General features: G+C 44.2%; 2 protein-coding genes across 9 annotated transcripts; one reads left to right on the top strand and one right to left on the bottom strand.

Annotated features, from left to right (window-relative positions):
- The first annotated feature begins 18,802 nt into the window (after nucleotides 1–18,802).
- Nucleotides 18,803–39,246, top strand: LOC146358345 (5-hydroxytryptamine receptor 5A-like). Its single transcript, XM_084808320.1, has 3 exons — nucleotides 18,803–19,339; nucleotides 19,918–21,077; nucleotides 37,773–39,246. Exons 1-3 carry the CDS (start codon nucleotides 19,288–19,290, stop codon nucleotides 38,100–38,102), a joined length of 1,542 nt encoding a protein of 513 aa, XP_084664446.1. The 5' UTR covers nucleotides 18,803–19,287; the 3' UTR covers nucleotides 38,103–39,246.
- Nucleotides 39,247–40,684: 1,438 nt separating this feature from the next.
- On the bottom strand, nucleotides 40,685–103,889 carry CCDC93 (CCC complex scaffolding subunit CCDC93). Of its 8 annotated transcripts, none has more exons than XM_084808309.1 (25): nucleotides 103,714–103,889; nucleotides 103,161–103,205; nucleotides 99,000–99,113; nucleotides 96,698–96,749; nucleotides 95,875–95,969; nucleotides 94,762–94,873; nucleotides 91,699–91,797; nucleotides 90,540–90,596; nucleotides 87,062–87,162; nucleotides 83,548–83,584; nucleotides 82,651–82,743; nucleotides 80,088–80,138; nucleotides 77,865–77,951; nucleotides 71,063–71,179; nucleotides 69,177–69,239; nucleotides 66,583–66,656; nucleotides 64,686–64,767; nucleotides 62,321–62,392; nucleotides 59,716–59,787; nucleotides 59,314–59,422; nucleotides 52,545–52,627; nucleotides 47,907–47,944; nucleotides 44,789–44,873; nucleotides 43,332–43,445; nucleotides 40,685–42,684 (listed from the first exon to the last, which is right to left on the bottom strand). In XM_084808309.1, the coding sequence occupies exons 4-25, from the start codon at nucleotides 96,743–96,745 to the stop codon at nucleotides 42,631–42,633; spliced, it is 1,743 nt and encodes a 580-aa protein (XP_084664435.1). In that variant the 5' UTR covers nucleotides 96,746–96,749; nucleotides 99,000–99,113; nucleotides 103,161–103,205; nucleotides 103,714–103,889; the 3' UTR covers nucleotides 40,685–42,630. The 8 variants fall into 8 exon arrangements, with proteins under 8 accessions (XP_084664435.1, XP_084664384.1, XP_084664412.1 ...); XM_084808258.1 differs by lacking the exon at nucleotides 96,698–96,749 and adding an exon at nucleotides 86,169–86,186; XM_084808286.1 differs by lacking the exon at nucleotides 103,161–103,205 and adding an exon at nucleotides 86,169–86,186.
- Between the last annotated feature and the right edge of the window lie 17,059 nt (nucleotides 103,890–120,948).

Here is a 120,948-nt window from a genome sequence, read left to right as displayed (position 1 = left end):
AACTTCCAGCTCCCACAACTAGAGCCTCAGTTTTGAAGGCTGCAGCTCTTCCTGTAAGGACTGGCAAGAAGGAAGATACATTACCATATTTGTGCACCCAGTACCATTATGAAGAGATTAATAATTCTTGCAACTTAAATATTTCACAAATATCCAGGCTTCCAAAAGGTAACATATGAACCTTTGAATTACTCATATTTTTGCTGTCTAATTGGTCAAGACAGGAGAGCCAGTGTGGTGTAGTGGCTAGAGTGATGGACTGGGAGATCCAGGTTCTAGTCCCCACTCGGCCATGGAAGCTCACTGGGTGACTTTGGGCCAGTCACAAACTCTCAGCTCAACCTACCTCACAGGGTGGTGGTTGTGAGGCTAAAATGGAGGAGGAGGAGGATTATGTACGCTGCCTTGGGTTCCTTGGAGGAAAAAGGCGGGATATAAATGTAATAAATAAAATAAATAAACATAGATTCTTAACGTTCCCATTTCGGAAGGCTGAAGAAACCACCAGAGACCCAGTTACCTTCAACTTGATTCTGGCCTTTGCAGAACAACTAGCAGACAATGTGGAGATAGTAGGAAGGAAGTTAAAATAATAAGAGACACTCAGAAAATGGAAAGAGCAATTAAACATACAAGCCAAGAGTCAAAGAGCTGCTTAAACCTTTACAAGGGACTTGTTAAGACATTTTTCTTTGAACTGACCCTAACTATGATATCAAAAACAGCTTTGAAACTCTTCTGTTTCAAGTACAGTCATACAATAAAGCCTGATAGATAAAAATAGTAGTTCAAGCAGGGTGCCCAGCTGTTAAAGAATTCTACTGCAAACACAACTTAAAAGACATTCCTGTGGGGAGAAACAGAACAGCAAGAGAGCTTGTATGGCTGCACAGGGAGCTTGCTACAGCTATGAACTGAAAGGTACTAACTGAACATGCCTGAATAAAAAGATATACCTTAACACGGTCCCCCAAAGATTATAAATTATGTGCCAGGCATACTTCTTAGGGAAAGCATTCCAAAGCTGAGGTGCCACCACAAAGAAAGCACTGGAATAGAACCTCAGTGACAAACCTTAAAACGGGCAGGATGGTTTGGTTTGGTTTGGTTTAAAGTATGTGTCCTAAGCCGCTTAGAGCTTATGCAGGATTTGAGATGTTAAAGTTGTATCCAAGCACCTGCTGCTATTCGCACTACTGCGCTAGGGCTTCTCTGCTTCAATGCTGGTGGGCTTTTCATGTACACAGAATGCACTGTGCACAGTCTACACTGCAGGAAGATGTGGATCTAGTAACGACACATTCCCTTTCTGGTGTGAAGAGGTGTCAGAATGACTTATGCCACACCCACACTGTCCAGGACGGCAGAGGCCTTGTGACCAAGATCTTAGCCTTGATCTCATGTATGGCTTTTCCTATCTAGTTAAATCTCTGCCTTCCCCCAGGACAGAGCTTACACAAACGTCCACTGAAGCAGTTCAGAGCATTTCTGCGTTCTCTGGAAATGCCACCCATGCTTACCAGCAAGCCCAGTACGACTGGGCAAAGCTACCATCTGTATTCTGTGCCTGACATGACAAGAGTTAACCACCCTTGTGATCCTTTGGAAAACAATACATTTTTAGAGTTGGAGCCCATGGACCGCTGCACTAACTCTGAGGAGTAGGACCACAGCAGCATTTTTCATGGGTCATGTGAGGATCCCCAGGGAGTCCTACTCAACTAAACTTGGGATTTTGAGAAAAGCCCTGGATGTAAGTTCCCACCCAAACCAGCCTTATCAATGTGATGCTTCTGCTTTACAGATCACTCACAGATCACCCTCACCCCTGCCTCCTACCCAGCCTTCTGCTTTGGTTGTGGGAACCTTAATTCCACCGTCAGCTGCAGTAGACTCAGGGTTACTTGGCTCAGTTCAGCCAAGCATCAGGCAAAAGCTCAATCAGTGTCCAAGACGGGCAAGCCATGACAACGCTCAAAAAGCACAATGAGGTGGGGGTACTTCAGACTCCTCGCCACCACTTGGTACACAGGGAAGTGGTGTCTCTTCTATGCTGGGCTGTGAACAATAGTGCAGCGTATCCAGGTTGATTAACACAGCTGCCAACTTCCTGAGTCAAGTTGCTGTTACTTGGATCCAAACGAAGAGTCTGGATCTAGCAATCTTCAAGGCCCTACCCCACCAGTTCAGGCTCGTGGAAGTAGACCTATTTGGATCACCACAGAAGAAGCACAAACTTGTTCAGTTCTTCACCTGGTACTTCACTCCAGCAACAAAAGTCTTAAGATGCCTTCCATGCTCCATGGCCAAAAAGCTGGCTGTGTGCCTTCCTGCCCATCCCTGTCCTAAAGAAGGTAAGAGCAGAGTGGGCATCAGAAGTATTGGTGGCACCATTCTGGCCCCTGATTTTCTGAAGTACATCAGAAAACAGAGACCCATGGTTCCTTCCACAAATGCCCTACTTACTAACCCAGGGACCAGTGTGGCACCCAGGCCCTGACTGGTTGTGCCTGGCCACTTAAAGGCACACCCTCCTTGAGGTAAGTTATGCCGAGAAAGTAACTAATACCATCTTCTAGGTGTTTGACCAATTGCATAAATGCATCCACCTGGAAGCCCTTCCTCTGCTGGTGTCTGCAAGTCTCAAGAACACAGACAAGCAGGATTAAAAGAGCTGCTATTCCTTCCATCTGGTTTGGAGATGGGACTCAGAGCAAACACCCCATGCAGAGGGCCCTACACCTCGCCACAGGTTTTATCCAAACCTGACCATAGGGCCTTAGGTGGCCATCCACAGCTTATCGGCCCACCAGTAGTGCATTGCTTCCCTTCCTGGAAGACGCATGTGGTCTTAACATAGTCACTCTTTGAACCTCCCTGTAACTCCTGTTGCTAAAGGTGTTGTTCTATGTCTATGAGAGACCACCTATGCATTTTCATCAGAGACTCCATTATCTTCAGACCAGATCTTTTTTTCTACCAAAAATACTCTTACACAAAATCCAAGATTTATCCTTCCCTTCCTTTGTGCCAAGCCCTCCCTCTCCTCTGACAGGATATGGCTTACACTAAATGTCCACAGGGTCATTCAAATCTACCTGAAGTGGACACGGGAACGTCGTTACTCTAATTCCCTATTTGTTTCATTTCACTTCATGGCACTAAGGAAGAAAGTTACAGGCAGTACCCTTGCCAGGTGGCTCAAGGCCTGAATTTACACTGCTTAAGAGCTTCAGAAGTTCCCCAAACCAACACACATAACTGCTCACTCCACGAGGGCTTCTGCGCTAACACTCCACTGAACCAAATCTGTAAGGCAGCTACCTGGTCTCATAATACACTTGTAAAACATTGTAAGCTGGATCAACATGTCTTGCAGAGGCTGCCTTTGGACAGAGGGTGTTGCTGCAGATAGTCCTTGCTTGCCAAGACTCAGCCCTGAGATTCTTCCCACCCTATTTAGGGTTTGGGCTTGTGGACATCCCATTCTGATGACTCCTCGCACCAGGCAGTGAATGGAAAGTTGTGACTTACCGTGAAGTTTCATTGTGGTCAGGGGTGAAGGAGGCATCAGGACTACACCCTAAAATAGGCTGAGTCAGCTGAAATTTGAACGGTCATATACACCCAGTTTTAGTCAAGCAAGTGTTAGTTCCCCTAGGAATTGCTGTGTCTTCTCAGAGGGGACTACCCTATCTTAACACCTTGATTTACTTTACTTACTCCTCTATCGCTAATCTGCCTTAATTTGGGCTAGGATGAACTGGATGGAAGGAACCACACACACAGGCCAAGACAAAACTCTTGGTCACATGATCCATGCCTTCCTGGGTGGTGGGGGCCCGTGCAGATGGCTCCTTCACACTAGGCTGAAATAAAACTTCATGGTAAGTCCCAACTTTCCATTTCATGCTATGGAGCCATAAATGATCAGCTGTTCAAACAAAGCATCCTAGGTGGTAAAAGTCTTCTGTTGTAAATTCACACAGAAGCCTTTTCTGGATTTCTTGTGAGTCATGTTCTCCAACTTGCCGGAAGATAGGTATTAGAAATATTTTGTAATCCTAGATATGCTGTGCAACTAATGTAGGCTTGTACCAAGCAACGATCTCCAGGTGAACAAGCAAGGAAACTTCCCCAAAAGTTATGCTTGGTTGGTCAGTCGGTCTCTGACTGTCTCTGTCACACACACACACACACACACACACACCCTCTTTCATTGCCATAAATGACTAACATAGGCACATGTAGACAGGAGCCTTAGGGTGCAATCCTATGCAGGTAGGCGACTGCCTATCCTATGCAGGGCAGGAGAAGCATGGAGGGGATCATTCCCTCTGCGCTTCTCCTGCCCTGCATTTTCAGCTAGACACCTGATTTCGGCTGTCTAGCCGTGGGAGGGCGAAGTGGGGGAGGAGGCTGCCAGACGACACATAGGATGTGTCGTACCGGCATTTCCACTCACCCCAGAATGCCCCCCAGAACGCCCCGTTTTGGCCACTTCACGCTCCTTTGAGCACATTGTACAGGGCTGTTCCACGCGGCCTGCGAGGCAGCGTGGAAGGGGGGGGGGGAGGTCGGTTCCCAGAAAACCAGATATCCTATGGCCATCTAGCCACTAACTAGCGACCTTAGGATTGCTCCCTCCATTATTGTTTTTAAGTGGGCTAGTTAACTGTTGTGGGCTTACTATGCAAGGCTGAACCTAGTGTAAAAAACGTCCTTCTGTGTTCTTCCGTATTTAGAAAACTGACTTCAGAGATACAGTGATCCACAGACTGCTTCTCATTTGATTGTGCAGATGCTCTTGACTTGACCACTGTTCTTATTTATAGGAGGATATGAACTGTGAAATTAGTTCTATGAGGCCAAGGAGAACTTTACACTTGTGTTTCTTGAACAGCACCACTTCCCATTCTGCAGGACAAACTGTTTTTTAAATGCAGATTTTGAAAAAGTTTCTGCTATGGTATTTGAGAGTTGGGGGAGGTTCAGCTGCTCAAAGAAAACAAAAAAGATCCACTGGGTTAGTGTGAGCCGGAGCAGATCTCTGGATCCTATTTAATGTATGCAGTAGGCTTACAAATAGGATAACAGCTTAGTGTCTATTGAGCATCAGCTCTCATACTAGTAGCATAACAGGAAGCTGTAAAAGACTATAAAAATGAATTGAAAATAAAAGGTTTCCTGTGCACTTTTCCTGTTATCAATCTTACAGGTATTTAATAGACCTCAGCCATCACACACTCAAGGCTTGTCTCATAAAGATGACTGATGGTTTGGGTACTAATACTGAATTTCTTGAGGAATTGCCTCCCACTCAGAGAACCTTGACGAGGAAATTGGACTTTGTAAACCAGTTAAAGAGAAGTGATCAAAATGATCAGATGGGGAGATTTTAAAAACAATCCTGCTATAGACCCATAAAAGAAAACATAGTTGCCTTCCTGCAGCTCCTAATAATAATGATGAATAAGCTAGGTGTGGTGCAGGCACATCTCCTAGGAATGTTACAGTGCTCTGCTGTTCTGAGCAGACATAAAATACCAATTACTATCACAATCATTCAAGATAAAGTGGTATAGATGGAAGATTTACTGACCACACAACCAAAGTTTCATAAACTGGATACTATAGGCCTCTTATCTGCATTTTCACAATAGTAACTGGGGAGAAAACATTGACCTACTAGAATTATGAGATATGGATTGATGGCTCATTTTTCCAAATGGGAGAAGTTGGCACATCAGAAGATTTGATTATGAAGGTCGCTTGCAACCTCTGAACCTTTAAAAAAATATTTACGTGTAAACTGTACCCAAACCTCACTTGTTCGATCTATTACCAATTATTAGGGGTTGTGCAATTTTCACTCTGTTCTGCAAAATGACACTTGTTCATACCTCATACTCCACTTAGCTTTGTTTTACATGTACCTTGTAAAAGGGATACAATCCTTTATGACTAATTTGGCTTTGAAATCTCACGCTGTCCTTCTTTCTAACTATTGTCCTGCCCTGCTTCATTATTGAAGCCCTTCTCCCCTCCTCCCCACTGGTGATTCACAGTCACATAGATCTAGTAGAATCTCAGTTTCATCCCAGAAGTCAGCTGCTTCATGATCCATTCTCAAAGTTTCCTCAGTCTCAGTCCTCACCCCACCCCTGTCCTCATTCTACGTGGAAAAAAATTGCAACTGGCTATTGTTCAGTAGTGCTCAACTGTGTCCCAGTGCTAATGATTTTGTGCTAGCGTAAATGAACGCTTGTGCAACGTAACTAGTGTTTGCTAGGACAATGGGGGGAAAGTGGCTGTCCTGTTTCAACACTGGCAAGGGCCTTGGGCAAGGCGCAGACAGTCCCAGCAATAGCAGCAAGAGAGCAACCAGTTCTGTCCAGGGCCATGCACAGGAATTCCAATGAGGTTTTGCAGGCACAGGCAGAGGTGAGGTCAAAGCAGTCCGAAGGTCAGTTCACAAGCATCAGTTTCATCAAGTGTCAAGGCTGTCCGAAAGCGTTGTGCAGGTGGGTAGTTGAGGGTTTAGGTGCCTGTCAGCTCTGATGTCGTGAAATACAATGCTGAGGTTAAGGCACTGTTGTTCACAGCAGAGAGCTGCTGTCAGCTGGGCTGATTTATAGGTGACTGTTAATCAGCACAGCTGACCAATTAGGTCACTGTGTTGCTTTTAAGGGAGGCCCCACGCTGTGACTTCCTTTTGTTCTTTTGCTGCTTGCATCCGATTCCATGCTGTTCAGAAGGATGGATTATCTCAGGGTCTGCTTCCAGCTTTGGGGGCTATTCAGGAACTGTTTGAGGGGCCAGGTTGCTCCTGTAACGCTTCTAAGGGAGGACTGTCAGCCAATGCCTCCTGTTCCTTTCTTAGCTCTGGCTGGGGCCTGTTGTGCTGACTCACCCCCTCTTCTGCATAGAATCATAGAACAGTAGGGTTGGAAGGGGCCCAGAAGGCCATCGAGTCCAACCCCCTGCTCAGTGCAGGAATCCAAGTCAGAGCATCCCTGACGGGTGGCTGTCCAGCCTCATCTTGAATGCCTCCAGTGTGGGAGAGCCCACCACCTCCCTGGGTAATTGGTTCCATTGTCGTATTGCTCCACAGTCAGGCAGTTTTTCCAGATGTTCAGCCGGAATCCATCTTCCTGTAACTTGAGCCCGTTATTCCGTGTCCTGCACTCCAGGATGATCGAGAAGAGATCCTGGCCTTCCTCTCTGTGACAACCTTTCAAGTACTTGAAGAGCGCTCTCATATCTCCCCTCAGTCTTCCGCAGTTGAATCCTCCTCCAGGTAGGGCCTGACAGTGGCAATCTGTTGCTGAACTCCAGTCACAACTCATCCTAGCAAGCACTACCTATGCTGCACAAGCATTGGTTTATGCCAGCACAACATCATTAGCGCTAGTGCCTGGGCACAGTTGAATACTGCCCATAGAAGGAGATAACACTCTCAGAGAAATACCTTACTCTGATATTACATGTGTGAGTGAACCAGCCAAACAAATAGTAATTTAAGAGGGAGCTGGCTCAAAGTTTTTAGAGTGGGGCATAACATAAGATGGCACAATATCTGAGCAGAAGCAGGCATTTTCAGCAGGGCATTCATCATGCAGGATAGGTGATGACTGAGGCACAGAAGCACAAGACAGATTACATTTGTTGCTGCTATTGCAGCCTGGGCTTTTGTTTTTTAAGAATCAGTGAGGGGGCTTTAGTCCAAGTTGGAATACAACCATCACTTACCATCCCCTCCATGTTTTGTCCACTTGGCTCTTCTTAGCCACACTGGCAAAGGAGCAAGAGACAGCGCTATTCTGTATAATGGCTTGCATGCCTTTAGCTAGACATTCTGTATGTAATGTGTTTCAATAGCAGAACATATATTTTTATATCTCTGGGGTCAGTTATTACTTAGAATATACCCACAATAAGGGCTGCATTTACTCTGTGGCAGTTAAAGTTCTGCCCCAAGAAAAACTGGATTATGTGACCAGCATACATTATGCAAATTTGCATACTTACTTTGCATAATGTATTATGGCTTTGCTAATATTTGGAGGGGTGAAGTCTCTGAAGCCCCTTCGTCAACCACCGAAAACCTCATTGAGTCACCGTTCTGAGATTTCAGCAGCTATTACTTTCAAGCACATCTACATAGCTATAAGAGCCAGAGACTTGTTTTGGTTTTTAAAAGAAAGCTGAGATTGCCAGGAACCCAAATTCTGTGCTCACTACCACAGTAGGCAATCCTGGAAGTACAATTCCCCTTATTTTGGTGGGCAAGAAGTTCTCCTGACCTCAGCCTGATGCACCAATTGCATATTGAGGCACTCTGGAAAACTGTCTTTAAAACTAGCGCAGCCTGCCCAGACCCCTTTAACTAGGAACTCTCTTATGTGGCGAGGTGGTTGGTACACTATTCAGGCCTTGAATGCAAGGGTGCACATTCCATATTGGACACAATAGGAGTACCTCCTATTGGCTAAGCATTCTTTGTAGATCACTTTACCATTCCTTGATTATTAACTCTGCAGAGCACCAAGCAGGACCCAAGTTAGGCCTACATTTAAACTGTAAGGTCCTTGTGGCAGGCACCTTTATGTATGTTACTGTAAAGCACTGTATTAATGGTTCTGTATTAAAAAAAATAATCTTAATAATCCATCTAAGCAGTCCATCTGGCCAAGATGCATCTCTAGCCATGCCTTTGTAATACATATAAAGTGGATAGCTTCATATCACATATGGTGTGAATTTCCTTATCCCTTCCTTGCTCAGCGTGGTGCCCTCCAGATGTTTGGGGCTGCAACTCCTATGCTGAGCCAGCATGCCCAATGGTCAGGGATTATGGGAGTTGTAGTCTAAAACATCTGGAGGGCACTAAGTTTGGCAAGGCTGCCTCCCCCCAATTTTAAATTAACATCATATTCCTTTGCTCTCAACCCTGAGACGGGACAATGAGACAGGCAGGTGCTCTCCTGCCCATATATCCCCACCGAGTTTTCTTGTTCCTGGCTGGCATGAGATCAATTGGCTTCCTAGAGCCTCGCTCCTCTGAGGCTTGTTAACAATTGAGGGCTGGATCTCTGTAAAGTTCTGAATATGCTGAGAGAGATGGATAACTAAGGGGGAAAAAACACTGGGGAATTCTGGGAGTGGTAGGACTTTTTCCTATCTAAACATGCATAGGATTATGCCCTAAAAGTGCAGTCCTTGACTTGGTTTCAAGGGAGAGTCCACCCATTGCCTAACATTTCTGTCCCGACCCAATCTTTCATCTGGTGGATTCATCTCTACCCCAACTGGTTAATCTTTTGTGACCTGGGTGATGTGGCTACCACAAAGCTCCCATCCCAGCCAACTTTCACCAGAGGTCGCCATCTCTCCCAAGTTCAAAACCTTCTCTCTAATGGAAACCATCTTTTAACTCCCCTCACATCTGTCATTTCTATGCTGAATATCTTCCTGCTGGCTGGGGGTGATGGAAACTGTAGTCCAACACATCTGGAAGACACCAGGCGGGGGAAGTTGCTCTAATGAATCAAATTACTGCTGGCCTCTTCCATTCTGTACTACGCAACATAATTAGGTTTAATTTCTTACCTTTCCTGGGGAACTTTTCTTCCTGGCCAGATGCTGGGCCTCTCATGCTCATAAGCAGAGGGCAAACCCTTGTGCTCCTTAGGATAATGGCTGCAGTAAAAGTGCCTGTTTCCATAACAACATACATCCTACGCAGTGCAATAACCCTGGTTAGTGTGGGTGCAGAAAGTACCATATAGGAAGTGAGTGGAGCTATAAAGATTATGGAGAAGCAAGAGCTAAAAGGAGCAAGTTCAGTGTTCTGAGAATAAATTCAAAACAACATAATTTTCTCCAAGCTTTTCCCCACTTCCTTTGTAGTAGAAGGATCAGTCATGAAATTCCTTTTCTGGTCAATGTATGTGCTTAGAAGTCTGGAGTACTTTAAGTTCTGGATCAATTACTAAAGTTATGTTATCTCAAAACTTGTAATAACAAGCACAAGTGACACGGGATCTCTTTTTATGAGACAAAGACGGTCTTTGTCTCATGCTCTCTCCCCAACCCACCCTTCAGTTGCTTTTTCCTAGATCAGCCTTCCCCAACCTGGTGTTTTGGACTTCACCTTCCTCCAGGTGTTTTGGACTTCACCTCCCATCAGCCCCAGAAAGCATGGTTGTTGATTAGCAATGTTGGGAGTTGTAGTCCAAAGCATTTGGAGAGCACCAGGTTGGGGAAGGCTGTCCTAGATATAAATTTTAAAATGTAAAAGCTCTTGAAGAAGAAAAGTTTTTACACACATTATGGGTTGGATCCAGAGGTACCCATTTGTGCACAGAAGACATGTTCTCCAGGCAGAAGGGTTTTTTTCTTTTCTTTTTTTCTTCTGACTCAGCACAAAATCCTTGAGGGGAAAAAGAACTGAAATCCAAAGGTGTGTTTCAAGAATTGTATGCACAAGAGTTGTATGCACTCTTGCACAAGCTCATGCACAACGTCTCAGTTCTGTGCTAGCCCAAGGCATTGCATAATGCATTCCACTAATTCTTGCACAATATTTCACAGATCAGGGGCACTACATACTACAACCTGGGATTGTCCAATGAAAGTGAATAGTGGGAAGCTCAGGACAGACAGAAGGAAGTAGTTTTGAAAAAGAGCCATCTAAAAAGGACTCTTCTTAGGTTCTTATTAGAGTTTTGTCCACTCGTGCATCTCTGGATCTAACCCAATGCATTCAACTGGTTCAAAATTAACCTATATTAGCTTTATATTGCCTAACGCTCTTTTCACCTGGACAAGAGGACCTTTCATGTGCATATCCGGACTTTCCAACCACAGCTGCTTCCCCATCACCCAGGAAGTTATCACCAGACTCAATAACTACTGACTTACTAACTGCATTCATATATTGCAACTTCTGATGCAGCTCAAGGAACTGTGGGTGGGAAAGGAAATCAGGGTCCAACTCAAGGACATGTCTAGAGCCCTGCTGGATCAAAGCACCAGTTAGTCCAGCATTCTGTTTCCAAGAGTAGTCAGAGAGATGCTTCTTGAAAGCTCAGAAGTACGGCATGAAGGCAATCTGCTGCCCGTGTCATTTGTCCCCTCTAAGTACAATGGCTCTGTACATAAAGTCTCCATTTAGCTATCATAGCTAATAGCATTGGCAGACTTATCCTCCACGAATAGTCTACTATCTTTAAAAAGTAAGCCACTGTCCATCGCCACAACTTGTAACATTAACTGTGCAATCCTATACATCTCTACTCAGAAGTAAGTCCAGTTGAATTTAACGGGACTTACTCCCAGGTAAGTGGATATAGGATTGTAGCCATGTGCTACAACATTATTTAGATGATACAAATGGGTATGAATAAAACAGAATAGCATAAATAGCATTAATAACCAGTTGCAAATAGTATGTAAAATCGCATTAAGATGTTGTTACATAAATTACATAGCACATAAATAGAGTAAGGGCGCAATCCTATGGGGATAGGCGGCCGCCTCCGAACTTGGAGATGGCCGCCTATCCAACGCAGGGCAGGAGAAGCATGGAGGGGATCATTCCCTCTGGGCTTCTCCTGCCCTGCATTTGCAGCTAGACAGCCAATTTCGGCTGTGTAGCCGTGGGAAGGCGGAGCGGGGGAGGAGGCTGCTGGACGACACATAGGATGTGTCATACCAGCATTTCCGCCTTCCCCACCCCAGAACACCCCGTTTTGGCTGCTCCACGCTCCTCTTCTGAGGGCGGAGTGCTGGGCCGTTCTGTGCTGCCTGAGAACAAGGCAGCGCGGAAGGGAGAGAAGGTCAGTTCTCCAGGAAGTGACCTCAGAGCACGGGCTCTGAGGTTGGTTCCCAGAAACCCACATATCCTATGGCTGTCTAGCCACTGGCTAGCAGCCGTAGGATTGCTCCCTAAATAACTTAAATGAGATGGTGTCCATGTATATATGAGTAGCATAAATTGTTTGTACATAAATAACTACCTACATACCATTAAAAATATCTAACATTTAAATCACAAGTAATCATCACAAAATACATGAATATCATAATTATCACAGAAAACAGCAGAGCTCTTATTTTGTTAAATACCGTAATATTATCCCCACAGGTTCTCTTCTTTTTCAAATGTTCTCTGGCAACCATAAATAGCATGTACAGCCCAATCCTAGCCAGGTTTAATCAGAAGTAACTTCAGTAGGACTTACTCCCAAGAGTAAGGAGTGTGTATAAAATTGCACTGAGGTCCATCCTCACATGCTCCCCTCCTCCACTGCCCCTATTGGACTAAATCTGGATTCATCCCTGTATGTTGGTTGTATCTGTATTTTATCTTAAATTAGACTAATATTGGATATAACCCCTAGACTTTATGTGCAGAGGGGCTGCTAAGGGTCAGTTACGAAGATGTTTCCGTATTTACCCAAGCCCAACACATTTCAGGCATCATAAAATGTGCTCAGAGCAATTTCACTTTCCTAAATTAGACGTATCTAGCACTTGTAGACTTTGACATACCTAAGAACAACCAAAGGTTAGGGTTACAGTTATGTACATCCCTACAGGTCCATGCAGGTTACACTAAGTCAGCATTGTGCATTGATTAGTATTTTTACAACGGACCAACAAAGTAGGGAACCTACAAAATACAACTCCCTGGGAGTAAGTTCCATTGAAGTCACTGCAAATGAACTATTTAGGCATCTTTGGCATTTCCCTGCTCTTCTGTAGGTTGCTGTCCTTAGCTAACCAGTACATGAGCAAGTAACAAGGAGCAAATTCATGTAGAAGTGCTGTGAATCTTCTACACGCATCTCTAACTGTGTTACAGGCGTCAGACTAACAGACTTCATAGTATTGAAGACAGGGATTATGTAAGCAGAGGTGAAATGTCAGTGGAGAACACAAGGTTTGAGATACTGGTTGTGACAATTTACATAATTTTATCATTGAGTGATTTGAAGTATATTTCCAAAAGCTTCAGCTTCTATGTGGGATTATGAACTTTCCTACAAAAGGGAAAGTGGTGGATCTGGATTATGACAGTGAGGAAAGAAAGAGAAATAATCACATTTGCAAATTAGATGGGAAATAAAACCATAATAAAAATTTTCAGCAATAACATGCCTTTTAACTACACTTCTTAGAATCTCAATAGCTCGTGATTTTGGACTCAACCTTCCCAATACAGCAGATGTATGTATGTATTTCTAATTTCTATTACCTACCTTGCCCTAAGCTTCCCCCATATTCACATTTTCAGTGAAAAACTGACAAGAGTTTTGCAAGGAGATTCTCATTTTTCATGTGCCTTGACGCTATCTCTTTCACCGTTTCCCCCCCTTTATCTTGGGAAACATGGGTTCCGTAGAAGGCATGCTCATGTTATTTTACATTTGCTGGTCATACCTACCCTTCCTGCCTTGCAACAAAAGAAATTATAAAAGGTAATGGAAAAATTGATCGTATCAGCTGCCATGGCACCAGTCTTCTTGGGACAGACAGGAAATTGAAGTGAGACCATTCCACAGATTATGACTGCAGCCATCATGGAGAAAAAACGAATTCAGACTGTAATTCCACAGTGCCTAATAAAAGCAGCATTTTGCATAACAGTATTTGAAAATGTAGTGAGAACTGCTACCCCCTCCCTTCTTTTACTTAACAATTGCTTTGTGGAAGAAGTAAAGCCCTCCCCCTGATATTTTCCCTTCATTTCCGTGGATCAATTGCTTTTCCATTACTTCATAAAAATCTGGTCACTTTCACCTTTATCTAATTTTGTCTTCCTTTTTCTCAAAATTACAGCCTTGTTCTTGAGGTGCTGTAATGGGTTACCATAGTAACATGCAACATGATGCTCTGTGATGATAAAGGCAACTTTCTCAAAAACATTGATATTGTTTTTGAGAAGAAAATAGTAGCAACATAATATAAGGTGAGGTGCCTCTCAAACTGAAAACTAGCTGAGGGAGGAGATTCCCCCACATATACAATTACTTTGTGCCACTCATGAATACCCATTAAATCCAACTGTGCCAATATTCTCCACCTTCCAGTAATGCCATGTCTTGCCCTTTATCTACTTCCTTGTTGCTATTTTCTCAAGCAGTACTGCTGTTGCACCTATCTTATAAGCCAGCCCCATTAAAACTGATTTTGTTGTTTCTTTCCTCTATTAGCAGACTCACTAGCTGAGTGCTGAAAGTCACTTTCAGGGAGTGAAAACAGGGCCACTGAAAAACAACAGAGAGACATCTGGCATACTCAGGTAAATCCTGAGATATGCCAAAGTACAAAACATGAGAAAGAATGGACAGTCCAATAAGGCTGAATATGCTTGGTGGTCTCCAGGAGCCATGAAATGTTGAGTGTCTGGTGGAAAACAGAAGGGAGAGTGAATTGGCCTTCTTGAGCCCCTTAAAGCATATACTTTGTATCCTTGAGAAGGCATGGCTGGCTCTGACTGGGAACTTGAACCTGGAGCACAAAATTGAGAGTGATGATATACTGCAACATTTTGTTGCAGGTCCCACTTGTTGCTTTTGTTGTTGTTTCCAATGTTAAAAATTTAATAAACATTAATCTTTAATGTAAGTATATAACTTATGGGAAAACTGTAAATATAAATGTAATCTCCTCCAAATAACCCCAAACAAACCCATTTCCATTCCACCCTAACACTTGACATACTGAATTTTCCAAACAATATTGTACTGCTGGGAAATATTCTATGACAGCATCTCACTTCAGATTCTAATGACAGAATAGAAGGCACAGGATGCTATTTCATAAGCCTCTGTCAAAATAAGCCAGAAAAGAAAAGAAGATCAGAGAAAATTGGGGGCTTCCATTCTTTCTGTCTTTTAAATGGATACACATGGGGAATTCCTATCTCAGCTTGATCACTCTCTGAAGATTTTGCAAGATGCCTTAGCTGTGTCAAATGAAACCCACCTGTACAATATGGGTAGGAAATGAAAAGGCTTTGTTTAAAACACCAAGGGCTACATCCAACATTACGCAAATGGACCTTTTGTTCATGCAATGGACTTCCCCTTGCTCCCCACCCCCACCTACAATCTGCTGTAGAGGGTCACCTGATTCTCCGGAGCAGATTTGGGGGTGTAGGCATACTTGGGGTAGGGGGTGGGGAGGAAAACTTGTTCCATTTGTGACTTCGGTTTCACTGGCAGATGGCCAGCACTGGATACAAGCCTGTGTTTGTGAAATCAGGGAGCTGCTGTTGCATAAAGGAATGGATCCAGGTTTATTCATAGTTAGAATAGACCCACTGAAATAAATGGAACGTAACTTAGTCATGACTAACTTAAGGCACATTGATTTAATGGGTCTACTCTGAGTCTACTCTGAGTAAATATGGATCCAACCCATAGACTAGGACAGTCTTCCTCAACCTGGTGCCCTCCTGATTTTTTGGACATCAGCTCCTGCCATTCCCAGCCAGTATGACAATGGCCATGCATCTTGGGAGTTGTAGTCCAAAACATCTGGAGGGTACTACGTTTGGAAAAGCTGAATTAGGGCCTGGTACTCACTAACAGCAAGTGAGGTGGCAAACCTGTGTCTAGACTGTACAACTTTAACTGCAGGTGTGGGTTCAAATGACAGAATAAACGAGCTCACTAGGTGGCTTTAGGCAAGATATTCTCTCTCAGACTCTGGCTACCTCCAACCCCTTTTTGGCATAATGATTAGAGCTGTGTACAAATGGCCTCTCAAAATTCTCCACCCTATTTGTGGGCAGAGAAATTGCAGGGACAATTTCTCTAAATGTCTCCAGGGGGAGGAAAAATTTTCCAACAGTTTCTCATAGCTGGGCTTCCCATTGGGAAGGCTTGTAGCACAGCTTCTTTCTTCCCTAAGGAGGAAAAAAAGCTTGGGGGGAGGGGTTGCCACTGTAAGTGGTAACAGCAGCAACTGTGTGGGCAGACCCCATTTTACATCCTCCACAATGTCCTATACCTGGTGTCATTCCAGAGCACTGTGGGGGAAAAGAGGGAAGGTGGCCACATAAAATTAATTGAAGTGCAGGAAGCTGAGGAGGCTAATGAAAGACACACACATTCCTTGTCCACCTCATAAGTAAGGTCAGCACAGGAACCCCAAATCCAGCCATCAAGAATTTCTCCAAAATTTTATTCTTTTGAATGTCTATTCAAAAGCAATTTATTTCCAAATGGAATGAGAATGGTTGAAAAAAATGTGGGACAAATTTTCAGCACAGCACTAATAATGATACTTACCTTATTGTAAGGATTGCTGAGCTAATGCATGTGAAATGTTTCCAATACACGTAAGTGCAACATGCATGCTAAGTATTGTTATAATACATCTTTAATAAGTAACGGGATAAATACAACGGGATAAATAATTAAGAAATATCTCTCCCTGAAAGAGCCAGCTTGCAAACTGAAGTCTAGTCAGCATGCCTTACTATCTGTGTCATCTTTACCACAAATTTGAAAAGCAACAGAACTGTGGAACATTCTTTCTGAAGAATTACATTGGCCAATTAAATACATTCCTTGTGTAGCTTAATTAGGTTGGTGACTAGATAATCAGAGAAGCATTTGCATGTTCAGGACTCCCCGTACTTTTGCATACCAGCGAGGGCCACTCTTAGTAACTTCATTAGGGGGGAACTTCACGACAACAAAATGAGAAGCGCATTGGAGTGTTATCTGGATTCTCATGGAACTGGTTTTGGTCTGTCAGGGACACATGAAGCAAGAAAAGCTGAGTGTACTGTACTTTAGAAATCAGTTTTTCACTCATCATACAGCGTTTGAAAGGAACATACTTCCGGGTTGGGTGGGGAGAGTAGAGATGAACATCATCAACCCAACAGAGGCTGTTCAACCAATGAGAGATGCTTGTTTCCCACCCCTGTCCAGGCTCCCCCTTGCTACAACATTATTATGAATGGAGAGTAACTAATTCACAATTCTAAAGGCTAGAAACAGTGCTAAAAAGGCAGGCTAGATAGTCGCTCCTCACGAGGGTCCCCCACCAACGCAAATAAGACCTCCAGCAAACAGTCAGGGAGTTCTCATTCTAACCCCCCTTTCTCTGGCCACTTCTCCCTGCTTCTCTGGCCACTTCTCCCTGCTCGCAGTGACAGGCTTCTCTGCTCCCATGGATCCTGAAACCACGATAGATCGCTACTGTGATAAAGCCCTTATGTTTATGCCCTTAACCCCTTACTGCAAGCATCACAGAGAAGCAAAGTTATGAGTCATCAGAGAAGTGACTTCACACAACATCAGAGAAGTGACTTCACACAACATCACAGAAGCTAAGAATGCAAACATCAGAGAAGTGCATAATCATGGAGGCTAGTGATTATTTCACCCACTGGTGAAAAGGAAATGTAGTGCAATTCTGAAGGTTCAAAAGAGTGCTCTATCACTTTGATGTGTTGGAAAGGCAGGCTAGTTATTCTAGTTACATAGGTTACCGAGGACATGGCCAGGTGAAAGACACACCCTAGGATCACCCTGATCATACCGAATTTAAAGCGGAGGGATGGGCACACAGCAGCTGAACTGCAAGGGAGCTGAATTAAAGAAAAACAACAGTAAAAGTACTCTGCAAAAATGTGGCTCCCCCACAGGTAAACTCCAGGGTGGCTGCAGAGTGGCCACAATATCATGTGTCCCTAATGACTTTAAGCCACAGCAGTATTGGAGAAAACTTCCCATGTAGATGGGCCCTAAGTTAGAGAGGTTAGCAAGAACTAACTGGAACGTCTTCATCCTCACTGATCCTAAGCTCTTGCTTGGTCAGCTTTCCTGGATAGCATGATTTTAGAGACAACAGGTCAGATTCAAGGGCTTTCTTCACATGGAGCTTTTATCCTGTGGTTGAGATTGGTTCTTCACGGAAGTTTGCAGGCTCTTTACATGATGCCATTACCCTGCTGCACTAAATGCCCTTGTTCCATTTTTAAATAGATCGCAGATAATGAGCTATCAAATTACCCCGTTGTGTTCTGCTTCAGTTTCCTCCATGAAAAGAGGAAAAGCTGCAAGAAGAGGAGTGAGATCAGTGAAAGATAATGGAAGACTCATACAGGGAAAGGGGAGGGGGGAAAGGCAGGTGAAATGGGGAGTTGTTGTGATCCTGCATTTAAAACGGACGCAGACAGCCCCATTTTAAATGCAGGATTTTAGGCTGGTGTAGAGATGCCCAGCATCTGCTTTCCATGGATGGAAGGGCTCCACTCAGGGAAAGTACCTCTGCATGATTTGGGGGGATCCTCAGCCCCCCTGCACCGTCCACAACCCACTCCATTCATCAGAGTCCACCCCAGATGGGGCAGGGAAGTCTGCTTCTATCATCCCAGTTGCGTGTGCCTATTTATCCAACCTACTCTGTGTAAAGCATACCCTAATATGGCGAAGTTGTCTTTTTTTAGAGGGGATTCAAGGCATCTCTCTTCCACCATGGATTTGGTTGAGGATACGGTTTCCTATAGCTGTGTATATGATGTTAGGGGCCTAATTATTATCGTTTGTAAAACTGTATTCCTCTTGTGATGTAAACTTCAAGCTTCTTCCAAAAGTGGTACATAGATATTTAAATAAAGATGAAAATTCTGTGAATTATGTTTTACTAAAAATCAGTCAAATTTGTGGAAGTGGCTTAAAGACTCTGCATGGTCTTCCCACCATAACATCTAAAAATAAAAATAAAAATGTATTTCCCCATCTATTCAAAAAATTCTCATCAGCCCATAAAGTGAGTAATGCAGGGCACCAATGTTTATTTTGTTGCATGCTGCTCTAGGTACAATTGTAGAAGAGTGGGATATAAGCAAACAAATAATAATCCATATATTACTGAAGAAAGAATTAGGGATTTTTATTTTGGAATCCAATGATCAGGCAAGATGAACAGGATGTGAGTGAATGTAGACCAGAGAAGAACACCATGGGATTTTTATTTTTCAGGTTGGTATTATCTAAGTGGGTATTATGCCCCAGCCCACAATGGTGAAGGATGTGGTGGTAACATAAAAGTGGGTGTCACTGAAGATGAAATGTACTGGCAGTCATAGGGATATCATAAAACTTGTTCTGGGCTAATGGTGAAAACTAGAACAAGGGTCCCAGTTTGCTACATATAACTGTCACATGGGGGAAGCTCACTTGGGTGAATAGAGAATCTGCCCCCTCACCACCACAAGCGCATCATCTTCTTTCCATTTATTTGCAATGAACTATGCCAAAAATGATGGCAGTGCAGTACCCATTTTTGTATGAACTTGGGCACGCTCCGGGAGAGAGCGCAGGACAGGAAGGCCTGGCGTGCTATGGCCCATGAACGACTGAGCAACAACAACAACCCATTTTGCATCATATGCAGTAGCTTACATCCACACACAGCCCAACCCCATAAACGATTACTTCAGTCATGCTAGTTTCAACCTGCAGGTGTTCACGCTTCAGTAAAGAGTGAAAAGATTGACTGGACCTGGACCGCGAATTGTTCCCACTTGTGTAAGCGGCATAAGGCACTGATTTGAGAGGATGCGTGCGATGTTGCCATTGTGCAAATGAAACTGGGTCAGGGTGTACCTGGGAGAGAATTCATTAGATGGAATCGAGGAGAGTTGAGGGGAGCGTGATCTTTGTAGGCAGCGGTTCGGAATTCCTTGTTTGGCCCACAAAACGTCCCCGATTCAGTCCCCTGGCCACCTCTCCAGGTCTGTTGTCGTTCAGTCGTGTCCGGCTCTTCGTGACCCCCTGGACCATCGCACGCCAGGCCTTCCTGTCCTGCGCTCTCTCCCGGAGCGTGCTCAAGTTCCCATTCATTGCATCGGTGAGGCTATCTAGCCATCTCGTCCTCTGCCGTCCCCTTCTCCTGTTGCCTTCAGGACCGGGCGGGGGAGAGAGGGGGTTTCTTCGCCACCCGCCGCCCGGCTAGCCAAGGCCCTCTTCGGCCACCGACACGCCGCCCGCCCGGCGCGCAGCAGCGGCACGTGGCAACGGCGGGAGCGGCCCCTTCGAGGGGAGGCGCCAGCCGCCCGCTGCGGGCACCGCGCTTTGCCGCGCGAGGCTCTCCGCAAGCTGCCCGCAGGCTGGGCGCTCGAACGCAGCGCCTCCGAAGGGGCGGCGGCCAGCGGCTGGCTCCGAGCCGCCCGACGGAGGGAGCTGGAGGGCGCCGCCCGCCGCCCGCCTCTCCCGCCGCAGGTCCTCGGCCGCGCTCGAGCCTCGCAGCTGCATGCGCGCAGCGGTGCGCGGGAGCGCGTCTTCCGCCCGCTGGCCATGGCGCTGAACGGCTCCGCGGCCGCGGCCGGGGGCAACCGCTCCGCGCCGTCCGCGGCGCCGGCGGGCGCTTCCGGAGGGGGCGGCGGCGGCGGCGAGCCTCTCGCCCTCTTCGGCCTGCTGGTGCTGAGCCTCCTGGCGCTGCTGACGGTGGCCACGTTCGTGTGGAACCTGCTGGTGCTGCTCACCATCCTGCGCGTGAAGGCGTTCCACCGGGTGCCCCACAACCTGGTGGCCTCCGCGGCCGCGGCCGACCTGCTCGTGGCGGCGCTGGTCATGCCGCTCAGCCTGGTGAGGGAGCTGTCGGCCGGGCGGCGCTGGCGGCTGGGCCGCGAGCTGTGCCACGCGTGGGTCTCCGGCGACGTGCTCTGCTGCACGGCCAGCATCTGGAGCGTCACCGCCATCGCCCTGGACCGCTACTGGTCCATCACGCGGCACCTGGAGTACACGCTGCGCGCCCGCCGCCGCGCCTCCAACGTCATGATCGGCCTGGCCTGGGCGCTGTCGGCGCTCATCGCGCTGGCGCCGCTCCTGGGCTGGGGCGGGAGCGCGTACAGCGCCGAGCAGCAGCGCTGCCAGGTCAGCCAGGAGCCCTCGTACACCGTCTTCTCCACCTGCGGCGCCTTCTACCTGCCCCTCTGCGTGGTGCTCTTCGTCTACTGGAAGATCTACAAGGCGGCCAAGTTTCGCATCGGGGGGCGTGGCAGGAGGAGTGCCGTCGTACCCCTCCCAGGAGCTGGCCAGGTACACGGGCATACGCGGGTGGGACAGGGGTTCATTGGCATCAGAGCCCTCCTTAGCCCGCAGCACCGGAATCACGCACACGCAGAAGCAGTGTCGCAGAGCATGTGCAGAAGGCGCCAGAGGGCAGCTCCTTATTCCCAGGAGTAATTCCCAAGCAAAAGGGCAAGCAGAGCGCCCCGTTTGAGAAGTTTAACAAAGCTTAGGGTTGTATCCAACGTCAGTGCTACTTAACATGCTCAAGGACATGAATGGGACAGACGTTAGACTAGCATTGGATACACCTCTTCATTTTAGTCAGTACTTTACCCCAAAATGTAGGCTCAGTCACAGGACCTATAGTCTAGCATTCTCTCAAGGGACTCTCAATGAAGGCTGTTCATTCAGGGCTTAATTTGAACCAGGGCAGACTTGTTTTCAGTATCAAGTCATAGCCCCAGAACTTAAGACCTTATCAGAAACAGTACAATGCATGGAGAAAGCAGGTAACCACAACCATCCCCCACAAATCGTGGGCTGAGGGTGGGGTGATGGGTTTCAAGGAGCAGAGCCTGACACTTCCATGGAAGTTAGAATGAGGACATATCTCCTGTTCTGGGGCGGTGGGGGTGAGGTTGGAATGAGACCTTGACATCTGTGAATGGGAAGATGCAAAACATCTGGAATTAAGACAGAGGCGTGGAAAAGTGGAAAGATGCTTTAATGCAGAGCCATTGCTTAATTTATCAAGCTTGCTTGGAAGTTGCACCTTCTGCCTTAGGACCCCCTTTTATCCCAGATGTGTGGAGGCTGGGTGAGGTTATTCAGTGATGTACTATGATGTTCCAGGACTGACTCTTAACCTTAAGAGTTCTTAGGAAAGGTGTAATGGGCTCTGACTGTTATTAGAAGCTGCAGGAGTGTTGTCATGACCATCAGAACTCTATATAAGAATAGAAAGGTCTGGACATATATAGCTGGGATTCTGTAGGGTGGTTGGATCATTGCATGATGAGGATGGGATGGCAAGGGCCGGGCTTGCACACCTGGGAAGGAAGATGGACAAATCAGACATTAGGAGGCTGGTGTGATAGGGCAGAAATATGTACAGCTGAACTGGATATGATATCATATGTCTTTATCTAACGGTGCATGTTCATACATTATAGACATACACACTGGAAAGCCAGTGTGGTGTAGTAGCTAGAGTGTTGGACTGGGAGTCGGAAGATCCGGGTTCTAGTCCTCACAGCCATGGAAGCTCACTGGGTGACTTTGGGCCAGTCACAGACTCTCAGCCCAACCTACCTCACAGGGTTGTTGTGAGGCTAAAATGGAGAGGAGGAGGATTATGTACGCCGCCTTGGGTTCCTTCTGGAGGAGAAAAGGCAGGCTATAAATGTAATAAATACATAATACATATTGTTTTTTTCTGTGGTTTACCATCAAAAGCCACTTTAACTGACACTCGTTATATAAAGAAAGAAACCGTCATAAATATGAAGCTTTTATGAATACTTACAAATAGTTTAAGATGAGGCCAAAAAATAAGTTTTGGCGCATTTTTGTCCTGCGGCACAACCAAGTTTTAAAAGAGTGAATATTTATTTTATTTTATACTCATACAGTGTATAAAACATCCTGTGCATGTTTACTCAGAAGTAAGTCCCACCATGGGACTTCAGTAAATGGGAAGATGGCGTCTAGTCCATTTCTGAGCTCAGTTCAAAGTGTTGGTGTTGACTTTAAGCCCTAAACAGCTTGGGACCAGAGTATCTAAAGGCATGTCTCCTCCCACATGTACCTGCTCGGACACTTAGGTCATCTTTGCAAAGCCTCCTCCAGATGCTCCCCCCACAAAGGAAGCTGGACAGGTGGCTATAAGAGAGAGAGCTTCGTCAGTGGCGGCACCTAACGTATGGAATAAGCTCCCCAAGGAGGTTTGCCTGGTGCCTATGTTGTTATCTTTTCGGCACTATGCAAAGACCTTTCTTTTCTCCCAGGCATTTTAGAGACCTAGTTCTAGATTTGTATGGGTGTTTTATCGATTCCTGTACTGTTTGTTGTTTGTCTCCTGCACTGTTTTTGTGGCATATTAACTATCCTTTAACCATGGGTTAAAGAGAGCGCAGGACAGGAAGGCCTGGCGTGCTATGTTCCATGGGGTCACAAAGAGTCGGACACGACTGAACGACTGAACAACAACAACAAATGATTCTGTCACATTGCATTCAACTGATGAGTGAGGGTTTGGAAATGCTAACCCCCTGCTTCAGAGCAAGGACTTCACTCAGATTCAACAACTGTTTACCCATCTATGCTTCATCACCTTCATAACTGGAGCTGGTACACCTGCCTGTGTGCATATGGCTCTCATAGTAAGGACTAATGGGAAAAGGTTGCAGGAATGAACTCTGCATAAAAGTTACCTAAAGGAGAGGAGGGCTCCTGAAGGAGATAAAAAGAGCCCTGCTGGATCAGACGGGTGGTGGGGATTTATTTAGTACAGCCTTCCCGGACCTGGTGTCCTCCAGTTGTGTTGGACTGCAACTCCCATCAGCCCCAGCCAGTCCAACCCATCTGGAGAGCACCAGGTTGAGGAAAGCTTATTTAGGGCACAATCCTATTTGTGTTTGGACAGAAAAATATCCTACAGTTCTCAGGAGTTGTATGGAAGTTGGGAGTTGTAGGACTTTTTTCTGTCCTATATGAATAGGATTGCACCTTTAGTAATGAAATTCTAGTCCAGCATCCTATTTCCAACCATTGCCAGCCAGATATTTTTGAGCAGAGTATGAAGGCAGCAGCCCTCTGTTGCTGTATTCTCCCAGCATCTGGCATTCAAAGGCACACTGCCTCTCAATACAGAGGTCCTATTTAGCTGTCCTAAGTCATTGCTGTTAAGATATCTATCCTCCATTAATTTGTGCCAAGCCTTTCTCATACTGAACACAAAGCCAATGCTTCTGAAATCAGTGATGGCGTTCTCATTTACTTGAACTGATCTGCATTGCTTGCTGTATCAGTTCATACATGATCTCAATTGCTTTCAGTGCAGCTTCTTGGGATTAGCGTGCTATTAATGACTGTGATGGATTCCAGTTTGAAATTATTCACACAGTGTTTGTGTCTCCTCTTCCTTGTGTCTCAAATCCATTTGTTTCCTTACACATCAGCACACAGCCTCCTCTGTTTCCTGCTTGTGGGCTTAAATTCTCCAGAATTTATTTCTCAAGTGTCCTCTCACCACTTAATTGGCTAGGCTGCTGTATCCAAGCTCAGACTTCCTGTATTACACAGAGAAGAATATGGGGACACTCCCTGCTCTGCTGGACAACTGATTTATGCGAGCAAAACTGCCTCATGCTGGGGTCCTGGGAAGAATCTGGTCCACTGTCACTGGTGGAACTTGCACAGATAGTCTGAAGAAAGTACTTTCCATTTTTGCAGGAATGGGTCATTGTGTTTTGGAATAACAGACACTTATGACCTAAACTGTTTTGCAGAGGTGGAGTACGCTGCTTCAGAATGATCTTCTGTATGCAGAATATAACAATAATCCTCAAAGAGATTACATTTTAAAGTCTTTAGGAGTGTGTATTACCTCTGTTCTGGTTTGGCATCTGACAGCTTGCTGACAATTACCTCTCTAGTCATAAATATATGACAAATGCCTTGCTGAGGATTTATCCATTTAGCCAGGGTAATTACTAAGGCTGCAATCCTATATTTATTGCTCTTGCAGTAAACTGCCTTGAACACGGTGGGATTTACTTCTGAGTAGACGTGTATAGGATTGCACTGTCACTGGATATTCATGTTTGATCTTTTTAGAACAGTGGAAATGAAAGTTCCGTAAGAATGCATCTGGAAATCAGATACAGACATGCTTGTGAACACACAGAAGGTAGAGGTCTGAATTACTTGATGTCTCACTTATAGGCAATAGCATAACGCGCAGTAGGAAAATCCCCATATTTCTTACAGCAAATTTCCCTGTGATTTCAGAGGTTGTATTCATACTTTTTAAAAACCTGTGATCACATTAAGTTTACAGGAGTGTGGTCACTGTTGCCTGTGGAAACAGGATCAAGACTGAGAATATCTGAAAATATGGCAGGTGTTTTAGACAGCTGATAGTGGGGAAAATTTACTTTGCATGAGCATAACTACTATTCACATTGAAAGTAAAAAAATTAAATTGCAAAGAATATCCTTATAAGTGTTTTGCTAAGGAGAACACACACTTTAATGGGGATGGGAAAATCCCAGGCACTCTGTTGCCCAGCAAATTTATATTTGCCTAGCAATCTGAAATATTGATTCAGCTCTGTGCAGGCTGAATATGCTGTGCAGCCTGAGTAGTAGTAGTAATAATGATATTATTAATTATTATTATTTTGCATGCAAAAATGGAGGCTAGTAAAAACACTGCTATATAGGCAACACTAATATAGTTTCCTTATATTGAATGATCTTAAACTATGTCATTTTCAGAGCTCTGATTATAATGGTTTTGCTAGCTCCGTTTCTCTCCTTTAAGGTGCTTTGTGTGTGTCTCATGTCTCATTTCTCCCCTTTCTATTTCAAACTTAATTTGGTTTTGACTTTTAGCAGAGATTTCCCCAAGCAGGGCTGGATTAAAGAATTTATAGGCCCTAGGCACTCTCATAATCATAGGCCCCCAGGATAGATCTATAGATAAATATTTACATTGTATAGATCCTATAATCATAGATCTATACAGAGTGCTAGGGTGTGTGCTACTTTGGGCAAGTGGGACACAAGGAAGATGGTAGCCTCCAAAATACCCACAGGGACCCCCAAAATAATAGTCCAAGTCCCCAGATACTTCCCCACATTCATATTTTTTCATTTAAACATATCGGGACTTTTATGTCCTTCTCCTGACCTACGCTGTTGCCACCTATTACTCTTACTTGCATAGCAGAGCTAATCAGAAACGTTGCTATGGTAGCCCAGAGAGGTCCTATCCCTGTTTCCAGAAGGGGGAAAATTGCCAGGGAGTTTTCCTTTTCTTCCCATCAAAAGGTTTGGAGCGCTGACCAATTAGGACATTTGGCTACACCTACCCTTAACCAAATTTGGCAGTACTAAGCTCTGAAAGCCTTGCCTAGCCATTAGCCAATGAGAATGCTGCTGCAAAAGAACTCACACCATCCAACCGCAAGGAACCTACACAGCGGAAATGACTGAGAACCTGTTTTTTTTTAAATGAAGTTGGCATAGATAATAAAATGGTTTGAATACCATTGACAAATTCTGCACACAGCCCTTCTATCTTAAAATGGATAAAGCCACCAATTTGGAAGGCTTTAAATGGGTTTGGACAAATGCCTGTAGGAAAAGGCTATCAGTGGCTACTAGTCTTGATGGCTATGTGCTACCTCCAGTACCAGAGGCAGTGAGCCTATGTACACCAGTTGCTGGGGAACATGGGCAGGAGGGTGCTGTTGCACTCGTGTCCTGCTTGTGAGTTCCTGGTCAACAGCTGGTTGGCCACTGGGAACAGAATACTGGACTAGATGGGCCCTTGGTCTGATCCAGCAGGGCTCTGCTTATGTTCACTTATCACTTGAGATGGGCAGACAGCAAGCAGCACTCAGTGAAAGGTTTAGTTTTCTTGTGATAGGTCTATGTCCAGTGATGAAGCTGCCTCTAGAGCAAGGGCAGTTTTGCAAATATATTTATTTGAATACTTTATTCTGATCATGTGTTTTTGTTTAAAATTGTCATGAAATACAACCCTCCCACCAAAACAAGACACATGAAACATTTGAGCCAATATATTCTTGGCAGAAGGCAAAGGAGTTATACAAGGTTAATAAGACCTATCATTTGAACACAGTGGGTTGGATCCACTTAGTCATACTTGGAGTAGCCCTATTGAAATCAATCATTACTAGCCCACATCCCATTGATTTCAATGGGTGCACCCTAAGCCTGGATCCAACCCCCAAAACCTCATTTAGATTTATTTTTGGTTTCTAAGGTTATAGAATGCACACTTGCATGAGAGTAAGGCCCATTTAACTCACTGTGACTTACTTTTGAGTAGACATGCCTAGGATTGCACTGCAAGTCATTTCGCATGTGTACACGAGTATGTATGTGTACACATACATTTTGCATATGTTCCTTTAAGAAAATGAATTTTGATATTCTTGAGATTTTGAAGTGTCTGATTATACATGTCAGAAAATAAGATTCTATTGCTTGTATCTCAGCCATGAAGTTATCAAGATCCTACAACTATAATTCTTCTTAAAATATCCAGTGGTACAGATAACTTATGTTAAGGAGTATGGTTCGTCTGGTAATTAATATAACTATTAATCTGTTGTTTTGAGGATTACTAGTCTCTAATTGCATTAGTTGTTGTTGTTCAGTCATTAAGTCGTGTCCGACTCTTCGTGACCCCATGGACCACAGCACGCCAGGCCTTCCTGTCCTCCGCTCTCTCCCGGAGTGTGCTCAAGTTCATATTCATTGCATCGGTGATGCTATCTAGCCATCTCATCCTCTGCCGTCCCCTTCTCCTTTTGCCTTCAATCTTTCCCAGCATCAGGGTCTTTTCCAGTTAGTTTTCTCTTTGCATTAGGTGGCCAAAATATTTGAGATTCAGCTTCAGTATCTGTCCTTCCAAAGAGCACTCAGGGTTGATTTCCTTTAGGATTGACTGATTTGACCTCCTTGCAGTCCAGGGGACTCGTAAGAGTCTTCTCCAGCACCACAGTTCGAAAGCATCAATTCTTCAGCGCTCAGCCTTCCTTATAGTCCAGCTCTCACAGCCATATGTTACTACTGGGAAAACCATAGCTTTGATTAGACGGACCTTTGTCGGCAAGGTGATGTCTCTGCTTCTTACTATGCTGTCTAGGTTTGCCATAGCTTTTCTCCCAAGGAGCAAGTGTCTTTTAATTTCATGGCTGCAGTCACCGTCTGCGGTGATCTTGGAGCCCAAGAAAATAAAATCTGTCACTGCTTCCATTTCTTCCCCTTCTATATGCCAGGAAGTGATGGGGTCAGATGCCATGATCTTCGTTTTTTTAATGTTGAGTTTCAAACCAGCTTTTGCACTCTCTCTCCGCTTTCACCCTCAACAACAGGCTCTTTGGATCCTCTTCGCTTTCTGCCATTAGGGTGGTACCGTCTGCGTATCTGAGGTTGTTGATAATTCTCCCGGCAATCTTAATTCCGACCTGTGAGTCATCCAACCTGGCGTTTCTCATGATGTACTCTGCATATAAGTTAAATAAGCAGGGTGACAATATGCAGCCTTGTTGTACTCCTTTCCCAATTTTGAACCAATCGGTTGTTCCGGTTCTTACTGTTGCTTCTTGGCCCTCATACAGGTTTCTCAGGAGACATGTAAGGTGGTCTGGTACTCCCATCGCTTTAAGAATTTGCCACAGTTTGTTGTGATCCACACAATCAAAGGCTTTAGCGTAGTCAATGAAGCAGAAATAGACTTTTTCTAGAATTCTCTTGCTTTCTCCATGATCCAGTGAATGTTGGCGATTTGATCTCTAGTTCCTCTGCCTCTTCGAAAACCAGCTTGTACTTCCAGTAGTTCTCAGTTCACATACTGCTGAAGCCTAGCTTGTAGGATTTTGAGCATCACCTTGCTGGCATGTGGAATGAGCACAATTGTATGGTAGTTTGAACACTCTTTGGCGTTGCCCTTCTTTGGAATTGTAATGTAAACTGACCTTTTCCAGTCTTGTGGCCACTGTTGAGTGTTCCAGATTTGTTGGCCTATTGAATGCAGCACTTTAACAGCATCATCTTTTAGGATTTTAAATAGCTCAGCTGGAATACTGTCATCTCCACTAGCTTTGTTGTTAGTAATGCTTCCTAAGGCCCACTTGACTTTGCTGTCTAGGATGTCCGGCTCAAGTTCAGTGACTGCACTATCATGGCTATCAGGGACATTCAGATCTTTCCTGTATAGTTCTTCTCTGTATTCTTTCCACCTCTTCTTAATCTCCTCTGCTTCTGTTAGGTCCCTGCCTTCTTTGTCCTTTATCATGCCGGCCTTTGCACAAAACGTTCCCTTGAGATCTCCAATTTTCTTGAAGAGATCTCTAGTCTTTCCCATTCTATTGTTTTCCTCGATTTCTTTGCATTGTTCATTTAAGAAGGCCTTCTTATCTCTCCTTGCTATTCTCTGGAACTCTGCATTCAGTTGGACATATCTTCCCCTTTCTCCCTTGCTTTTCACTTCCCTTCTTTCCTCAGCTACTTGTAAAGCCTCATCAGACAGCCACTTTGCTTTCTTGCATTTCTTTTTCTTTGCGATGGATTGAGTTGCTGCCTCCTGAACATTGTTACAGACCTCCGTCCATAGTTCCTCAGGCACTCTGTCTATCAGGTCTAATCCCTGAAATCTATTCCTCACCTCCACTGTATATTCATAAGGGATATGATTTAGGTCATACCTGAATGGTTTAGTGGTTTTCCCTACGTTCTTCAATTTAAGCTGAAATTTTGCAATAAGAAGCTCATGATCTGAGCCACAGTCAGCTCCAGGTCTTGTTTTTACTGACTGTATAGAGCTTCTCCATCTTTGACTGCAAAGTACATAATCAATCTGATTTCAATATTGACCATCTGGTGATGTCCATGTGTAGAGTCGCCTCTTGTGCTCTTGGAAAAGAGTGTTTGCTATGATCAGCGTGTTCTCTTGGCAAAACTCTGTTAGTCTTTGTCCTGCTTCATATTGTACACCAAGGCCATGCCTGCCTGTTATCCCGGTTATTTCTTGACTTATTACTTTAGCATTCCAATCGCCTATGATGAAGAGGACATCTTTTTTTGGTGTTAGTTCTAGAAGGTGTTGTAGGTCTTCATAGAACCGATCAACCTCAGCTTTTTCAGCCTCAGTGGTTGGGGCATAGACTTGAATTACTGTGATGTTGAATGGTCTGCCTTGGATTCGTACTGAGATCATTCTATCGTTTTTGAGATTGTACCCAGTACTGCTTTTCCCAGCCTTTTGTTGACTATGAGTGCTACTCCATTTCTTCTGAGGGATTCTTGCCCACAGTAGTAGATATAATGGTCACCTGAATTAAGTTCGCCCATGCCTGTCCATTTTAGTTTGCTGATTCCCAAGATGTTGATGTTCAATCTTGCCATCTCATGTTTGACCACTTCCAGCTTACCTTGATTCATTGATCTTACATTCCTGGTTCCTAAACAATATTATTCTTTACAGCATCGGATTTTCTTTTCACCACCAGACACATCCACAGCTGAGTGTCCTTTCGGCTTTGGCCCAGCTGCTTCACTCTTTCTGGTGCTACTTGGAAATATCCTCTGCTCTTCCCCAGTAGTATATTGGACACCTTCCAACCTGAGGGGCTCCTCTTCCGGCATCATATCTTTTAGCCTTGTGATACGTTCCATGGTGTTTTCTTGGCAAGAATCCTGGAGTGAGTTGCCATTTCCTTCTCCAGTGGACCACATTTTGTCAGAACTCTCCGCCATGACCTGTCCGTCTTGGGTGGCCCTGCACGGCATAGCTTATGGCTTCACTGAGTTGTGCAAGCCCCTTCGCCACAACAAGGCAGTGATCCATGAAGGGGAATTGCATTAGTACAAAGTGTTAATGTGTTAAAAAAAGATTGTTGCTAACACGAGTAAGGTTTGCACCATTTGTTTGCACCCCACTAGTTGAAATTATAGAAATAGCTAGGGATTAACCTGTTCAATATTTTTCCAATATCTTCTGCATAGCGAGCATTGCACAGCATTGAAAGTCCCATTACTTCAAGAGAGAAATGATTTTATTATGCACAATGAGAGTCTTGGTCAGGTGATAATGTTTTTATAGCTAGATGTGTATTCAGTGGAACAGTCTCATTTGTGCATTCTTACCTTCAAGATTTGATTGATTGATTGATTGATTGACTGATTGAATTTCTTAATCACCCATCTGGCCGGTCATCCAGCCACTCTGGGTGATGTACAGCAATACAAACAGTAAAATTCTACTTTAAAACGTTATATTTCTAAAAAATACTCTAACCCACCCCAAATGCCTGCCTGAACAACCACGTTTTTAATGCACGGCGGAAGCCCATTAAAGAGGGAGCATGGTGGAGTTCCCTAGGAAGGGAGTTCCACAGAGTGGGGGCCACCACAGAAAAGGCCCTCTCCCTTGTCCTCACCAGCCTAGCTGTCCTGGCTGATGGGACAGAGAGGAGGCCATCCAAGGCTGCTCTTGTTAAGTGGCCTGTCTGGTGTTGCTGGAGGAGCTCCTTAAGATAGGCTGGGCCGGAACTATATAGAGATTTAAAGGTCAAAACCAACACCTTGAATTTGGCCCGGAAAACAACTGGTAACCAGTGCAACTCCTTCAGCACTGGAGTGATGTGATCATGCCAGCAGCTGCCTTTAATCAGGCAAATTGCCGCGTTCTGTACCACCGAACCGTCTTCAAGGGTAACCCCAAATAGAGCGCATTACAGTAGTCTAGATGCGAGGAGACCAGGGCATGTACTACTGATGGTAGCAGATGTTCGGGAAGGTAGGGGCACAGCCTCCATATCAGATGGAGTTGGTACAGCTCACAGCTGACACCTGAGCCTCCATTGACAGCTGGGAGTCTAAAATGACCCGCAGGCTGCGGACCTGGTCTTTCAAGGGTAGCCGTACCCCATTGAACACCAGGTCAACATCCCCCAGCCTCCTCTTGTCTCCCACCAAAAGTACCTCGGTTTTGTCAGGGTTCAGCTTTAGCTTATTCCTGCCCATCCAGCGACTCACCATCTCCAGACATTTGGACAGGGATTCTATGGCCAACCTTGGTGAAGATTTAAATGAGAGGTAGAGCTGCGTGTCATATGCATATTGATGACACCGCACCCCAAACTTCCTGATGATAGCCCCCGGTGGCTTCACATAGATGTTAAAATAGCATCGGGAAGAGGATGGAACCCTGTGGCACCCTACAAGTGAGCAGCCACGAGTCTGAAACCTCCTCTCCTAGAGCTACCCTCTGGTACCTGTTGGAGAGGAAGGACCAGAACCACCGTAATACGGTGTCTCCAGTGCCCAACCCCTCCAAGCGGTCCAGGAGGATACCATGGTCAATGGTATCAAAAGCTGCTGAGAGGTCGAGGAGAACAAGGAAGGAGCATTCGCCCCTATCCAGAGTCCTCATATCATCCAGCAAGGCGACCAAGGCCATTTCTGTCCCATACCCAGGCCTGAAGCCTGATTGAAATGGATCTAGATAATCGGCTTCTTCCAAGTCTACCTTCAACTGCATCGCCACCCTGCTCAATCACCTTGATCAAAAATGCTAGATTCGAGACTGGGCGAAAGTTGTTCAAAACTTGGGGATCCAAGGAGGGCTTCTTTAAGAGCGGTCTTATCACTGCCTCCTTGAGGGCTGATGGCATCACTCCCTCCTCAAGGGAGGCATTCGCCACCACCCTGATCCCCTCACCCAATCTCTCTCTGCAGCTCATAATGAGCCAAGATGGGCAAGGATCAAGTAAGTAGGTGGTTGGTCTTACAGATGAAAGCACCTTGTCCACTTCGTCAGAAGGAAGAAGCTGGAACCGATCCCACAAAACCGGTTTGCCACAGCACAGACCACCTCTCGCTCGCTGTGTCGACGGCACACGTAATAACACTCCTGATCTGATCAATTTTATCCGCAAAGTGCCTTGCCAAGGCCTCACAGGAGGTCTTAGAATGCTCCAGCGGTTCTGGAGCAACTGGACAGATCAGGCTCCGGACCACTTGGAACAGCCTCCTGGGACAGCACTCTGTGGACGCAATAGAGGCAGCATAGTATTCCTTTTATGCTGCCTTCATCACCACATGATAGGCTGAAGATACAGCTCTAGTCCATGTCTGATCGTCTTCCGAGCGAGACTTCCGCCACCGGCGCTCTAGCCGTCTCACCTCCTGTTTCAGAGCTTGTAACTGCGGATTGAACCATGGTGCAGTCTGAGTCTTGTTCAGGGGGAGAGGGCATTTCGGAGCCACCCAATCTAATGCCGCATTCCAGCCACCCACCAGGGTCTCGACTGAGTGGCCATTTGCGTGTTCCAGAGAATCCCCAAGCGCATTCAAGAATCAATTTGGATCCATAAGATGCCTGTAGCAGACCATTTTAATGGGTCCTCCACCCCTGCAGAGGGGTTGTGGTACCAAGAGTCCAGTGTCACCTGATAGTGATCTGACCATGACAAAGGAGTGGTGGATATACGCCTGACTTCCAGATCACTCCCTGCTTCTCCAGAAACAAACACAAGGTCTAGCGCATAACCAGCTACATGGGTGGGCCCAGTTGGAATAGGGTGCAGCTCCCAGGAAGCCATGGTCTCTATGAAGTCCCGAGGTGCCCCCGTGAGGATGGCCTCCATTGAAGTCCCCCAACACCAATAAGTTAGGGGACTGTACACACACATCGGAGACTCCCTCAAGCACCTCAGCCAGGGAGTCAGTGGTGCAGTGGGCTGGCCTGCCCCTAGCACTCCACCGGCGCCTGCCGCCCAGCCTCTGTATAGTCATCTGCTTTCAGATGCAGTGGGAAATTAAAAATGAGCTGATAAGGAAGAAGAAATATTGTACCGTTGGTACAAAGTGTTGGAAAAACTAATATAACATGTCTGGGGGTTTTAATATTTTAAAAAAACTATTGTTTATATCTTTGGTTTGATTCAAACCCCCAGATCCTCTGTAATTTGCTATCAGTTTCAGTGTTTCCTGATTGGTTTGGAAAAGTTTGAAGCAGGATTGATACGTCACTTTGATCCTTTGACACAGCGTATCTCATCTTCATTCAAATTCATTTTGGAACTAAAGGAATCTATATGCTTCTGTTAGGTTGGCAGAGATAAGCTATAGCTGTGGGCTTTGCCAATGTGAAACATGACTGCGGAAACAGTTCCAAGAGGCCGCTGTCAAGGCAAGAGCCTGATTAAACCAAACACATAAGATAACTCCTGTGCTGTGGGAAATATAAATGTTCAGGATATTAGAGATGTATTTTTTTATTTATTTTTGAAATTCATTTGAAGTACTTTTATGACACTCCTCAGCCAAAAAGACTCCCAGAGGGGCTTACATATAATCAATTAAAAAAGACAGTCCCTGCCCCCAGGCTTGCAATCTAAAAAGACACGACACACAAGGAAAAAGGAATGGGGAGGGAAGAGTGGGAAAATAATTATTGTAGCAGGGTTGGTGGAATGGTCCTGCTCTCCCTCTCATCTCTGCCTGTGCATCCTGGAATGGTTGGTGGTGGTGACAGTTGAGAGAGGAGGAGCCTTCATGAGGGAGGTCTTTGGCAGGACTCGTGCAGTGGCCCCGCTCTCCCTCTCATCTGCCTCAGCATAGCCTGCTGGAATGGCTTTTGTTGTGGGTCACTACATACACAGGTGGAAATGGGCAGATGCAATGGGGGAGGGGTAGAAACAGAAAGAGCCCGAGTGACAGGAGATGCTGCAATAGGAGGAAGCAGGAGAGCAATATCTGGATCAAACTGTTACTGATTTCCATGACTGTGGAGTCGTCTTTCTTTATACACGTCAGCATTCACTCAGTCTAGTACAGATTAGGGGGAGAGATCTGCAGTCATTGATTGGAAGCACCACACCAGTGACCATTATGCATCCTTAACTGGAGAGCAATCCTAGACAGAGCCTGGGGGGGCCATAGGATACTTCAGATTCCTGGATCCGAGGTTGGAGATAGCGCTCTGACTTTGGACCCAGGAGTCAGCGCTCCCCTCCCATTCGCAGCTGGCATGGAGAGAACTGCGCCAGCTGCCTCTCTGAGGTAGCAAAGGCAACCTCGGAGGGGAAGGAAAGGGGGCGTGTCAGTGGTCGGGGAGGGGACTGGGGAGGCCAGCTTATACTGAGTCCAGAGACCTTCCCAGCCTCCTTCCCTCCCCAATGCCTCCGCTAGATGGGAAAAATGCTGTCTAGCTAAAATGTCTAGCTAGTGGAAGCAAAGATTGCCTCTGTGCTCCTCCCGCTCTGCATAGGATCCCTGCCAGCCTCTAAGTCTGGAGGCTGACAGGAATCCCGATAGGATTGTGCCCTTGAACACTTATTTGAGAACGATGAAATGTCTTCAAGAGTATCCATGCAGAGTGGGGGACAGGGGATGGGGACAAATGTCATCCTATAACGTAGGAAGGAGGCTTGCAGCGTTACGAGATGCCTCTGCACATTCACTCCTTCATTCTTACGTTCTAGAGTCGTGTCTCCCTTCTTTAGGGATAGACAGCATTATCCATCCTGATGACTGATAGTTGCCTTTTGCTGAAACCTAGCCTCTCTGGGGCTGGTACCTTCTTATCATACTAAAGAGGTTCATTAGCCATTATGAAGCTTGCACAAAGGTTGCATACAGATACAGCTAGTCCCGTACAATTGCACCCTTGAGAGAAGCAGAGCAATGTTAAATGCCTATTAAATTCTCACTTCAATGGAAGTGTGAACAGTTCTGTTTGTTTTGTTACTTCACAGTTTATTTACTGAACAAAGTTGAGGATGGACAGCTGATATTATTCAGACCAGAACAATCCCATATAAGGGTACTTTATACAGGAGTACTATTGGGTCTCTGCTCTTTATTTATTGATTTGATTTGTAACCCACCTTTCTACCAAGAAAAATGGCACTCAAGGTGGCTTACAATCACAAACAAAACTTGATTAAAACAGTAATAAAAACACATGCATTAAAACACAAAAACAAACCAACAGCAGAATAAAAACTGCATCCATCCCATCAGACCCACTTACATGCCAAAGGCCTGCTTGAATAAAAAGGTCTTTGCTTGCTGGTGGAAAGACAGCAGAGAGGGAGTGTTTACTGTTCATCAGTAAAGTTTCATATACAGAAGCTGGGATCGGCGCAGGGGTTGTTCTCAATACTATTTGCTAGTAGGGACGTCGGAGAAATCGGCAATGGATTCAAATGAGTTTGGATTTCTATGAATCTGACCTGTGGATTCTGTAGCTGACTGACTTTTTCCAGGTCACACATACTCCTCAGACTAGTTTTACACTTTTGGAGGGTATTTGCATGAATGCACACTTGTGTAAATGCATTAATCTGCATTAGTTATTTCATATTTGTGCTAATTTGCATTAACTAATGCAGACTAACGTAATTGCACAAATGCACACCAGTGCTAATGCGAATTAACATAAGTGGAATGAAATTCTGGTAAAAAAAAAATCTGATTCCGTTAATGAATGGATGAGAGAACGAAAGATGCCTGACAATCCGTGAAACACAGACAGAATGGATTTAACAAAATCCATACATCCCTATTTGCTAGCAACCACAATCCTGTATTGAAGCAAGTCCCCTAATGCCATTTCTTTTTTCACACACCACCAATAATGATACCACATTGAGTATATAATTCATTTTTACTTTCATCAGAGTTGGTACCACATAGGGAAGCAAGATGCAAAAGAAAAGAAAAGAAGGATTTAGTCTCACAGGAGATTGTTTTTATTCCTGCAGAACTTCGCAAACAGCTGCCCTGGAACTAAAAAAAAACAACTAAGGAGGATGGGTGGATAGGTAGATGGTACAGTGGCAACAAGACCATACATCAGGGATTGGGACAAAGAAATGCTTGACTCCTCAACTGTAGAATGGGAGCGTAGAGTAAGGTAGGGTGTAATTAGCTTAGCACTCTCTTCTTTCTTGGAGCCAACTTCTTTCTATACCCACTTGAGAGCCAGTATGGTGTTGTGGTGAGAATGTTGGACTGGGAGCTGGGAGATCTGGGTTCTAGTCCCCACTCGGCCATGGAAGCTCACTGGGTGACTTTGGGCCAGTCATAGACTCAGCCCAACCTACCACACAGGGTTGTTGTGAGGATAAAATGGAGAGGAGGAGGATTATGTAAGCCGCCTTGGGTTCCTTGCAAGAGGAAAAAAGGCAGGAGATAAATGCAAGAAATAAATAATAAATAAACTTTGAAATCCATAATAATAGGTCATTTTGAGAGTGTGATAAATATTGCCACTCGTGGGTGACTAGTTTTTTTAAAAACAAAAATGTTTACAGAACATACATAGCACGTTGCTCATTGTAATATTAATATTCAGTAGTTGTGGGTGCTGCTGTGCATGGAGTATCCTGTTTGTGGGATATAGCTTTGGCCAAGGGATGAATTCTCCTGGATTAGGAGAAAGAGCCAGCTTCCCATCTCCCCAGTGTTTAGCCAAATATTGAATCTTAACAAAGCCAAAACAATATGGTTGGGATCTTAAGAGTCCTGGGCTTATAGATGGATGTACGCATGGGGGCAATGCCAGTTTTCTCTTCTGGTATTAGCCCCTAATGCTGCTCCAGATAGTTTCCCAATGGTCAGGAGCAGAGGAACAGAGGAAGCTTGAAAAGCTGCAGTGCATGATCAAGAGGAATTTGGCTCTTTGGCTTCCAGCCTACATGAAAAGGTAGTGGATGAGTAGCATGGGACATCCTGGATGTTTCTGGCTTACAAAATTCAGCATAGAAGTTCACCTACTCCTTATTTATATAACTTCCTCTCCCTCATCAGAGATCTAGTACATTTATAGCGTTCAAGGTCTAGAGTTTGGGTTTATGTACAAATGTTCCGTTGCCATTTTAATCAAAGGATTATTTTTTCTTCCAAACCAAAACGGTCTTGATAAAAATTCCTGTTTGCTTTTATGTCAAGGTGAAAGAAGCTTCTCAGCCCCAGATGGTGTTTACAGCTCGTCATGCGACTGTCACTTTTCAGACAGATGGAGAAACATGGAGGGAACAGAAAGAAAAGAAAGCAGCTCTGATGGTTGGCATTTTAATTGGTGTGTTTGTACTTTGTTGGATTCCTTTCTTTGTCACGGAACTAATCAGCCCTCTCTGTTCCTGCACCATTGCATCTATCTGGAAAAGTATCTTCCTCTGGCTTGGCTACTCTAATTCTTTCTTCAATCCTCTTATTTATACAGCATTTAACAAAAATTACAACAATGCATTCAAGAACCTTTTTGTGAAACAGAGATAAAAGGCTGCCAGAAAAGACGACAGCTATGTTTATTTTGCTGTGCTGGCCTAACATACGCAAAATTTCTCTGCTATGTAAAATGTACAACAGAGCATTAAGTACCCATGGAAATTAAGCAATAATGAAGAAGTGCTGAGGTATCAAAGCCTGAAAAGTAACACAGCCTGTTATGATCTTCCAGTGCAATGCAGAAATGGAAGTCTAGACCATTGTAGGGGGCAGAGGGAATCTAATAATTGTAAAGGTCGTCCCACTGCATTAGATGCAATGCTGTTATGTAAAGTTTATGTAAACCTCAAATTCAAGAATTTCCATTAAATCCGTGTTCAGCTAAACGTACCGCGTTGCTTGCCAGGTGAACAGTCACGAGTTCACATTTTAGCCTCATTTTTGTAAAACCTCAAAACTTCCACTGAGTCATATAAAATACCTGGTTGGGTCCCAATATTATGCAGATGGCTGCTGCCTATAATGAGTTTCTGGGTAAAGATTAAGTAAAGAAAGGCTGAATCACAGAATCATTGTAATTATGTAGCAGAATGTTTATACGTTTATAGTCACAACAAAACCAAGCAAATATCTGTGATGCAAAATGACCCAAGGAAGCTGAGTTGGATGCATTTTCTTTAGACTGCAGCAGAAGAGGATTTGGACAAAACTCCTAGTTAGCGTAAAAGGCCAGAGCCTTCCACTGAAATCTAGATTGTTTCAGGCTTACATAGATATAATGGGCAAGATGTCCTTTAGTAGCTAGGAGGGATCCTATTAACTGCATTTGCATACATATTGTCCGTGTGTGTTTATATCTCTGTCCAGTTAATAATAGTTGTAAACATATTCTTATACAGGAGGTCTCACTACTCTGAACATTTCATGTTGCCAGGGAGAACCATCACCTCTCCCTTAACTGATTATTTTACTTTTATTTAATTCTACGTATTCAAGGATAGGAAAGCATACTGCATTAAACCTGCAGTAACCTTGGCACTGTCAATTAGAGGTTACCATCATATTCCAGCAAACTTGTGCTCCTTTCCTCTTCCAGAAGAATGCTATTGCACATTTAGCCGCTATCTGGCCATAGAAAGTAAATGCAATCTTTTCTTGGAACACACAAGTTTTTTTTTATTAAACTGGCATAAGTGAGTTCTAAGTTAAGGATAAGTGAGTGAATAAGTGCTTTGTTCTGCAGAGCAAATGGTAGGTTCAAGTTCCCCAAGGATTTGCTGTGCAACATTTTTTCAAAAGTTAAGATGGTTACTGAAGGGCTACTGAACCAGGCAACGTCTAAATAGAATATTACGCATCTCCAACACCACAAGACCTAAGAATACAAAGGAAGCATATGAAATACAAAGGAAAGTGGGAGGTTTATGTTTTGGAGTGCTAACCTCAGAAGCTAATGAGATTTGGAAAAGGTCTCCATCCTGACCACTCAAAAAGCTAATAAGCTCTCTGTGCTGAAATAGTTTCAGAAGATTGCAGAGAGAGAGAGCGCGATATAGACCAGAGGTGCAAAACCTCAAGCCCAGGAGCCAAATCCAGCCCTCCTGCAGTCTGTCTGATCCTATGGCATTCCCTAGATGGTCATGCCCCCTTTCCCCCAACCACCAATCGTTCGGTGGTTTTCTGGCTTTTGTGCAGTTTTCCCCTCATTGTAAAAGGTTGAAATGCCTCTCCCAAGAGTTGGTTACTGGCAGGAAGAACTTCAAGCTACAATATGCTGGCGTTTTGCCACCCCCCCTTGCCTTCAGCCCCACTGCTGGAATATACCCGCAAAAGCTTTTCCAAAATGAAAGTTCACCCTTGGGCTGAAAGAGGTTCTGCACTCCTGATATAAACAGACACACACAGAGAAACGTAGAAAGTGCTGGTATTGCACTGACCCCAATATAGGCAACTGCCTTATACTGAGTTAGACCACAGGAAGTATCCAGTGCAACACGAGTGCTAATGAAATTGTGTTGCACTAGTATCTGGGACCTCAAGCACCATGCCAATGACATTAGCTGGCGCAATGGAATTCCCCAGGAAACCTGTTGTGCCCGCTAATGCTATTGGCGTTGCGCTAGAGGACCTGTACGCTAGTGCAACACAGATGGTTAGCCTTCGTGTCATTTTGGATACTGCTCCGTGGGTCCATCTAGCCGAGCAACTGGCCATTGAGTTTTTCCCTGTCCTATACCATAGATACCAGAGCCTGAACCTGGGACTTCCTGCATGCAAAGCAAGTGCTCTTGAGATGTGTGCATATCCCCTCAGCTGAACAGCAAAGGAAGGTGACATTGAAGACCCTCTCTTTCGTACACACTGTTCTCCACTGCTCTTCACCAGCTCCAGTTATTTGAGGGTGAGGTAGAATATCTAAATAGCAGCTGTGGGAAATGACGTGGAAAACAGACTTACTAGCATGTTATTGTGGGTGGAAGAGTCTTAATAACCATCACATGGAAACCTAAAGAACCAAGAAGGCATAAGCACTTTTTATTGGGGGCGGGTGGGAGGGAGGAAGAAATATAATAATGATTATTATTACTACACGAGAGCCCTTTTTGAGTGTTCAAAGCACTTAACGTTATCTCATGAATCATAGCAGGCTTGGACTTGGCATCAGTATCACTATTTATCCCCGTATTTCAGACAGAGTGTTAAGTCTAGCCTAAAACAACTTTACGTGGCTAAGGTGACATTTGGATCACAGGCTTTCCAGCTCTCGCACACTTAGCCACTACAATAAATCAGCTTTCATACAGTTGAGACCTTAAGTGATTTTAAAATCAGTGCACAACTCCGACTGAAATGAGCAGCTTCTCATTACAGTGTAAAGAAAGTTTACTCAACCAGATGCCCTCCAAATGTGTTGGACTTCCAACTCTCGTCATCCCCAGCAAGCATGGCCAATGGCATTTGTGTGGCATTCTAAATGCAGATGGAACTCTCAAGCCTTAAACTGTTGGTATTTTGTGTAGATATTTCAGGATACTTCGCAGTCCCCTATGATCAGAGAAGGACAGTTAAAAAAACCCCTGATCTATCTCTACAGGAAAAAAAAACCCAAACTCCGTGGCGTTGTATTAAAAAAAAATCATGTCTGCACCAGGACTTTTCCATCACTCTCATTGCACAGATCCTTATGACACCTGCAGCCCCAGATGTATACCGTGTCCGTGCATGGTATACAGTGTATGGGGTGCACACAGATGTGTCAGTGTGAGGAAAACTGTAGGACAGGGGATACAGAAACCTCTTTCAGCCAAAGGGCGAAATTCCATTGGGGGAAGCTTCTGCGGGTGGCATTCCAGCGGCAGGCAGGGTCAAAAAACCAAAAAGATCAGCATATTGTAGTTTAAAGCTTTCACTGCTAGTAACTAAGTGTTAACACTAACTAAGTGTTAGGCATTTCAACTTTATAGAATGGGGAAAAACTGCACAAAAGCCAGGAAACCACCAAATGATTGGTAGTTAGGGGGAAAGGGCTTCTTGGGACCTCCAGCAGGCCAGATTTGGCCCCTGGCCCAAGGTTCTGCATCCCCGCTGGAGGATATCCCTTTCCCCTGGTGAATAACTGGAAGTGTCTTCTGTTTTTTTCACAGAGCATTTTGGATCTCAGTCTGTATCATTTGGTCATGAAGCAAACATATTATAAACATTTGTTTTATGTAACAAAATAGTGGAGACCAAGCCGGATACTACCATTTGTGCTCAATAGAGTTCTTATTGCACAAGACCCCCAGATTCAAAAGGGAGCCTAACTGCCAACTTCTGAAACAATAGCATTTGGATATGGCATAGGTATTTCCACTTGTTAAATCCATTAACTGTGGCTGCCCAGAGGGGCTAACCTTCAAATTCCCTTCAGTTTTCAGTTAAAACTCACATTACTTCCAAAGTGAATTTGGAGAGGATTTAGATCCTGAAGGAGCCATCTAATTCTGCAGCGTGTGTGTGTGTAAGTTTCTATGCAGAGGTCTGGAAGCCCCAAGTTGTAGCTTGTCAGAGAAGTTGGCAAAACTCAATTTCTGCACTCATCGCTTTTAGACAAGCGGTTCAGATTTTTATTGTCTGAAATGTTTCTGTAATGAATAGCGTGTGTGTGTGTGTGTGTGTGTGTGTGTATAAACAAAGTGATCTAAAATGTCTTGTTTCTTATGAACTGGGGAGGGGGAAGGGTTTAAAAAGCATTCTTCGTTATGTTAAGTAACCCAAACAAGTCCAGGGCTTTTGTTCAATGCATCTTGATTTATTCATTTATTTTTGTTAAAAACTTGATACATGTGTTCCAAAGCATGTGTATTTTTACTGAAATATTAACTAATGCACAGGTAAATCAAAGTAAGAAAGAATTCCATTCTTTAGTGTCTTTAATATATATACACACAAGAAATCAAATAAGGTAATACCCAGCTGATACTATACTGCGTTATATTTTTATAATTAATAAATCCTAGTCACTGGATGGATCAAAATGAAAAAAGTGTGTAGAAAATGATGAACTCAATCATAAAAAAGAACCACTGTCTGAATTTCTTCAAGAACACCTGGCTTTTAACTTGGAGAGAAGCATTTCATTTTTGCGGCATTCCTGTTGATACAAAAAAACAAATGGAAGCTTTAAACATTAAAAAAGAAGACATCTAGCTAAATGATACTAATAATGCAATCCTATACATAGCTACTCAGAAATAAGCACCAGCTACCTGTTTTCAACACTTTCCATAGATACCGGGATATGTAAGGTAGGTGGAATCTATTAATGGTTCAAAGGGGGAAGTTTTGTAAAGGGGTTGTGATTGGCCACATGAATCATGTTGGAAAGCAACAGGGTATCTGAAAAGTGATGCAATCTCTCTGATTGCTTTTAGCTTTCAGCTACCAACAATTCTGTTCTGTTCATTTCCATCATCCCTGCAAACTTACAGTGCTAGAACATGAGAAAAAACACACAGTGAAACATCACAAAACCCTGCCCATAATCACCCCTATCTAGGAATGTGTTCTCAAGCCACCATTATCATGCACAGCAGGGGTGGGCAGAAGGTAGATCCCCAGATGTTTTGGACTTTAATTCCCAGAAGCCCCTGTCAGTATGGCCAATGGTAAGGAATGCTGGGAGCTGAAGTCCAAAACATCTGGAGAGCAGCTACCTTCTGCCTACCCAATGTACAGGATAATATTTGAGACAGATTCTCTCTGCATATAAACTGTCTACCACCACCTCTCCCCTTTTACCTCTTTAAATTCTTTGACTGTTTTGAAGTAAAGCCTCTGTTTCTCTAGTAGCTCCAGGTATTCATCATTTAACTGGTCCCTTCTCATTTTGTTTTCTTGCTTTTTCTTCTCCATCTGTTGATAATTACAAGGGGCAAAAGAGTTAAGATGCCATGTAGTGCAGAGCAACTGCATCTAAACAACTAATGAGCAAACACAAACTAAATCCAGTGGGTTTTCCCTTAAAAAAAGTCTTGCAGCACCCTGCATGCATACTTCTTCAGATAGGGAAAGCATATTTGGAGTATACCCTAGTGAAAAGTTCAGTCATCAAAAGATTAAAAAGTGATGCTGCCTGAAGTCAAGTCATCCCTGTAGTAATTTTACTTGAAGCTCTTGCCTAAAATCCAGAAAGTCAAAAGAATTGTGAGATTTGCCCTCTCCTTAGAGTCTCTGGCAAAGGGAGAAGTCATCCCTCCTACCCAAAATTTATTACCTAAAAATAAGTAAAGAACACTAAAAAGGTAAAGGTGTCCCCAACCAGTCATGTCCGACTCTAGGGTGTGGTGCTCATCTCCATTTCTAACCCGAAGAGCCAGCGCTGTCTGAAGACGCTTCCGTGGTCATGTGGCTGGCATGACTGAACACCAAGGTGCATGGAATGCTGTTATAAAGAACACTACAGTACATCTAAAAGTGTTTGCTCTCCATCACTGAAATTTCATTGAAGGATTTCTTTGAAGAAAGAAAATGGACTGGTTTGCACAACTGAACAGCCCACCGTGGGTTGTTTAAGCCATGGTGGGCTGCGGTTTGTGCTGGGTGGGATTTGCATATTCAATGCCCAGCCGTGGCTCGTCATGTCATGCAACAACCTTTGCATAACCCACAGTCCCCAGGGTTGCACAACATGACAAGCCGTGGCTGGGCAATGAATACGCAAATCCCACCTGGCACACGCCACAGCCCACTGTGGCTTAAACAACCCACTGTGGGCTGTTTTGATCATGCAAACCAGGTCTCTGGTTCTCTGTGAATAAAGTTGTGAAGACCAGGTAAAAGAAGAGGTTTGAAGGAATACTGGAAGGAATTTCTGGCAGAGAAAAATAGCTAAATCTTGCTTAATTCCTGTCCCTGCCAGAATTATGCATGTGTTTTAACAAATGAAGGATGTGTTGTGAAAGAATATGCATTTGCTGCATTCCAAGGTACTGATATCCAGGGGAGACAATGTGCAAGCAAACCACTCGCACCACGCCTGGCATGCAGGTGCGTCTTCACCCTAATAATCTGGTTCTATTTGAAATGTTGCAATGTTACGGTATGTTCATATTTAGAGGAGAAAGAGGACAGTGTAGCAGCAAGGAATGAAAGCATCTACCAGATGTTCAGTCATTTGCACCTTATCGCACAGATTTTAAAAATTCTACTGAAGTCTCAGAAAACACCAAATGTCTGTGAAAAGGAAATGTTCTGACCTTCATTCGATTCTGTTTGATTCCTTCTACGATCTGCTCCATCTGTCGCAGAAACTGGTCTCGAGTACTAGAAGATGTCATGGCTCTGAAAGGAGAATGGGTACCAATGGCGAGAGAGTGTTAAAAGAAGTAATGACTTCCTTTACGGATGACTTTCAAGATATGCCTTGGAAGTCAAACTTTGCTTGCAGATGACGGATAGAAAAATAGAAACCAGAATGCAGTTGGCTGAGATTAGAGCCTGGAAAAAATGTTATATTCACAGATCCTTTTCCTATTGTAATGTACAGTTAAAATCAAGGCCGGGCAGACTTTAAGCTTACGGGATATAGTCAGGGCCAGAAATATTGGAACAAGGATAACTGTTTTGGCAGTTGGCCTCTGTACACCACCACATTGAAGTTGAAAGGAAACACACCCAGATGGGAGCGAAGTCAGGAGTTTCAGCTGTAATTCAAGGGGTTTGACAAAAGTGGGGCACTAACCATTCAGGAAGGACAGGCAGTGGCATACACATAAGTAATGGAACAAACCATAAGTAATGGAACAAACCAACATCCTTTCAAACTTAAGAATCACCTTTAATACCTGGATGAAAATCCTTCGCAGTCAATGACTGCCTGAAGTCTGGAACCCATGGACATGACCCAATGCTGAGTTTCCTCCCTCGAGATGCTTTGCCAGGCCTTTACTGCAGCTGCCTTCAGCTGCTGCTTGTTTGTGGGTCTTTCTGCCTTCAGTCTTGTCTTCAGTAAGTGAAAAGCACGCTCTATTGGGTTGCGATCAGGTGACTGACCTGGCAACTGAAGAACATCCCACTTCTTTGCCTTGAGAAACTCTTGGGTAGCTTCTGCTGTATGTTTGGGGTCATTATCCATCTGCAATATGAAGCGGCGTCCGATCAGTTTGGCAGCATTCGGCTGAATCTGAGCAGAAAGTATACACAAAGTATAGCCCTATATACTTCAGAATTCGTCCTGCTGCTTTTATCAGCAGTCAAGTCATCAATAAACACCAGTGATCCGGTTCCACTGGCAGCCATACATGCCCATGCCATAACACTGCCTCCACCATGTTTGATAGATGATGTGGTATGCTCTGGATCATGAGCTATTCCTTTCCTTCTCCATACTTTTCTCATAATTCTGGTACAAGTTCATCTTGGTTTCATCAGTCCAAAGAATCTTATTCCAGAACTGGGCAGGCTTTTTTAGGTGTTTGCTGGCAAAGGCTCATCTAGCCTTTCGGTTCTTGAGCGTCACCAGTGGTTTGCACCTTGTTGTGAAGCCTCTGTATTTACATTCATAAAGCCGTCTCTTGACTGTAGATATTGACAATGACATGCCTACCTCCTCAAGAGCGTTCTTGACCTGGCTAGATGTTGCGCGAGGGTTCCTCTTCACCATCAGCAGAATTCTGCGGTCATCCACTTTAGTTGTCTTCCGTGGTCTGCCAGGCCTTTTGCTGTTGCTGAGCTTGCCAGTTAATTCCTTCTTTTTCAGGATGTTCCAAAATTGTATTGGCCACTCCCACTGTTTTTGCTATCTCTCTGATGGGTTTATGTTGTTTCCTCAGCCTAATGGTGGCCTCCTTCACTCGCATGGACACCTCTTTGGACCTCATGTTGGGAGTTCCAGTGAACAGCTACCAAATGCAAATGTAACACTCAGAACCACCTCCAGGCCTTTTATCTGCTTGATTGGTCATGGGGTGCCCAGGATACAGGCCACACCTGGCCATGCAGCTGCTTGTCAGCCATTTGTTCCATTACTTATGAGCCACCAACGATGGGTGTGTGTGCATGCCACTGGCTGTACTTCCTGAATGGTTAGTGTCCCACTTTTGTCAAACCCCTGGAATTACAGCCGAAAGTCCTGACTTCGCTCCCATCTGGGTGTGTTTCCTTTCAACTTCAATGTGGTGGTGTACGGAGGCCAACTGCCAAAACAGTTATCCTTGTTCCAATATTTCTGGCTCTGACTGTACTTTATGTTTCACTACATCTCCAAGGTCACCAACCAGAGCCAGATACAAAATAGTGGCTTAGCAAGCCGAGGCATGGAATTGTAAAACAATATGCCTGATCACATGCTCAGCCCAGGAATTTCTTTTTGGTTCTAAACCTGAGCTCACACAAAAATCCTGTCACACACAAATCTTCTCCCATTTCCCTGCCCCCTTCCCCCCAAAAAGCTGTCTTGATTTCCGCAGCCTAAGTAAGGAAGGGAAAAAAGACTTTTCTGTGGTTGCAATGGTTACACCATTGGGACCATTGGTTACACCAGGAACCCTTGCTGACCTGCCGCAAATTACTCAAAGATCTACCAGTAGATTTGGATTTAGCCTGCCCCTGGTTGAAATGAGAACAGTAAGAAAAACTACCATCTATTGTTATATGCAATAATCAGTCCATATGTTACTCAAGGAGTCAATCCATTAGGCTTAGGAATTCATGGCTAATAATAAGCAAACTCTTCAGAATGCATGATAGGATGTAGGCTTCACTCCCTAAAATATGGTCTTCGGAAAAAAAAGAAGTTAATTACACATCTTACACTTCCAACTGTCTTCAATGGGGCTTAATCCCAGGTAAGTGTATTGTGCATAGGGGCAGCCTTCTGTGCCCTCTGAAAAGCTGCTCCAAAGGTGAGAAAACCCTCTGGAGCAGGTCTCCATGAGGCATAAAGAGCTGTTCCTAGAAAAAGACAAATAAGCATGTATACACTGACCTCTCTGGATCTCAGTGAAATACTACTGATTTCCCCTGAGGTATATGAATGCTACTTAGATTTAAGACCAGAACATTAAAATGTGCCTGTGTATGGCAAAAACATATGTTTCCCCTTGAAAACAGCAAGCAACATGATATCATAAAGCTCCTGAGAAAAGGAACTGAAACAAATATTACAGAGCAAAACAGTGGTATGAGATAACCTGGTTATAAATAAATAAAATTAAAGCCATTCTACACAGTATCCATGGCCTCTAATTACATGTTTTAAAGGCATGCAACTATTTCTTAAATCAAGGCTGGTCATCATAAGGAGCTGAAATGGCCAAACTTTGCCAGTAAGGGTTATTCTTACGAGCCCACTGGAGAGAACGGAGGACTACTTACTGCTGGAAATTGTCATGAATTGAATTAAGCAAGTTAACCTGGAAAAGACAAAAAGGGTGATTTTTTATGCCAAGTTTCCTTGGTAAAAAGTTAAGTGTAAAGTCAGTCAAGCAATATGATTGGTTCATGAAATTGGTTTATTCATAACTATGCTGATTTTGCAGCACTAGATTACTCTTCATTAGACTCTTTACTTTAGACTAGACTGGCAGTTGAGTGTGTAAACCTTCAAAAGCATTGGGTTTGAGGACATCACAGGTTATGTGAAAGGCTTTTTTGGTGGTTGTGATAGCTTTTTCACACATGCTTGAAATCATCAAGTGGTGGACAAGGACGTGTGAACCACCACTGTGCTGCCCTAAGTTAAGACTAATGCATGAAAAGCAACAACAGTAGTGCATTCAGAGTGCTACACACACAAGGTGTATTGGTAAGGAATTTATATTGCTGAAAATAAAAAAAAGGACAGACATTTATTGTATCAGTTGTATGAGGACTTTCAAAATACTCGTCAGCACTATTTGTGAAGCATTAGCTATGTTTATAAAGTGTACAACATACACACCGTAAGTAACTATGTACCTACTAAATTCTCCTCTTTCAGGAGAGTATATTCTAAGTCTTTGTTGTCTTAGTCAGCATATACGTCTAGATAAATATAATTATTGAACACTGAGTGCAGTTCTCTTTCATTGACCCAAACAGCTTGGAAACAATCCAGAAAACAGGCTTAAAAAGTTCAAAGAAATGGAAATATTACTTACATAGGGCTATCCATCCACCCACCCACCCAGCCACCACAGGGTTACAAGACAAACATACATACAGTAAATTCAGACACCAAGGGCATTAAACTCCTGACAGGTTCGTGGAACATAGGCGGAAGAAAAATAGGATGTTAAAGGAGCTTTGTTCGTTTTAAAAAAAAAAAAAGGCAAAGGTGTCCCCAGCCAGTCGTGTCCGACTCTAGGGGGTGGTGCTCATCTCCATTTCTAAGCCGAAGAGCCAGCGCTGTCCGAAGCCGCTTCCGTGGTCATGTGGCCGGCACGACTCAACACCGAGGTGCACGGAACGCTGCTACCTTTCCCGCTGAAGTGGTACCTATTTATCTACTTGCAATTTCTTGCTTTCGAACTGCTAGGTTGGCAGGAGCTGGGACTGAAGACGGGAGCTCACTCCGTCACGCAGCACTTGGGTCTCGAACTGCTGTCCTGCCAACCTTCCTGTCTGCAGTTCAGCGTCTTAACCACTAAGCCACCGCGGCCCCCTTTTGTTTTACTAAGAAATTACTCAAGGGAGTCTGCCACAGCAGGCTCAGTTGAGTGATTTCTTAGTAAAACAAATTGACATCCATAACATTTTCTTTTCTTCCAAGGCTGAGATCAGACAGCAGTAGTGAAATGCCTCTCCTGACGAAAAACACTTAGGAAGAGGTGCCAAGTAGCACCAGAATTTAATGTTGCCATCACAGTTGTGCCACCCACCCTGACCCTCAAAGTCCTCCCAGTATCTGCCTGTGGATGCCACACCAATTCAGAATGCCCAGTACAAGAAAGAACTTCCATCTTGAAGCTGTTAAATCTTTCACGGAATAATTAATCTTGTTACACCAAGATAAGGTGCACCCACGCCGCAGTTATAATTTCTCTCATTAATCCTTATATAACGAGCATAATGCTGAGTACATTTAAGAACTAGAACATTTTCACGGATCTATCCTGCTTCTGTGCCAAAGAACCACTTGGCTGTTTTAAATATCAATACAAGTTTAGATCATTATCCTGTGCCCTGCTGTGCAGAGCATAAGATTAGGTGAGGCCTCTTCTTGTGCTACAACAGCTGCTGGAAACGATTGCGGTTATCTGTTCGCCCAGCACAACAATTCAAGCCATGGCAAGTCTCAATGATCACTGGTTGAAAAAAGAACCAAAACCCCTCCACTGACATGGAGAAACACACTGCCAAATTCAACAGGGCCATCACATCCTTAAATAGGGATGGGTAAACAAAGCAGTTTTTGTGATGGCCGTGATTCTCTGAAGCTTTGCTAGCCTCATTTCCTGTGTTTGTGCTCTTTTTTTTGCTTTGCTCGAATGGGAAAATTGCGCATTTCAAATGGGGAAAATGCACATTTCTAAAAAGAGCGCACTCAAATGCACACTTTTCCCTACAGAGTGAAGCATGAAAATGAGCATTTTTGCAAAAATACGAGCGTGAACACAAGCTTGGGAATTCTAAAACGTTTTCGGAGAACATGCGCTCCTGCTCATGTCTGAAGTTGCGAACGGGACAGGTTCACATGACTTGCGAGCTTAAATGAAATTCTCGCACATCCCTATCCTTAACTCTACCCAAGGCATGGCCTTGGAGAACTGCTGCCTCAAAACTGGGAGAGATGGACCAACTGAGTCGGTGTAAAGGCAGATTCATATCTGCACTGTTTTAGCAAAAGCCTTGAAGCATGAGGAGGCCCACATTAGAATTTACTGTCCGATTTGACCTATGCACTCCAAACTAGCCACCTAATTGCCTTGTGATGCCCCCCTCCCGCCCACTGCCACAACTGGGGTCAAGGGCACTTGCACATGTGCAAGGGGGAGGCACCATTTCTTCCAAGCCCCTGCCTGGTATCTCAGCAGCTCTCTGCACCACATCCCACACCGTTCCATACGATACCCTGACTCTCAAAGGACTGCAGAAGGAAGTTAAAGGTGCAAAGTCCTTAAAGGTGCACAGCTCAGGATCCAACCTGCTGCGTCTCCCTTGCTCCACTTGGTCACACAAGACACGTTCTTCCAGCTGACTTGCTTTTCTCCCGGAATTTGCAATTAACTGATGAAGCCGGTTCAGGAGGTACCGAAATCACGGAGCACCATGAGTTCATCAGGTGTCAGGACAAAGGTGTACAAGAGGCATGCGAAGCAACAGGAAGTTTGGCTGGTTCTCTCGCTAGGCCAGGGGGTAGGCGGTGTGGTGCCCATGGCCAGACACCTTCTCTGATGCCCACTGAGACACCCTATGCCCAATGTTTATTTAAAAACATTTGTATATTTTCTTACTGGCAGCTGAGATTGCTTCAAAATGAAGTGGGAGCCTCTAGCTGCTGCTGTCTTAATTTCCTATGAACGCCTCTGGGCAGGTTACTTGTCCTTGTGAATAGCCATGCCCACCCAGAGTACCCATTTTGTGGTTGTGCCCAGGACAGTTTCTCAAATTTCCAGACGTACCCTCGGCCCCAAAAGGTTGCCTGCCCCTGCATTAGGCCAAAATAAAGGACTTAAGGAGTATCACCCATCCCTACCACCCCATGCTTCTTTCAGACTTCTAGTCTCACTTCAAGGCTGGACACATTTGACAAATCTGCATGAGGGTTGGATTTTTAAAGAAAGTAAAAGAGGACTTTGGGCTAGTTGTTGAAATTCAAAGGCTACTGAACCTTTGGCGATCTATTCCTATGTGTTCATCCAAAGCACCAAAGCAGAGCACTAAAACAAACAAACAAAAATAGAACATGCTAATGCAGCAATATACTGCTCTTGGATCCAGAGATCCTACATCTGCTCTTGGAGGGGGATTTGCCAATTTCCTCCCTATCTGCATTCGTCCTCCAAAATTGGCTCAACAGTGTAGGGAAGGGATCTTCCACAGTGGCCTTTATGTTGAAATAAATACATTTTGGGGGTGGGGAACAGTGCAGATCCGCTCACTGGAAGAGTATGCCGAGCAGGATCTCTGGATCCATTCCACTTTAAATAGGCCAAAGCTCTCTTTTTATGAGAAGAGTATCTGGCTTATATATATTTTAAAAACGCAGTCAAGGTACCTACAGATGGAGGGCTCCTAGCACTAATAATCAAGAGGCACTATTGAACTATTCCCTCTTTCTCCTTAATAGATTTTTCTTTCGAATAAGAACAAAAGATGAAAGAGGTGGTGGTAAAGCATGGGAGGGCTACAAACTGAAGATGACGATGTCTGGATCCCCCTATACAATTTTGTAAACAAGGCAGTGTGATAGCACAATAACCTCATCTGGAAACACCCCTAATTTCTAGCATGAAATTGGAATGCATAATTCTCCATACGGAAGCAGACATCAGAGCAGTTTTTCTACAATTTTCCACTGAATTCTCCAAAGATTATTTTCAAATAGCTGCATTATCAGTGCTGCCATATCTTCTCAAGGAAAATAACAGGTAATGAATATTTTAACTATACTGCAATTACAGAAATAATGGCTCTCTCTCACTAAGGAGCATCCCCTTAGTGTGTGCGTCTGGCTTTGCTCTCATCTGTCTCTTTTTTGCAGCAAAATAATATTTAGTTTTTGCAAAAACTCACGGGTAAAATGAGCAAGAGAAGACATCCTACCTATGCTAAGCTATTCTATAAACACACTCAAGCACTGTGTGGTCTTTAACAAAAAAAAATCAACCTTAAGAAAAATGTCAAAATATATAAAACACAGAAGGAAAGATCAACCCAAATATATCCTCCAGAGTTCCATTAATACAAAAAAACCCCTCATATGAATGTTACATTTAGCACAATATTTATCTTTACCACTGCTTTGCATTTAGCACCAAATAAACATATTACAGTAAAATACTGTAAATAAATACAACACCAGCAGCTTACCTCTTTTTCCAAATACACCTTCTTATCATCCAGGGTGTTATAGAGGGTAAAGAACTGCTTGGTTTCTTTGTGAGTTGCTGATACTGCAAACAATTAAAAGATTTTGGCCAAGCAAAACACAAACAAAAATACAGCAGTACACAGTGGGTCTAAAACCCTTCGCCCCAAACCTATATGATACTTAGCTTGTACAACATTAAGATGAACAGCCCTTTCTGGACATAAGTAGAGCGCAACCATGTGTATGTTTACTGATTTCAGTGGGACTTGCTCCCTGAAACTTGTGTTCAGGACTGCAGCCTCAGAACTTTTCCTTATGTATGTTGTTGCTCCTACACCAGTTTCATTAATGGCCCTCTTAGTGTTCCCCTTGGCTTCTGCAATGTCCAAATCTAATCTCTCTCACAAGAGTTTTTTATTGTTGTCTTTTTAATGTTTATGTTTAAATCCTACCTATTCCGCAGACTCTCAAACAGCCTTCCCCAACCCAGTACCCTCCAGACATTTTGGACTTCAACTCCCATCATCCCCAGTCAGCATGGCCAAAGGTCAGGGATGATGGGACTTGCCACTTAAAACATCTGGAGGGCACTGGGTTGGGGAAGGCTGCTCTACACAATTTTCAAACCTTCATAAAAACATTATTAAAGAAATCCAATATTAAAGTCACAAGTAGTCCACTGACTGAAATATTAGAAGCACCCACTCTAACACCTACTACAGCTTGAGGCCATCTAAGGGTCAGACTATATGGGAATCACAATGGAAATTCCCGATATCTATCTATCTATCTGTCTGTCTGTCTGTCTTTCTCTCTCTCTCTCTCTCTCTCTCTCTCTTTCTCTTCCTTTCTCTCTCTCTCTCATTTAAAATTATTTTTAGCCCACCTTTAAGGGTACAACCCTCTCGAGGCAGTGTACAGGATTAAAAAAAAATACAAAAGTAACAAATAAATATACAATAAAATACTATAAAACACTATAAAAACAGATTACCCCAATAAAACCGGAAGACCAGAGATTATGTGGTCAACAAAAACAGGAAGGGCCACAGAGCTTTCCTGAAGACTTGTGATGAAGGGGTCCTGATGGAAGATGATTCCAGAGGTGCGGGGCCACCACTGAAAAGACTCTCTCCTTAGTACCCTTGGTGGCAGGCAAAAGCAGTCATGGGGGTGATGGGATTTGGATATGAAGGGGAAAACTTACAGGCTTAACTTAATAGAAAAGTACAAAGCCTTACATATTCACCTCTCCCCCTATATTCCCCCTCCCCCCAGCTCCTCTTGTAAAATCACTCCCAACACTTGGGGGATCCTCTGAGCTGGCATTCCACAGAAAAGGTAAAACTGACAAAATATCCTCCAACTCTGGGGAAGCACTGTGAGAGCACGCACAAGCATCTTTAGATCCCAGCCAAATGGTTTTGCCAAGGTTCTTTTAAGTTTTCAACACGTTATAAAAACACAGGGATGGAAAGAACACACTCCCAGGTACTCAGCCAGCCTAGAAAAGCCAGGCAATATATCTTAACATAAAACCAACATTCTGTGAATTGTAGCTCACATAAATTTATTGAAGTGACAGGATTTCAGCTTGTAAAGCAAAAAGGGTTATTCTAAATGATTTGCAATGCTCGTTTAGCATACATCAGGCAGGCAAAAGGTAGAATTCTCCTAAACCATCAATTCACTACATTAAGCATGGCTGGGGCAGTGATACAACAATGGTTCCAGTCTAAAGAGAGGTAATGCACTTTCTGACACAGAACACTCTTTATAGCTATTAATGGTACTGAACAGAGGTAAAGCCCATCTATTATTTTGCTTTAGCTACTGATAAAGCATCAGCATGGATACACACACATACACCAAGTAGACTTTTGGGAGAAAAACAACGAAATGACAAATTACTATTGTATACTAGCAACAATTCAGGCTGGGGGTGTAGCAGCAGTGATGGAAACACTTTGTTCAATACAGAGGAACACATTGCTAATTTTTTGCCAGCACAAATGCACACACTAACTATAAGGACTAGACATTTGTTTTTTTAAAAACAAAGCAAAAACAAGAGCCAATAGTCCACGAAACCCTAAATTTTCCAGTGAGTATCTGGGGGTCATATAACAATTGCAACATGCCGATTCCTCGGCGTACAAAACACAACTTCTATAAGAATAATGGACATAGACAAATTCCAGGTCTGACTACCCAAGCGGCAGCAGCCACTTCTGCCGCCGCTTGCATGGGTAATCTTAGTTAAATGTCTAACTCAAAGGCAGTTCCTAGTCCTCATGACTGCATGACAAAATCCTGTAACTGTATAAATTTCTGGAGATGGTTAAGAAAGGTTTGGGTCTGGCCAGTGTTTTGAGGGCAGACTACTTGGGTACCACTTATAGCCACCTTGAGTTCCATGGTGGAAGAAAGGTGGGATATAAATGTAATAAAATAAATAAAGGGATCGAGCCTTTCCTCCCTTCCATACTTAATAATACTTCAGCCTTACTTGAAGCAAAGAGATTAATTGCACTATTTGTTAAAAATACTTATCTCTGCACAGAAATACAAGAGGATGAGCTTGGTAGCCCCATCGAGAGCATCTGGGTTAAAATAAATGCAGCAAAGAATAAAAGGAACATGGTGGTCGGAGTCTACTTCCGGCCACCCAATCAAGGAGAAGACGAGGATGAAACTTTTGAAAAGCAAATAGCCAAGGTTTCAAGGAAACATGATGTAGTAGTAATGGGGGACTTCAATTTCCCTGATATTTGTTGGGAGACAAATTCTGCAAAACATGGCCCTTCCAGGAAATTCCTGACTTGTGTGGCGCATAACTTCTTCCTACAGAAACTAGAGGTAGGAACTAGAGAATCGGCTATCCTTGACTTGATCCTAACCAAAAGAGATGACTTAATGGGCAAAGTAGCAGTTACAGGAACTCTGGGGGAAAGCGGCCAGGTTATACTTGAGTTCTTGGTGCTAAAGGAAGCAAAAGCCAAGTGTAGCCAAACCTGTACCCTGGATTTTAAAAAAGCTGATTTTAATAAACTCAGAACAATGATCGGTAAGGTCCCATGGCAAGCGACTTTAACGAGAAAAGGAGTCCAAGATGGGTGAGAGTTTTTTAAAAACGAAATTCTCAAGGCACAATTACAAACAATTCCAACAAGAAAAAATGGTGGAAGACAACAGAAGAAGCCAATGTGGCTTCACAAAAAGCTTAGAGATGAGCTGAAAACAAAAAAGGACACATATAGGAAGTGGAAAGAAGGCCAAGCAACAAAGGAAGAGTACAGGCAGGTAGCACAGAATTGCAGGGATGGCGTCAGGAAGGCTAAAGCTGAGAACGAGCTGAGGTTAGCGAGGGATGCTAAAAACAACAAAAAGGCTTTCTTCAGCTATGTGCATAGTAAAAGACAGAGGAAAGAAATGGTGGTTCAACTATTAAATAAGGATGGCAGAATTATAACAGTTGACAAGGAAAAGGCAGAAGTGCTCAATTCCTACTTTGGCTCAGTCTTCTCTCAAAAGAGGGTCTATGATCCCCCTGGCAAAGGCGAAGTACAGGCTGAAGGGGCAGGATTGCAGCTTGAGATCGATGGGCATATGGTCAAGGAACACCTAATTACTTTGAATGAGTTCAAATCTCCTGGGCCAGATGAACTGCACCCTAGAGTAATAAAGGAACTGACAGAAGAACTCTCAGAGCCACTGGCTATTATCTTTGAGCAATCATGGAGGATGGGTGAAGTGCCAGATGACTGGAGGAGGGCTAATGTTGTCCCTTCAAAAAGGGTAAAAAGGAGGAACCTGGGAACTACAGACCAGTCAGTCTGACATCAATCCCTAGGAAAATTCTGGAGCAGATGATAAAGCAATCCATCTGTAAGCACCTTGAAAACAATGCAGTGTTTACTCGAAGCCAACATGGACTTGTCAAGAACAAATCCTGCCAGACAGATCTGATCTCATTTTTTGATCAGGTATCCTCCCTTGTGGATTGTGGGAATGCTGTGGACATAATATACCTTGACTTCAGCAAAGCTTTCAAGTGCCCTATGATATCCTGATCAGCAAACTAGCTCAAAGTGGGCTAGATGAAACAACGATCCGGTGGATCCACAGTTGGCTACAGAATCGGACTCAAAGAGTGCTTCTCAATGGGATCTTCTCAAACTGCGGAGAGGTAACAAGCGGGGTAGCACAGGGCTCAGTCCTGGGCCCAGTGCTCTTCAACATTTTTATTAATGACTTGGAGGAGGAGGTGCAGCGAATGCTGATCAAATTTGCAGATGACACAAAATTGGGCGGGATAGCTAATACCCTGGAAGACAGAAACAAAATTCAAAGTGATCTTGATAGACTGGAGCGCTGGGCAGAAAACAACGGAATGACATTTAATAGGGATAAATGCCAAGTTCTGCACCTAGGAAAAAGAAACCAAATGCACAGTTACAAGATGGGGGATACGTGGCTCAACAACACTACAAGCGAGAAGGATCTTGGAATTGTTGTTGATCACAAGCTGAATATGAGCCAACAATGTGATGTGGCTACAAAAAAAAAAAAAATACTATTTTGGGCTGCATTAATAGAAGCATAGCTTCCAACTCCTGGGAAGTACTAGTCCCCCTCTACTCAGCACTGGTTAGGCCTCATCTGGAGTACTGTGTCCAGTTCTGGGCACCGCACTTTTAAGAAGGATGCAGACAAGATGGAGAGGGTTCAGAGGAGGGCAACAAAGATGATCAGGGGACTGCAAACAAAGCCCTATGAAGAGAGACTGAGAGAACTGGGCATGTTTAGCCTTGAGAAGAGAAGACTGAGGGGAGATATGATAGCGCTCTTCAACTACTTGAAAGGTTGTCACAGAGAGGAAAGCCAGGATCTCTTCTTGACTGTCTTCTTTGTTCATTGAATGTAAGCCGCTCCAGGAGCCTTTTTTGGCTGAGGAGTGGGATAAAAATACAATCAATCAATCAATCATCCCAGAGTGCAGGACATGGAATAATGGGCTCAAGTTACAAGAAGCCAGATTCCGGCTGAACATCAGGAAAAACTTCCTGACTGTTAGAGCAATATGACAATGGAACCAATGACCTAGGGAGGTGGTGGGCTCTCCCACACTGGAGGCATTCAAGACGAGGCTGGACAGCCATCTGTCAGGGATGCTCTGACTTGGATTCCTGCATTGAGCAGGGGGTTGGACTCGATGGTCTTGTAGGCTCCTTCCAACCCTACTATTCTATGAATTGCAAGAAATAATTCATCCAAGGCAAGCAGCTGCTAAACACCCTATAACTCAACTGTATAGGCAGCGAACCTCCTAAATTTTGTTGTGTGCTACTAAAATTCTGAACGTGTCTACTGGACTTTACAAACGCACACAAACAACAGAGAACTTTAGTACCCTGGATGAGCTCTTAGCTCCTCTTCTTTCCACTCCTCACATCTAGTAGTGCCACTGGAGGGCAACTGGGAGAAACTCAGCCAACAAAAGGAACATGAAGGAAGGAAACAAGGTGAACGAATGGACCAAACTGCTGCAGGCAGAAGATGGAGGACAAGAACAAAGGGTTCTTTGTTCTTGTCACACCCATGTTGGGGTGGTTTTTCATCTGGGTACCTGAGCCAAGAAGAACCTTGCTGAAAGCAGTTTCTCTTTTGATTTCTTCTATGCAAGCGACCTGTGTCTGCTCCACTTTTTTGTTTGGACATCATGTCTCATGAGGAGGTCCTCCAGGAACAAAGAGCTTCACCACCTGAGTAGTCAGCATTTGGGGAACAGCTACGAAGGGGGCCCTTGTCATCTTACACACCAGTCGTCACTGAATACTGAACAGAAGAGCCTCTCCAAAGATCCTGATGTCGCTGCTCAAGGGGGTTCCCAGCCACTTAGTAGGTGAGTGTGGGCTAGTCCACAGCCCTCAGAGTATACTGGGCCAGTGGGGCTTGCAAGGCTCTCCCACCTTGCTTCCCATTGCAGATACGTACAGAGGTATATGCATGCATACATGTGTTTGCGTGCACCTATGTGGGCAGCTCCAAAGCTGCCACTGTGCCTCTCCTGTATGTGTTGCACCAGTGAGACCCACTGCCAGAGCAATGGGAAGCCGGCACTTCCCACAGCAATCCTGGAAACGAGCTGGCACGCTCGTTTCCAGAGCGGGACAGGTCAGCACAGCTCCCTTCTGCTAGCTTCGCTGACCTGTTCCGTTCTGGAAATGAGCATTTTGGTTCGTTTCTGAGTGCTTTAGGAAGCACTAGCTTCCCACTGGCCCAGTGACGTGTCCCGCTGGCACAAAGGTAGCACTGGATACTGCCCGGTATTCCCTCCTTTTACTGAAGGGGAAGAGTAGCAGGGACTGGATGCACATATGAATGCTCCACATTACATTACCTGATCAGCGGTGGGGCCAGTCCTGATATTCCACTGCAGCTATGGGGAATTTTACCTAGCGGCAGTATAAACAGGCTTGCTTTAAGAAGAGCAATCTGTATTTATTTTCTTAAATGCAGACTGTTTATCTAAGCAGCTTAGCAGACTGCACACATATTAGAAATCATTCCAAATGGTCACAAGCATCAGATCTCCAGCCTCAAGGGAATTTTTATAGGTGCTTTGTAAAACCTTGCAAGTAGATGGCGGAGGATGCAAATGTTAAAGAGCCGTCAATGCAACAGCATTAGCGAGGTGCAGTCATCATGCTCCATAGGTTTAACGCACTTGGCTGTGAGGAATACACCTCCACTTGATATACATACCCTGGCCGTAAAGTTCAATAAATCTCTTCTGGTACTGTGTTAACTCAGCTCTGCTGGGCACCTCATCAATCTTGCGTTGTAAAATGGCGATTTCTCTATTTCGTCGAGCCTGGGGAGCAGGGCAAGGGAGTTAAAACAAAACACAAGAACTGATTAGGTTTTTAAAAATAAGTCTGATGTTCAAAAACAACCCGATAATGGAACCAATTGCTACAATGCAGCCACTTCTCCCTGTCAGCTCTCTGTTGCAAAAGGTACTATTTTCATATAATTACTTGGAAACACCATTTACACTTTCAAACATTCATTGCAAAAGTAGTTTGACATCTGCACATTAACCAGAAAGTATACTGTACGAGATAGAAATGCATTTCACAAGTACATCTCCCAAGACCAACTCACCAGAAGCAGTCTGATCTTTTGCAATTTCTCTCTCTCAGATTTGTACTGTTGGTCTATAATTTTAGCAGGTTCCTAAGATTTGAGACATTATTAAAAAAACACACACACATTTCTGATCCATATATACTGACCAAAAAAATTCAATCAAAATCAAGTATTACAATGAAGTCAGTTGTTTCAGTTATGCACAAACAGTACAGAAGATACCAACATTTTAACTTTTTGAATATTTTCTGTTTTCTACTTAGTGCTTTGCCTTGGTAACTCCTGTTCTACATTTCTTTTCAAAACAGTTGTTACACTCCGAGACCAATAGGAAGCCAATGTATTACAATTCTGGCAGGATGAGTTTAAGGCAGGGGTACAGAACTTCTTTCTGCCAGAGGGCCGAATTCCCTTTTGGAGAAGTTCTTGTGGGGTACTTTCCAGTGCTGGGTGAGACCAAAGGCAAAAAGGGGCCCAAAAGCCCAGCCTATTGCAGCTTACAGCCCTTGCTCCCAGTAACAAGCCTCAGAAGGGGCATTTCAACCTTTTAGAATGGTGGGGGGGACTGCACAAAAGCCAAGAAATCACCAAGTATTGGTGGTCAGGGAAAAGGGTGCGGTATCAGGGGAAGGGGAGTGGTCTTCTGGGGACCCCCTGGTGGACCAGATTTGGCCCCTAGGCCTAAGGTTCTGTATCCCTGGTTTAAGGCCTGCTTCTTTTTGTTTATATAAGCCAGGAAAGAGACTACCCAAATACTTCCAGGATACCCTGAAAAATGATAACATCTGCTTGCTGTGGAGCTGCTACAAGTCACTGAGAGGGAAAACCCTACCAGAAGTGTATTGCTGCAGTTTTCCTTGTGGGGAATAAACTCCTGTTGACGTATTTTTGGAGTTCTGCTTTGCTCTACTTTCTGGACAGGAAATACCCTTTTGCCCATGGTCTGGATCATCAGAAACGAGCTGCAGGCTTGCGCCCTCCCTCTCACATGCGGCTTCTTTTGCAGTTTCCTGCTTAGTGCTAACTACAGCTTGCTGTGGCATCCTAATTGGCAAACTGTGGTTAGCGCTTGCCCTCCAAACTAGAATCAGAAACCAGAGTTTGAAGGGGGTTTCTCTGACCATGAACCAGGGTTTGCACTAAACAAGAAAGCAAAAGACAAGCTGTGCGCAGGAGGAAGTACAGGGTCTGGAGCATCGTCTGAGCAGAGCAACCTTCTTAAGGAAGAGTCCAGACTCATGCCTACTTCTGTAGTTTAACTCATGAGGGTAGTTTCTCATTAAACAATTTAGATGTCCTAGCCCAGCATGTGTGCCACGTCAACTGTGAAATATGCACTGTGTGTTTTTATGGAAACCAGAAAAAGATGTGCCTCTGTGATCTACAGAGCAATCCTATGGGGAGGGAGAGGGAGTACCAAAGGCAGAAAAAACGTATTTCCCTATGCCCTGCCAAGCTTGCACTTGCAGAAGGTGGTGGAGCAGCATTGCTCCCCTCACTTTCTTTTGTTGCAGAATTTGCTTTTCTTGAACAGTTTCCTTCCCATTGATTCCAATGGAAAGGAAATAAAACTATGCCAGTTTTATTAACTGGTCAACCTAGTCTCTCCCTCATTTGTAGGCATGCTATAAAAAATGCAGGGGAGGGGGTCAGATTTTGTGGACACACAGCCTCCTCAGCTTGCCCTCTTTTTGCCCTCTTCAACATTAGAGCTCTGACATCAGGGGAGCGCCGGCTACGGACCTCTCTGTAGGCTTATAAGGTCGGATCTCCCTCTCCTGTCTCCTATGTGTGCCCCCGCTTCCGAAATGCCCTTCCAGGAAGCACAGGATTGCAGCCTCAGTGTACTTTAAAAGGGACACACTGTCCAAAAAAACTAAAAAAAAATACATGCACCCTAGTAACTAACATAGCATGTAAGTAGCCTGCATCCACTAAGAACTAATTCTTGTCTAAGAAACTGCCCTCAGTAAGAACAGGACAGGAATTAATACATACAGCTTTGTTAAAATAAAGTGCTCATTTGAAAATGGCTTGAGACAGACTTGCATCATCTCTCTCTCTCTCTCTCTCTCTCTCTCTCTCTCATGCCTACCACCAGACAGGCTGCTTAACAAGATCAGCCTCGGATGGCCTTCTCTCTGTCCCATCAGCCAGGACAGCTAGACTGGTGGGGATGAGGGAGAGGGCCTTTTCTGTGGTGGCCCCCACTCTGTGGAACTCCCTCCCTAGGGAACTCCACCATGCCCCCTCTTTAATGAGCTTCCGCTGTGCATTAAAAACGTGGTTGTTCAGGCAGGCATTTGGGGTGGGTTAGGGTATTTCAGAAAACGTTTTTATTGTAGAATTTTATTGTTTTAAACTGTTTTATTATACGCTGTACATTGCCCAGAGTGGCTGGGTGACCAGCCAGATGAGTGATTAATAAATTTAATAATAAATAAATAAATAAAAATCTAGCCGGCTAGCAAGAGAAAAATGCTGTCAGCATTCTAAGTGAAGATGATACCTCACTGGAGCAAGGAGGCAGTGAGCATTTTACAATTCTAACAAATTAGAATTAGAGGAAGACGATTTCACAGTACTGCTTAATAAGAATGCCCAAGTATTTGCCATTTACCTTTTCCTCACCATTTTCGGCTGCTTCTGCTTTCAAACTTTCAATGTTTTGCTGGAGGCGTACCATCTCTTCCTTGAAGAGTGAGAAAATAATAATAATTGTATATTTTCATTAGAAAGCACGCTGCTCTTTTATGGAAACAGAAGCCAGAGAGGTGTTTCTTTCATAAATTATGCATTCGAAAAAGCCCGAGACATACATGCATTGGCAACAAAATAAATTGTGGTGTTCTGTGCTGGGGGCACTAGAGGCAAAGGTTCTTCATTATGTAAAATAGCTTGCTGAATTGTCAGTGGTTTCACACTGGGATGGTGGGAGGGGGGAGAATAAGCACAGTCTGTTTCTCATGCAAATGAAGCTGGAAAGAAAGGGAAGGAAAGGGTGTAAGCTTTCACATGCTATCATACCTTCACTGATTAGAAAACACAACCAACACCATTTCATTTTTCATTTCATTTATTACAGTTCTATACCGCCCAATAGCTGAAGCTCTATGGGCGGTTTACAAAGATTAAAAACTATTAAAAACATATTATACATAGTATAAAACCCCATTTACCTACAAACATATAAAAAGACAGAGTGTGTGTGCATGTGCACCCCCCCCAAATAATTTTTATACAGTAAGAAAAATCCAAGACATGATTAAACCTCATCATATGCTGCAAAAAGTCTGAGAGAAGGCCTTAACCCGACGGTGAAAAGATAACAATGTTGGCGCCAGGTGGCCCTTGTCAGGGAGATCATTCCACAATTGTGGGGCCACTACTGAGAAGGCCCACTCTGTTGTTGCAACCTCCTGAGCCTCCCTTGGAAGAGGTACCTGGAGGACCTGAGAGGATGAATGTAGTGTACCATGACTACAGCGTACAAAAAAGGATCCAAAGATACTCTTACACACACATGCACATGCACACACACACACCAATAAGTTTGATGGACCTTCTGAAAAAGCAACATTCAGTTTGTTGCACCCCAAGAGTGAAAACTGCTTTGCAACAATATACAATTAGCTACCCCCAAAATATTAATCTACAACAGCTGAAAATTCAACTTGCATTTTTGCCCCATTTAATAGGACAGCATTTCAATTCTTTCCTCCTTCCTCTTACATTTAAACTAATGCCCTTTCTGAACACCATGACTTTTCAACATGCTTTTTGCACAGCAGAGACAATCTCTGTCTGACAACATTGTGCTTGGTGCTCCACACTACAGTGGTAACATGCAAATGTCCATCACTGTGTGGTTAGTGGGTTCCCACTCCACAGTTCCACCTGGCACCACTGGTATGGGAACAGAGGAATCTGCCTTAGACTGTGTCAGAATGTTGGTCCACCTAGCTCAGTACTGTCCACACTGACTGGCAGCAGCTTTCCAGGGTTTCAGGCAGGATTCTTTCCTAGCCCTCCCTGGAGATGTTCCAACCCTACTATTCTATGATTCTATGTAGTCCATGTAACTTATGCAACTAAATTTTTAAAAATGTATTATCAGGGTGGGCAAGTTTGGGAGCTCCAGGAGTCGCTTTCAACACCACACACACACACACACACACACACACACTGCACTCATTTCCATGCTACTGAACTTGGTGGTGGCAGCAAAAAAATTACCTGTTTACCACCAAATTTTGGCAGCAAACTGCTACAGAGGGGTAAAACGTACAAATTTAGCTTGTCTTCAAGCTGAATGTGTCAATTTTAGCCTTCCGTAGCAATTTGTTGCTGAAATTCAGCGGGAAACTGCTTTTTTTTTTGCCACCACAAATTTCAGCAGGGGGCCCGCATTAGGGAGGCTTGCAGCCCACATGTTGCCCACCCCTGATGTGCATCCTGCTTTATAGCTACAAGGTCCCCAGAGTGCATTCCATATGCCAGGGGTTTAGACTTCAGGCTTGTCTGCTCTACTTTGTTTTTTTTACTAGAACACCAAGATCTACCAATCAGAGTCAAGTGGAAAAGACTTAGAAATAAAGAATGGAGTATTTTAAGTGATTTAAGTACCAGAGCTGATCTCACAGTCCTTTCACCCAGATGTCCACTCCTGTTTACCCCAAGCTTTCTTTCTGCCTAATTTAGGTGGAAACATTATTTTTTTGTTAACAACTGGGAGTCAGAAACCACTACTAATCTACCTTCTGCCCAATGCTGGCATAGGTTACTTTTGTAACATGAAGCCTGACCATGTAGGAAGTGTTTTTCCCCCCCAGTTACTATGTTGCAAACCCCGCATACACAATAGGTCTTAGGAACAACTGTTCATACAGTGTTCAACTATGTTTAGAGACAAGCACAGGAACACATCTGGAACCTTGAAGGAAGTCCTGTGCAGTCACAGCTGGGAATCACTTTCTAAAACTTACCCTACAATGTGCTCTAAATTCTTGCTCTTGGCTTTTGAGGTTCTCATTCATTGCCACCAGTGCTCGCAGCTTCTGCAATACACTAAATAAAGGTATTATTTATTCTTGGGAATTTAGAAAACATATTCTAAGAAAACTGAGGTGTCTGAGAAAAAAAACCACACCTTTCCAAATATTGTTAACAAGCAACCTAGATTTTGCTACAAAATGTAAGGTAACAATTGCGCTGAATAAAATACAAACCTAAAACTTCGTGAACAAAAACGATACTCTCCAATGGAACGATTCACATGTCTCCATCATATCATTCAATATAGTGTAGCTTTTCAGATGATAATTTTTTAAACAATGGAGACAGGCAAAATATGGATCATCCACTTTGAATATGCACAGTTTGAACAAAAGGATACAGTGGGCATGATTCACCTGAACTTAGAAGTACTGAAATCTCACTGATTTCAAAGGAAGAAATGTAAATACTTGCTTAATCTTCCTATTCAAAGTTTTGTTAGATCATGCCCACTGTATTTTTTTAAGGTATACAGATAGTACAAATTGGGGTGAAAATTTTCAAAGGAAAGGTGTGTGGAGCATTTTTTATTTTGGGAAACTCCTGGTTCAATCAGGTATGCCTTCAGCAAAAACTTGGGCTGCTATCTTACACAGATTTACCTGGTTTATTTACCATTGAATCCAACGGGGCTTATTTCTGAATAGACACACATAGGATTTCACTCAGGCAGATGAATCCTATGCGAGAGGAAGAAACTAAGTTGGAGGAACAGCCTTTTTCTAAGGCTGGGTGTGGGGATTTTTTCCTCTTTCATTTGGCCTTTTATGGCTGCTTTTTAGAAAGCTCTTCCTTCCCAAGGCTCTCAATGGGAGGGATATAAATTATGCCAGTTCCAGGTCTGGCCTAGTTTCTCCCCTTCCTCATTCAGGTTTGCCTCAAGGAACAGGAGGGCAGCCTTTTCCGGCACACCCCCAACATGCCTCCTTTTTGTCCTCTCCAATGTTAGGGAGGTAAGAAGCATGTGAGGTCAGATCTCTCTCTCTCTCTCTCTCTCTCTCTCTCTCTCTCTGAGACACTGAAATCCAAAAAAATCCTATGGCCCCTGAGACATCCTCCCAAGGACCACAGGATTATGCCCCAAGTCTCCCATCTGTAATATGAACATCACATAAGCAATCATATAAGGATTACTGAGCTAATATAAAAAGTGTTCGAGCACTCAAAAAATGGCAAGTACTATTCCCAACTCTTACTCTGTGAAAATCTAAACAAGCATTTGGAAGTGGGGGAATCACTACTGTGCTGTGACTGCACCATGTCAAAAATGAACGTAGGAATCTAGCCCAACGGGGTGCTTCCAGACAAAGAGCTCCTAGCACTAACACTCAAAAGGCCCTGCACAGCTATGCCTTCTTTTCTTCCTTAAGAGTTTTTTAATCTGGTAAGAGAAAAGATGGAAGAAGCAGGGGGAGAACATGGATGGGGAAGAGAACGTCACTAGGACCCCTCCCCCCCACCCACTTAAATTCCATGAATGAAGCAATGTGGTTGATTGCACAATAAAAGCCTCATCTGGAAGCACCCTTAGGACACAAACTTCTCTGGAGCCAGGTCTACCTATGTCAGTAGGCCTGGTGCCCAAGTCACTGCTCAGTCACCAGATTTCATCTGGATGCACATCCCCCCCCCCCCTGCCTTCTCCTCTTTTCTCCAATGGTTGAAGTTTCCTGTGGTTTCTTATTGCGTCACCACATGAGGATACTATGAAAAGAAACAATTGGAATAAAGCGCGTGCACGTACACGCACACACAAGACTAAAGGGTTAACACAATTTATACAAAAGCAAGCTGGTAATCCAGAGAGGAGAGGAACTGAGTACATACTTTGAATCTGCTTGGGATTCCACTATTTCTAAGGCTGCCAGCTCCTTGTCCAGTTTTTCACTATGGTTCTTAACCTAAAAATTGGAATCAATAACAGAAGATGTAAACAACACCGACTAGGTTAAAAGATGGTATCTACTTAACCTGAAAGCTAAATCCTCTAAGGGTTATCAGGATCTCTTAAAAAATCTTGGCAAGATCCACCAGCCTTTTCATCTGTAACCAGCTTGGCCCATAAAAGCGTGGACAGCTTTTGCTAAAAGAGGTATTAGTCGTGCTTCACAGGACCTCGTGCAAGGCCTCAACACTGGCACAAGTGGATTTAGGGACACAGGAAGCTGCTGTGTACTGAGCCAGACCCTTGGTCCACCTAGCCCAGTATTGTTGACACTGACTGGCAGTGGCTCTCCAGGATAGGTAGGAATTCTTCCAGCCGGAGGTTGAACCAGGGACCTTCGGCATGCAAAAGAGATGCTCCACCGCTGAGCCATGCCCCCTCCCTTAATCCTTGGCACTGGAGGGTCAAGTCCTAGCCCCAGCTTGGTCCACCGCTCTCTCCTCCAGCCCTTCTCAGGCCCAGGTGCCTACAGGATCACAAGGATGGTGCACAGTCCTCTCTCCTACCCCTTTAGCACAGCATTCCTACCACTGTTGTACAGGACTCAGTGTCCACACCATTACTGCTCTCTCGCTCTGCCTGTCTGCTTTCCCTCAAGGACAAGAATGACAAAAGGGGAACTGACCAATGCTCTGGCTCCATGCAGGCAAAGAAATAAGTGGGGGAGGGGACTCAGACAGGGACTGGCTGTGGGTGTCTTCACGGGCACCCACTTCACATGCTAAGTGCTAGGTCTTGACTGGTTCAGGCAAACTGGATCAGGACCAGTGTGCGTGTGTGCGCGCACACACACACACAGAACTCTGACATGAGCTGTGAGAGTACAGCCAGTAATACCGAGCACATGAGATTCAGGAAGCAGCCACTCCAGCCATTCAAAACAACGAGGACCCTCACAGAGGGACTGAAGAGGGCAGCCAAAGGCAGCACATAACTTCAAGTAAGTACTGGGGGCGGGGGAGTCTATCCCTCTGTCTCTCTCTGTCTCTGTCTCTCTCTCTCTCTCACACACACACACACACACACACACCATGGATGGGGCCTGACAGGCAGGGGGTGCTGCCACACCCACACAAATACACAGACCACCCCTGATTACAAAAGAAAAGTCTATCTACCATTACATTTGTTTGGTACTGTGAAGTCTAGAAAGCATGAAATGTGAACATGACACGGATTTCTGCAGGACACATTCTACAGTTAAGTGATGCAGCGTATGCTCAAATCAACTAGTCCATTAAAAATCTCCAATAGTGGTTGAATGCTAATTCTTTCAGATACAATTTCTTCCAGCAGCTTAGATATAGAACTGATTGGAAGCACCAACTCATCCCATGCCAAACACAACAGAGCGTGAATTAAAAGAAGAGGGATTTTCAATTACCATTGAGGCTAACAGGCTATGTTTAGCCTGCAGTTCAAAACATAATTACTTCAAAGTAAATCCAAGCTAAGTGCTTCAACACAGCTTGGACTGAGCTCTCTGTCACAGTTAATGGAGAGGTAGAAGAAAAAATATCTATGAACTGCAGCAATTCATACATCAAGATTGTGAAATCAATTCTTTTTTTATTTAAAATGAAAGTTGAGTAATAGTATTCTGCATCAGACGTATTGGACATGCCAGTTAGTTGCAGGCCACACACAAAACTGTCCTTATTAACAGGACAACTTATTTAATCAGACAACATGGTAGGCTCAGACTGCAATAGGACAACACTGTAGGCTATGACTGCAATCCTATACACGTTTAACTGAGAGTAAGACCCAGCTTACCTTTGAGTAGCCATGTATAGGATTGCACTGTAAAAGAGGCATTATGAAAAGCTGCTCCTGTTGAATTTCCCCCTCCCTTCACGGAGCTGCATGGGCAGGGAAATTTGTACCTGTAACAGGGATTTCTACCTAGTCAAAGCTTGAGTGCCTCTGTCAAAAACAAACAAACAAAAGTACTGGCAACCATAATACCAAGGAAATTCTCGTAGTATTAAGAGAGACAGAACACTACCATAAAATGTTATGGGAGAGATGCAGTGGATCTGGATAACTGGCATAAGGCAGCAGATAGTAAAGTATTTTTATATTGTATTATAATATATTATAATTATAATATTATAATTATTTTAATTATAACGTTATAACATTATAACATTATAATTATATATTGTATTTTTAACTTTTGTATATTTCTATTTATATGTTTTAACTACAAGCTTTTAATGTTGTAAAGCTGCCTTGAGTCCCAGTATTGGGGAAAAGGCTGGATATAAATAAATATAATAATAACCACCACCACCACAACAACAAAAATCGTCTTTGACATGCAACAACGAAAACTGTAGTGCTACAAGAGTGCTTACTCCTTTTATTCGCATGTGTGAAGGCACTGATTTTTCATTTTCTTGTTCATTTTTTCTAGCTCACTCAGGCTGGTCTAAGTAAAAGGAAGTGGGGTGGGGGAGAAAAAATACTTTACCTCATTTAGTGTTTTCTTGGCCTCACTACATCCTGCTTGCAGGTCGGCACATTTAGCCTGCAACTGTTTTCAAAAAGAGAGACAGAAAGAACGCCAAATTAAGTGATAACAAATTTGTTAAGTCAGGTTTTTTAGTCGAGCACAGAAAAAGTTCATGGTAATGGGGTTTGTATGCATAAGAACCATGCTGGAATTATTCTTACCTACTGGTTCCTCTTATAATTAGCATTCAAATAGAATTATTCAGTCAGAAAACTTGCATCAAAACATTTAAACATTTATCAAACATAGTCTACATAAAATGTAAATATAAAACAAGTAGCCATGTTGGCCCATTGTAACAAAGCTCTCAGTAGCATATAACCTTTATCAAGGCCAATAGAAGCTTTCAAGATACCCAGAACTATTGCTCCAGCTGGATGGTCAAGAAAATGTGTTTAAAAAGTAGAAAGAACCTCAGAAACAATTATTTCCTCCTCTTATTTCTTGAACATCCAGTTTCCGAGGAAAAGGTCGGTATAAAACATGCATACCGTACAGCAAACATTGGGTGACCATAATAAAAAAGATAGTATTTTATTACTTCTTTAGACACAGATGCTTCTCAAATTCATGTTTTACATCCGGAGGCAGTCTTCCCTAAAGTGGTGCCTCCAGAAGTGTTAGACTACAACTCGCATCAGCCTCAGCCAGCATGGCCAATTGTCCAGGATGATGGGAGTTGTCCAAACATCTGGAGGGCACCATGTTCAAGAAGGCTACAATAGTGGTTTTGAACTAGCAGAAAGGGACCTAACTTCCACTGATCTCCTTTACCCACTGCATCCCTCTGTGCTATTCCGTACCGTTCCAAAGGATTTCCCCAACCCTCAGGAGCTGCTATTCAGGGGTCATGGGAGAGGAGGATCTGCAGCAGGTGTGTGTGTGTGTGTGAGAGAGAGAGGGGGGGGGGGAGAGGTGAAAATTGGTTGCTCTGCCTTCCATAAGCAGAAGTGCTTTCCACTAGTGCAATGCCCCCATTGCATACAATCCAATGTCTGTTTACCGGCCCCTACCCACACCCTATGCACTCCAATAAAAAAAATGCTAGCATAAATAAACAAATACTAAAGAAGCACAGGGAAATACCATACATAGAAAACTCATATTGGAAAATCAGGGTGATTCTAGTAAATCATATTCCATTGTGCTTCGTGGAAGTGTTAGTAAGAAAAAAAGGCAGATGGAACAGAAGCAATAAAACAGCATCGATTGTGACAGTCACAACAACCAGTTTAGCAGTGGTCTAGTGAAGCCCAATATAATATTTTACGGGAATGGGTACTGAGCGTCACAGGTAGTTCTCCTAGCATTTGAACAAAGAAGACAATCGTTTTGAACGAATTTGTATAAACTAGACCAGCTTTCCCCAACCTGGTGCCCTCTAGATGTTTTGGACTTCAACTCCCATCAGCCCTTGCTAGCCTGGCCAATGCTCAGGAATGTCGGGAGTTGTAGTCAAAAACATCTGGCAGACAGCAGGTTGGGGAAGGCTGAACTAGACAATTCTGTGCAACTTTTAAGTACCAACTATATTTGATATTCAGACTATGCGAATTAAAATATTGCCATTGTTTCTGCTTAAACACAGTTGACCGCTTTAATTCTTAGTTTTTGGCAGCCAGTAAACAGCATCAGTTATTTCTGTAGAGGTCATTAAGGAGGATATGCCCAACTCTCTACTTACACATAGGAGTACAAAATCCTTTTAACCAATGCTTATTAGGACACCGATTTCTCAACTCTTGATTCTTGGACCGTGTTTGAAGCTATAAGCGAAGCTTCCCCATCAGCTCAGAGTGGTTTATAAATAATTTAAAGATCTTTATAAAAAGAAAAAAGCATACTTCATCCAGCTGTTTAGTTTTCTGTAAGATCTGCTTGTTTAGAGATGCCACCTTCCTTCGGTGCTGCTGGGCCGCTCCGAGTCTTTCTGGACGCTCTTCTGCAGAAAGTCCTGATTGCTTGGGGGTGGGGGAGGGAGATGAAGGAAGAGAAAGAGCACCCAAACAGATTACCGCTCAACACTTTGTCAGACTTCCAGGGACAGTGGCTGGTCTAATCTTTGCACAGGACTGCCCAATAAACCACCAGACAGCCTCATACAAGAACGCAGAGGTCAGGAGGCTGTGTGCCTTTGTGTTACGGAGAGCAAGCAAGGGCTACAGTTGGCACAGCTCATGTTTTGCAGCAGCGCTGAGACCCTTAAAGGGTGTTTACCCTGCAGATAAGTTATTTTGGAGATGCTGCCTTTCCACTAGGTCTCTGAATAAGCCACTTGTAATCAATGCTATCAGGGGAGGAAATATTTTGATAATTCCCTTTAGACAATTTTTGTGTATCTGGCTGCTCATTTTGATTACTGTGAAGATTGTTCTGCAGAACTTCTATCTAAAACAGGCAGAAATGAGGAAGCCTTTCAAGCTTGTTTTGTTGTGATGAAGATTAGCATTTCTCCAACAAGCCAGCATTCCACAATTTATTTTTCTTTGGCACAGATAAAAAAAATGGACTGTTGAGGGATGGCTACAGCATCTGACCTGTTAAAACAAGTCTTTGAACAGTATTATATATTTGTGCTACTAATAAACTGAAACATGAGGTGTAGCAAGTAGAGGTACGGAAGACATATAGTATGATATAAATGAGGTTTCTTGGCTGTTTGAAATTGAAGTAAAAAAGGTTTCTACTACGTAATTTATTTTCAAAATCATGCCAGATTGATAGCTGTTTCAAACAGGAGCTAATGCTTTGCAATCTTTTTAGATCACAACCATTTAGCAAAGACTAAGAACTCTGTGATCTCTTGCACACATCCTTCCATGGAAGATAGGGCTATCAATGGCTATATGCTTCCTCCAGTATCAGAGGCAATATGCCTGTGTATGTACAGCAGTGACTGGGGAGCATGGGTGGGAGGGTGCCGCCCGTTGCACTCATGTCCTGCTTGTGGCTTTCCCATGCACTGACAGATGACAAAACTCAGGAATGGATATTCAATTTAGCATCCCTTTTATTTATTTAGGAATGATTTTTTTTTAAATTACCAATGACCTGACAATAATTGAACAATCCATTTTTGGCATTTAGCATCCCTTTTAACGTTGCACTTGTGTTTTTTAGTAATGAAGACATGCAGCAGTCTCTACAAATGCCCTCTTGGCAAGTTGTTTTGAACTTGCCATTGATTTGCCAAGTGAGATGTTGCCTCTACCTCAGAAAAACAAAACAGCACAGACTGAATAATCTGAGTCAGAATTCCTCGAATATCAAGTCCTTCCTCCTGTTGCGCCCTGTCCTTCCCCCAACAGCCAATGTCCTCATTTTGAGAAAATAGGTTCAAGATGAGTGCATTAAAATCGGCTAGGAAGCAGAGAACTTGGAATGGCGCCATTCAACCAGAACAGGAGGGCTGAGCTCACTTTCTGAGTGGCAGCTGTACTGTTATTGCCCACAAGACTTCCAGCCAGATAGGAGGGTGCCAACTCTGTGAAAAAGGCCAGCATGCTTGGACTCCAAACTAAAGAGAAAACAACAACACACTGGCAGTTGCTTATTAGCAGGGCATCTAGTCAGTATCTAGAGCTGGAGCTAAACCACAAGTAGGTAACCTGGTGCCCTCCATATGTTTTGGACTACAACTCCCATTAGCCCCACTCAGCATGGCCAATGGTCAAGGTTTATGGAGTTGTAGGTCAAAACATCTGGACAGCACCAGATTGCCTATACCTGAGCTAAACTATGGGAGGTGGGTTAGCTGGAAACTAAGTTTTCTGAGGGCATCTTGCTGCAGGGTCTTGAACTAGAAAGATGTTGAGGAGGATTTATTATTTTTTAAAGAAAGTGGGGGGGGGGGAAGGATTTTTAGCCTTATAATTCTATGAAGCATAAGAAGTCCAAGTTTAAGACCAAAGAGTGGATGTGAGCATCTAATGTGAGCATCAGACCACAAATCATTATTCACTAAAGCTGAATAGTGTATCTGCCAAACAACGTGTCTTGTTAACCATCATCCTATGAACAGACTGCTTTTTGCTCTAGGGGCAGCAGTACTAAAATCTGAGAGCACAATAAATTCCTGACCATTTCTGCGCTCTGCTTGCAGCATGAAGGAATTCCCTTCTACTCATTTTTAGAAGTTGCCTTGAGGGCCCTCGCCGGCTTAAAGGCAGGGCAAAAATGATTAAAAACCACTTATGTAAAGCTTTTTTTCTTGGCAGCTTTGCTGGACTACTTCTACAGGCTAACTGATGTAGAATAATCTGCAGTTAGCAAATGTACTGAGTGACACATCGTAGGTCACTGTGGTTGATCCAATAAACTGCAGCTCCCTTCCTCTCCTCAGGCTACTAAGACGTTTCTGTCCTACGTGAACACAGAGATTCTTTGATTTTTGCAGGAGCTAGATGACTTTGCAACTAGTACGGTGCTTTTAAACATGCAAAGCACTTAATCATTCCCTTGTTTGCCCCAAAAGATTCCCTTGTTCAAGAATGGCCCCACTCATGGAGCCCTTTCGGTTCCATAACATTGACAGTACATAACTATCTGATCAAAGAGAGCTGTAACAGTCCCAAAGTAGCTGATGTCCTTAGATGCCATCCTCAGGCAGAATTTTCATGCCCAGGGCTGCAAATCTCTTTCAGGATCCCTAAGGGACAACAGGGACAAGAGGCCTCCCACCAGGAGGAAAATGGCCACAATTAGAATGTTAAAGCACTTGGTTCACTCTAAAGTGCTTTAGAAATTAAACACGACGTACTTTTTTCTTTTCATGAGGCTTCCTATTCAGGTCCAGATTCCAAACTGTCTGCATAACTACTGCATTACACAATTCTGGGCTAAATCCAATGTCACGGGAGTGGACTTCCACTCGCGCAGTGGGACTTCAACTTGCTTTCCTCCCTCCCGCACCACCGTGCATGTTCCCTCCACATCCAGGAGGTCTCCATAACCTCAACATAACTGCTATATTACATCATTCTAGGCTACATCCACCACACAAGTAGGCTTCCTCTTGCTCTCCTTCCTCCTGCACCCCACCACCAAACCCCCAGAGCAGACACAGGGGACTACAAGGAGTGGGAAAGGGGAGGGACGTATTCCTCCAACAATGTCCATTCTACTGGTGGACAAACACCACTGGACACAATCTGTCTTCACAGTGGCAACCCAGAGATTTCCCAAAAGCAAGTCCAACCTTTTCCCTGTTCCCTCTGGTCAGAGACGCAGGGCCTGGATGGCTTCATTTGTCCCTCGCCGTTCAAGCATGAGTAAATTTATCCCTATGCTTTCTTTCCCGAATGTAGCTTCCACTTCTTTAGATTCAACAATAGCCACAAAAGATGGACTTCCTTGCATTTAAGGTGTAATGTAGTGACAGCTCTATGCTAACCAATGTGCTCAAAGACTCGAAGAACAAAAAAAACAAAAATCCCATTGTTTCAAGCCATCTTCATTACACGCTGACAGGAAATCCATTTTATCAGCCTAAAAGCCAAAAACAGCAGAGCCAGGTTCCTAAAATCTATAACTACAGAAAGATGGGAGGAATGGGCTGGGGAAAGAGATACAGAGGAGGAAATAAGGATGGAATGATCTGTAAACGCAGTATGGCTTCAAGCGCTATATATTACTGCTATAAAAAACTTTTGCAGGTAAAAACAACAGAACTGCTTTATCGACCAATCGCATAAAGCCTCTTCCAAATGTGAAGCTCCACTGGCTACTCTTCTGCCCAACTCCATAATTAGCATCAGCAGCCGACATCTACTTTTGACAGCTCCTGTGTACACTTAATATGCCCCATTGGGTACAAACTATCTCTCTATATATTTGAAAACTCACAAATACAGACATTTAGAGCAGGCAGAGTTGTATCCTCAGAAGCCATTCTCCATTCCTGGCAGTGTTCTAAGGCAGCCTTTCCCAACCTGGCGTCCTCCCAAAGTTTTGGACTTCAACACCCATCAGCCCCACCAAGCATGGCCAATGGTCAGGAGTGCTGGGACTTATAGTCCAAAACATTTGGACGGCACCAGGTCGGGGAAGGCTGGACTAGGGGCTGGAAATAAATGTATTTTGCCCCAGGAATTGACTTCCTTGCAAATGGTCCAGCACCACAGTTCAAAGGTTGGCAATATATTTTTAATATATAAATATGAAACAACAACAATGCTGACACCATTTCATAGTAAGGGCTTGACCATTTTGGAGCATGTGTGTTTAGGTGCAGTGGGAGCATGACATACACAACTCAATACAGAGATGAAATACTTAAGGATGGAATACCCCTGGGTAGGGATGTCGGAAAAATCTGCGACAGAACAGAACCAGATGAGGTCGGGGTTTTGAATCTGACCTGTGGATTCCGCAGCGGACTAGTTTTCCCCATGCCCAGTGGAGTCCATGGACTTGCAGACTGTTTCTCTAACCTTCGGGAATTTTGCGCAAATTTCATCGTAGAAAAACACGCAAAAATAAAAAGTGCCCAAACACCCCCTTAGGCTAAAGCGTAAAAATGCACACTTTGTGAGACAATTTGTGCATTTCTGCACAAGGGAATTTGCACAAGTTCACATTTGTGCAAAGCAAATTTGAAAGTGGAAAAAATCCAATTCCTTTGACGGGTGGATGACGGAATGAAAGGCGCCTGACAACCTGCAGAACAGAGGTGGAACAGATTTTACACAATCCATACATCCCTGCCCCCGCGTCTTACACCTTGATTTCCCACGGGCAAACATGGGATGCCCATTTGGAGAGTGGAGAAGAGACCACATGGGCCTGCATTAAATGAAGTCAGAGCACTGATTCACCCACTCCTATACCATTTATTCCGAAGGCAACAGCTCTTCAAAGGCTCAGGCAGAGATCTTTCCCAGGGTCTTTTTAACTGGAGATGCCAGACATTGACCTGGTTCTCATGATCAAGGAAGGAAAATAAGGCATCTTAGCTTATTTTCCTGCCCCGCACATGCTGGTTGCCCACCCCATCATTACTATAATTACCTCGCTGGGCACGGTTTGTCGTGTCTTCCAAACCCAGCAAGAGTGCACGGCGGGTGGGTATACAGAACACCACAGAATCCATGGATTGTTCTAGGGTTGTGGGATGTTTGCGACCCACCCCCATCGCACACCACTTGCCGAGTTCAAACGACATGACAAAGTGTGCTTGGCAAGGACAATTACGGTAACAACTGGGGATGTGACCAGCAGGCACAGGGTGAGGAAAATAAGCTATGATGGCTTATTTTCCTTCCCTGATCATGAGAACCCAGCCATTGTGACAGAAATAATTGGCATGCAAAACCCTTGCACTGAACCATGCCCCCTTTCCTAAGTGCCTCTTGTCAAAGGCTGGTATAGAGGAAGAGAATTTTGCTCTCAGTTCTAGTTAACAACAACAACAACACCCCAAACACAGCTCATCCATTTCCAGCAGCATCAAAAATGGGGAAAACAAACAATAAGCAACACACAAACCAAACAAACCCACAGGTCTCCCCTCTTTTTGCAGCTCCTTGGCGGAGCAGTTACTGCATTTCCGGGAGGAGGGGGAGCCAATTTGGACTTGCTGGGGACTCGGGGAAGCACTGAATGGGAAGAGGACACTGACAAGCATCAGTTCAACACTTAATAGAAAGAAGATTTCAGTGGCAAGTAAGAGATATTGTCTCCCACCCCCTTTTGGTGCATCTACTACTCTCGCATTTATTTCCTTTTTCGGTACTTCTCAGTTGCACAAATAGATTCCTCTTCTCCCTTAGTATTATTTTCCCTCCGGTCCTTGGCAAGGGTTCGTAAATTAGCCTATCTGCAGTCTGCCTTGTCAATTTCCTTGTATGTTACCTACTCCACTAGCATTCCCTTTGACAGCTGTATCATACAAGGAAATTGACAAGGCAAGGCTACACATAACAGACAGGCAAACGTGCACTCTTGCGGACTCGCGAAAGAATGGGAAAATAATAATTAAACAAAAACCAAAAAATGACTCCATTTGTGTGCTCCTGAAGCACTGGGGGAAAAAAGCCAGGGAACGAAAAGGGGTAGCACTCAGAGCAGAAGGGGGGCTGGGACAAAGAGACAAGATGGTTCTGCTGCAAAGTTGCCTGGGATACATGCCAGGGCTGGCTGGAGGACTGAGGGGGAAGGACAGGAAGCACAAGCCACAGAAAGCCTGATTGTCATTTGGCATACCATGGGTTGTTCGCGGAACAACCAACCCACTGTGACCCATTCTCAGGGTGGCTTAGTGAGATGTATATTGGATCCAGATTGTGCTTCTGCTGGTGGGGGGAGGGGTAGGCCCTCCAGAACAGTGTGCGAGTTGGTGCTGGGAGAGTGGTGAAATCAGCAAGTCACCCTTCCTCCTCTCCTCTGCAGTTATCAAAACTTTTCTATAGATGGAAGGAGATTCTTTTTGTCCATGGAAGGTGAAGTCTTGATCCAACCCAGTGTCAAGAGCACATACCTAATGAAGAGCCTTTGGTAAACTGGGATCACACTAAGTAGCACCAGTATTTCAGAAAGCATGTCTTTTTAAAAAGACAACCAAGAAAACTGAAGCCCAGACAGCTGAAGCCTTTAACAAGCAGTTTTTCAAGTATGATTTGCTAAATACAAAAGGCATAAATCACCTACCTTTTCAGCATACTCAGACACAATCTGCTTGATCTCGTCGGACTGAAGTCCAACTATCTGACCTACGGTGCTTGCAGTCAGTCTGCCCTGCAAGTACAACACAAGTCTTACTATGGCATGCAAACGGGCCTCTTGTTGGAAATCAGTGCCGTTTGACATACGACGCAATCCCTGTTTCCAGGGTGATTATGATTAACTGCATCACCTGGCGTCCTTGAAAGCATCATGGTTGGATGGGGGGGAGGGCGGATGTAAGGATAAAGGTGGCTAGGAGAGTAGCCAACAACTACCAAGCTTTCTTTGATGCTAGGAATCTGTTCACAACAAGGGTAGGTAACTGCAGAAGCTCTGGGGGCCATTTTCAGCCCACCCAAAACTTCCTGTGAGCTGCTCCTCCCTGCAGGCACTGAAAAATAAAATAGCTTAAACAATTCAAAATGGAGTCTGCTGTGGCTATGGAACACCAAAAGTGTTAAAATTATCTAGTTTACAAGTGATTTTTACCCTTTGGGTGCTCTGTAGCCACTATGGATAACATTCTTTTTTTCTTTTCTTTTAAAAATATTTTTCCTGAATTTGAGGAGCAGTTGGGGCTGTAGCAGAGGGTGGCGTGGGCCGCATGTTGCCCACCCCTGGTCTGCAAGAATGGGATGTGACAACATTTACTATGTAAAAGTTGTCAAACCTCTTTTAACCAAGAGCCAAATTCAATGTTGGGGAAGCAATCCAGGACCAGGTTTTAGTGGTGGGCGGGGGCCAAAATACCACAAACACAAGTCTATTTTAGCTTGAAGGTTTTCCTGCCAATAACTCAGCCTTAGGAGAAGCATATCAACCTTTCAGAATGGGGAAAAAAATGTGCAAAAGCTGGGATAACACCAAATGATTGGTGGTTGGGGGAAAGGGGGTGTGGCTGCCTGGGGAACCCCATAGGCCTGATGTTTGACAGCCTTGATGAAAAACCTTGGCAAAGCTTCCATGTCAGTGGCTCAGTTACATACAGTCAGAGGAAAAGAGCTGCTGCCGATTCACTGCAAGGGCCTCTTGCTTAAAATATATGCAGAAGGGACATTGCGGGCCTTGCACCCCAGGAATGCAGATAGTGCAGATAATGACCAGTGGGAGGAATCTGTGTGCCTGTCACTGAAAGCGGGCGGGCGGGGTGTCAGCAGAACATGCCCGCACAGAAGGAATAGGCATCAACGCAAGCGAATGAGTGTCTTCGCAACGCTGAGGCACGTGCATTGAGTAGAGGAGCAGAAGGACTTGTGCATGGGAAAGGACACGAGCACCACTAGAACCTAGCTAAGGAAGAAAGTGCTTGAAGAGCAGCAGAGGGAGATGGGACGCAGGGCCACTCCACCAGCTCTGCTTCATCAGGCTCTTCTTCCCCCTGCACTGCTTCCATGCCAGCTGCTCATGATAAGAACTATTTATCTTTAAGAACTGGTGCCCATGTTTGCTTTTCTCCTCTTCCCTCCCTATCCTTTTTGTGTCAGGTCTTTTAGATTGTAATCCTGAGGGCAGGCAGTGTCTTGTGAGTGTATGCAAGCCGCTCTGGAAGTCTTTTCCGCGGATGAGTGGGAGAGAAAGGATGATAATTATTCATAATTATTATCATTCTTAATAATAATGACTTTGGAAATCTTAGTGGACAGGAATTTGCAAAGAGAATTTACAATTTCCTACGATTCACTGAAAACAAACCGTATACCTATATAGGCAATGGCCCACCAGCTGATTCAGAAGCTAAACACCTTATGAGAAACACCATCTTTTATGTTTGGTAGTGTTTTCCTTGTGTCAATTTACACAGTAGCTTAATGCCTCAGGCAATCTCACCCCAGTTAACCCCATTTCAACAGTTGTGACAGCTTTCAAGTCAACATGCAGGTGCAGGGGGAAACGGCAGGGATGCGAGTAAGTTGTATGTGCTGTGCTACCAAGTTGGTTTAATGGGTACAGAGTGCAACTCGACACACTTCCTCCACCAAGTCAGTTTCCCTCCGATTTCAATTAATAGCTCCATGAAGGAGAAACCTTTCGGTTATAAGAAATCTGGCACGAGTTATACTTTCAGAGATATTTTTTTCTTGCAAATAGTTTTTGCAGATATTCCTGCTTACACTTCCTTGTTAAACTGCCAGATACTTTGGGTATGCACTGTAAAACTACTTAAACATTAAAAGCAGAGCCATGACTAACAAACCAAGAACTACTTACCTCTTCTGTTCCCATAGCAGCCATCTCAGTCATCAATGTTTTAATACGAAGCTGATGAAAAATAAACGTCAAGATCAGAAAAGCTGGTTTCTAAAGTCCATGTATGTTTTGCTCTATATTTGACAAGACCCTCAAGTGGTGAACAATAAAAGGGAAGAAGAGGAATGGGGGTGGGGAGAAGAATCAAAACACAGAATTAAAATATTTAAAATAGAGCTGTGCGCAAATGGCCTCTTGAAATTCTCCACCTTACTTGTGGGCAGAGAAATTTGGGAGACAATTTCATGGAATTTCTCCAGGGGGAGGAGAAATTCTCAGCAGTTTCTCCCAGGTAGGGCTCCCCATTGGCAGGGCTTGTAGCACAGCTTCTTTCTTTTTTAGTAAGGGGTTTGGGGGTTTTCATGCTGCAACAGCATCTGCTGTCTTGGCAGGCTAGCCCCCACCGCAATGCAGGTAGGGGCAGTGTGGTGTCTATCTCCAGAGATGAGGTGGAGTTAGTGCTCTACAAAATCTGTCCTCCAATTTCCTGAATTTTTCTCCCCCCATGAAAGAGGCTTCCATGTGTCTGCCTCATTCAGGATGTTTTTTTATGGTGTTTTTGAGCTTACCTAATCACAGCTGGCCCCCCAAGCTGCCTGCACGTCCTGATCTGAAAAAGCCCTATGGGAGGGATTACCTTATGGTGCCTTAAACTGGGCTTCCATTGAAGTGTGGGGAGCTGAGGCAGCTACATGCTGCTGGAGGGAAGATTGTACAATGAAAAACTTGTGCTCACTCCTCGGCAGCTTCCTAAGTAAGGTTAGCCCAAGAAACCCAAACCCAAACCCATCTCTAAAATTTCTTCACCACTGAATTTTCTTTTCAAAAGCAATTTCTCTTCTATCAAATTGAATGAGAATGGTTGAAAAAAAAATCTGGGAGAAATTTTCGGCACAGCACTAATTTAAAATCTAAAACTGTGGCAGGTCAGTCCGGCCAATGTCTTTAGCAGGTACTGAAAAAAACAACCTGGAGTTCCAGGATGAGGAAGGTGATGCAGGTTGTGTCCTAGGCCTTCTCGTAACTCTTGAGAAGAAGCTACACTATAATGCAGGAACGCAGAACCTCAGGCTTAGGGGCCAAGTCCTGCTAGCCAGCCTTGGGTCTGCAGATGGCCACGCCTCCTTCCCTTGGCCACGCCTCCTTCCACTGGCCACGCCTCCTTCCCTTGGCCACGCCTCCTTCCCCGCAACCTCCTATCCTTTGGTAGTTTCCTCGCTTTTGTGGAGTTTTCCCCATTCTAAACAACTGAAATGCCTCTTCTGAGGCTCGGTTACTGGCAATAAGAGCTTAAAGCTACAATATGTTGGTCCTGTTGGTCCTTTTGGCCCCACCCCCTTTGCCTTTAGCCATGCCCACCACTGGAATGTGGCCCCCAAGAGCTCCTCCCAAATGGAATTTGGTCCTCGGACTGAAAGAGGTTCAACATCCCTGCTATAGCGGCTCCCGTGCTGCCAGTATAACATGAGAAGACATGGATATTCACTCACTTGCTCGTGCACATGAACATAAAGCTCTCATCGCCCAATGCTATAAGCAGCACTCTCTGTTCCTCTACTGTAGGCAAACATAAAGCAAAGGGAGTGCCTTTTCGTGAGGCACTCGCAGCAACAGCATTCCCCACAGAATATTCACACTCTACTTTTTGCAAACAGACATGGATATCAAAGTGTAAGATGTATACATGGTGCACTTGATGCAAACAGCACATGCAGAATGAAATCGCTGAAATTCCGTATCATCACATAGGGAGAATCCTATCTACACCACCACATGCTTTCAGGAGGAGAGTGGGATACAAATGGAACAAACAGAATAAAGCCATCTAGCAAAATGTACATACACCAGTGAAATGTACATGCACCAGTGAAGCTCTACCACACGTGTTTGGACTTTAGTTTCAGGACCAAAGCACATCAAAACTAGACTGCAAATTGGTTCTCTGAGTTCACATTCATCTACAGGGTACAAAATATGGAAGCGGGGGGGAGGCTAATCCAGGGGTGGGCAGAAGGCAGATCACCAGATCTTTTGGATTTCCCACAAGCCCCTGCGAGCATGACCCAAAGTCAGGAATTCTGGGAACTGAAGTCCAAAGCTTCTGGAGATCTCCTTTCTCCCCACCACTGTCCCAATCTGCCAATATCCTTGATCTAGTGCAGGGGTGGGCAATACACAGGCCAGCCGCCATCTTTACTTATATATTTTACAAGATTTATAATTGGCTCTAAATCAAAAAAAAGCTCAGATTCCTGAGCACTGAACAGTAAAGCAAACATTGTGTAAACATAAAAGAACTAAAAAAAAACTTAAAATCATATTATACCAATAAAATCGTGCCTGAGTCCCCAGCAGAATAGCTGGGATTTCAGCAGTTTCCACCACTTTGGCCACCAGCCACTTCCAGAGGTGGTGGGGGAGTGGTGCGAGCCCGCAGAGTTCAAAGGGCCCATGGAGCCCCCCAACTCCGTGGCAAGTAAATGACCCCAGATTGCGCCAGTCCCAATTTATCAGTTTTGTGCACCTCTTCTGCAGCTTGAAAGTCATCTTCAGTATAGGTCTCAGTCTTCCCTACTGGTAAGAGCCCGGCAGGCAGCACCATTTTCTTGTCTTCAGCCTATTAAAAAGAAGAAAAAGATATCAATAAGATAAAGATGAAAAGGTGGAGGAATGGGCTGTCTACAAATCACAAGCGGAAAAAAAGGATACAAAAAGGGAACAACCACTATACAACACATATGTATGTACCAAATGCATTACAGATATGAGGCTGGAATTAGAGAAGGGTGAGTGGTGTTAGGCATATGGAACAGGGCTTTCCCACAAGAATAATTTACATATACATTAAAAAGACACTATAGAAACACTCCACACAGAGTAAGAAAATACAAACAATAGCACGCATTACCAAATTACCTGCCAGGCTTCCAAACCCCCGCTCCCTCACAGTGACTTAGTTCAGAAGACAAGATTTGACTGTCTGAGGTACAGGTGTACAGCATCAACAAGATATGGTTGTCAAGAACTCCATTTTCTTTTTGCGACCTAACGGTCTGTAATTTTCCATTTCATAAGGCTGAAACTGCACATAGTGGTAAACCACCTGGGCGTGTGTTATCTCAGGATATCTCTAGCCCCGAGTTCAGAATTAACTCACTCCAGTTAACTGGAGTGGGTGATGACAGTTCCGTTCCTGTGCGAACTCTCACCCCCTCCCCTCCTGGGGCCTAGGAAAACTGTTCCAGCCAGCCTATGATTGGCTAACAGGGATCACCTTGGAGTTATCAAGGGCTTGAGCATATAAGGGGGCAGGGGGGCTACATTGTCTTTGTTTTGGACTCCACAGGTTTTTGCCTGGGCCATGTCCATTTTCCAAAACCTCATTATTTCACCTAGATTTTTGAGCAAGAAACAACCTTACCTTCTCAACTTTTCCTTGTCTGCTGAACCCATACCTCCTACAGGATATAAAGAGAGAGAAACAAAACAAGATTTTGTGGCTAGATTCACTTCAATTTCATAAAACGTGGCTTTCTGCACATGCACAGGCCAGCTTTCAATGCTTTTTAGAGCAAAACAGAAACACGCAAAACATCAGCTCAGGGTTAGTTGTATGCTCAAAATAAAGCTGTGAAAAAGTGTCTTATTATTTATACACAATAACTGAACTTCATTTTTCTGTTGCACTGCCTTTCATCATCATAGGAAAACCTTATGGTGCTCTATAAACCTTTGCAGAGCTAAACGGTGCCAAAAAGACGAAAGTGCCTCAAGTCTCCTTATAGGAGAACACAGCTCTGGATGCTGCGAGGGAAAATAAATCTCAAACATTGCCCCACAGCTTTGGGGTTTTAATACAACACACCTGAGAACGCGGCTCAGAGGCTTGTTGCTGATTTGCTAATGAAAGCCCATTTCCCAGAGCGTTTAACTTTTACCCTCTGAGGCACTAATTACCCAATCTCCCTCTCTCTCTCTCGGTAATTGCCCTTGCCACTGAAGTTCAAGTTTAAACTTCTCCTTCTGCTGGAGCTGTATTTCAGCTTCCCAGAAAGGAGTAGCTCCACCGTATTCCAGCAATCAATCAGGTGTTAATATGTGACAAAAGCTTCAAAACGAAGTGGAGCAGGAAGGGCCATGGCTCAGTGTCCTGCATCTGCAAGCAGGATTGGGAAAGTTGCAGACAAGGACATCCAAAACCATCACAGAGCTGGAGCAACTCCCCTACAATGAAAGGTTACCAAGTGCGGGGCTTTATAGTTTAGAAAAAAAGGCAACTGGGAGGAGACATGAGAATTGTTTAGAGAACTATGCAGGGTGTGTAGAAAGTGGACCGAGAGGTTTTTCCACTCTCCCTCTCCCATAATACCAGAACCCAGGGTCATCCAGTGAAGATGAATGTTGGGAGATTCAGCAAAGATAAAAGGAAGGGAGTCTTAGAATCATAGCATAGTAGGGTTGGAAGGGGCCAATAAGACCATCGAGTCCAACCCCCTGCTCCATGCAGGAATCTTCACACAGCACATAGTTAAACCATGGAATTCACTACGACGAAGTGCAGTAATGGCCACCAACTTTAAAAGGGAGCAGGATGCTACTTCCAGCACCAGAAGCAGCAGGCTTCTGAATACCAGTTGCTGTGGAACAACTGAGGGAGAAGGCTATTACTCATGGGCTTCCCAGAAGCATGTGGTTGGCCACTGTGGGAGACACAGTGTTAGGCTGGATAAGCTTTTGGTCAGACCCAGCATCGCTCTTATATTCAGTCACCATAGAGAATACTGAGGTAGCCGGCCCAAAGGTCTGATCTGGTACAAGGCAGTTTCCCAGGTCTCTATTTCTATAATATCTGTTAAGATAAAATTATCCTCATTTCATAAGCAGCTCCTGTTGTCTCTTTCTGTGCTGTGTGTTCCACAGTCGCAGCACATACACAAATACCAAAGACAAAACTAACATGGCAGCAATGACACTGACAGAATGCATGGGGGCGGGGTGGAGGAAACATGACGGAAACAGGTTGACATAACTTCCACAGTTCAGTGGCTGCGTTTGCACATATCTCTAAGCCATGGTTTATGTTAACCATGGTTTGCTGCTTTAACCATGAATTGCATTGTAGGTGAGCAAACAAAGCGGGCTGTTTTCCATATTTCTGGCTTGTTTCTCTCCTACCCATTTTGCCAGCCTTCAGAGCAGTTTCATTTTCAAGCTGCTCTCTTTCAGGGCAGACAGCAGTGCAAACAAGCCAGGGATAAGCCATGGGTCTGGGTTCTGCCATCATGACAAACCATGGTTTTAACAAGGCAGTCTCATCACACTTCTGGCTCATGCTCAGCGTAGGATCAACTAAGAGACCTAGATCCTTCTTTTCACATGTACTGCTGCCTTGTCAAGTCTCCCCATCCCAAACTTGTGCCTTTGATTCTTTGTACACAAATTTAGGGCTGCACATTTATATGTTGAATTTCATCTTGTTGGGTTTGGCCCAGCATTCCAGCCTGTCAAGCTCAATTAACAGCTTGCATTAGTATTATGGGCAAGGTAAACTGAGGGGAAAGGGTGTCATACTGTCAGCCCAGATGTGCACTTGAATGCGAATGTAAGTGCAGTTGACTATTTGGATGTGTTCATTCTGATTTACTTCTGAATACACATTTTGGCATGACCAGGAGCTTCAGCATGAAAGCCATGCAGGTTTGTTTGCCTTTACTGACAAAGCCACATAGTGAAGACAAATAACTTTGGCTCCACGATAGCAGCGCATTTACTATGTGATGCAGCAACATATAAGGGGAACAGTTGTGAAATGACTCTCCGCCGCCACCCCCCAATAGATGTAGAAGTTGGAATTTTTTGCACTCTTTGCCCCACCTCCCATAGCAACTTTCACACTGCAAAACTGGATCACCATGAACTTTCATTTAATAGCACTATTAAATACCAAACATGAAGATGTGTCAACAAGAAAAAAATGCAAAACTCAAGTGCCAGAGCCAACTTAAAGAAAAACACACACGCACACACAGAAAAAATACTCACAATAAATTATCAGTGAAACTAAAGGAAGGGATAACAAAAAAAAAGATGAAGTTGAAAATATGACTAAGAAGACTACAGCGGAAAAGCTATTAAGCATGCAATCCTATGAACGTTTAGACAGAAAAAAGTTCTACAAATCCCAGCATGCTACAGCCTGCCATACTGGCTGGGGGATAGAAATTATAAGACTTTCTCTCTCTCTCTCTCTAAACATGCATAGGATTGCACCCTAAGACAAAATATTGATAGTTTCTCAAGGAAAGAATGAAAAAAAAATCAAAGACACTAAAAATACTTGCCAAATTAATTTCTTGGCCTTCGACACAATGCTACATTTCTTGCAGAAAATTGGAATTAGCAAGGAAAACATTTGGACAATTTGCCGCAACAACAAGCCACTTCCGCATACTGCAAACAACCTCCAACTGCCGCATTTGGAGGTTATCAGCCTGAGGTGCAAACCCTAACCAATAGGTTGTTTAGCTTCGAGTTGTTTAGCGGGTAACCCATGGTTTGTTATTAAATAACCCAAGATTTGCTGCCATGACATGCAACCCAGGTCTTCAACTCGATGGCTGAGGAACTCCGATGTATGTATTGCAGAAAATTCTAGGGCATGTCCTTGAGGGCAACATATTTTATGTAGAGCAGCACTCAAGCCTCTTTGGCTCACCATCACCCCATGTGCGTGCAACCAAAACACACACATCCAGCTCTCTCCTGTGGCTGCACATGGAACAGGGGAGGTCAGTCGTGCAGGGCAAGTGGTCTTTCAGAGCTTGTCTGTCATTAATGATCTTCTCAGTCACTACGGAATCCACAGTAAACCTCTGAGGAATCCCAGGGTTCTCCAGAACACAATCTAAAAGGCACTGGTCTTCACATTCGTTTACCTGCCATATTCCAAAAGTGTGGCATGAACCTTAGACTCCTCATCTACTAACTTTTCTGCTCCCGCTCGCCGTTGATATTTCCTTTGTGGCTTGTAGACCTCCTGAAAGACAACAAATGAACATAATACTTTAAACTTCAAATGTCATAAGGGACCGAGAGTCCCACTGAGTGCCATTTTTGGAAGAAAGGTGGAACACAAATCAAAATCAATCAATAAAATAACAACTCAGTCTCAACACCCTTTCTGCACCAAAACCTTTGGACCTTCCCAGGGGTGTTGTGGCTCATTATAGCCAACCCCCAAGGTGACTAACAACTTAAAGCTTGTGGGCAAAATCTGACTCTGAGTGAGCGGATGTCCACTCCTGTAATGGGAGTTTCCCCTCATCTCCTCCCACAAAATCTATTGGAAGTTTCTTCAACCTTCCAGAGCAGGTTTTGAATGTGCAGCAGGGATCACCCCTACCCACTCCACTTAATGGAAGCAGTTCCATCGGCAGAAGAAGGTACTTGGACACCACCCTTAGATGGGATACACCAGATGATGGAAATGCAGAAGCTGATGAATCTCTGTGTTGATGCTACACAGCTGGTTGGTGCTAGTTAGTGCCAATACAAACATCACCTTGATTGTTTGACTACTGATTGAGACTTCTGTACCTTTCACATAGACTTTACAGTTAAACAAACAAAAACGGTTACTCCAGAATTTATTCAACCTGATCTCAGAGATACCTGCAAGACCTCTGAAAAAAATAAGAAAAAAATGCTGGTGATTTAAAAAGAACGAAAAGGAAAAAAAAAAAAAAACAATGAACCTTGCTTAATTAAACAGATAAGTCTTAATTTTGAGTCACTGAAATTAAGTGCTCATTAATTTTACTTCTAGCTTCTTATTGAATAATTATGCTCAATTACCAGCCACTTAATCATGGCTGCTTTGGCCAGTCACACAAGAAAGGAAAATTGATTTTAGCATAATTGGGGTGGGAGAATGAAGAAAAATGCTTCTAGCGTATCATAACTATCAAAAGCAATAGAAAAAAGCTGGGATTTAAATTTAAATTTATTTAAATTCAAGGCAAAATACTCAGATTGGACCCAGTGTGTCCAATACCTGAATCCTATGCATCTACTTCATTTTCGGATTATAGCTTGCATCACCACACAACAGCATAGCTCCTGGAATTGCCCAGTCCTCTGCACTTTACTGTTGCAACCCCACATTCTTTGAAGGGCTCTGGCTTAGGGACCCCAGACAGAGAACTAATCTTTCCCTGTGCAATTATTCAGCATCCCTGTATCTTCCTAGCCATCCATTCCCTTTTTTACTGAAGGAAAGGCTGCTTTGCCTCAGCTTACAACAACACTGGCAGTCATCATTAGTCTGATGACAACATGCACAGGACACAGCTGCATGATCCAAAGTGACCATGGGGTTTGGTGTGGGAGAGGAGAGATGCTAAAAAAAGTTATAAGAATGAATTCAAGTAGCTCCTTGAAAAAACCCATTTCCATACAGCCAACAGTTCTTGTACAGTGCTACAAGAAAAAACACCATCAACACCAGACACTCTTTGTAACTAAGATGACTGTAGAACAACAGCATCTGAATTCCTTCCAGTGACATTCCACACTTTCTTCCAGACACATGACAAAGGCAGTTTACTTTCTCCGAGATACAATGACGAACGAGATCATTGTTCCCACAACTTGGCTTCTCTGCTCCGCTGACGCTGCCTGAAGAAGATATGTCAAGAGCTTTTTACCTCCCCCTGCTGCTTTTTTTTTAAAAAAAGGTTTTGATCAATGTTGGCAGTTTCACAAGTGGGAAATCTTTTAAAACAATAGCATATCAGTTGAGATGCAAAAGCCATTCAAAATTCTGCATTTCCAAGTTCACAGAAGCAGAGTGTTCTATTTTATGTGGTATTTTAAACTGACATCGCTTCATACAAACAGAGGCCAGAGGGAAAAATACAAAGAGACAAGAAGTGAAATACATTTAGCTAGAATTTAAGGAATCAGTACAATGGGAATTCAATTTACCAGATTTTTTAAAAACACATTTTAATACAAATACTTTAAAAAACCCTACAGATGCCAAGCACCAACTTAGGAACAAAGAAGCCAAGTCAAACCATCGGTTCATCTAACTTTGTACTGTCTACACTGACCAGCAGCAACTCTCCTATAGGCTGTGTGCTACCTCCAGTACCAGAGGCAGTGAGCCTATGTACACCAGTTGCTAGGGAACATGGGTGGGAGGGTGCTGTTGCACTCGTGTCCTGCTTGTGGCTTTCCTGTGGGCAGCTTGTTGGCCACTGAGTGAACAGAACACTGGACTAGATATGGAGCCTTGGTCTGTTCCAGCATGGCTCTGCTTATGTTCTTAGATTCTCCTGGGTTTCAACACAGAGGTCTTTCCCTGCCCTACTTGGAGATGCCAGTGACTGAACCGGGACCTTCTGCATGCAGGGACTGGTCTCTACCAATGATTCCCACCTTAAAAGAGGTATCCCCCCTTTCTCCTGTCACACTGAAGGGAATGCCTCTATGATTATGCCTGCTATGACATGTGTCATTATCTAAGAATACAGTATGCTTTTTGCTTCAGATCATCCAGATGTAAATACAGATTCTTGAAAGTAAACATTTTTGCAGTCATACTCAAGACGTAAGCCCCAGCGTCTTCAATGGGACTTAGTCCAAGGTAAGCTTCCAAAGAGGTAGTTTGCTAATCCTCCCACACAGTTAGAATGCCATGTTTCTACTCAAAAGTAAGTCCTGCTCTGTTCAATGGCATCTGCTCCATAATAAGTGTTTAGGATTGCAGCCTTACAGTGCAATCCTGTACATATCTACTCAGAACTAAGTCCCATTGAGTTCAATAGGGCTTACTCCCAGGTAAGTGGGTATAGGATTGCAGCCGTATGGCCTTAAATGCCCAAAAAATTGTCTAACTTCTGCCTCAAATCAATATATTGCACACAACATTTAAATGAGGCTGCCTTTTGCTCTAACCTAGGAGGAGTACTCATTAGAAGGCTGTATTTTAATTACTGCTAATGAGTGCTGGGATACTCTTCCTCATTCCACAACTTTGCCAATGATGTGGGATCGAAAATTTTCCACCAACCGGGCAAAAAAGACATTTCCAAAAAATGCAGTCTTTCATAAAATGAACTGGGACATAACGGATACAATGCCAGTGAAACTGGGCAGTTTCAGAGTTGTAACTCACCTGAAAAGAGTTACTGTTCCTAGGAAACAGAAAGCTTGATATATCACACACACATAGTCTATTTATCTCTAAAGTGTGTGTGTGTATGTGTGTGTGGGGGGGAATGAACAGGAGGGATACATTAAAACTAAAGGCACACATAATCTAAACAGACTAAATCAGATTTTGATCAATTTAGAGCATTTGGGGGGGAAATCTTCCAGAAAACCCACATCACTGTATGTTGTACTTACAGAGATCTCACTAACTGCTTTGACAGCCTTCTCTTTTCTTTGCATGAAGTCATCATCCTGCAAAACAATTAAGGTAACTTTAAGCAGCAGCAACACACACACACACACACACATATATATATATATATATATATATATAGAGAGAGAGAGAGAGAGAGAGAGAGAGAGTCAGAGATTGAACCTGAACAGTGCTAACCAAGATCTGTCAGCTGATAGGCCAACATGGCCTTAGCTGTGATGCTCAGATATACAGAGAGTGAGCATGTGTCAATTCTATATACTCACACAGAGGCTTCAGTCCTTCACAGTTGAGTGTAAGCCCGGCTGAACCTCATGGGACTTGCCTCTGAGTAGACATGTATAGGATTGTGCTGTCAATGTTTGCTTTCTACACTAGATAAACAGGGCTCACAGAAAACCATCAGAAGGTACTTGGTCCAACAGGAAGTAAGAATTTCAGACTACAGTTATCACTTCTAATTTACTCACAGAACGATGCTGTCTAGCTTACAGCTGCACAAACAGTGGAGGGCACAATTAGACACAGGGGGATACATCTGACTTAATTGTGTTCATCCAAGCACTTCTAAAAATTTGAATAACCCCTGAAACACAGATCTTAAATCTGAACCATCTTATTCCAGTGGGCAGATATGATTTTAAGATATGCATTATCAACAGCCAATGGCCTTTTAATCATAGAAAAACATTCCTTCCCTTCTTTGGATACTACACCTTCTGCCCTAGAAAAAGGTGGGCACTGTATTGCCCACAAAAACAATCTTAAAGGAAAAAAGTTACTCCCATCTCAGTCAGTACTCAACAGTGTTGCCTTAAAAAACCTTCAATCCCAGATCATCCTACGCACTTAGATGCACTGCAAAATTCATCCACCCTCGTGATATACACAACTGGACATTGAATAGTTAAAGAATGTACTGAATTGCCCCACAAATTCCTCCACTTTACTGAATTACTCCACAAAAATCTTCTGCTCCAATAACAGCTTATAAAGAATTATCCATCTGTGTACGTCCTAAAACCTATGAGCCTAATCAACTGATGCGGGCTTGCACCAATCCCATCCAATTTAGAGATGCTTAAGAGAATCAGCCTCGTCTCTAGCTTTCAATGGCAGAAGATGTAGCCAAACAGTTACCTCAGGTAGCCTGTGTGTCTTTTGAAACTGAGATATGGAATATGAGCGAATATAATCTCCCATTTCTTCCCGGGTTTCTATTGCACGTTTTACCAGCCACTGGGAACAAAACGGGAAAACAAAAGAAAAAGAAGGGAATTATTGGCATCAAAGCAACACACTGCAGATGCACACAGGAATTAGATATATTACATCTATTGAAAAAGACATTTTAAAAAGAAAAACTAACCACTGCTATAAAAGAATATGTTTAGAAGGAAGCTTCCAATCTCAGAGGCTTCTGAGCATCCAATGCCCTGCCATAGGGCTGCTGGGAGGGCGGGAAGAGCAACTGGCAATTTTCAGTTCTCTGTCCTCGTTTTACAAAATTATCCTCTAGCCAGGCCTTTAGAGATGGCACGCTGGCAGGGAGTGGGCCAGGGCTGGAGAGACCATGGCATTTCTTGTATCCTGGGTTTTCCTCTCGCCTCTCCGCCCACCAGAATGACTCCTTTTCCCTCCCTCCAAGGCCACATTTGCAACTTTGGGAAGCAGCTGGTGCAGTTCTTCCAATGGCAGCTGCGAGGAGATGGGGGAGAGGGATTCAAACTCAAGAGTCCCCCTCCCGAGGTCATAAAACTGTCTATAGCTCTCCCAGGGACCATAGGATTGCTCTCTAAATATATCAGAGCTGTATCTCATTGATATTTTGGAATATCTGGACACTGGTGAAACAGATGTTCATCTAGAGTCCAGATGTCTTCTTAGTAGAACGTTATTTGGGATGGTATTTGAAATGCCACCAAGCGATTCAGTCCTGCTTACTTCAGAGCAGATCTGCGGAGGCCTGTCCTTCTTGGTTGTGAGTAGACATGCTTCCTGCTATAAAGTGGTAACAATGGAATGGGAGGGGAGATTTTTCAGCCCTGCCCACTTTTGCCACTGGCTCCTCCCACCACTAGAATGTGGCCCCAAAGAGCTTCTCCAAAATGGAATCCAGCCCTTGGGCTGAAAAGAGTTCCCCAACCCCCATCTGGACTCCAGCTATCAACAGACCTATTTCATTGAACTCATAGAATCATAGGGTTGGAAGGGGCCTACAAGACCATCGAGTCCAACCCCCTGCTCAGTGCAGGAAGCCTGATTCCCAGGCAGTCTCCCATCCAAGTACTAACCAGGGCTGACCCTGCTTAGCTTCCGAGATCAGACAAGATCGGGTGCATCCAGCCCTGTCACAGGCATGTTCATCTGAAACATGACACGTCAAGAGTCAGCACGGTACAGCAGAGCATGTGGTTGGACTGAGACCAGAGAGACCTGGGTTTAAATTTCTGATCAGCCATAAAGCTGAGGGTGTGGCATTGGCCCATTCACTCCCTTTTATCCTAACCTCCCACACAGGGCTGTTAGGAGGATAAACATTGGGAAAACCACCTATCTGTCACCCTGGCGGTTGGGATACAAATACGGAAGGTGAAGGCGCAACCCAGCATGGTTCACCTTGGTCCCGATTGACTCTGCCTTCTGGACAGTGTGAAACAGCCGTCCCCAGCCTGGTGACCTCCAGATGTTCTGGACTTCCAACTCCCATCAGCCTCAGCCAGCATGGCGAATGACAGTTCATCGGGGAAGCCTGGTATGGGTTAATCCATTCTAAGAAGGACAATCCCACCTTGGGGGACTAGGCAGTATAGAATTCTGAATCCTGCTTTTCTCTGACGGTGTCCCCAAGACAAAACCAACGCACGCTGTAGCAAAACCTGCGCAGTTGAGGATGGCCATGTGAAGGCCCAGATCAGATCTGTCATTTGCATGCCAGGCTGCCTGAAGTCCTAGCATGCCGACGAAGGACCAGGATGAACACATTCCCAGGATACAGGACGCAAGGCTTGGGAAGCGTGACTTAAAAGGAACATCTTAAACCATGTTATCTAGCTGCAGGTCAGCCACTAGCAATTTCCAGCCAAATCTACCGTCTAGTCGGTGTAGTCAGGTCATCCCCCTCCCCCAGTTGCCAATACACAGATGAACAAAGGGGGTGAATGAGAAAGAGGTGTGGCAAAGAGACTTTGCCTTGGGCCACGAGCGGTGATACCAACCCCTCTCCACTTTGTCAAAGGGGCTATCTGGCAAAAGCAGTTCTGGATAAACTGTGTCATTGTTTTGTTTTCTCAGATGTTTAATAATATACTAGCTACCTGTCTAGAATGATACCTTGCAGTAATGTTACATAATGGAGATGCTTGTCTTTTGTATGAATGTTATATTGCTTATAGTACGTTTGATATTTCCTTATAAATTATAATAATAAAAAACCAGTTCTTGACTAGGGGTGTTGATGTGAGAGCCAAATGCTTTACCCTGACTTGGGGTAGCTACCGGGGGGGGGGGGGGGAGCCCATACTCTCTTTTCCTGTAAGCAAAGAGTTTCCCACACAAAGAAATGCAGACAGTGTAATGCATAAATCAGCTTGCCTGAAGCCTCAACTGTGCAATTAAATACCATCACATAATAACAGGGCAGAAAAACTAACATACATAGAATTATAAAGATACAGTAGTCCCCACATACATAGACATCAGGAGACAATTTGAACGCACACTGCCATCATGATAATTGATTTACGTTTTAAAAACAGATTACATGCCTTGAATTATTTTTTTTAAGAAAACATGAGCTAGAAATGTTTAACTAAACATTTGAGGGCTCAAGTTAAATAGCACATTTAGAAGATACATCTAACTTATCACTTGTTCGGGATCTAAACCTCTGCAGCAATTCCAATGCACTTTCTATGCAACAGTGCCAAGAGATCTCATTCTATTCAGTTTTTGGATTAACTACTTAAACTGAATGCTGGAAGGCAACAAAAGAGGTAGACTCCTAAGTATCTTTGGAAGCATTTGTTTGTCTTCAGGGAAACACATCCTACTTCATTTCTGCCCAGGCTATTTCCACAACAGAATCACTCCCCAGAGACTATTAACCATGGGTACCTCTCATTTTCGATATAGCACCTTTTGTTTCCATCAGCTGGGGTATGGCAGCAGAGGAGCAATCCTTAAAACCCAAAGAGCACCTACCTGCACAACAGGAAATATGTGAATAAAGTCCAATCCCTGTATCTGATGAGGCTCCAGGCGATGTGGGCACTTCATTCTGGGCAAGACTGATACAATTTTCTCAGTTAAGGCACTGGAAACAAGTCAGGTATGAAAATAGTTAGTGTGCGCATTGCGCAAACAAAGCAGTTACCAGCCTGAAAGCACCCTCCAGTGGCCAAAATGAAACAGTAGGTAAAAAGGTGAAAGCACGTGAAGCAATAAAAGCTGTTGGGATAAAGAACACGTTTTGCAGAGCTGGAGCCACTGTTTTTTAAAGTAGTCCTTCTGGTAGGCAGATAACCTTCACAGAAGCGTGCAAACTCTTAGTGAATGCATATGGCCCGAAAACATTCAAGGTCTTAAAATTATTGTTCCCAGCGGTGCTCTGGGATCACTCAACTCTGTGACAAGCATGAAGCGAAGCGGGTTTGATCCAGTGCTTGGATGGAAGACAAATGGGAGCCCTCTGGAATCCATTCTGAGCTTGCCAAGGTGAAACCACAGAGTCGAAAGGGAGTTACTTGGACGTACATGGAGTCCAACCCCTTGCTGATGCAGGAAATCCACTGCTACAGCACCCCTGATCAGTGGCCATCTAGCCCCCGCTTTAAAACCGCTAATGAGGTTCCCGAAGGGTCTGTTCCACTGCCAAAAAGCTCTTACCCCACTAAAAATGCCAGGAAGCACCCAACTGTTGTAATTTAAATAAATGTGCAATTTATTATACAAAAAGGTGAAAATGTGCAAAAGCAGAACTAATAAGCCTATATACAAAGATAGAGACAGAAAGACAGAAATGGGGCAGCATCTGGCACATGTGGGCTTCTACATATTCTTACTGTGCTAGTTAAAAGTTCATCTTAGTTTCATGGCTACTTTCAAGCTTAGGATGAGGAGAGGTTTTATAACTGGAGCAGAGGGGTGGAGGTATTTAGAAGACCAGGAGGCAGAAGACAGAACAGACTGGGATGGAACTTTCTTAAGACAGGATAGTTCTAGAACTTCAGGTGACTTCTTGCAAAGTTCTGCTGACAAACATGACATCACACAACTCCAAAAAGTACATTTCCAACATTTTCCCTGCCAACTCACATTTTTTGACCAATGGTCGAGTTTTCTTGGAACAATAAGTCAACATCAATGTCAAAACTGCACGTTGTGATACACCATGTCATGCCGCCAACCACCTAGAACAAGGCAAAAACACTCACTTTAACACTAACAGATGTCAGAGGGAAGAGTGGAAAAAGATCCACAGAATTATTTTAAGCATTTTTTTAAAAACCCTACATTTCTGCATCTTCAGTCTAATTCCTCCAGGCACATGATCATTATGCTAACACAGGGATGCACAATGCAAACCATTCTGAAAGCCATTTTTACCAATTTGAGAGTCTTTCATAAGTAGAGAGCTTCGGCTATTGGGCAGTATACAAATGACATGAAAAGAATGAATGAATAGGTTAACCATGGGGAAGTATTTCTGGTTCCAGTGTGTGTTTTAATCTAATTTCTGTGAATCCCCTTCTATCTCTGTACACCAAAGCAGGCACTCTTCTCTTTAAACCCCTCTTCAAGCCTTCTTTTTCCTCTCTCCACTCCATAATGCACTCAGCACCCCATAATTCAGGCACTCTTTTCTCTTTCTGCATCACCACATGTCTGGACACCCATCCCTACTATTAGCTCTCCTGTTTAGGTTTCCTACCCACAGGTATCTCTGCATCCCTATCTCTTAAGTTCCTCCTTTAAGTTCCCCACACCCCACGCACACACATGCTTTTTTGTTGCCTTTTCTATCCTCCTACCCCCTTCTCTCTACTCCTCCTTACTGGCAACAGCACACAAGGCTTTCACTCTCCCAGCAATTCACATATCGAAGAAGTCTCAGACCCAAGCAGGCCATGCAACATGCCTGGCTAGCTGCAACAGGCTGGAAAAACTGGTGCAATCTCCACCACATCTCTCTGAATGGAAGGAGAGAAAGAGCAACACAGACAGTGATATAGGTATTCCCCCAGCCATACTTCAACAGGCTTGGGCAAGGCTAAAGTACTTTTCCTACATTCCTCTGAACACATGTACAGAGGGCAGCAGCACTGCACCCACTTCGGACTGCTAGCCCCACCCAAATGCATGTTCAGTGGACAACGGGAAATCTATAGTGTCCGCAGTGAGAGGCTATCTTATGTACAACATAAGATAAACAAACTGCAGAGTTTGTACACAGGTAGGTTCTTTCACATGTTCTGCTGAACATGCACATGGGGCAGAGCCAGTAGCCATGATCTCACATACCCCTGTATGGGTTCGCAAATGAATGTGCGAAAAACGATTTAGATATTGTCAGAAAAAAAGGTGGGGAAAGGCCTCTAAACACTGGGGTTTGGGGAATTCTTCCAGGGGACTGGAGATAGTCGGGGAGCTTAGGGCACTTCCAGACAAGACTTTCATTGTGTAATCACACTGTTGCATTCATGGAATTTTCCCTGGGTTCAGATAACATCTTCTATACGTAGCCTTCCTGTGTTTTCACACTGATTCCTCTGACTTTTTTCTTACCAGAAGAAATCCACAAAGGCAGAAAACACAGAATAGCTGCACCAATGCCTTTTGATGGTTAGTGCTAGGAGCCCTCTGTCTGGAAACCCCCTAGTGAGTATAGTCAGTTTTCAATTTCATTTCTTAATTCCCTCATTTCATTCCCTAATATACTACTGAAACACTCTTATGCCTGTGGAATAACAGAGTTGCCCAGAAACTGAGGACGAGTCTACACGTTACAGCCGCTACATGCAGCATTACCCCCAGAGAATACAAACACGGGAAGGAAGAGCAGGAAATTTGTTCCAGAACAGGGAATATGATTTCTGAAAGGGGATCTCAAAACTACAAACTGGGAAGTCCAAAGAACCAATTGGGGTGAGTGAAGGGAGATTCCTCTATTAAGGCTGCAATCCTGTGGCCCCTAGACATTGACTGAGTGGCCACAGGATACTGGGGAGTCCCACCTCTGAGGCCGTAGACAGAGCTACAACCTCGGAGGTGAAAATCTCCACACAGATCTTCACCCTTGCCCCACTTCCAGCTGCCACAGAAAACTCCACAGTGAGTCCTCTACCAAGGTCAGTACCATGACCGCATATGAGGACAGGGAGAGCACAAAGGGGGCATGGCAGAGGGCGAGGGGCACCTCTGTCACACCTCCTGCCCTGCTGGCAGCAGCCTGGCAGGGCACAGGAATCTCAGAAGCCTCTGAAATAGAAGACTTTCATCTAGTGATGGCAAACTGATAGGGTTGCATCCTAAAGATCTAGTGCTCACAAAGAGGATTTCTCAACACTAAGAGAACAGAGCTCCTCTTCAAATGGAGCTCTGCATGTGCTGTGCATCAGTGTGCTTCAATGTACACCAAAGCCACAAGTCACGAAATAGGCTGCATTATTCCTCTGAATAATTAACTAGGATCCCTTTCTTATTCACAGAAAGAAACCCTAACTAGCATTTGTCAAATATTGGTTTTATCAGCTGCCCACATTCACCTATTAAAGAATGTTTACTTAAAACACCTGACTGTTAACCAATCAAATACATTTAAATACATACATGTATTATTAAACCTCAATACTGGGTACCCTTTTGAAATAATTAATGCCTCTCAAACAAAATCTACCACTTTTTGCTACAAGGAAAGGCCAATTTTAACACTTTGTTTTATATTTTCAGAGACAGCCCAGGACATTTTGATACCTGAAGCAGAAAATCCAATTGGCTTCCTATTACCACCCACCAGCCACAGGGCTAAAAATATAATGGAATGCTCTTTACTGGTTCCTCAGACCCAAGAAGGCTGCCATACCCTGCCTCACACTAGGGCAGCCCTGTTCATTCCCTGACACTCCAGAGAACAAACATGAAACAACAGTGCTCTTAATCCACAGCTCTACTGGTTAACATGCAGTCATCAGTTAAAACTGGCCCTTACTGATGAATCAACTAAATATTTAGTCGACTAAGGGCGCAATCCTATGCAGGTTTAGCCAGAGAAAAGGCCTACAACTCCCAGCATGCCCCAGCCAGCCATGCTGGCTGGGGCATGCTGGGAGTTGTAGGCCTTTTCTCTGTCTAAACATGCATAGGATTGCGCCCTAGTTTACTGATTAAAGCATGCACTTATGCCCAATACCACAATTAGCAATACATGATTACAGCCTTACCTTGTCAAAGGGGGACAGCCCTTTAATTCTTGCCCTGAAGTATCCAGCTGCCACTAGCAGCTCTAAAATTTCACTCAATTTAATATTTTGCTCTTCATCTTCTCGGGTTTCAACCTAAAAAAGTAATCAAATGACCACATTTTTTTTAAAATCCAAAACTATTCTTCTAGAGCAGGGGTGGACAACTTGTACCCCTCTAAATGTTTTGGCCTACAACCGGTGGAGGCCGGTTGCTCCGATGTCAGTGGGGCAGTGAATCAACTCTGGGTTTCAGTCAGAACCTTGAATGAGCTATCCAAGGCGCTGAACCTATTTTGGGGACAGGATTAAGCACCTTCAATTGCTCCTTTAACTAATTAATCGCATTTATATCCAACCTTTTTTCCTCTTTCAAGGAACCCGAGGCAGCTTACATTATCCTCCTCCTCTCCATTTTATCCTCACAACAACAACCCTGTGAGGTAGGTTGGGCCGAGAGTCTGCGACAGGCCCATAGTCACCCAGTGAGCTTCCATGGCCGAGTGGGGACTAGAACCTGGATCTCCCGGCTCCCAGTCCAACACTCTCACCACTACACCACACTGGCTCTCAGGATACTTTAGAACTTTTAGAGTTCCGACTGGTTCTGTCTGAAACCCAGAGTGGATTCCCTGCCCCACTGGCATTGGAGCCGCCAGCCTCCACTACCTACAACTCCTATCATCTCTCACCATTGGCTGTGCTGGCTAGGGCTGAGGGGAGCTGCAGGCCAAGACATCTGGAGGACACCAAGTCGCCCACCCCTGAATTGCACACAATATTAATAAATGCTGGAAGACATTTCCTCATAGCAGACATATTAGATCACGTAATATTGTCTAATATTATCATAGCCAGTTCTACTCCACCAGAAATACAGTGTATTTTTATTTTAACTGCACATACACCAGAAGAACCATGCAAAACAAGGCAGTGGAGGCCAAACGGTGCCCCCAAATCAGTTCTATATATCAGATTTGTTCAAGCATTGCACAGTGTTTTCTTCCACTAGTACCTGCTGAAATTTCCATCCATTTTTGCCAACACCACAAGAAATGGAAGAAACCAATTGTCCTCAACAGAAGGAGTAGAGGCTTAAAATCATGCATCTATTATAAAGACTGCAGAACCAAGTCCCCTTAAAAATAAAGCATTTAAAATGTTTTACAGCTTAGCCCCATTGTTAAAATTCTACAAAAATATCACCACTGTGGTACCTTTTTACCAATCACTAGTGTACCTTTTTGATTCTTAAAAAAAAAAAGTAAGTAGTGCTGCTTGTGAAATTTCATGCATTTTAGTGGTTTTGGTGCTTGCTTTCTGAGACTTGAAACTTGGAACGAGGTGTATGGCACAGCCCCCTCCACCACCACCACCCCTGCTTTTATCCTCATAATAATCCTGTGAGGTAGGTTAGGATGAGAGATGGCAACTGGACCAAGGTCACCCAGTGAGCTTTATAGCTCAATGGACATTCGAACACAGGTCTCTCCAGTCCTAGTGTGGCACACTAACTGCTATACCACACTGGATCTCTCCCTCTCTCTCTTTCTCTGACTCAACTTCTAATCTTTTTATTGAGAATTAACTTGCTTTTCCTAATATGACTTATGATATAATAGCGGCCAGAATGCTCTTTTTACTCCATAAGCAGGCTAACAGTGGGTGATCATCATCCTAAAGATGGCTGATCTGGCTATGGTCATGCATGCCTTAGTTACGTCCCGTTTGGACTACTGTAATGCACTCTATGTGAGGCTGCCTTTGAAAACTGGTCAAAAACTGCAGCTGGTCCAAACTGCAGCAGCCAGACCGTTGACTGGGGCCAGTTACAGCAGCTTCACTGGCTACCAGCGTGTTTCCAGATGGAATTCAAAGTGCTGGTTATGATCTATAATGCCCTATATGACTTCAGACCAGGCTAACTGAAAGACTGCCTTCTCCCATATGAGGCTGCCCAGGTTTCTTGGGGGAGGCCTTGCTTTTGAGACCGCTGCCTTCAGAGGTGCGTTTAGTGGTGACACAAAAGAGGGCCTTCTCGGTGCCTACTCCCAGGCTGTGGAACTCCCTGCTGAGGAAGGCAAGGTTCGCTCCCTCTCTGCTGTCCTTCCACCAACAGGCAAAGACGTTTCTATTCAAGCAGGCCTTTGGCAAGTATATGGGTCTGTTGGATTGGATGCTGTTTTTATTGTTATTGTTGCGTTTTTAATTGTGTTTTAATGCATTTGTTTTATTATTGTTTTAATCAAGTTTTCTTTATTATTGTAAGCCACCTTGAGTGCCATTTTTCTTGGTAGAAACGTGGGGGACAAATCAAATCAATAAATAAGTATCAACAATCTTCTAATCTTATCAGATTTAACCAACATATTAAGGGTGCAATCTACTGATTGCACCCTCAGGGCTCAGAAGCCTCCAAACTTTGGGGGCTTCCAGAATCCCTATGCCTTGTTGGACTGAAGCCAGCAGGGCAGGAGGATCAGCAGAGGCGATCTTCACCTCCTTGTTCTCCATCTTTGGCGATTTTCGCTAGAAAGGCTTTTCAGGCCGTCTAGCAAATGCGCTTCAGAGGGGAGGGAAGCAGGCTGGAGGAGGCTCAGGATTTCTCATATCCTGGCCTCTCTGGTCTCCTCCCCTCTCCCCACCAGAATACCCCTTCCTTTCCTCCTCCAAGGTTGCTTTTCCAACCTCCAAGGGCGGCCGGTGCACTTCTTTCCACAGTAGCTATGAGGGGTCGGGGGGGGGGGGGTTGGATCTCCGACTCCCCCTTCCAAGCGCTGTCTCTGACCTTGGAAGGGGGACTCTGAATAATCTTATAGTCCCTGGGATGCTCACGCAGGGACCATAGGATTGCTCTCTAAGAAACTAAGATAGTATAATGCCCCAACTTGTTCCTGTTATGTTATGTATTTTTACGCCACTTCTACCAGAAACACTTCTTGGATTGATGAAGACAGGGGTTTTATTCAATTGCCCAATCATTCTGAAAAACGCCACCTTAAAACACACACTTATGTTTATTTAGGCCAAACCTGGTTATGTGGTAAACTTCATATCCACCTAAAGCCAATGTTACATTTTCATGCATGCTGGTCTACACTTGTGTGCAATAATGCATGTAGATAAATAAAATGAAATAAGTGCAAAAAGCCATACTGGCTTGTTTTTTTTACCAATCCCAATTATGCACTGCAATCTAAGAATATATTTGCACATGGCAAACCCCAAGCTGAAAAACAAGTGTTTGGAGATGCACAACTTCATGTTCAAAAATGTTCCATGGGAATAAACCAATAAGAATGTCTCTCAATCACCCCTGAAAAAACCTGCGACACATTCTACACAAAGGTGAACAACAACTTGAGCGAACCATGGGAGTACGTTCCATTGAACACAAATGCACAAGATTGTCACAACACCGAATTTCTGCCTCCAGAATCCCTACATGTGATGCAACATAGTGAACTGTCATTTCACAATCCCCAGTCTTGCACAGGACTGATCGATAGAGAAGGCCCACAGAAGATACACAGCTACCCAGACTATTTTAGGACATACACATACACCAGTTCAGATTTCTGACTAGGAAAGGAACTATAGAATTCCTCCCCGCCACCTCACAGAGCTCCGTGCAAGACATGACATCCATGGAAATATGCTCTGGAGCAGAACCCACTGCCTTAAAACAAGTAATCGAGCCTGAACAACCTTATACAATCCCACACTCTGAGCCTCATGGCATTGGGAAGCAGCATTTGAGTCAGGACTCGCCCAACCTGAGGGGAAGCATTGTTGTTATTCAGTACTAATCCCCAATCAAAGCTACTTGAAAGAATAACTAAAAATCATTTTAGCATTTTAGCTTTCTAGACTTTTATCTTGCTGTTCTAAATCTGTATTTTAAATTCCTGCACTGCTGCTAGGTTTTATTGTGGTTGTATTGTTGTACTGTGGTTTTAATGTTCTATATATTTTAAATTGTTTTATTGTGTACCGTTTGGTTTTAATTTTTGTGAACCGCCCAGAGAGCTTCGGCTATTGGGCGGTATAGAAATGAAATGAAATGAAATGAATGAATAAATAAATAAATAAATCCAAAACCCCACAGGTTAAAAAAATCCAAAGTCCACAGTAAGGCAATACCTTTTGTGGATTTGGGATTTCTTGCTCACGGACTGGCACGGCTATCTTTGGGTTTAAAAAAACACACAATTAAAACGAGTGCCTTGGGCATGTGCAGAGTGCTTCTGGCTCAGCAATGAGACACCCGGGTCAGGTGCCCTCCCCAAACACAAACCACACACCCCCAGAGAAGAGGGGCGCCGATTCGGAATCAAGCCCAAGGGCGATCAGTGGGGGCTCAGCTCAGGCACCTGCGCACAGGGCGGCAGCCTGCGCCTCTCCTTTTACAGAAGCAACCGCTGCCTAAAAGGAAGCACCCACCCACCCACCGCAGAACCCCATCGGGAATCCCACGCCCTCCGCTCCAACGGGTGCCCCATTTCTAAAACCGTGGCGACCTCGTCTTCTCTTCCCTCTAATGACGCGCTCCCCACCGCCAGCGAAAGGCAAGGGGTGGGGGACACAGCCGGCGCAGGGCCAGGCTGCACCAGAGGGAGCGGGCTGCAGACACGGAAAAGCAGCGCCGCGCCCCGCCCCAGCGCGCCCCAGCGGCGAAGCGCGTTCTCCCCGTTACCTCCGGGGGCTCCTGCCCCTTGGGGGCGCCCATGCCCACCCTGCCTCTCCAGCAGCCCGGCCGCGTCTCCCCCTTCGGTCACATCGGCCCGCTTCAGCGCGAAGATCAGAGGCGAGGCAGGCGGACCGCGGCGGCGCTTTCCTCCTTCCGCAAAATTATTCTCTCCCCTTCCGTTCATTGGTCTGCCCTCCCCCCTCCTCCTCCTCCTCCTCCCGCTACGCAACACGCCCCACCCATTCGGACCGCGCCATTCTGTCAAGGGGGGGGCGACTGAGCGCAGGCTGCTCATGTGACCGCCTGCGACGGAAGACGCGGAGGGGCGGGCGGCTGGTCTGGCGCCCGGAGCAGCGCGGCGGCCGGGCGGAGGACCGGGGGGCCGCGCCTCGCACCTCTGGGAGGCCGCCTGCGCGCAGTTCGCGTATTTTAGCATAGCGTAGTGTCTAGACTGCTCCTCATATAGCGCGGTGTAAGCGGGAGTTCGTCGGTACGAAAAGTCGCGGCGCTCAGCGGGGCACAGGGCAGCGAAGCGCCCCTTATTCCCAAGAGGCCGAAGGCCAGATTCCACTGTAAGAGCAGCTCTCGGCAGTGGCGCGGCCTCGACACTGGCTGAATGGCCCGCGCCTCCCGCGATGGCGGTGTGCCTTACTCCAGTTGTGGAGCAAAACCAGTTACATCCTTCCCCCTCCCAACGTCAGGGACGCCCTGGCGTGCCCATGGCAGCCCACGTGCTGATGGTGGGTTGTCTGCTGCTGCCCCCAGACCTGCTGATCTCTCAATGGTCACCAGCCCCACCCCCCTTTCCCGGCCTGGGAAGCCCCTGGACCCCAAGGTCCAGCCCTAATCACACCCTGGCTCTCAGGGGCTGCATGCCGGTGGTGGGCAGGGCCAAAGGCAAAGGGGGCAGGACCAAAGTACCAGCATATTTGATCTTGACGCTCCGGATGCTGGCGCTGAGGCCTTAGGAGGGGCGTCTCAACCCTTCAGGGGGCAGGGGAATGCCACAAAAGCCAGGAAAGCACCAATCAGTTGGGGCATAGGGGGTGGTGGCAGAAGGTGTGGCATGGCCTTCTGCGGACCAAGAGAGGGCCAGGTTGAGACCCTTGTTGGGCCAGATTCAGCCCTGGGGCATGAGGTTCTGCACCCCTCTTTTAAGGCTCCTTTATCCAGGAAAGCGCAGCTCAATAAGAATTGGCGCTTATTTCCACATTGCCGATCGCTGCTGCTCCCGCCATACTTCTGCAAGGAGCAATTGGTGGACCAGGGTGCTTCCTTCTCTGGACAGGTTTTCTCCGAGACTGGTCAGCTCCTGACCTTTCGCATATGTTATGAGCACTAACAGAGGTTCAAAACACAAAAGCAGCTTGCAAAGAAAGTAAAAAAAATACATTTCCAAGGGGTCTCTTACTTTTTAAACGCTCTCCAGCAACCCATAATACCTTATTAAACCCTATCTGAGCCTTCTCCAACCTGGCACCCTCTAGATGTATTGGACTACAACTTCCATCATCCCCAGTCAGCATGCTAGCTGGGGATGATGGAAGTCATAGGCCAGCACATCTGAAAGGTACCAGGTTGGGGAAGGCTACCCTATTGTTGTTGTTGTTCAGTCGTTCAGTCGTGTCCGACTCTTCGTGACCCCATGGACCATAGCACGCCAGGCCTTCCTGTCCTGCGCTCTCTCCCGGAGCGTGCTCAAGTTCATATTCATTGCATCCGTGATGCTATCTAGCCATCTCATCCTCTGCCGTCCCCTTCTCCTTTTGCCTTCAGTCTTTCCCAGCATCAGGGTCTTTTCCAGGGAGTTTTCTCTTCGCAAGGCTACCCTATCCTATCCCACTAATTTCAATTCCGCTTACTCCAAGATGTATGGAATTGCAACCTTAAACTTTAGTCCATCCAGAGCCAGGAACAGTACAATCTTATGGGGTAGACAACCTGGTGCCCTCCATATGTTATGGACTTGTTCTCCATTATGTTTTTTTCTTTCTTAAGATCTTCTGCGGTGTGATTTGTGATGGCTGTTTCACACATACAAGTTACCATGTTGAAGTGACCAAATAACAAACACGCCTGTGTGAATTGAACCCTTATTTCCCAGGCAGATGCTTCTGAGATATAACAGTGAATATATTATCCTAATTTATTTTACCCAAAGGAGACGCAGGGTGGGGTCAGGAAGGGGCAGAGGACACGTACTATTGTGTCAATCTATTGACACAGGAAACAACCTTTTGCTGAAAAAGTTCTGCAGGCTTTTTTCTCTACCCCCTGAAAAAGGCCTAAAAATAAGAAAAAGGCTGAAATGTGTTGGGCTTCCTACAATAAATTTATTTTTGCTTCCTGAGAGCCTGTTTGTCTTCTGTGTGATCTAGTTTGGATGTTCACCTCCTTCTGTTTTCACAATGAACACTGGACACAGAGGCATTCTGGGGACATGAAGATGGTGGGCGGCTGCAGCCCCTCCTGGTATTTTACTTTACAGTGCCAGGCTAAGTACTGCTGGTTGGGTGTCCTATTAAAAAAAAGGGGGAAATGCCTGTCCCTGCTCTTACCACCTACCACTTGGTAAGCTTCCCATGGTGGCACTGAGGGGGCCTGAAGAGAGCATCTTGCCCAGGAACCTGCCAGGAACATCTTGCCAAAGCTGGCACCAGCCCTGAACAGACAACATGCTACCCACCCTGAAAGTGCTACCACGGATATAGCTTTGTCCTCTTCATCATAGGGGATTGGAATGCTAAAGTAGGAAGTCAAGAAATCACCGGGATAACAGGCAGGCATGGCCTTGGTGTACAAAATGAAGCAGGACAAAAGCTAATAGAGTTTTGCCAAGAGAACATGCTGATCATAGCAAACACTCTTTTCCAACAGCACAAGAGGCGACTCTACACATGGACGTCACCAGATGGTCAATATCGAAATCAGATTGATTATGTCCTTTGCAGCCAAAGATGGAGAAGCTCCATACAGTCAGTAAAAACAAGACCTGGAGCTGACTGTGGCTCAGATCATGAGCTGCTTCTTGCAAAATTTCGGCTGAAATTGAAGAACGTAGGGAAAACCACTAAACCGTTCAGGTATGACCTAAATCATATCCCTGATGAATATACAGTGGAGGTGAGGAATAGATTTCAGGGATTAGACCTGATAGACAGAGTGCCTGAGGAACTATGGACGGAGGTCCGTAACATTGTTCAGGAGGCAGCAACGAAATCCATCCCAAAGAAAAAGAAATGCAAGAAAGCCAAGTGGCTGTCTGATGAGGCTTTACAAGTAGCTCACGAAAGAAGGGAAGCGAAAAGCAAAGGAGAAAGGGGAAGATATACCCAACTGAATGCAGACTTCCAGAGAATAGCAAGGAGAGACAAGAAGGCCTTCTTAAATGAACAATGCAAAGAAATCGAGGAAAACAACAGAATGGGAAAGACTAGAGATCTCTTCAAGAAAATTGGAGATCTCAAGGGAACGTTTTGTGCAAAGACGGGCATGATAAAGGACAAAGAAGGCAGGGACCTAACAGAAACAGATGAGATTAAGAAGAGGTGGAAAGAATACACAGAAGAACTATACAGGAAAGATCTGAATGTCCCTGATAGCCATGATAGTGCGGTCACTGAACTTGAGCCGGACATCCTAGAGAGTGAAGTCAAGTGGGCCTTAGGAAGCATTAGTAACAACAAAGCTAGCGGAGATGACAGTATTCCAGCCGAGCTATTTAAAATCCTAAAAGGTGATGCTGTTAAAGTGCTGCATTCAATATGCCAACAAATCTGGAACACTCAACAGTGGCCACAAGACTGGAAAAGGTCAGTTTACATTCCAATTCCAAAGAAGGGCAACGCCAAAGAGTGTTCAAACTACCGCACAATTGCGCTCATTTCACATGCCAGCAAGGTGATGCTCAAAATCCTACAAGCTAGGCTTCAGCAGTATGCGAACCGAGAACTACCGGAAGTACAAGCTGGGTTTCGAAGAGGCAGAGGAACTAGAGATCAAATCGCCAACATTCGCTGCATCATGGAGAAAGCAAGAGAATTCCAGAAAAACGTCTATTTCTGCTTCATTGACTACGCTAAAGCCTTTGATTGTGTGGATCACAACAAACTGTGGCAAATTCTGAAAGTGATGGGAGTACCAGACCACCTTACCTGTCTCCTGAGAAACCTGTACGAGGGTCAAGAAGCAACAGTAAGAACCAGAGATGGAACAACCGATTGGTTCAAAATTGGAAAAGGAGTACGACAAGGCTGCATATTGTCACCCTGCTTATTTAACTTATATGCAGAGTACATCATGAGAAATGCCGGGTTGGATGAATCAGAGGTCGGAATTAAGATTGCCGGGAGAATTATCAACAACCTCCGATATGCAGACGATACCACCCTAATGGCAGAAAGCGAAGAGGATCTCAAGAGCCTCTTGTTGAGGGTGAAAGAGGAGAGTGCAAAAGCTGGTTTGAAACTCAACATTAAAAAAACGAAGATCATGTCATCTGGCCCTATCACTTCCTGGCATATAGAAGGGGAAGAAATGGAAGCAGTGACAGATTTTACTTTCTTGGGCTCCAAGATCACCGCAGACGGTGACTGTAGCCATGAAATTAAAAGACGCTTGCTCCTTGGGAGGAAAGCTATGGCAAACCTAGACAGCATAGTAAGAAGCAGAGACATCACCTTGCCGACAAAGGTCCGTCTAATCAAAGCTATGGTTTTCCCAGTAGTAATGTATGGCTGTGAGAGCTGGACTATAAGGAAGGCTGAGCGCCGAAGAATTGATGCTTTCGAACTGTGGTGCTGGAGAAGACTCTTACGAGTGCCCTGGACTGCAAGGAGGTCAAATCAGTCCATCCTAAAGGAAATCAACCCTGAGTGCTCATTGGAAGGACAGATAATGAAGCTGAAGCTCCAATATTTTGGCCACCTAATGCGAAGAGAAAACTCCCTGGAAAAGACCCTGATGCTGGGAAAGACTGAAGGCAAAAGGAGAAGGGGACGGCAGAGGATGAGATGGCTAGATAGCATCACGGATGCAATGAATATGAACTTGAGCACGCTCCGGGAGAGAGCGCAGGACAGGAAGGCCTGGCGTGCTATGGTCCATGGGGTCACGAAGAGTCGGACACGACTGAACGACTGAACAACAACAACAACTACCATGCGAGATGGCTTTAGGGTCATGGTAGCAATAGCCACCCATACAAAACCACTCCCTCGTACCCTGCGTAATTATTCACCTTGCATTGCCTGGTTCTGTAGCCACAATCAATACTGCATATTAGACTCCTCTTTTCACCCCATAAGCATGCACTGAAAAAGTGAGAGGACAGAAGTCACATTTTAATTATGTTAACCATGCTGGCTGTGAATACCAGTATGCTGCGAGTACAACAAGGAGGTTAAAGAGTAACCTGCATTGTGATCTTGAGTGCAGATTCTTACATACAGTTAACAACTGGGTTGAAAAAGTAAAAGCTTATTGTCTGAATTGGTACCAAAATTATTAATTTAGGCTCCAATCTTATGCGTATGTATCTCTGGGAGTAAGCTCCATTGTCCACAGTGGGACTCACTTGTGAGTAAATTTTATTTATTTATTCGTTTGTTAGATTTATTAGCCACCCATCTGTCTGGCTACCCGGCCGCTCTAGGCAGCGTACAATATTAATAACATGAAATACAATGAATTTACATAATCAACTGAACAAAACAACATAAAACAACACCACTCTAAAAAACACGAACCCACCCAAATGCCCACCTGAACAGCCAGGTTTTTAAAGCCCGGTGGAAGCTCATCAAAGACAGGTTGTGCTACTAGAATGACATTATAAGAGTGTTAAGGGGATGCAGACCCAGTATTTCTCCTACTTAAAAAAAAAAAATCCAATCAGAATCCTGCTTAGTATTATCAGGACACACATTTTTACTAAGATGCTAACTGCTTTAAAAATTGATCTAAAAGATGAATGCCATTTCAGCATTCCATAGTTCCATATTCACATTTTGCTCATTTTATAAGATTATTTCCAACGACATCCAAAGCAGAAGTCAACCTGGTATCTGAAAATTAAACGGTGTTCTTGCCGCTTCGTGGCTTGCCACTTGCTATCAGCAGCACCTGTAATTCTGATTTGAAAATCAGCAACATGACAGCAATTTCCTTGTTGGTGCATGGAAGGAGCATGATAAACTATCTCCCAGTCTTCTGCAATGATGCCGACTTAAGTTCTCTTCAGTAATAATCGGAGCTACTGTGCCAGATCCAGCTAGCATCTTGCATCTGGCAGGAGTTGATACCTGACACTTCCAAGGAAAACAGAGAAACAGCACACATAATAAATGTAAGGCTTGTTCACACAGGGATTTACCTTGGTTGTAACCTCAGCTATGTAATCGTGGGAAACAGCAACATCAGCTAGTCTAACTTCAGGTAGAGCAGCCTTCTCCAACCTGGTGCCCTCCAGAGTTTTGGACTGCAACTCCATCATCCCTGGCCATTGGCCATGCTGGCAAGGCCTGATGGGAGTTGTAGTCCAAAACACCGGGACGGCATCGGGTTGGGCAAAGCTGGGGTAGATTATTTGGGAGCATTAACATAGATACCCGTATTTGTTGGTACCTACCACAGTGCAAGTGGTCCCAACCCAGAAGGGATTGATGTGGACTAAATTGTTTTCAAACTATCTTGCTCTCAGTGAAATTACTAGCAGCTGGGAATTGTTCTGGTGATGTTCTTCCCCCCACTGAATGTATAAACACTTCTTCTTTTCAACAAAAATGCACACATACTTCGACAAAACACACACATAAAAACAAAAACACTCATAGTCTATCATATATGACTGTAAACACAGCCAGATGGGCTCATACAAGAAAACTAAGTAATAGTTATATCCAATTGAACAAACGCAGATGGCCTCATACAAGAAAATAGATTATGAATCTTTCTAGCACCTGATATAGAATTGACAGCTGGTCTGCAAGCTTCAGAAATTGTTTTGCATTTGGCTGTGGATCTTAATTTAACTAAATGCTGTTAAACTTAACTAAAGTTAGTAATTTCCAAGTTTTCCTTAACCATTCTATTTTATTAAGTTTGTTTTCTGCCCTCCAGCGTCTTGGAATGTCAACCATGATGCAGTGAACATATACAAAAAGAGATTCGTGTGTTGTTGAAGAAGTAATTAACAAACGTGAGAAGGCACATTGTTTCTTCTACAGAGCTAAACGTGAGAAGGCACATTGTTTCTTCTACAGAGCTAAATGTAGCTGAAAATTCTCATTTTAGAGATCGTTAAATTTTGATTAGTCTATAGCATTTTTGTCAGACGTGGTAGAAGTCTCCTTTAGGTCTCTTCCAGAACCAACAGCTTCTTTTTCTAACTTTACAGTACAATCCATTGCATGTTTAGACATTAAAAAGTCCTACAACTCCCAGTATCCTTCTAGCTAGCCATGCTGCCTTCTGTTTCTGTCTAAACATGCATAGGATTGCACCCTGATACATTTTGGGCACAATCCTATGGCTGCTAGTCAGCAGCTAGACAGCCATAGGATACGTCAGTTTCCAGGAACCAACCTCAGAGCCCGTGCTCTGAGGTCGTTTCCCTGAAAATCGACTTTCCCCCCTCCTGTGCTGCCTTGTAGGCAGCTCGGAATGGCCCCATGCTCCGTGCTCAGAAGAAGAGCATGGAGCGGTGAAAATGGGGCGTTCCTGAGGGCATTCCGGAGCAGGGAAGGTGGAAATGCCAGTATGACACATCCTATGTGTCATCCGGCAGTCGCTTCCCCCACTCCACCTTCCTGTGGCTAGACAGCTGAACTAGGCTGTCTAGCCACGAGAGCAGGGTGGCTGAAGCACAGAGGGGACGATCCCCTCCGTTCTTCTCCTGCCCTGCCTTGGATAGGTGGCCGCCTCTGAGTTTGGAGGCGGCCGCCAATCCCAATTGGATTGCTCCCTCCATGTATTTTATACAGTTAGATGAGGCCAGTTGTGAGGCCAGTTTGTAATACTTTCTTGAAGTTTAAAGCAATTGTGAATTTTGAGCCTGATTTCATTAGGTATTTCTGTTCAAAAGTCTCTATGCTATTTAGGGCGCAATCCTATCCAGACAGGTGGCCGCCTCCAAACTTGGAGGTGACCACCTATCCAAAGCAGGACAGGAGAAGCATGAAGGGGATCGTTCCCTCCGTGCTTCTCTTGCCCCGCATTTTCAGCTAGACAACCAATGTCTAGCCGCGGGAGGGCTGAGTGGGGGAGAAGGCTGCTGTACAACACATTGGATGTGTCGTACAGGCATTTCTTCCCGCCCCGCCCCAGAACGCCCCCAAGCCATGCCCCTTTCCAGCCCCTCTGCACACCTCTTGCGTGCGAGGAGGACAGGGCTGTTCCGCGCTGCCTCCAAGGCAGTGCAGAAGAGGGAGGAGGTAGGTTCTCTGGGAACTGACCTCAGAGTGCGGGCTCTGAGGTCGGTTCTCAGATAACAGGATATCCTATGGCTGTCTAGCCACTGTCTAACCACCATAGGATTGTTCCCCCCAACATGTAGTTCTTATAGAATTGTATTTTTTATCAAATATTATATGATAAATACACATTAGATATAGGTTTTTTTTTCTGTGAAATTCAGTTTTTCAAAATTAGATATAATCCTGAGTATTTTATATTTAAAAAGGTAAAGGTGTCCCCAACCAGTCGTGTCCGACTCTAGGGTGCGGTGCTCATCCCCGTTTCTAAGCCGAAGAGCCAGCACTGTCCAAAGACGCTTCCGTGGTCATGTGGCCGGCATGACTGAACACCGAGGTGCACGGAACAGTTACCTTTCCTGCCGAGGCGGTACCTATTTATCTACTTGCAATTTCTTGCTTTCGAACTGCTAGGTTGGCAGAAGCTGGGACTGAAGACAGGAGCTCACTCCGTCACGCAGCACTTGGGTCTCGAACTGCTGACCTGCCGACCTTCCAGTCTGCAGTTCAGCGTCTTAACCACTAAGCCACCGTGGCCCCTCTTATTTTATTTATTTTATTTTATTTTTACATTGGATTTAATTTAGAAAGACCTCATTTGTAGTTACTGATGAAAGGGGTATTTTCTTTCTCCCTATTTGTAACTTGATTGAAAGAGAATACACCATTACTTACATATAGCTTTTCATACCTATCTATCTTGAGCAGGCATAAAACTACCAAGATGGCCATCCAAATGGAAAGCCTCATCATTTATTACTGATGTTGAAACATGAAGAGCCAATGCATTCTTGTACTTATCCCAGGCCATGAACATAGAATTGACTATAAAATTATTATTTCTATAAGGTTTTCTCTTTATTTGCTTACTTTTGTTTATATCTGTTAAAGTAATCTTACTATTATGCTGTTCAAAACAATTATTATTGGGGGGTTATTATAATAATTCCAGTAACCAGATTAATCTGTTGGAAGAAGAAGAAGAAGGAGGAGGTCTGTATACCAAAACTACCTTTCTGCACATGATCATCACCTATCGATGTTGACTCTTGATATTTTTTATTTTTGGTTTGCTTCTTTTTTATACCATATTATTATTAATTATTATTATTAATTTGCCATTTGTGCAATAACTTTCCAAAAATTTGAACACAGTTTTGAAAAATAAGATTATTTTATGCAAGATGAATCCCTTTCATGCTTGTGAAAAGACAGGGAATAATGAAAATCTTCTATCATTTTGAAAGTGACAGTTGTAGATAACACAGAGAATCTGGATAAGGGCTTTGTCAATTTGTAACCCAGTACTCAGAGCAAGTGAAATTTGAGGATCTAGACTGTTCAGAACGAGAGGAGATTGTTAATCTGGAAACAGTTTCAGAAAGTTTTCAAAAACAGATGGGGGAGAACATAAATGGCAAGCTGTAGATACAGGTTAGCATCCACCAATTCAATTTCTACCTTATCAGTTTAATAGAAAGGCTGATCCTAGGGCACTGAAGAGAAGTTAGAGTTGAGAGTCAACTATTAAAAAGCCATCTTGAAGAGTATAGGCATTGCCTGTAATTTTAGTATCCTTCAGACAGTGGAATAAAGTCTTACGTGGATTTGGTATGAGTGAATCTGTAGTATCTTCCGTAGATGATATGGCTATATCTAGTAAAGAGTGGAACTAGCACCTAGCTGAGCACCATTCAGGGGGCAAGGCTCACTATCCATATAAGCAAGTGCCAGTTAGCTATGCCAGGGGCTGTTTACCTAGAGTGGAACTAGGGGACATTGTTTAAATATGAAACAAAGTAGAGGTAATAAAGAATTGGGAGCCTTCAAAATCCAAGAAACGGGTCAGGCCATTTTGGGGGTTGGTGGGTTATTGTCACAGGTTTGTGGCTAAGTTCTGTCATCTGTCTCCATGTTCTCACTAAGAAAAAATGCCAGAAAAAGTAGTTTGGTTTGGACTCCAGAATGCCAAGCTGTGTTTGACCATTTAAAGGAAATTATACAGCACAATCCTTTGCATGTTTACTCAGAAGTAAGTCGCACTGTGTTCAGCAGGGCTTGTTTACTAATACATTTTTAGGATTGCAGCCTCATTCTCTTTGACAGTGCTGAAAGGTCTGGACTATGATATCATCTTTTATGTAGCTCAGCTTTCCCCAACCTGGTGCCCTCCAGATGTTTTGGACAACAGCTCCCAGAATTCCTGATCATTGGCCATGCTGGCTGAGGCTGATGGGAGTTGGAGTCCAAACCATCTGGAGGGCACCAAGTTGGAGAAGGCTACAGCAAAGCCTCTCTTTGGTTCCAGACAAAGCTTTTATTGCAGCATCGCCCTGCCTTATCCACGGAATTTTAGGGGGGTGGGGGAGCAGACAGTGATGTCTTCCATTTGTAACTCTGCCATCTTTCCCCACTGCTTCCTCCATCTTTGTTCTTACCACAGAAAAACTATTAAAAAGATAAAGAAAAGGATACCTTCTAACTGGTAGTGCTAGGAAGCCTCCATCTCCATGCAGTATTGGACAAGAGGAGGAAAGGTTCCCAGTTGCATATTGAGTAGAAAAGTGATTCCAAGATAAAGGCATCTGTCTACACCTCAAGAGGAGTGCATTGAAATTGAGTGGGTGCTAAAGAAACTGACCCTACGCTTGAGAACAAGCGTTCACCATTCAGACTGAACATTCATCATTGCAATGGGCACGGTTTATGGAAAACCCTAATATCAAAACTGCAGGGATTCAATATGAAAATTCAACACACGGTAGGAAGCCAAAATGTTACAGCTGAAGCATCGTCTAGAAGAAAGGCTGGGAGGGGCCGCCGTGTTGGTTCTTCCTACACAAAACAACTGACTCATCTCAGGAGAACTGTCTGTGCTCAAGCACCAAACTGTGTTGTTGTTTTTGGATCATTGTGCGTTATTTACCCAGGTAACTAATTGAAGATATTCTTTCTTCCTATAGAAAGAACTGGGCGCAACTTGTCCTTTAGCACTGAAACAATATTCATGTTCTTTCCACCTGAGATCCCAAAAATTCACCAACGAATCATATCTACTTTGCTAACGGCAGCAAAAATGAGTATTGCCAAGAACGGCAAAAATACAAAACCAATTACATGTAAGGGATGCTTTACCAAATTTTAGCAAAAAAGCACAATTATTGAACATGAGTGAGGGAGTTAGATTGAGAGATGGTAGACAGAAGAATCCCAGATTTGTGAAGGAGTGGAAACCTTTTATTGAGTATTGGAAAAATAATTATGGTATAGAAATTAATACACATTCTTACTTTACTATTTCCTAAATTATTGGCATAAAGGCAAGTAGTACTTGATGTTTTTTGTTATTTATCCTATATGGTATTTAACTTAATGATCAATTTGTATATGTAGTATTATGCAGGTCTTTTTGGTTGAGTAGCTAATATTCTGCAGATTATTTGATGTGATAGATTGATAATAATTTAGGGTGCAATCCTATGCGGATAGGCAGCCGCCTCTGAACTCGGAGGCGACCGCCTATCCAATGCAGGGCAGGAGAAGCACAGAGGGGATCGTTCCCTCCGCACTTCTACTGCCCTGCATTTGCGGCTAGACAGCCGATTTCGGCTGTCTAGCCACGGGAAGGAGGAGCAGGGGAGAAGGCTGCCAGATGACACAGAGGATGTATTGTACTGGCATTTCTGCCTTCCCCACCCAGGAATGCCCCCAGGAATGCCCCGTTTTCACCGCTCCACGTTTCTCTTCTGAGCACGGACCATGAGGCCATTCCACACTGCCTGCGAGGCAGTGAGGAAGGGGGCGAAGGTCAGATCCTGGAAACCCACACATCCTATGACTATCTAGCCGCTGACTAGTGGCCATAGGATTGCTCCCTGAGTGTGTATATTGATGGTATTATATATTGCTATATTGTATATTGTTTTATGTATAAATAAATATTCTATTGAAAAAGAAAAGAAAAAAAGAAAGCAAGAATGTAAAGATGTAGATATACTTTTAGAGGAGTAAACTGGAGGGAGTAATACCCAGGAGATTGGGTGAGTGAGTGGATACAAAGGAGGCAAGAAAGCAGGGTGTGTCTTAAGCCTGATAGGCCACTATTGAGGCCTACAAATCCTGGACTAGGATCTGTTTTTCTCTGGCATACATGGTGCTTGTGATCACTGTAAGAGCCATATGCAGGGTGAAGCGAAGGCTAGTTGCCATAAGGCATACTGATTCTAGCAGTTAACCTGGAGAGCGTTTTTTGTACGGAAAGAGCCAGTTTTGGACAGATTGTGCCCTGGACCCTAGTGTCACTGGCTGTAGCCTCTTGTGGCAAGAGGAGAACAGGGGAGAGGTGCAGGGAATGCGCCCAAGATAGTGACAGGCATGCATATTGCATGAAGGTTTCTTGGAGCAGCTGCTTTCAGGGTTGACAGTTTTGTTTACTGACCCTGCTTCTATTTCTGTACTTTTATCGGTAGTCTGAGATGTGCAAATTAAGCAGGTGAAGCTGTTCCTCTTACTTTATCTCAGTCCCATGAAAAATGTTGCTTTCTAAAGGTCTGTGGGTCAGGCTACTGTTAAAAACACAGGAACAGGGCCAATGAAAAAGGTGAAAACTGTGGTTGCTTTAGGACCACTCCATCTTTTCCACAGAGAAACATGCTTTTTGTTTGTTTTTGGTCGTCATTTATATTCACAGTGGAAAGTTAAAATTAATTTTTCATCATTGTTGTCACAGCTTCCACTCAAACATTCCAGTTATTTCCCCTGAATCAACAACAGATGGCGCTGAAGTTAAGCAAATGAATGGGCCTATGCTATGAATGTAGGCTACCTACAAGCAAAAGTGCAATCCACTCTTGGTGCATATTAATAATAACGATTGTGTTTGATTTTGAAAGCAATATATATATTAATAAATAAATTCCAGTGTCTATCCTGATCAGGGGTCAGGAAAGAATTTTGCCTGTTAATTTCATTCTTTGTTGTTCATGGTAACACACAAATCCTCCTGCTTGAGATGTGTGCATCATTTAATATTCCTAAACTGCTAAGCATATCCCTTGTCCTGGAGGCAACAGCATTCTTGCTTACTCCTTCTTTCATTGTATGACATAGGCAGAAGATGTAGGCTAACTGTTTACAACTTGAAGGTCCTAAAGAATGTATGGAAATGATGAACCTCTCCCTTTCTCTCGGAAGCACCTATGGATTGCCTTGCTGGACCAGACCACCTGTCTATCTTTGTCCAACCTTTTATTGATCTGATGCCTTTGAGAGGTTTATAAGCAGGACATGATGGAACTAGCTGTCCCCTCTGCACCTGATAATCAAGGGTCTGTTGCCTCTGAGTGTAGAAGTTCCATGTTTAGCTATTGTGTCCTCCACGAATTTATCTGATCCTTTTTGAAAGCTATCAGAGCTAGATCAGAATTTATCTAATTCTTTTGAAAGCCATCAGAGGTCCACATCTGGTTGCGATGATCCTCTGTCGTGCACACAAAACACAATGGCACATAAATTATATTATTCACACATAACCTAAATTCCCTTTTCTTCTAGCAGCACGGGCTTGGTTGGCGCTTCTACACAACAACTCCAACCACATGGTTCACACGCACTCCTGACTGCAGTCAGGAAAAACACAGAAAGCATCTTTAGAAAAGGCCAAGTCTCTTTCTTCCTACACAGATCTCCTGCGCTCAGAGCAGGGAGCCGCCTACCTGGAACGCCCATCCTGCCTGCACTGGTGGGGCCAGCCAGCTGTGTAGGCTGTGATGGGAGCAGCATGGACTGATGTATTTGGCATATGTCTACTGTTGGGGCTGGATGCTCTGAAACAGAAGACCTTGGCCCCCAACGTTAGAGGCCTGCGATTTCCCAGTCTTGAGGTATTTCCATAGGACAACACATTTATTTAGGGCCCTTCTACATGAGTTAATTATCGTCTGCTCATCATTGTTTATGGGTCCTTTAGACAACATTGTGACCATCCAGACGTTGTGACCATCCAGTTTTGCTTCTGTGTCTAATGAGCGCTTTCAGAAAAATTTTTAGAGCAAGGAAAATGCAGTATTTAATTGTGAAAATAAAAGAAACTGCTTTTTCACTTGTGTATTTGCACTACTCAGCTATACCATAGTGTCATCTAGAAGTTATGTAGCAGAAAAGGAAATGCTCCTGTTGTAGTGCTCAGATCTCAGTTCTGTGATGAAACCGAAAGTAGATACAGCAGATTAACAGCCCATTAACAGCCTTGTGTAGAAAAGCTCTTATTTGGGGGATTGTTGGTTTGTTTACCTATTGCAATTCAATTGCCCGTTTGGTAATGACTATGCATTATCTTGTTTCCCTGCAAATGACCCATCGACCCATCCAACCCCTTTCTTCTGCCACTGCCATTGCTGCTGCTCAAGGAGGAGAAAGGTGGGTAATTTCTTCCTTTTTTTCTTCTGTGTGCTGTACCATGGATTGTAATATTTCGGGCAGCCTATGAGAGCATTGTAACACTCTGATTTGTTTAGGGCACAATACTATGGATGTTTAGACAGAAAGTAAGTCCTACAACTCCCAGCATTCCCCCACCAGTCAGGACTGTACCCTTAAAGGCTCTTTAGCTCCCGCTATCCTCCTGGCATTAAGAGAAGATAGCCCTGTCCCACCCCAGCCATATGTGCCCTGCTCCTATTGCTGCTGATCCAAGGGTTTGGATATTGTTTTTCCTTCAGAATGAAGAATGTGCACAGTAATATTTTAAAGTTGATTTTTTTTCAGTAATAGATACAGCAGCAGGGATACTCTCAAGATTTTCTCCCAACTACTGCAGCAAGTGAGGAGAAACTTCCTTGCTGCAGCAGAGAAATTGACAAGCAGCTTCTTTAAGAACTCTCTAGCAAAGAAGAGAAGGAGACAATGAAGTTAATGGTGGAGCGGCTGGCAATGAGGGGAGGGGGGACTGCATACCATCATCAACCACAGCAAAAACCACACCTGCAAACCAGATGAGGCAGGAATGGTACCTCAATTCACACCTGAAAGCGTTTTGCTACTACTGTGATAGATGCTCTAAAATTGCTCTAAACTAGCACCTTAAAAACGGGATGTCACATAGGAATATGATGATTTGGAAAAAATATCATCTGGATTCTCAGGAGTAATGGCGTGAGCAATGGAATTAATAATGATCATGATCATAATAATACTGGTGGAAAAAGCTAGTGTGGAAACACTCTTCTTGTTACTGTATGCAGGGGATCTTGACTCGGAGCAAAGTGTTAAAACTGAATGATCTTATACCTCTTCATTATTATTCTTTTTTTTTTAATCATTCAAGTACCAGAACATTTTAGACTATTAAACTTCTGAGAAGGATTTTACTCTTGTATGGAGCCCTGTATTTATTTGGGAAATGTATGTACTACTTCATATTCATTTCATTCATTTATTATATTTCTATACCGCCCCATAGCCGAAGCTCTCTGGGTGGTTCACAAACATTAAAAACCATTAAAATACATTATATAAAAACCATTCACATAATGACATAATAACACACCTAAAACAATCAGCCAGAGACAAGCAGAGACTCATTATACGCTGCCAAATGCCTGAGAGAAGAGGGCAGTTTTAACCTGGCACTGAAAAGATGACAATGTTGGCGCCAGGCAGGCCTCGTCATGGAGATTATTCCATAAATGGGGAGCCATAACCGAAAAGGCCCTCTCCCTTGTTGCCACCCTCTGAGCCTCTCTCGGAGGAGGCTCCTGGAGGAGGGCCTTGGATGCAGAGTGTAGTATATGGGTTGGTTCATGCCAGGAGAGGCGTACTGTCAAGTACTGTGGTCCCGAGCCATGTAGGGCTTTATAGATCAAAACCAGCACTTTGAATTGGGCTCAGAAGCATATAGGCAGCCAGTGCAAGCGGGCCAGAATCGGTCTTAGACTTTCTGGTCCCCGTTATTAGTCTGGCTGCAGCATTTTGCACAAGCTGCTGCTTCTGAACCGTCTTCAAGGGCAGCCCCACGTAGAGCACATTGCAGTAATCTAACTTGGAGGTTACCAGAGCATAGACAACTGAAGCCAGGTTATCCCTGTCCAGATTGGGGTGGAGCTGGGCCAGCAACCAAAGTTGGTAGAAGGCACTCCCTGCCACTGAGGCTACTTGAGCCTCAAGAGACAAAGATGGCTCCAGGGGGACCCCCGAGTGACGAACCTGCTCCTTCAAGGGAAGTGCAACCCCATCCAGAACAGAACAGGTTGAGCACCCTCCATCCAGTCAGCAGAGCCACCCACCAACAACATCTCAATCTTGTCTGGATTGAGCTTCAGTTTATTAGCCCTCATCCAGTATTGCACCCAGGCACTGATTCAGCACATCCACAGCCTCACCTGAAGAAGATAAAAAAGGAGAAATAGATCTGTGTGTCAGCATACTGCTGACAACGTACTCCAAAACTCTGGATGACCGCACTCAATGGTTTCATGTAGATGTTGAATAACATGGGGGACAAAAACAACCCCTGCGGAACCCCACACTGGAGAGTCCACAAGGCCGAGCAATACCCCCCAAGTACCACCTTCTGGAGCTGACCATCCAAGTAGGAGTGAAAACACTGCAATGGAGTGCCTCCCACTCCCAACTCGGACAATCATCCCAGAAGGATACCATGGCTGATGGTATCGAAAGCCACCGAGAGATCAAAGAGAATCAACAAGGTCACACTCCCGCGGTCTCTCTCCTGACATAGGTCATCATACAGGGCGACCAAGGCTGTTTCTGT

Source organism: Heloderma suspectum, chromosome 1 (genome assembly GCF_057233095.1).
Source record: "Heloderma suspectum isolate Gila_16-S chromosome 1, 16-S_ref, whole genome shotgun sequence".
Classification (NCBI taxonomy): Eukaryota; Metazoa; Chordata; class Lepidosauria; order Squamata; family Helodermatidae; genus Heloderma; species Heloderma suspectum.
This window is presented reverse-complemented; position numbering and strand designations above follow the sequence as displayed.

Bases quoted from the DNA above. Each gene is read 5' to 3' on its own strand.
- LOC146358345 (XM_084808320.1), top strand. From the start codon at position 19,288: ATGCCAAAAATGATGGCAGTGCAGTACCCATTTTTGTATGAACTTGGG. The intron at 19,340-19,917 runs CTCCGGGAGAGA...CTCGTCCTCTGC, and splicing joins TTTGTATGAACTTGGGCACG to CGTCCCCTTCTCCTGTTGCC. The intron at 21,078-37,772 runs GTACACGGGCAT...TTTTATGTCAAG, and splicing joins CCCTCCCAGGAGCTGGCCAG to GTGAAAGAAGCTTCTCAGCC.
- CCDC93 (XM_084808258.1), bottom strand. From the start codon at position 103,746: ATGGGCGCCCCCAAGGGGCAGGAGCCCCCGGAG. The intron at 94,874-95,874 runs GTGAGTTGGCAG...ACTTGTTTCCAG, and splicing joins TCGACCATTGGTCAAAAAAT to TGCCTTAACTGAGAAAATTG. The intron at 59,788-62,320 runs GTAAATGGCAAA...CTCAAATCTTAG, and splicing joins CCGAAAATGGTGAGGAAAAG to GAACCTGCTAAAATTATAGA.